Source organism: Brassica napus, chromosome A2 (genome assembly GCF_020379485.1).
Source record: "Brassica napus cultivar Da-Ae chromosome A2, Da-Ae, whole genome shotgun sequence".
Taxonomy (NCBI): Eukaryota; Viridiplantae; Streptophyta; class Magnoliopsida; order Brassicales; family Brassicaceae; genus Brassica; species Brassica napus.
Window position 1 is genome coordinate 20,884,849 of NC_063435.1, and position 137,474 is coordinate 21,022,322.

General features: G+C 32.2%; 11 protein-coding genes and 1 long non-coding RNA gene across 12 annotated transcripts; 2 read left to right on the forward strand and 10 right to left on the reverse strand.

The window, feature by feature from the left end:
* Nucleotides 1–10,618: 10,618 nt before the first annotated feature.
* On the reverse strand, nucleotides 10,619–11,224 carry LOC106378361. Its single transcript, XM_013818503.1, has one exon. It carries the CDS (start codon nucleotides 11,222–11,224, stop codon nucleotides 10,619–10,621), a length of 606 nt encoding a protein of 201 aa, XP_013673957.1.
* A 12,034-nt stretch (nucleotides 11,225–23,258) lies between these two features.
* Nucleotides 23,259–24,414, reverse strand: BNAA02G24030D. Its single transcript, XM_013819526.3, has 3 exons — nucleotides 24,071–24,414; nucleotides 23,884–23,968; nucleotides 23,259–23,546 (listed from the first exon to the last, which is right to left on the reverse strand). Exons 1-3 carry the CDS (start codon nucleotides 24,271–24,273, stop codon nucleotides 23,457–23,459), a joined length of 378 nt encoding a protein of 125 aa, XP_013674980.1. The 5' UTR covers nucleotides 24,274–24,414; the 3' UTR covers nucleotides 23,259–23,456.
* Nucleotides 24,415–27,809: 3,395 nt separating this feature from the next.
* Nucleotides 27,810–28,980, forward strand: LOC106381679 (ras-related protein RABA1c). The gene is made up of 2 exons (XM_013821604.2): nucleotides 27,810–28,145; nucleotides 28,370–28,980. Exons 1-2 carry the CDS (start codon nucleotides 27,925–27,927, stop codon nucleotides 28,797–28,799), a joined length of 651 nt encoding a protein of 216 aa, XP_013677058.1. The 5' UTR covers nucleotides 27,810–27,924; the 3' UTR covers nucleotides 28,800–28,980.
* Nucleotides 28,981–40,684: 11,704 nt separating this feature from the next.
* Nucleotides 40,685–41,982, reverse strand: LOC106380347. The gene is made up of 2 exons (XM_013820111.2): nucleotides 41,512–41,982; nucleotides 40,685–41,155 (listed from the first exon to the last, which is right to left on the reverse strand). Exons 1-2 carry the CDS (start codon nucleotides 41,570–41,572, stop codon nucleotides 40,842–40,844), a joined length of 375 nt encoding a protein of 124 aa, XP_013675565.1. The 5' UTR covers nucleotides 41,573–41,982; the 3' UTR covers nucleotides 40,685–40,841.
* Nucleotides 41,983–54,357: 12,375 nt separating this feature from the next.
* On the reverse strand, nucleotides 54,358–54,986 carry BNAA02G24080D. The gene is made up of 2 exons (XM_013819528.3): nucleotides 54,825–54,986; nucleotides 54,358–54,728 (listed from the first exon to the last, which is right to left on the reverse strand). The coding sequence occupies exons 1-2, from the start codon at nucleotides 54,883–54,885 to the stop codon at nucleotides 54,439–54,441; spliced, it is 351 nt and encodes a 116-aa protein (XP_013674982.1). The 5' UTR covers nucleotides 54,886–54,986; the 3' UTR covers nucleotides 54,358–54,438.
* A 6,125-nt stretch (nucleotides 54,987–61,111) lies between these two features.
* On the reverse strand, nucleotides 61,112–61,750 carry BNAA02G24090D. The gene is made up of 2 exons (XM_013821605.2): nucleotides 61,590–61,750; nucleotides 61,112–61,493 (listed from the first exon to the last, which is right to left on the reverse strand). The coding sequence occupies exons 1-2, from the start codon at nucleotides 61,648–61,650 to the stop codon at nucleotides 61,204–61,206; spliced, it is 351 nt and encodes a 116-aa protein (XP_013677059.1). The 5' UTR covers nucleotides 61,651–61,750; the 3' UTR covers nucleotides 61,112–61,203.
* A 6,640-nt stretch (nucleotides 61,751–68,390) lies between these two features.
* LOC111200321 lies at nucleotides 68,391–71,668 on the forward strand. Its single transcript, XR_002653953.2, has 2 exons — nucleotides 68,391–71,359; nucleotides 71,534–71,668. It is a non-coding gene; the product is annotated as an uncharacterized LOC111200321 (long non-coding RNA).
* On the reverse strand, nucleotides 71,546–73,126 carry LOC106381681 (60S ribosomal protein L11-1). Its single transcript, XM_013821606.3, has 5 exons — nucleotides 72,970–73,126; nucleotides 72,773–72,880; nucleotides 72,641–72,683; nucleotides 72,349–72,544; nucleotides 71,546–71,944 (listed from the first exon to the last, which is right to left on the reverse strand). Exons 1-5 carry the CDS (start codon nucleotides 72,970–72,972, stop codon nucleotides 71,746–71,748), a joined length of 549 nt encoding a protein of 182 aa, XP_013677060.1. The 5' UTR covers nucleotides 72,973–73,126; the 3' UTR covers nucleotides 71,546–71,745.
* Nucleotides 73,127–81,610: 8,484 nt separating this feature from the next.
* Nucleotides 81,611–83,249, reverse strand: LOC106381682 (CBL-interacting serine/threonine-protein kinase 20-like). The gene has a single exon (XM_013821607.3). It carries the CDS (start codon nucleotides 83,051–83,053, stop codon nucleotides 81,746–81,748), a length of 1,308 nt encoding a protein of 435 aa, XP_013677061.2. The 5' UTR covers nucleotides 83,054–83,249; the 3' UTR covers nucleotides 81,611–81,745.
* A 10,262-nt stretch (nucleotides 83,250–93,511) lies between these two features.
* On the reverse strand, nucleotides 93,512–97,451 carry LOC106381684 (protein MALE DISCOVERER 1). Its single transcript, XM_022691108.2, has 14 exons — nucleotides 97,437–97,451; nucleotides 96,856–97,201; nucleotides 96,645–96,777; nucleotides 96,488–96,559; nucleotides 96,263–96,406; nucleotides 96,014–96,163; nucleotides 95,850–95,930; nucleotides 95,693–95,742; nucleotides 95,130–95,570; nucleotides 94,863–95,053; nucleotides 94,654–94,786; nucleotides 94,407–94,561; nucleotides 94,126–94,317; nucleotides 93,512–94,035 (listed from the first exon to the last, which is right to left on the reverse strand). The coding sequence occupies exons 2-14, from the start codon at nucleotides 96,953–96,955 to the stop codon at nucleotides 93,778–93,780; spliced, it is 2,100 nt and encodes a 699-aa protein (XP_022546829.2). The 5' UTR covers nucleotides 96,956–97,201; nucleotides 97,437–97,451; the 3' UTR covers nucleotides 93,512–93,777.
* A 5,009-nt stretch (nucleotides 97,452–102,460) lies between these two features.
* Nucleotides 102,461–104,390, reverse strand: LOC106379614. The gene is made up of 2 exons (XM_013819529.3): nucleotides 102,855–104,390; nucleotides 102,461–102,770 (listed from the first exon to the last, which is right to left on the reverse strand). Exons 1-2 carry the CDS (start codon nucleotides 104,124–104,126, stop codon nucleotides 102,729–102,731), a joined length of 1,314 nt encoding a protein of 437 aa, XP_013674983.2. The 5' UTR covers nucleotides 104,127–104,390; the 3' UTR covers nucleotides 102,461–102,728.
* A 15,545-nt stretch (nucleotides 104,391–119,935) lies between these two features.
* LOC106379616 (protein LIGHT-DEPENDENT SHORT HYPOCOTYLS 9) lies at nucleotides 119,936–123,878 on the reverse strand. The gene is made up of 2 exons (XM_013819530.3): nucleotides 123,118–123,878; nucleotides 119,936–120,245 (listed from the first exon to the last, which is right to left on the reverse strand). Exon 1 carries the CDS (start codon nucleotides 123,705–123,707, stop codon nucleotides 123,162–123,164), a length of 546 nt encoding a protein of 181 aa, XP_013674984.1. The 5' UTR covers nucleotides 123,708–123,878; the 3' UTR covers nucleotides 119,936–120,245; nucleotides 123,118–123,161.
* Nucleotides 123,879–137,474: the final 13,596 nt, after the last annotated feature.

The window sequence follows — 137,474 nt, forward strand, 5'->3', positions numbered from 1 at the left end:
ACTCCTATAGAGAAGTGGTGTGGACACAAGCCAGATGTGTCACACATGAGAATGTTTGGTAGCATATGCTACATACATGTCCCGGATCAAAAGAGGAGGAAGCTAGACGTCAAGGCAAAGCGTGGAGTCTTTGTTGGATATAGCAACCAATCCAAAGGCTATAGAGTTCTCATTCTGGAGAATGAGAAGATTGAAGTATCAAGAGATGTCGAGTTTGAAGAAAGCAAGAAATGGGATTGGAAAAGGCAAGAAGAAGTGAGGAAGACATTGGAGTTGTCTATGGAAGACCCTCACTCGCCTGAAGAACAAACCGAGGGAGCATCCAGCCCTGAAGAACAAACCGAAGGAGCATCCAGCCCTGAAGAACAAACCAAAGGAGCATCCAGCCCTGAGGAACAATTCGGAGGTACTTTCAGTCCTGTTCTCTTTCAAAATGATGATCATGATACTAGTAGTGGAGATGAAGAAACTTCTGAGGCACCAAGGAAGTTCAAGTCCATGGTTGATATCATGGAAAGGGCACCGAGAGTAGAGCTTGATGAAGCGGCTCAAGCTATAGAAGCTTGTCTTCATGCAAATGAAGAACCATACACTTATGATGAAGCGTGTGGTACCAAGAAATGGAGAGAAGCAATGAATGAGGAGATAGCCATGATTGAGAAGAACAAGACGTGGGAACTAGTGGACAAGCCAAAGAAGAAGAATGTGATAAGTGTGAAGTGGATCTACAAGATCAAGACCGATGCAAACGGTAATCACATCAAACACAAGGCGCGGCTAGTTGCAAGAGGGTTCTCTCAAGAGTATGGTGTTGACTACCTTGAGACGTTTGCTCCTGTCTCAAGACATGATACAATACGAGCCATACTTGCCTATGCGGCTCAGATGAAGTGGAAATTGTATCAGATGGATGTTGAAGTCAGCCTTTCTCAATGGCGACCTCAAGGAAGAAGTGTATGTCACACAACCGCCTGGGTATGTGACACACGGGAAGGAACACAAGGTGTTAAGGCTACACAAAGCTTTATATGGTTTAAAGCAAGCCCCAAGGGCATGGTATGGAAGGATAGATTCATACTTTCTTCAAAACGGTTTTGAGAGGAGTATGAATGATGCGGCCTTATACATCATGAAGCAAGGAGGAGATGTGTTGATCGTGAGTCTATATGTGGATGATATAATCATCACTGGAAGCAACATCCAGAACATCAACACATTCAAGGAGAACATGAAGAAAGAATTCGAGATGGTGGATCTTGGATTGTTGAACTACTTTCTTGGAATGGAAGTAATTCAAGACGATGGAGGCATATTTCTTTCACAAGAAAAGTATGCAAACAAACTTGTAGACAAGTTTGGGATGCGAGACAGCAAGAGTGTAAGCAACCCACTTACACCACAAGGAAAAGGAGTTGAAGATGACAAGGAGTATGGAGATCCGACTAAGTATAGAAGCATCATTGGAGGGCTTTTGTACTTGTGTGCATCAAGACCTGATGTGATGTATGCAAGCGCCTATCTCTCAAGATACATGTCATCACCTCGCATGAAGCACTACCAAGAAGCCAAGAGGGTGTTAAGATATGTCAAAGGAACATCAAACTTTGGAGTGTACTTCACAAGCGTGAAAGAACCAAGACTTCTAGGCTACACAGACAGCGATTGGGGTGGTTCTAAGGAAGACAAGAAAAGCACTTCAGGTTATGTGTTTACTCTTGGATCAGCCATGTTTTGTTGGCAGTCAAGCAAGCAACAAACAGTGGCGCAATCAACGGCTGAGGCGGAGTACATAGCCGTGTGTGCAGCAGCAAATCAAGCAGTGTGGTTACAAAGACTATTTGAAGACTTTGGTCAGAAGTTTGAAGGAGGCATTCCGATCTTATGTGACAACAAATCAGCAATAGCAATTGGGAAGAATCCGGTGCAACACAGAAGGACGAAGCACATAGAGATCAAGTACCATTTCGTGAGGGAAGCTGAGCAAAAGGGAATCATTGAACTGAAGTATTGCAAAGGGGATGATCAACTCGCAGACATTCTCACAAAGGCATTAGGCGGCTCAAGATTTGAAGATCTAAGGAAGCAGCTTGGAGTCAAGTCGAGATATGATTAAGGAGGAGTGTTAAACTATATAATCTAATCTCTCCTTGATACATTTACATAAGTTAGTTATTATGTTATTACACAAAGAGTTGTAACTCTTCATGTTGTGTCCTTTAGTATAAAGAGTTGTGTCTCTTATACTTGTATTGATTCGATCTCTATATAAAGATCAATCATCTGTTGTAAACAATTACCGAATCTCAATAATACAAAAGTATTTTCAGAAAAGTTTATAAACCTGAAACGTCTATCTTATTCTTTCTCTCGAACTCGTGTGTAACACACTGTGATCGTTGTGTAACACAAGCGGTTCGTAAAAGATTAACAGGGTTATCGTGGCCACTAGCATAAACCCAAAACTTGTAGGATGTAATATATGTTTTTTTTAATTTTGGCTGCTAACCAAATGTGTATACATAAAGAATCTCCACTTCTGCTGCTGCCTGTCTACTTTTGATATTTGTCATATGATGATCTCCAACTTATGTGCTCACCTCTTGCAGCTCTCTTATTTTTAAATGCTATATCAGGGATCACTTTGACAAAGACACCATAACAATCCAGCAACTGTACGATGAGTAAGTATCTTCTGGATTGATTCTGTCAGAATAGCTAACGCATGAGATGAATGCTTATACTTTCAAAATATCAACCACTGCAGCTTACGTAGCCTTGACGGCAGCGCCCCCTCAAGTGGTTCCAAGTACGAAGGTCTTCAGACAATCAAGAGCGTGACTGTGGCGGAGCTTAACGCAAGGGTACAACACATGTTATTGGTGTTAATACGCCAAACTCTTTCAGTCTCCACTACCGCACAGTAACAAAAAGAATTTCAAGGCTTAATTATATGATGGCTCATATATATTTGTGGCTTAAAGGAAAAATGAAAAACTGTTGTGGCTTAAAGGAAAAATAAAAAACTGTTGTCTTAATTATTTTGATAAAAAAATTAGAATTTCCATGTTATTATAGTTCTACTAAAATTATACTATTGTTATATTTTTGTTTAGAAAACTCAAAGATAAATTTAAAATATGCTTTTTTGTCAAGTTTTTTAATATATGCTTAAAACTATGTATGTCATCTTTTTGTGATTAACCAAACAATTAAGATAGTTAAAAGGCACTATCAATATTATGTAATAAACAATTATGATAAATAAAAAAAATTAAGATTAATAGTATAAAATAAAGGTAAATGGTTGATCTTAAGTTTTCTAAAAAAAAGAGACTCAAGGGTCCATAATACTACACTTAACAAAAATAGGTTTCAGTTTTTTTAAGGTTTCAGTTGATCTTAAACTTATGATCTAACAAATCTTATATTATATAAAGTAACTATTCCCAAGAATGTCAAGATTATATAAAGGGAATATAGTTATGTCAAACTCATTTCTAAAATTTGTTTCACTATAGGCAACTATTGCTCTCCTCAATATCAGAAAATGGGCTCACAAAATCCATTATTAAGTCAGGACTCTCAATTCTTAATTGTCAAGAACTAATATTTTTTTCTCGATTGAACTAACACCTAACAATCAGTCAAAAAAAAAAAAAAACTAACACCTAACAAATGAAAATGAAACAAATTGAATTCAAAAGACAAAACAACGTTCGAATTCGAACCTGGCGCGTAGCGCCGGAATACCCCTAGTTAAATATAAACTAAGGGTACAGTGTAAATACGTTTGTCCTGAGTTCGAGTTTTGATGAGAACAACATTGTTGTTACTTTATCAGTTTAAGTTTGAGTTTGGTTCATACAGTTTATATAATCCAGTAATATACGATTTTGCTATTGCTGACATTAGTTGAAAATATTATAAATTCAGATCAAGCAGTGTGATACAGTCCTCCACTCTATAATATTAAGCATGTTTTGACTGGAACCAACCTGATCAGCAAAGCGTGTATATATAAAGATTAATGTCTGTAGATAGATTCCAAGCAAAATATAATCAACGGGTAAGCTCAGATACACTCGAAAAGCAGTAAACCCTCCAGCTCTTTAATTTGCATTCTTGATGTGGAAACTTCAATATTGTTTGCATGACAGTTGTCAGAGATAATTAATAATTTAGCTGCCGATTATTTTGACTACTGTTTGGGCAGTAAGAACTTCATATTTTAAATCCAGTCTTCTCCTAATATTCAAACTTATTTTTGTATATTTCGATGTAAAAAATAATATCAAAATTATAACTATATAAATTTAGTAACAAAACAAACTTTTTTGCATTACAACTAGTTTGAAAACCTTAATATTCAATTTTAAATAGCTATGAATAGGCAAGGTCAGCTTATTACAAATGATAGACGGTGTGATTGTCCATAGTTCATTTCCGAATCTAATTAATAACATAAGGATATTTCATTGGTAATATATCAAAGGATGAAAACTGAAATAAAATAATGAAAATTGTGAAATATTGTTTACGATATCCAATAATTATGAGAAACTCTTGTAAACTTTTTATGATCGATTTAGTTTTTCGTTATTTTAAATTTAATTAGATAATAAATTATTACAAGAATATTAATAATACATTTGCTAAGTACTCTAGAATAATAAAAGTGTTTTGGTAAAGCCCCTATGATATTGAACCAGCGATGGATAGAGCACTTTATTAACTTGAATATAATATGTTCATGTCTATAGATTGATGTAACTTAGATATAATATGTTCATGTCTATAGATTAATGTAACTTAGATATAATATGTGATACTTGATTCTTACGTAGACAAGAGCACTTCATGATTATTTTGGTACGAACAACATGAAACAATAGGTTTTTAGTTGTTCTCAAAAAAAAAAAAAACAATAGGTTTTAGCAACAACAAAGAAAACATGAATTAAAGGCAAGGGCAACCTAATAAGAGCTTTGTTCGCGTGAGGTATATTTTGTGTTTCTTAATTGAGAACCACCACGTGTTTTAAATGTAAAAGTTAGGCAAAAACTTGCTACTTGCAGTTTCTCCACACGTCTATCAAACTATTGGTAGCATTAGAATCTTCTCTTTTTCGTACTTTTGTTTTTCTCTTTTTGGCTCTTTTGCTCATCTTTCCTGTCTGTACCACACCAAAACTTATCTTTTCTGTCCTTTATTATCTCTAAACGTCTGTTGTCGATCTTTTCCAATAATCTCCTTTCGAATTCTTATTTTCAAGCAATTATTTCCATCGTTTTAGGAAACTTCTTTTTTGTTCTTATTTAGCATGCTATTATTAAACGTTATCAACCCAGAAAACCTTAATATATTTAAATGACAGAAGTTATTATAGAAACACAAACTCGATAATAAGAAGTCCTTCTTTTATTATCCAATCACTAATTCTCAAGATCACAATCCACCAATATCGAAATCACACATTATGCATCATACTATGCATTCATATATATAGGACTTAACATATTCCTATTTCAACTATCATTATCATATTTCCTAATCCTTAAAGACAATCATAACTTAATAAAAAAAAGGAACCTTGATATTCAAGCTTATCTAACATTCTCCCCCTTAAGTTTAAACTTGCTTTCACTCACATCTTGAACAACAATAAGATCCCTCATTTCTTTAAACTTGATTCTACCAAGTGATTTGGTAAGAATGTCTGCTTTCTGTTCGCTCACAGGAATATGCTCAACCTCAACTTACTCCTTCTCAACACATTCTCGTATGAAGTGGAGTCTTCTATGAATGTGCTTGCTGCGTCCATGGATCGCAGGATTTTTACTCAACGCAATGGCAGATTTGTTGTCAACTTTGATCACCACTCCTTTACTTTCTGTTCCAATAGCTTCACTCAAAAGTTCCTGCAACCAAATCGCCTGTTTTGCTGCCTCCGTTGCAGCCATAAACTCGGCTTCGCATGATGACAGCGCCATTATCTCTTGCTTTGTCGAACACCACGTTATAGGACTCTTGCCAAAGTAAAATATGTGCCCCGTTGTACTCTTACCATCATCAGCATCAACATTATGAGAAGCATCACTGAATCCCAAAAGCTTAGTACCTTGGTTACGAGGATAATATAAATCCAGAGTGCAAGTACCACGAAGATATCTCAGAACCTGCTTCAATGCTACACCGTGTGACGTTCTTGGGTCCTGCATATAACGAATGAGCACACCCACACTGAAAGACAAGTCAGGTCGCGTATAAAGTAGGTATCGGAGACACCCGATGGCACAGTGATACTCTCTTTCGTCTATCTTTTCTTCCTTGCACGACTTAGAGAGGTTTGCGTTTTGTTCCATCGGAACATGGACCAAGTTACACGAGCTCATCTGAGCTTCTTCCAGTATCCTCAAAGCGTATTTATCTTGCTTGAGTATGATCCCATTCTTTCCTTGAACAACCTCAATTCCTAGATAATAAGTCAACAGCCTGAGGTCGCTCATCTCAAAGTTGGTTTGCATCTCACGTTTGAACTCTAATATAGCTTTCAACGAAGATCCAGTGACTAGAAGGTCGTCTACATAGACCACAACGATAAGCATATCACGGTCGTGTTCTCGTCGGTAGAGTGATGGCTCCTTAGAGCAGCGTCTGAAGCTCAAGTCTCGGAGGATCTGATTCAGTTTTATATTCCACGCTTTAGGAGCTTGACGCAACCCATACAAGGCCTTCTTTAGCTTATAGACCTTGTGTTCTTCTCCAGCGACAACAAAACCCTCTGGTTGCACAACATACACATCTTCCTTTAGCTCTCAGTGTAGGAACACAGTTTTAACATCAAGATGGTGTACTTCCCAACCATATGATCCAGCCAAAACTATGATCAACCGAATTGTTTCAATGCGAGCCACATGAGCAAAGACTTCATCATAGTCAACGCCATGACGCTGAACATACCCTTTAGCTACCAAACGGGCTTTGTATTTACTGATGGTTCCATCTGCATTACGTTTGATCTTAAACACCCACTTCAGTCCAATTGGTTTCACTCCTGATGGCAAATCAACAAGATCCCACATATTGTTCTTCTCAATCGAAAGAATCTCATCCTTACACGCATCTATCCATACCTTTAATTCCTTAGCTTCCAAGAAATCCCAAGGTTCGTCGTTAATAATCATCAGTAAACGTTCGCTTTCCACTTCAGTGAATAGAACGTAGTCATCCAAGTATCGAGGTCTTGTGGATATTCTTGCTGAGCGTCGAGGTTGTTCGTTGAAATTGTCACCATTGTTGTCACTACCATCATCATCATCATCTTCTTCACCATGTTATTCTTCGCCATGATCATTGTCCTCATCGACATTATTCGCGCTTTCAATACCCTCAGTTCCATCACTTAGACTGTTTTGTCTAATTATAATCTCACCGGCTTCGAAGTCGTTGGTTCGCTCAGTCCAAGGCCATCCCTTATCTACGTCAAACACGACGTCACGGCTAACAACAATGCGCTTTGTATGAGGATTAAGGAGCCGATATGATTTCGATCCAGGTTCTGTTCCTAAGTGGACAAGAGACCTCGATCTATCGTCTAGTTTCTTCCTACCAGATATCTATGTTCTAGCATAGCACGTACACCCAAAAATCTTCAAGTGTGAGAGATTAGGTTTTTGATTCTTCAAGGCTTCATACGGAGTTTTTCCTACCAGGGTCCTTGTTCCAACCCTATTAATCAAGTATGTAGCATGCCTAATCGCTTCACCCCAAAGATAATTTGGCACGTTCATATGTTTCAAGATACTTCTCGTCATCTCAAGGAGTGTTCGATTTTGTCTCTCCACTACTCCATTTTGCTGAGGAGAGTAAGGCGCTGACAGGTGATGATTAATGCCGTATTTGTCGCAGTAAGACTGGAATTCTCTTGATACGAACTCGCCTCCTTTATCTGTTCTCAAAGTTTTTAACTCTGTTTTTGTTTCTTGCTCCACACGCTTCTTGAAGATTTTGAATTTCTCGAATGCTTCACTCTTCTCCGTGAGAAGTACTGTCCACATATATCGCGAGTGATCGTCGATAAGAGCAAAAATATATCGTTTATGTGATGGTGTTGGCGGCGTGAAAGGCCCACAGAGGTCAGCGTGGACGAGCTCCAGATGCTTCGATGCTTGATAAGCGGTTGCTTGAGGAAAGGGTTTCCTGGTTTGTTTCCCTTTTAGACAAGACACGCATGTCTCTGTGCTGTCAGCTAGTGCAGGTATGCCGGTCACGAGCTCCTTTTTAATCATCGTCTTTACTGTATCTGTGGGAAGCGAAATTCGCACTGTCGATTTCCGTTTAAATTGGGAAACTAGGAAAACCCTAATTTCCCAGAGGTCCCGGATCTCTGCGAGAGCCAACGACAAGTGACCAAATATATGTGGAAATCATGAAAAGGTAACAAACGAGTTTAGAGAAAACAGTAGATCTTATTTCGAGTCCGCGTAAGAGCGTTGCGATCATTACAAGAGATCATGAAAGCTTTGGCCGCAAAGGCTGTCAGCGACCTACTTAGTTCTAGCGGCCTAATAGCTCAAACCTAGTTGAATCGCAGCTCGATAGCAATAGACGAAATAGATACATAAAAGGTTTTTGATTGATTTCGGACTGAAACTTGTTAAAGGCTGCCTACATACCCCTTTCGAGGATCAAGCCGAACGTAGTTCAATCGATAGAGCTGGACAAGAGATCGAACTGCCTGGACGAGTTTGTCTAGTAATTGAGTGCCAGTCATAGAAACCGAACTTGTCTAGAATAAAGCCTAAAGTTTCTAAGTGCAGAGAGTTCCGAGTCTAAAAAGTTCTCTCTCCATGCCTCTCGCCTAGGACTCCTTATATACTCGCTCCAAGGCCGGTTTACGCTTTTACTCTTCTGCCCTTAAGCCGTCATAGCATAAAATGGAGATATTCCATTTTTTCCGATCTTCGTAATTATCTTCAAAATTCCGTATTTATCCGCAGAAACTTGACATTTATCTTCCCTTGCGAACCAAGCGTAAACCGCCAACGGTTTACGGGCTTTTGGTTAAGAAATCGTAAGATGGGCCTCGAGTCGTGTCTTAGGTCCCTTTGGTCTGTATTCCGACTCGAAACGTTTATTGCGACTTCTTTCGATAAAGAACGGACTTTCTGCGGTTTTTACTGCAAAGTTTGATCGATGATTTAGAATGACGGAAAACATGAACTGAGTTCGCTACGGTCTTCGAAAGATAGCATCGAAGGATAGACGAGAATGCATGGACTGGTGTCGTATCGACGTTTCGGAAGAGCTCGGTCGCTACGTAGCGATCAAGCGGGACGGACGCTCGGTGGGTCGCTACGTAGCAACCGAGCTTTGGCTCGAGCTCGGTCGCTACATAGCGACCGAGCGGGACGGGCGCTCGGTCGCTACGTAGCAACCGAGCGGGACGGGCACTCGGTCGCTACGTAGCGACAGAGCTTTGGCTTGTCTGCGGTCCGATTGTCTGCGGTCCGATTGTGGATGCTTGGTCGCCGCGTATCGATCGAGCTTGGCTTGTCTGCGGTCCGATTGCCATAATCGAGCTTGTCCGCAGCCGATTTGGATACATGTCCGTTGCCTTCGGACAATCGTATTTAGTGGTTCGATTGAGATTTGAACAAGATTTTACCGCAAGGCTCTTCGTAAAGATATCTTTACGAGGATTACCTTTCGTAAAAATAATCCTCGTAAAAATGTTCATGCTGATTTTACGGACTTTCAGACATTGATTTTGTCGCGACCGATTTTGACCCCAACAGTAACCTTGTTGACATGGCCCAAGCGTGTGTGCCATATTGTGGTTTCTTCTCCAGCAGTTAGTTGCATACACTCGATAAGTTCTACTTGTAGTGTGACCTTGTACAATCGGTTCTTCGCATTTACCATTAGTTGTCCATGCCTGTCAAGTAGCTTGAGCGTGTCATCTTTTAAGTTAACTTCGCAGCTTACCTCTGTAGCTTGACCTAACGAGATGACGTTGCTTCGTAGTGCTGGAATATAGTAAACGTCCTTCAAAACTTTCTTTCCATCATTAATAACAAATTGGATCGAGCCTTTTCCCTTTATATCAACTCATGAATCGTCTCCAAACTGTACTTTTCCAGTAGTTGTGTCGTCTAGCTCGTGGAAGAACATACAGTTCCCACTCATATGGTTGCTAGTCCCATTATCAAGATACCATACGTCCCTTGCATCTGTTTCTGTATCAAACACTTTAGGTTTCACATTGTTTTCATTCAGGTAAACTACCTCGTTCATCATAAGATTGTCAGCTTCATGAGTGTCGTCGTCCTTCTTCTCATCCTTATCAACAGTTTCTTGAAGTTTTAGTATCTTATCCGGACAATCAGTTGCATAGTGACCAAGTTTATCACAGTTAAAACATGTGATATGTGAGGCATCTCCTCCAGCTCGTCCTTGTTTAAACGCGTCACGCTGCTGTTGGAAGGATCCATAACGACCACGTCCTCTTCCTCTCCAGTTCGTTCTACCACCGCGTCCTCGTCCTCGGCCATTGTTTCCATAATTCTCTTGGCTCAAGTTTATATTACCATACATCAATTTTCCCGAGTCATCATCGTTATCGGTTTCTTCTTCGGCTATTTCTTTCCTCGTATGCTTTCAGTCTACCAACAATATCCTCATAGCTCTTAGTATTAAGATCTGGAACTTGCTCAAGTGAAGCAACCATGTGGATAAACTTCTTTCTTGGTAAGCTCTTTAGAATTTTCTTTACAAGCTTAGGTTCTTCGATTACTTCTCCTAAAGAAGCGGCTTCAACAGCTATTTCTGATAGCTTGCCGGAGAACATGTCGACTGTATCTCCATCTTTCATCTTGATCCTGTCGAATTCTGCCATCAAAATTTGTAACCTAGCCTCCTTGACTCGTTCAGCTCCGACATGTCTTGCTTTTATTGCATCCCACGCTGCCTTTGCTGTATCTATGTCTCCAATTTGCAAGACAAATGTTTCTGGTATGGACTGGAATAAGAACGCAATAGCCATATTATTCTTCTTCTCGTCTTTGGTTCCGGGATCAATTGTCTCCCAAACCTCGCTAACTTTGAGTGCTATCTTCATCGTTAAGGCCCAGACAGTGTAGTTTGACGGAGTTAACTTCGGAAACTTAATGGAGTTTGGCCCCGTTGCCTTGTGCAGCACGATCTCATCTTTGACGTCTCCCATGGTTTATAAGTCAAAGGTTTCAAAACTCTATGAGGCTCTGATACCAAATATAAAAACACAAACTCGATAATAAGAAGTCTTTTTCTTATTATTCAATCACCAATTCTCAAGATCACAATTCACCAATATCAAAACCACACATTATGCATCTTACTATGCATTCATATATATAGGACTTAACATATTCCTATTTTAACTATTATTATCATATTTCCTAATCCTTAAAGATAATCATAACTTAATAAAGAAAAAGAAACTTGATATTCAAGCTTATCCAACAGTTATTATAAACGGGTTGGCGGTTGCTAGTTATACTAAGCTTTCTCTGACTCTGGCAAAAAGTAATAACTATACGATGGTTTATTCTTGCAAGGTGAACGACACTAAGAAAAAGAACCGCGTATTCTACTCATGTATGTATATCTATTACGGGATTCGGGCAAGATACGATGGTTTAATCTTGCATGGTGAACGACACTAAGAAAAATAACTGTATACTAAAAGATCTGCGCTTTGCGCAAGTCAAAATTGTATATAATATTTTGTTAAATATCGTAAAATCAAGCAGAGACTTTGTTGTTACAATATAAAACTGAATATCAATTGCTCTAAATAATTATTTGGACAAACTGAAAAGATGCATTGAGTTAATGGACTAGTAAAAGATTTATAGTTAACGGAAAAAGTCTTGTACAAAAATGATGGGCTTAGACTTAAGTGTTTGTAACTATATAATTTAAAGTTTGTCTAATATAGAAACTTTGAAAATATTGCTAAAAGAGGATTAGATTTGTGCGGCAAATCAAAGAACAACATTTCAGATCACAATTCCATTTAGAACGCCACATTTGGTAAACTAAAACACCACATTTGGTATTTATTTTAAATTATTTTGTATTCTAGAAAGCATATATACTGTAAACAATAATGAATACTGCAATATCTATATACTATACTAAAAGGAGAAAAAGCTCAAAGCTGAGGGTATTCACATAGGATTAATAAAATCATCCAATCATAAACATTTATTTGACCATGTCAGCACTGCTCTGTCGACTTAGAACCGGACCTTCAAATGGGCTTCTATATTCCGAAATGGCCCAACCTTTTCCTTCCCATCTTGATTGTCCCAGACCCTTACACTTGGTCGTTTCAACTCTCTTTACACTTCGTCGTTGTCTTACAGTCACTTCCCCTTCCTCTTATTGTTCCTTCTTTCTTTTCACCTTCCTATTTACTTATAATTGATTTTTGTTTTGTTTACAGATCAAAGAAGGAACCGGGAAGGAGAAGAAGTGGTGTTACAGAGCGGTGTCTCCGGCTTCGTCTCTCTCTCACTCTCCGTGTTCTAATTCCGGTTTTGTTTTTCTGTTCTTAGTAAAAAAGGCGGAGTAGGCTGAAGAAGCTTGATGATCGTGGTCTCGGCGTCAACAATGGTGATCTCGGCGTCAACAGTGGTGGTCTCGACTTCATCAATGGTAACTTAGCGCGGTGGATGAGGCTGAATAAGCTTACCTATGGTGTTCTTGGCTGCTGGTCTCGGCCTCAGAGATGAAAAAACCAAAGGAGCTGAAGTTGACGGCAAAGAAGATGAAGTTGACGGAAAAAAGTTTAGATGTAGGGATAATTTTGTTTTTTAATTAGTTTACACTTTTTAGGTTTACATTTCCAAAACAGGTTTTGTAAACCAGAATTAATTATATTTGGTAGTTTTAATTTTTAATTAATTTCGATTCCAACATATAAAAGCTAATTATATATTATAAAGAAATTTGTATAAATTAATGTGTTCTAAATTTTTAAAAACTATAAAGAGTTTTGGAGAATTTGGGGAGTACGAATTTTTTTAAGAAAAATTTAATGTGTTCTAAATTGTTAAAAAATATAAAGAGTTTTGGAGAATTTTGGGAGTATTGTTAAATGGTTCTACTAAAACCATATAAATGATGCAAATATTTTTAAAATTCAAAACTCATATATGGTTTTACTAAACTAATAAAATGGAATTCAATTATATTGTAGTATAATTTCATGTAACTATAAAATTGAGAATTGTATTATAGATGGGATGACACTAGTCTCCACAAATCTAATAAAACTAAAGAAGGTTTGTAATCAATCATTAAAAAAATCATAAATGATTTTCGTGTAATTATTTGTATACCACGGAAAGAATTGTATTTTAGTATTATTTTTTTAACTACATTTAATATAATCTAGAAAAAAAAAGTTAACTAACTCTACAATTAGGAGTTTTGTAGGTAACACAACTGTAATACCATATGAACTTCTTCTTATTTATATGAACGATAAGTTTTTCACCACTACATTCAGAGATAGAAGCGCTGATTTGGGCAATGGAAAGTATGAGGAATTTAAGACAGTTTCAGGTTACGTTTGCAACGGATTGTTCTCAATTGGTGAAGATGATTTCGGAACCAGAAGAATGGCCAACATTTGAAAGTTATCTGAAAGATATTACAGTCCTACAAAGGAGTTTTTACAACTCAGAGATCGTTCATGTACCCCGGACGGAGAATAAAAAGGCGGATAGCTTAGCACGCAGTGCTAGGAAACAATCGTCTTTCATCGTTCACATGGATGCAGAGTTGCTGGTTTGGTTTATAGAGTCAAGTTAAGTCTGTGAATGTCTTGTTGTCAAAAAAAAAAAAGATAAGTTATTTCCCCGCACTTGGAGGGTTAATAATTTTACAGAAAATAATATATAGATATATTATCAATTCAGAAACTATTATAATAATTTTATTTTTATGACATTTTTAATAATAAACGAAATATTAATTTTTAGTATATGATAAACTTTTTAAAATAATATTCTGCACTATTTATTACAGTATTAAATATTATAAAAACTCACATAATATGAATAAATTATTTAATAACCGTCTATAAATAGTTTTACTAGATTAAAGTTTAACAATAAGAATTTTCGTATTTAAAAAAATACTTTAAGGATATTATTAGACATTTTTATAGAACAAAAATATCACTTTTCATTACTATAGATTAGCTCTTTCAGAACACCAGTTTGTTGATTTTTACAATCTCTTAGTTATTGGCGCTTTTTCAAACTTTTTATCTACCTACAAGAAAAAATGTTAAAAGTGGATTATAGTGTCGATTTTAAATAAATAATTTTACAGAAAATAGTATATAGATATATTATCAATTCAGAAACCATTAGAATAATTTTATTTTTAATGATATAATTAATAATTAAGTAAATATTAATTTTTAATATATGATGAAGTTTTTAAAATAATATTCTTCACTATTTATTACTGTATTAAATTTTATAAAAACTCACATAATATGAATACATTATTTAATAACCATCTACAAATATTTTTACTAGATTGAAATTTAACAATAAGAATTTTTGTATTTTTTTAAAGTTTGACAAATCAAACAAATAACAGCTAAAACATCATCACATATGCGTTTGAGACTAAAATAATATAAGCTAACTCCAAATTATCATAGATTATCATCTAAAAAAAAGTTTTAAAGCATTTTTCGCGTGTAAAAATCTCAAACCACACATCAAAATATACAAATTATAAAGATGGGTAATACAAAATAATTCTCATTCTCATTTGTGCAGGACATGATGCCGAAGATCACAACAACCAGAGCGACCACCTCGGAACACAGCAAGTAATCGTTAGGATCATTAGGATGTGGCTCATCACAAACCACAAAAACAAAAATGCTTTCCTATGAACAACTTTCATGTGTGTTGACATCGAAGTCTGTCTAAAAACTATGTTTTTATCACTTTAACTACATTTGAAATGATTGTTTTTTGTTACAAAAAAAAAGAAAGAAATGATTGCTTTTAACCACTAAACAGGAACAACAAATAGAAGGGAGGGTGCCTACTTCTACGTCTAACAAAATGTACCAACAGTTCGAGGAAGGGAAAATTTATCACATTAAATATTTTAACTTTCTTCCCAATAACCAACGGTACAAGCTTACCGTTCATCCATACATAATCAATATCAATGAGACAACAACTATTACACAAGTTCAAGAAAACAAACCACCAATTCCTTCATACATATTCCATCCCCAACACTACATCCAGTTGATCAGCTTAGCCAGTGCAACCAACTTCCTCCCAGGTAAAAAAAAAAAACTTTTACTTATCTCACATACCAATAAATTCTCTTTTATTGTTACAAAAAAATTATTCTCACAGATGTTGTTGGCCAAATATGCCTCATTCAAGGAAGTGATATATATAACCACAACAACGATACAAAGATCATCATTGGATTGCGTTTAGACATGTACTAACATTTTATTAAATAAGATTTGTTTTTCACCAAAAAAAAATAAAAAAAACACAATAATTTTTTGTAGATCCAAATTGGTACGTCTAACTATATGGGACGACAAGGCGGCTAATTTTAGAGAGCTAAATCACATATCTACCAAGAAAAACCAAATCGTAATCATCACAAGTATAATTCAACGGTTACATGAAGGTAATAAACTAAACATACAGTTTATGTCAAACTAAATGCTTACAAATATTCCACATTTCCTCTTTTTTGGAAATGTTATATGATATCAATATTGTTGTTTGACAACAATATTGATATCATATAACATTTCCAAAAGAGGAATATAAACTGCTATCCTAAACCTGATGGCATAACTCCACATGGGATCGAACAACAAGACAGCAAAAGACACAGTCAACTGTTTTAAAATTTACATTACAGCTTCCTACGTTAATTAAAATAATCATTGTATCAGTAAGTACCAATACCCATCGATAATATTTTTTCTATTTTTTTTACATTCAATGATTATTTTAATCCTACCACTATTTGACATTTAATATAATTTACATAAAAATATATTAATCTAATATGATATTCTACTTTAACATTTTCATAGAAAATAACCCAGCCTGGGAACAGCCCTAGTCTTTTATAATAATGATGAAACACTATTATCCCCTATATATTAAAATAAAAGCATCACAACATTTTTTTATAGCCACGTGTTATCACCACAATCATTTTTAAAATCCTTAGAAAAATATATTGGTCCATCAAAATATATAATAAACTTTTTATTAAACTAATCATAAATTAATTATTAATGTTCTTCATTGTTTCCTTAAATAAAAATAACGGAATGACCAAACGTGGCTAAAGTATATATGACAATTAATGATTTTAAATAATAAATATTTGATAAAAATTAGTTTATTATCTATCATTTTTATATTTTAACCTATTAAAATAAATTAAACAATCACATTAACTATATAGAAAAATTTAGATTTTTAGTATATGTTATATTTTAAATTTTTAAAAACGACAATAAATGACTAAAGTTGTTAAAAATCTCACATTGAATTTTTTTGATTTATGGTTTAATTTTTTTTGTTATAACAAGGTATAAATGATTACAAGATTATATAATAAGAAGTCCCGTTTTAAAAATATTAATATTTTAATATTTTTAAAAATAAATTAAAACCATATAAAAATATATATGTATTTTAATTTCAAAATTTGCTTTGATTTTTTTTTGAAAAAAAATTGCCAACTTAATATTTAGTTTTAAAACTTTTCATAATGTTTTTAAAATTACAAATAACTAAGACTATTAAATATCCCACAAAAAGAAATTTGTTATCAGTTATTCAAAATTTATGTTATAAAAATACAAATTATCAAAAAACAATATGAGTATAAAATATTATTTAATAGATATCAATATAAAAATATACTATATATCTATGTTAATATCATTAAAACTTAATTTTATAACATATAAAATAAAAAGAAATGTTTGTATAAATCAATAAAATCTATTTATATGTTTGCACCAATTTAATCATATATGTAATAGTTATAGAATTTTTAATTATCAATTTATATGTATTATTTAATAATATGTAAAAGAACATATAATATATAAAAAACATATACTACGTAAAACTAATTTATCTATTGTTTGTCCATAAGGTAAGATATTCATCACTTATTACATATTTTGTGCTATGGAATATATAGTTATTAATTTTGAATTCTAACTAACCATAATCTACTCTATAAAAATAGTCTTAAATTTATCTACCATTAAAGTTGTCATTTAAGTCTTGAACTCTTTTAAGTTTCTTAGTATGCTATTTAATTTATGGACCACATTTCAAGTTATATACAATATCATTATATTACACGCTACTATGACAATAAAACCGGACAACTTAAAATAAACCAACAACTATTCTATTATAAGTAAACCAATTGAATTATACGAAATTAAAATTAAACTGGACCGAGGTTATATACAATTAGATTAGCAATACAATAACTCTCATTGGACTTCTTTTACTATAAATGAAACTTTGCTCTAAGTTGATTGATTCCTTTTCTCTTACCAACATCATCATCACACAAAGTACATGAATATGTTTTATCCTCCTTGCTTCTATAATATATTAGCAATATGATAACTCTTATTACACCTCATTTGCGTATATATGATATTTGGCTCTAAGTTAATTGATTCTTTGTTATACTTAGAGATATCTGCCATTATGAACACAATATTGTCATTATATAAACTTTAATTATACTATGTTCACTATTTTAAGTTACAAAAATGTTTTTTGAATAAGATTATAAGTTAGATATTACCTGTATTTTGTAATTTAGATAATGTTTGTATCTATTTTTAAATACAATCCTTATCTACAAGAATAATTAGATAGTTATTATTGAGAAAATATTTGATCAAATCTATACTAACTTGGCTTGCACACTAAATAACCAATAACAGCTTAATATAATTTTTATTACAGATATTCTGCTATATTTGAAAGTTGATATAGAATTTTCAACAAGATTTTCCTCCTTAGTTTCTGACCTCCCTATTACTAATATGATTTTAACTAATGCCCGTAACAACAATTATAATTATTTTAAACTTAATCGGTCATAACGTCTAACAATTGGGTCATGTTTAAATTTTGGCATTTAACAAACAATTGTCTAATTATACAATATATATGTCAAAAATATTAAAAAAATGTATATTATATTCACATGATGTATTATAAAAAATCATATATATAAGAAAAAACAATACCTATAAAAACATATATTAAATGACTTATTCTTGGGTTCACCCTTTAGGGTGAACCTCTAGGTTCACCAACCAATAGTATTGTGTTATTTCATATTCGATATCTTTTAAAAAAGAAAAAAAAATATAGTCAAATTATATTATGTTTTTAAAATTAAGAAGTAAAAATAAATAATAAAAAATAGTAGTAATTACAAAAAAAAATTATTTTTAACGTCGTCAACAAAAAATTAAACACTAAATTCTAATCCCTAAACCCTAAATCATACACCCTAAACTCTAAACCTTTGGGTAAACCCTGAACTTTAGGATAAATCCTAAACTTTAAATCAAAATCACTGAACACTAAAAACTCAAGGGTTTAGTGTTTAGTGTTCTTTATTTAAAGTTTATGATTTATCCAAGGGTTTATGATTTATCCAAGGGTTTAGGGTTTACGATTTAGGGTTTAGGGATTAGGATTTAAGGTTTACTGTTTTGCTGACGAAATTAAAATTATTATTTTTAATTCTTTTTTTCTTTAACTATTTTTTTTTACTTTTTTATTTTAAAAACATAATATAACTCGATAATATTTTGTTTCATTTTTTTGAAGATATCAAATTTGAAATAATGAAATCTTATTGGTTGGTGAACAGAATAACTCATCTATACTATTAAAGCAGGATCTTATTGTCATAATTACCTTAGTCTGCCCTTTCATTCACTAACATTGCATGTTTCATTAAAGGCAATTAAGTAATATTAATAACAAATCTATATTGGGTCATTATTTTTGGATCAAGCCCACATCAAATCTCTCTTGTGCCATTTGGGCCAATTAAAAAATCAGATTCAATTCTCACTTTTTTTTTTTCCTTTGAGCCAATGAGTCCAAGTTCAAATAATTTTTTTTTCAACTATTCTTAATTATTATTTTTTCTTTTCTTAATATAATTTAAGCATTCATAAAAATAATTGAATTTTTTAATTGAAAAGTATAAATCTTTATTAAAAGTATATAATTTTTTAATTAAAATATTAACCCCATAATAAAATTAATTTATCAAAGTTAGACCAACTTAATTCATTAAAAAATAAAGTTTAATTTTTTAAACATAAATAGTCATTTAAAATGAAATACGATAAATAAAGATAAAATTTTTAAGTCTTTTATAAAATAAAACACAAATATATCAAAATGTGACATTTACTAAATATTTGTCAATTAAAAAAAATAACAAAAATAAACCCGCGCTTTCATCTATACTATTAAAGCAGGATCCTATTGTCATAATTACCTTAGCATGCCCTTTTCTTCACTAACATTGCATGTTTCATTAAGGGCAATTAAGTAATATTAATAACAAATCTATATTGGGTCATTATTTTTGGATCCAGCCCACATCAAATCTCTCTTGGGCCATTTGGGCCTATTAAAAAATCATATTCAATTCTCACTTTTTTTTTCCTTTGGGCCATTGAGTCCAAGTTCAAATAAATTTTTTTTTCAACTATTCTTAATTATTATTTTTTTTCTTTTCTTAATATAATTTAAGCATTCATAAAAATAGTTGAATTTTTTTATTGAAAAGTATAAATATTTATTAAAAGTATATAATTTTTTAATTAAAATATTAACCCCATAATAAAATTAATTTATCAGAGTTATACCAACTTAATTCATTAAAAAAATAAAGTTTAATTTTTTAAACATAAATAGTCATTTAAAATGAAATACGATAAATAAAGATAAAATTTTTAAGTCTTTTATAAAATAAAACACAAATATATCAAAATGTGACATTTACTAAATATTTGTCAATTGAAAAAAAAAAACAAAAATAAACCTGCGCTTTGAAAGCGCGGGTCAAAATCTAGTATTAAATTATATAATCTACTCTCGGTTACTTAAATTTGACCATATATTTTAAAAATATATTAAACTAACTCATATGTTTTTAGTCCAAACTTATTAATCTTAAAAGTAATTCCATAAAATATTTGCGCCAAATAAGTTAATAATATATTTTAAATAAACTAAAATATTTTTATATCAAAATATTAAACTACAAACAAAACATTTAACATAAAAAAAAACACCATGTACAAGTAATTTTGTAACAACATCACTACTCAATATATCTATAAAAATATTATTTACAAGTCAATAACATAGAAATATTATATCAATATACAATATACTACTAAATATTTATAAAATTAAACAAAACAATATCGGCGCACAGCGCGAGTCTGAATCTAGTTATTCTTTATTATTAGTGTCTAAGCATTTTAATGTTAGAGACTTAGAGTCAATATAGAGAAGACGTGAGAAATTAATTTTCAAATACAAAAAAAACCACTACATTAGTCATTTATAATAACATTTTTATATAACAAACATATATGTACAAAACACATATACAAAAAACTAATATCTTATATTACTGTAATTATAACTAGAGATTGACCCGCACGCCCGTGCGGGTGTTAATTTTTACTTTCTTATAAATCGATATTTTATTTTTATGATTAGTATTATATATTTTATATGTGTCATAATATAATTAATTGCATAAGTACTTTTAGATTTCTATACATCATAATCGAACCTGAATCAAATAGAGTAATATTATTACTTTTGGTTATTTGGTTATTTTTAGTTTAATTTGAATTCAACATACCCGAATTGAATCGGTTAATATTCTTACTTTTCATACAAATATCCGTACCGGCGTCAAATACATTAGTTTTTGGATATTTGTAGGTTTGTATATATCAAGACTGAATTCATCTGGACCCGATTCGAAACACACATGAAAATTTATAATACCGAAATGAAGTCTAGTTTCAAAACTCAAAAAGCATGATAACCCACAGAAATAACTCGTAGCTGAATAGTTATCCGAATGTCCATGTCTAACCGATACATAAGTAAATAAAAAAAATTGTTAACCATTTTGAATTCTTATCACAAATAGAGTGGTTTCATTCAAATATGTCGAATTATTATAGTTAATATGTAAATAATCCTGGCAAAATATTATAGTAAATATAATTAATGAGATAGTTAAAAAGTGAGAAAATGAATGTAAAAGATAAAATAAAAAAATTGAAAACAAATAAGTTTTGTTTTTCATGTCACTATTATATATCATATATATGTCATCATATAATTAATCATATTTTATATGTACCATAATATAAGTAATCATATAATTAAAATTATTTTATACATACCATCATATAAATAATCACATATATTATATTTATAAACTTAATATGAAATATAAAAACCATAATTTAAGTTGGTGTTTTTAATTAAGTTATGCATTATATTTTTCTTATATATAGTGAAAATATTTTTTAAATGGTTATTGGAAAATATTTTAGTAAATTTTCTTAAAAAAAATATATATATATATATATATTTGAATCAATTATTTATATAAATTAATTTTAAATTATTATTTTGATTTGAATTTTGTATAGAAATAATTAAAATTGAGAAAAATGAATGTAAAAGAAAAAATAAAAATTGAAAACAAATAAATTTTGTTTTGTACTTCTGTAATAAATGATATTAACTTATTTAGTAAATATAATAGATGAAGGGTTAGAATTGATTAACAATATAATAAAAATCTTTTAAAAAATCAATTAAGATAAGCAAGTATTATTTTCTACTGCTATCCATGTTTCCAAACAATTCTCATTTATACTACTATCCATGTTTCCAAACAATTCTCATTTATACTATTATCCAAGTTTCCAAACAACTCTCAAATGTACTTCAGTTTTAATAATATAGATTATGTTATATGACATATTATAAAAACCGTGCAAGTGTGCTTCAAAGATGGTTTAGTATATAGTTTTGATAAATAAAGTGTGTACATAATTGTGGCCACAGATTGTATGTTTAGTATATGTAACAATTTTGATTACATATCTACTACTATCTCCATGTTCAGTTAGATAGGAACATATTTGATAAATACTGATAACTCTCGGATAGAGTATAAAATCCTTGTAAATATTATATAAAGATTTTTTTTTTAACGCTGATTTATTATGATATTACAATTATAATTATGTTATATGACGATCCGACAACCGATAATAATACCTTCTTTATAAGGATTTACACCTAACTGCATCACCTGAACCGTCCTACAAAGATCACGACTGACCGAGTTTACTTGCATCATATTGAAGATCCCATGTAAGCATTTCCTCCGTAATTTGCATAATTGTTTAATAAATCACTTTTTTCGAGAATTAAAACTTGAACCTGCTGATGTAGAAGCATTAATGAATCCTTAGTCAAACCATTGGACTAAGTGGGCTTCCACGAAATATTATATGGAGGTTACATCATGAAATTGCTTCCACGAAATATTATATGGAGGTTACATCGAAATTTCATGAGTACTTTACAACGCAATTAAGACGAAACCGTTCCTTCCGTGTTATGACGAATGTTCTTACTCGTAAATGTTATGGGGCCGTTACGACAACTTTCGTTACAATGGACGTTTAACAACAAAACGTGTTTCCTAATTAATTCGTCGTAACATCCCGATTATGACGAATTAACAAGGAATACGGTCCTCGTAAAAATATGTTTTTTTGTAGTGTCTTATGGTCATTTTTTTTGGAGGCTCGTTTTGTGAAAATAAACTAAAAAAAACTATCTTAGGGAATCTTATATATATACTATTAATAATAAAATCATAATATTTAATACATAAAAATATTTTAATAATACATAAAAATATTTTAATAATAAAAACTTATGGTAAATTTAATAATATAAAATTAATTGTATATATGTAATAAAATCAATCTAAAAAATCATATACGAAAGGTAATTAAATAAAAATTAAATAAACACTAATTTTGGTCCAAATGCTAATAGTCCCCTAGTCAGTACGGAGGATATGGTTTATTTGATAAAATTTTATTACTTTGTGACAATTTATTACTTTGTGATAAGGTTAAAACTGAAACACGAAAAAAAAAGAACTAAGGTTTGGTTAAACCTTTTGAGTACCAGCTCATTAATTATCTGGAAAGTTGGAAGAGATTGAACAGTTTCTTTCTCAATCTCTCAATTGCAGAAATTGAGTTTCTTCATGACTTTGGCATATGCTGGTGGTACTAGTCCAGGCTGTCTCAGTCTACGTTTTGATTTCTTTGACTGCATACAAGCAACAGATAAATTACTCTCAGCAATTATTCACCTGACTCCACATTATAGACATGCCAAACCAAGGAGAAAATGAAACAGTTGAGACTGCAAATACAGCTTTGCCCTACCCATTTATCTGTATAGCTAAACAAGGAATCAACACTCAAAGTTGAAACTAGTTCAATCACACTTTCCATGTTAAACTCAACTCTCACTATCTATCACATAAAAGAAGGTTTTGACCAGTAAGATTCCTAGTTATTATCATACTGTTTTCCCTGGTAAAATAGATAAATAAAACCAGAGATTCATATTATCCACTGAGGGCTAAGTTGTAGTTAGCTACCTTCAAGTGGGCGTTGTGGCGCTTGCCTTCTTTCCAACGACGGATGGTACCATCATTCAGTGGTCTAAACCTGTCTTTGTATGACCTGAGATAATATAGATTCGGCAAGTTGAGAAAAGACCACAAACTTTCCACTTGAGAAGCTACGAGGAATGACATCTAAAATATAGTGGAATCAGAACGTTACGAGTAAAACTTGATCTTGACTTTCTTGACTTTGGATGTGATTGGAGTCCTAGGTCTCCACTTCTTCTTACTCGTCGTGGCGAAACCTAGGGTTGACTGAGGACTCCGAGAATGGTGGATCAGACGGTGGGGAACACTGGTGAAAGAGAGATTCCGATTTGAGTGGAGGGAGATGGAACGCAGCTTAGTGCAAAACCTCTGCATTCTCGTCTCTTTCGATAAACCTCCGGAGAGATTGAAAGGGGACCACCGACCTGCTTGGGTTTTGTGAAATGGTTTGGGGAGTGTTTGGGTGTTAGACTAAGTCTATTTTTCCTACTCAAAATAATATCCCGAATTGCGTAAAATATCATTACCACTTTTCGAAAATATATTCAATCAAAAATATCATTAGACTTTAAAGTTTAGTGATTATTATTTAGGGTTTAATATTTATACCAGGTGAGTTGATTTTATAAAATTCTATAAATGTTTTTAAATTATTTTTAGACATTTATAAATTGTTTAGGAGATTTAATTTAATATTTTATAACAAATTTAAACTATTTATGTTAGGTCTCAATATTTTAACCTTGACCCGAAAATCCAAACTAGAATCGACCCGAAAATACCCGATCTGAAACCGAACAAAAAATTTACAAGTATTTTTTGGTCTAGTTATTTTATCCGAAAGAACCGGAACCAAAAGGAATCGACTCAAATAGACCTGAACTCGAAAAAAACTGACATGAATAGACTCGATCCGATAAAAACCGATTTGTACCCGACTTAAAAACATGTATATCCAGAAATATGATTTTTTGTTCTATTTTATATATATTATTTTATGATTTAGTTAAAATATCTTTTGTTAACAATATTTGTTATTATTTTGTAACATTTTTAAATAATATGAAACTTTTAAATATAAAATTTAGAGTTTGAAAATGTTTTATTTTAATTATTAATAGTTTAATTTAAGTTATTTTGCAAAATTTTAGATATATTGACAAATATCGACTAAATTTGATGGATTTGGATATGTCATGTCCTTTTCAGATCATAAATACGCGAACCCCGATCCGGACCCAAAATTAAGAATATTTTATAAGTATTTTAATTATAGATCTGAACCGATCCGGACCCGAGAAGAACCGACCCGAACCCGAACAAACAATTTACAAATACCTATTGGTTCCAAATTTTTAGGACCCAAAGGACTCGGATCCGAAAGGAACCGATCCGAGCCCGATCCGAGCCCGATCCGAAAACCCAAAAACTCAGGCCTAATTTATGCAAACGCTTATCTTAAAAAATAAAATTTTAAAAATGGATGGTAAAAATTAAAGTTCTCTCTATTTTTATCTTGAGTCACACTTCCCTCGACGTTTGGTTTTTCATAGGTTTCTATTCGGATACTCGATTTTCTTTCAAGTACAAAGACATGAACAGTTCCAATAATTATGAATTTCAGTTTAATTACAGTTATTTATGATTCTGGTTTGATTTAGATAACAAGATTAGAAATCAGCTAATATCCTATAATTTTTCTGCGTTTAATTCAGTTTAGTTCAATTTTTTTGGATACTTTCATGGGAGTTTTTCAAAAACAACCTAAAATTTCAAGTCAAACCTAAAATTATTGTTGTCATCACTACTCATCCATGAAATTTTCACCCTCCTTATGTTTTGAAATATTTACAAAATTGCCATTATTGTTTAATTTCTCAATTATTTCAAAAATGACAATAAACCAATTACACCTTAAACATTTTTTATTATTTACAATACTATCATTATCATCAATTTTCTAACCACCATGCACTACCATTTTTGAGCTCTTAAAAGCTCAAGAATTCAATTTCTAAGCACTTTTTTTTTCTAAACCAACAAATTTTCATTTCCTCTCCATTTTCGTCTCAAAACTTTCATAGCTTTCATTTTCATAAGCACAACTTTCATATTTTCGAATTTATGCACTTGTGAATTGTCAAAGGTGCTTCATTTTGTTCATAGTTGGAGCTTGGCAGTTGAAAAAGGTGGAAACGAGCTTTACACCAGAAAATGTAACTATTTAGATGGTTTTCGTCATTTTTCAGAATTATGTCGCGATTGTAGACTGTTTTGTATGTCTATCTATGCATATGTGTAGACTTACGATGCGGTATACTTGTCAATGCACAAGTTATTTTTGAAATTGCCAAAATAATTTTTTTTTTGTAAAAAGACTTCTCTAGAAATCTACGTCGTTACCTTTGATTACCAAAAACAAAAAATTAGGTAGACTTACTAAGAAATCTACGTAAAAGAGGTTACTTTATGGAGACATCTCGGGAAGTCTACAAAAAGATCAGTTTTGCATTTGACCAAAACTTTAACTTCTTTGAATAGGTTAGTTTTGTATTTGACTAAAATGTTCAAAAAAATTGACCAAAAAAAAATGTGTAGACTTTATATTCAGTGTACTAATCTTAGAAAAAAACGTAAACTGCTTAAGAAAATCTACTATTTTATTTTGGTAAAATGCAAAACTAACCAGTCCGATTTTGAGAGTTGACTTCAGGTTGAAGTCTACACCTTCGTAGATGTTCATTTCAATCTATTCTTAGAAATTCAAACTTGGTCAACTGATTATAAATCTGCCACGTAAGCAATGTAGAGATGTAAGGTGATGACAACTCACTAAGATTAAAATTTAATTAATAGAAAATAAAATGTTACATATTTTTAAATGATCCTCAAATAATATATAAAGGATTTGAATAATTTGGGGTAATGGATAAAGGGTTAACTATAAAAGGAGAAGAACATCAAATCAGTTGGTGTTCGAATTTCTGATTGATTCTATCTTGATATTGGAGAATCTTGTAATGAAAAGCATGCAAGATAAGAGTGGTGATGTGTGTCTTCAGCATTGATCTTGATATGAATGAGTCGAATAATTGTGTGGAGAGGGTTCAAGTACTGGCAATATCTGACCTCGACCAGCAAAGATTGATATGAACCACTGGAACTGCTCCGAAAACAAGGGTTAACAATGACTTTTGGGAGCAGTGTTAGATGGAGCAACATGAAGTTCAGTTAGAGAGAAGGGATGTTGAAGCCATATATCCTAACCGCTGGACGACAAAGGATATGTAGCTGGATAAAGTGGTGAGCGGCTTAGAGAATATCTACAATTAATTCAACCAAAGTTAGGCACATGACCAATTTCTCAATAAAACCAACATTACATTCATACACATTAAAATATCATCACAATGTCGAATTCAACAAGATCAAAGGCAGTATGAGACAGTACATAAGAATCAGATCTTGCTTATTGTCATAGAACAAAGACTAACATTTCAGTCACACCAAGGAAAACAACTTTCAGTCTCAAGTATATCCCATGCATCGAGATAACAATTAACAAATCCAATAAAAAAGGTAAAATTCAGCTGCTCAAACAATAGTGTCTGTAGTCCAACGGTTAGGATAATTGGCTTCCAAGCAATTGAACCGGGTTCGACAGACGCATTTCATTTGTTTTGTTTACAATTCAAAAGTTCAAAGAACAGAAAAGAGAAGATAATCTGAAATGGCGAAAGTAGTCCTCGCGTTGAACAGGGCTACTAGCTAAAGATCTGAAGGCGTGGGAGGGTGTTATAGTAATTAAACTACACAAAATCTCATAAAGACACAACAACACGACTAGTGTCGTCCTTTTATCTTTCTCCGCTTGATATTTTTCAATTCCGCGTCTCTCTCTTTCTCTTTCGGTAGAAGTCGAAAAGATCTAGAGAACAAAATCCCGGCGTAAATCTCGTTAGGGCTTTTCAATTTTTGAAAAAAGCGCAAAAAACATTTTGATCTCTCTCTCTCTCTCTTCTCTCAATGGCGGGTTACAAAGCAGATGATGAATACGATTACCTTTTCAAGGTTGTTCTGATCGGTGATTCTGGTGTTGGGAAGTCCAATCTGCTTTCACGATTCACCAAGAACGAGTTTAGCCTCGAGTCCAAATCAACCATCGGTGTCGAGTTCGCGACTAGGAGCTTGAATGTTGATGATAAAGTCATCAAAGCCCAGATTTGGGATACTGCTGGTCAAGAAAGGTCCCTTCTTCTTTTTCTCTCTCTCATTTTGCTTTATCTCTTCCAAAAAAATAGATCTAGCTTTGCAGCTAGAGAAACCAAACATTAGTTATGTAACAGAGGTAGATCAGTTTCAGTAATTTCATTTCGATGATTCTTGACACTTGTTCTTTTTATGATCAAAAAGTTCTCTTAGATTGGTTTTGGTAACGTCATATCTATGAATCTTGATTCTTCCTTAATAGGTACCGAGCCATCACTAGCGCCTACTATCGAGGAGCCGTTGGAGCACTTCTTGTCTACGACGTAACCCGACACTCGACATTTGAAAACGTGGAGACGTGGCTCAAAGAACTCAGAAACCACACCGACCCGAACATCGTAGTCATGCTCGTCGGCAACAAATCCGATCTCCGCCACCTCGTGGCTGTTCAGACAGACGATGCCAAGTCGTTCGCCGAGAAAGAGTCTCTTTACTTCATGGAAACCTCGGCTCTCGACTCCACCAATGTCGAGAACGCTTTCGCGGAAGTCCTCACTCAGATTCACTGCATTGTGAGCAGAAAGGCCATGGAAGCTGCGAGCGAATCCGCTAATGTTCCGTCCAAAGGAGACAAGATCGATCTTGGTAAAGATGTTTCGGCAGTGAAGAAAGGTGGATGCTGCTCAAACTAATTAACAGAGTGGATCTTGGTTTGGTGTTAACGGTGGTTATGTGTTCAGAAGTGGTTCTGCTGATTATATAAATTAATCGTTGTTCTTGCTTGAGAAGTGATTTTGAATTTTGATGTTTTGTCAAATTACCAGAACTTTGTTATCTAAGAAAGAGAGATAAAATATAGCAATGTTCTAAAAATCGCTAGGCGGTAACTAGGACTAGGTGAATTATTGGGACCTAGGCGAGGTCTATGCGTTAGCAAATTATTAATTTATTTTATATATTTTATATATTTATATGACATATTTTAGTTTTTAAGTTTAACTATAAAATTATTGTGATGAATTATCAAAATTAGATATACAAAACAGAAGAAAGTAGACAAACTGTAGATTTGTAATAATTTTGTTGCTTAATTTAACATATATAGACAATTTTAGATTGATTTTTTATCTAATTTTAACCGATTTAAAACATTCTAAATCAATTTGAATCATATAAATTGGTATAAATCGGATTTTAAGAAAATCGTTTCAGATAGGACTGAATTGCCGTCTAAGCGGGGATCTTGGCGCCGCCTTGGCACCGCCTAGACCGATTATTAGAATCTTGAAAGATATTTTTGATGGTTTTGTTCTGTGTTTTCTTTTGCATCAAAAACTTCATATATTTTATTAAAACAGTTTAAAGAAGTTTTTTCTTAATTTAAAATTCTAGAGTTTACATGGAAACAGATTATACCGCAAAACGACCTTCTTTTGCCAGGTAATCGCTAGCTAAATAAAAATAATGAAACAAAAATTTAATTTAGAATGTACATGATGAAATCTAATTCAGCCATTAGAGATGACAAATCTTCCTCGTCAGTCATCTTAGTCTGAACATGGAGCTATCACCAAATTGGATATAAGATGTCCTTGTGCCATGAGGCATCAAATTGGCAGCAAGGATCTCCGGTTGGTTTGAGCATGTCGAACCCCCCAAGTCCGCATTTTTCCAAAACTCAAATCCGATACAATCAAAAGCTGATTCAAGAGTTTTTTTAACCAGTGTCAATACATAGGTAAAAATTTAAAAATGAAAAACCCTTACAAATATAATAAAAAATTTCAGAATCATTCTATGATCTTTCATATGATGAGACCTTTTTACTACAATTTCATTTCGGACTTTTTCAAATACAGTTTTCTGAAAAAACAAATTAAATAATCATTCAAAAATTGATCCCCAATTTTTATTGCTGAAAACCATCTTTTAACAGTTACAGTAGCAACATGTGAAATCAAATTCAATTTTAGCAGTGTATAAACCAAAATAAATGCAGGACCTGCTCAAGTAAAATATGGGCCCTTGGGCAAAATAGTTTTTCAAAAAAAAATTTACATATACTCTATTAACTTAAAAATTTTGGGCCCCTTTTTAATTTTTTTTTTTGAAAATCAGGCCCCATCTTAACTCTAATTATGCAAAAAAAAAAATGGGCCCTGGGCCTATGCCCCCCTTGCCCCTATGCCTCAGCCGGCCCTGAATAAATGACATGTGCTTTCGAGTTTTCACTGAAATACGAAAAAGCAGTCTATGATCCTTTAAATGAGTAAATATGTTGGCACGTAGAGCATTATCACTATAAATATTTAATTTTTGTTCAAGAGATATACACTCTCCATGATTAAAATCGGATGCATAGAATATCAATAGCCTCATCAATTTTGGATGGTCAAATGGAGAGAACAAATCAATAAGAGACAAGAAGTAGCACAATTAAGCAGTTCAATATTTACCTAATTGAAACGATTTTTGAACTTTTGAAGCTGCAAATCCAAAATTGAATCTAAGCAATTGACCCTATATTGATGTTCATTTGTCATCCTGATTTTCTTTGGTTTCTTTGAGTCAGCGAAATCTTCCTCCATGTTAAGGTCTTCAATCCCATGTTTCTTACAGAAAGATGAATCTTTCATCAATAAGATCATTACATCCATCATCTCTAAATTTCTGCAACTGTGTTTTAGTTGACTTCATCGACGACATTGCATTCAAAATCTCTTGATCTTTTTTTTTTTGAGGGCTTTAGACAAACTATTTGTGATTTCTAAAGGTGCATCAACACTTGCAAAAAGAACACAAAACCAAGGCTACTGATGTATTTAAGAAGACCATGTGCTTGTTGTCTTTTCGAGTCTTTGAAGCAATTCAAGCACCTTGAAGATAAAAAAAAACATTCAACCACACACAGTAAAGTTCTATGGTGAAAGCCCCAACGGGTCATTGATATGTTAAAATTATCCCTTTAACCTACTCTGCAAATTCAGAGGTGCTTATGCATCACTTAGGGATCGAGTCCACAAAGACTCTAAGATCGGAGGAAAGTACTTCCTCTCAAACTCTATCTTGAAAGATTACCACGATGTGATGGTATGCCGGCGCTGCCTGTCTATGCTTTCCCACCATCCGGTTGCAACACAATAGACCATTGTATTCGAATTAAACTAGAACATAAAAGTTGTAATGCAGTAAAAAACAGAAAAAAATGGTTGTAACTTACGGAAGAAAAACGCTGGATCTAGAGAAATCAATTAGGAAATCAGAATTGCAGTCAAAAAGAATATCAGAGTTTATAAGAACAGTATAGAACTCAAATCACATCAATCAGCTTTTGCTGAGAAACTATCTATGTCTAGATCCTAGAATCTCAAATTTCTTAGCTCATTCATAAAATTAAGATAGGCATTAAGATCAGATTTGATATGCTCAGTAGATTTCCTTGTGAATATTTTTTTAGCTCATCATGATTAATTCATGTTATGAATAATGCTTGTGCATAGGGGTGGCCGTTCGGGTACCCGTTTGGGTTTGGGTCGGATATTTCGGATTTTCGGATATTTCGGTATAGATGTATAGTTCGGATATTTCTGTACTTCGGATCAGGTTAAGATATTTTTAGTTCGGGTTCGGTTATTTTGGATCGGGGTTCGGATATTTAGATTTTGAAAAAAAAAATTAAAATTTTAATTTCTCAAATTTCTTGTATTTAAAAATATAACTTTCACTTAAATAATTTTTTATTTTTAATAGATTGAATGATTAATATATTTGGACATAAAATTTTGAAACTAAAAAAGACATTAATTTGGTTATTTTTAATAAATTTTGGATGTAACTTTTTGTTAATTCTTGAAATAAAAAGTTTGAGATGCATTTTAATTGAGTAGCGAATCATGTTCTCCGTAATCTTATGTATATCATATGAACTTAAAGTATGTGTAGTATCAATATAAATATTTTATATAAAAGGAAAGATGTAAACTAGAAATATATAGTTAATTATACATATGTTTGGTTATCTTCGGATATCCATTCGGGTTCAGATATTACCCGTTCGGGTTCAGATATCCAATCTCTCCTAATTCAATATCCGTTCGGATATTTTACTACTTCGGTTCGGATTTCGGTTCAGGTTTTTCGGATCGGGTTCGGGTGCGGCTTTAGATATCAGGTAAAGTGCCCATCCCTAATTATCCTATTATCTAGCTTATCAGGGTTGTCAATCCAAATCTACCTCTAATAACAATCAAGGTCAAAGTCAGCCTCAGCCCACCCTCCTCTTTTGTTCTTATAGTGGTCCTTAACAAAAAAATAATGACTTCCACACTTGAAGTTTGAGCCCATACTAAATAAACCTCTTTGTTCAGTCATCATCTTGACAACCCTAATTTTTATCCTGTGGAAGAACAGCGAGAATTGTAACGGCTGTGAATCACTTCAAGAGGTCACCATTAACCTTGCCATTCATTCACAGTTAAAGCAAGAACACACTACGATTCATTTATTTACCATCATCATCCTCTTCAGCTTCCTTGCAAACTCTCTAATATCTCAAACCTATAAAAAGGGGTCTCCGGCACCCTAAACCATATTTCCACAAACTTCTATACCATATATCCTAAACCCTGTTTCATATATTTCTAAACTATAATCTGATTTCATATACATGTACTTCGTATGACAAGTCTAATAGGTTATTTAGTTTTATTTACTATTATAAAATACACGAGAAGTTTAATCAATTTTATAAAAAAGTGTTATCAGAGTTTTCTGGATTTTTCCGGGACAAATTAAATAGTTTATTTAGTTTTATGTATTATTATAAAATACATGAAAATTTTAATCAATTTTTTTAAAAAGAGTTATCATGATTTACTGGGTTTTTATAGGGGTAACCAGTACCAGTTCAAATGTTAATGGTGGGTTTGTGGATTTTATCCAGGTCCAATTATTTTCCAGTTCAATTCTGGGTTTTTGGGTACTTTCATATTGATAGATAAAACAAATTAGATAATTTGGGTTTTTAATTTAAATATCGGGTAATTCATTTTGTTCGAATAAAAATATTAAATGATTTGGATAATTTTTTTTAAAAAAATATTTGATATTTTGGGTATTTCAATTTTGGATAATATCGAATAAAAATATCTGATATTTTGAATAAAAATATTAGGGTAATTCAATTTTGGGTAATTTGGTTTATAAATAGTAGTTTTAAGATATTTGGTTATTTAGAAATCAAATATAATTATTATTTATTGGTATATAATTTGTATTTTAAAACTCAGGTACCCATTTGGTTCTGGGTCGGGTTCAATTTTTCGGCTTCACATATATCATATCTGCTGGATTATTAATGAAATTAATTTCAATTTTGGTTTTGTGTTTTTCAGTTTGATATGGTTTGGTTTACGGTTCCATGTAAATGTACCTAGACCTATACCTATACACTATTTTATATTAAAATTCATTTAAAATTCATCTAGTAAGAACCTTATAATTATAGGAACAAAACTCCCCATAAATGTTTAATAAATAAATTATTAAAATAACTGCTGAAGAAAATTTCTATAACTGATTACAGTATAAAATATCGATTTTATTGTTAAAATATTTGAATTCATGAAGAAAAACATAAATTTAGATGATGGAGAAAATTTGTTGTAGTATATGTACACGTAGAGTTGTCAGATGGGTTGACCTGCGTCCACATGGACAGACCTGCAGCGGTTCCGTTTTCTCATCAGACCATGCGGGTTGACCCGCGGCGAGTTGCGGTTAGAGAACTCTTGTCCAAACCCGCCCCGCTTAATTCACATTGTTTGCGGGTTGACCCGCGGGTTACCTACGAGTAAGAACATTGTATAGAAAAGCCATTATAAATAGTAAACAGATTTTGACCGGCGCATAAAAGCGCGAGTTTTTTTTTTGGATTATAAAAAGTTTTTATATGAATTAATGTTTGAAATTGTTATACATTATTATTTCATATTTTATCTGTACATACGATTCGACAGTTTGTTGGACCTGAAAAACTAAATCCAAAACCAACCCGAAAATACAGGTGAAGTTTGGGTCTGAGTTATGGACAAAGTACCTATCCAATATATTTCTGGACCGCGAATCTCTGTTCCAGTTTGGGTCCTATACGAGACTCGATCGGGTACCCAAAGTACCTGAAATTATTTGTGTATATTAGGTATGTTTGGATATTTCATATATGTTTTCGGCATTACAAATATTTTTAAGTTTCTGGTTCGGATTTTTTGGTTATATTTTGGGGTTATGGGTAAAATTTCAATTTTAGAAAAATATATTTTGGGTTGGTAAAATTTTGGGTGTTTTCGGTTCTCCGGATTAGGTTTACAGGTAAAATTTTGGATCTTTTGAGTATATGAATATTTTTCAGGTATTTGTTTGGATTTCGGGTATTTTTGGGTTTCAAATCTTTTTTGTGTTTTGGGTACTTCGTGTTTTTTTAGATTCTAATCCCCAAACCAATCCGAACCTGTTATGTACTCAAAAATTAAATTTATTTTACAGATATTTGAATTATGAGTCCGAACCAATCCGGAACCAAAAAGAACCGACCCTAACTTAAACTATAAATTTTAAAATATTTATTTATGTCAAACATTTAGGATCCAAAGAACCCAGACCCGCAGATCCAAACATGAACCCTATGTTTCGAAACATTTTATCTTCTTTGATATAATGTAGAAATATTAAAGGATGTTGGTATAACTAAACCAACATTTGAAACATCTGATATATTTTAAATCAAATTTTTAAAAGTCCTGAGTTTAAATTAAATGTTTTAAAAATCAAGATATCTTGTACATTCATGTGATTGAAATAATGTGGGTTGCTAAAAAACGTAAAAGGATAACAATTGTCGTTATAATAATTGTTGGAAATCGTAGGTTATTTATTAAAATGTAATAAGTTTTAAGTTGTTGCTATAATAAATGCATGTTATGATGTTTTGTTTTATATTATAGGTTGGATTAAAAAATGAAAGGGTCCAAACAATTTTTATAGGTAAAATTTTTAGGACTCTTTCTATTCTAATAGTATTGACTAGGTTAAGATCCACGCCTTGTGTGGAATTAACATTATATATAAAAATAATTTTATATATTATATGTTATTACATATTCTGAAATAATAAATATATATTCAATAATTAAAAGTCATTAACTATTACATATATAATTAAATCATGGATCACAAAATTTGAATGTGAGATTTTTAACAGTTTTAATAATTTATAGTCATTTTTAAAAATTCAAAATATAACATATACAAAAAAAAATATAAAATTTTATTATATGGTTATTGTGGTTGTTTAATTTATTTTAATAGTTTAAAATTAAAAAAATATGATAGAAGATACACTAATGTTTATCAAATATTTATTATTAAAAATCATTAATTGTCATATATATATTTTAGCTGCATTAGACAATTTCGTAGTTTTTATTTAAGGAAATTATAAAAAACATTAATAATGAATTTATGGTTAGTTTAATAAAAAACTTATTATATAATTAGATGAACCAACCTATTTTTCTAACAATTCTAAAAATCATTCTAGTGATGACATGTAGCTACAAAAGAAGTTGTAATGCTTCTCAAATAATATATACTAGGTTAAGATCCGCGCCTTGCGCGGTATAAACATTATATATAAAAATAATTTTATATATTATATGTTATTACATATTCTGAAATAATAAATATATATTGAATAATTAAAAGTCATTAACTATTACATATATAATTAATCACAAAATTTGAATGTGAGATTTTTATTACATGACTTATGTATAACAAAGTAAGGTCTAGATTTTCTTTTAGGGTTTAGGAAAATATACGTTTTTTTTCTTTTAAATGTCACAATTGATACATTGTAGTTTCAAAAGTATTTGACATTACTTTGTTATACATAAGTCATGTAATAACATCCATAAGTTAATCATGTTGCAGGTTTAGAAGAGAGCTTCAGTTGTTTTGAGATGCTTCTACGTGCAGAGTGATGTATTTGACTTACGATGTGAAATAAATATGTTTCGATGATATAAATAATGTATTTGTGTATAATATAAATGTTAGAAAAGATCATTTAAATATAATAGTATAAATGGCTGATTTCTATCTATACTATTATTTGAAAAGTAAATTTTTAGAATCAAGCTCTCACGTTAAAAGTTAATTTTTTTTATAAATTATATAATTAAAAATATAATATTGAGTTATTTTAAGATTTATTTTAGTATAATAAAGATAGTTTAGAAATAACTTTTTAAAAATTTATAAAAATGTTTAAGTCTGCATCGCGGGCAAAACACCTAGTTTTAGAAATAAGAGAGCATAAGGAAGCATTGTCCTGGATATAGGAAATTTAGTTGAATATATTGTTGAAAATCATTTAAAAAGTTTCAAAAATGAGTGAAATTCCCTTGTAAATAATTTGAAAAACTAATGGCAGAATCCTATTAAGAATTCTTAACTTAATATTATAGATGATTTAAATATCAGTAGTGGGATTGGTCAATCAAAACGTTATTGCAATCTACTCTACTTCCTATATTATTCTTTCCTTATTATGTATATTTAATATTTAATATTGAAATCATTATAGTGAGATTTGTTTTATCAAAAATTATTTGCAATCAGCTCACATAATATATTCTTTCCTAGTATCATATATTTAATATTTAAATATTTATTTTTATATCAATATTTATTAGTTAAATCTTTGGGAGTAAGCTATTCATGGGATATTCTTCTTTTTATTATTCAAATATACATTTATTAACAATATTTGGATCTTTTACCTATTTTGGCCCCTAAAACTTAATTAAACTCACCTACCACGAAATACATGCCTGATGGTTTAAGACTCTGCTTTTTCTGATAAAAATAAAAATCATGCCAAATAGCCAACAAAACTTAATATTAAAGCAATTATGTTTTTATTGATATCAAATTTCGAAACATATTTGAGCAAATATCATCATTTCAACTAAGGTCGAATTAACTTTTTGTTTTTTAGCTTGAATTAATTTAAGAGAATTTGTAGTCCCTACACACCAAATATACCCTATTTGCACTCCATACTCTATTTTCCACCAATTTTCTTCCCCCATCTTAACCATTTTTCCCCCATTCTATGGTATCTCACTAATTTTAGTATATTGAGCTAATTTGCTCTTAATTTAAAAGCTTTCATGAACAAAACGTGCTATCAGTGACCTTGAACTCGAAGCTAGTGTTGCATACGTACTTGAAAACGAAATCTCCATGCAGAGGCAAACTTGCTGAAGGAAAAGATGGGTCAGCTGATACATGTTAAATGTCAAATATATTTGTTTTTGAATTAGAACAGTATAGAATTAGCAGCATCTTTGTGCTGGTAACCTTAACCCGGGTTCGAATTTCCAGCTAATATTTTCGTTATAATTTTTCAAAAAATTATATATTATGATACAAGCAAAAATAAATGATAGGTCCGCCACTGTCTCCATGTATACCTTTGCTGAGGAGACACACGTCCCCGGTTTTTGTCAACGTGTCAACAGGCACGGCTGATTCAAAACCGGTGCACGACAACTTTATTAGTGAGTAATCACCTACATGTGTTGTTCAGTGTCACTTTCCACACTGGTTTGTTCTTAACCATTCCAGACTTCGATTGTTTCAGACGTGCGTGCGTCCTCAAATCCACAGTCGGGTCCAGACCCTTCCTAATTTTTAACAAAAATATAACAAAAATATAATATTACATTATTGTAGACAAAAAAACACATAAAAGACCTTATTATATTACATATACAAAATATAAATACCATGGGCGACGAAGGTGAAGATATGGAAGACGAGGAGGAGGCAAGCCATATTTGGGTTGGGTCTTTGGAAATTTATCAAATAAAGTTAGGAAAGTGTAGTAACGACTGTGTAGCTGTTGAGATGTGTTACTGAGTGTTTATAGGGAGGCATTGGGTTTATCATATATATATTAAAAAAAAACATTTTGGTATTAACATGTTGACAAAAAATTAAAATATTTTCCTTTGTAAAAATGTAAAAGCTCACAAGGTTAAATGATACTCCCTCTGTTCCTAAATGATATATGTTTTAGAATTTTCACATTTATTAAGAAAACATTTAAAATTTGATAACAAATGTATTATTTTCTGTGTTTAGCTATTTCCTATGACTTTTGACCAATTAAAATTCAGTAAACACAATTAATGTTTTTGAAATTTATAATTTGCCATTATTACATACATTGAAAATGTAAAATATGGATCTTTTAGAAACAAAATATTTTTCTAAAACATAGATCATTTAGGAACGGAGGGAGTATTTATTTGCTTATCATTAGGAAAGAGATTATTCATTCAATTTCTTTCGGGTATTTAATTTAAAATGATTGGGTCAAGGCTAATTAATTTGTATCTGTACTATTAAAACACAGCACTAAAAGATCTACTTACAATAAATATAGTTGTTGGACAATTATATTTATTTAACTTAATTATTATTAAATAAATACTTTAACTTAACGTAGTATCTTATTATATAAAGCTTGGTTCTTCAAAATTATTAATTAACATGATCGCGACACATATTAATTATATATTTAAGATTGTGACATGTGTTAAATTATCTCATAACTAAAAATATATATTAAGATATTAACAAAAACGGATTTTATGAAAAATTAATTATAAATATTATTTAATAGTAATTTTCCATTTTTAAAATCCTAATCAAAAGATAATTACAAAATATTACTTGTTAATAATTTTTCTTCTAATATTTTGACATGTGTTTAAATATATAATAATTAAAATATATATAATCAGAACTAAAAACGAATTTTAAAAAACTAACTTTAAAAATTATTTAATAGTAAATTAAAAAAAACAATATATAGTAGTAATATTTTAGAAATTTTACTTTTTCAAAATCCTAAAAAATAGATTTGAAAATTTAATATAATTTTATTGTTTTTCTAAAATCTTAATGACAATATAATTATAAAAGATTATATTGAGTTTGGTTCTTAAAATTGCTAATTAACATGATTGTGACACATAACAGTTATATATTTAAAAATGTGATATTTGTTAAAGTATCTCATAATCAAAAATATATATACTAAAATAATTAAAATGATTTTTGTTAAAAATTAATTATAAATATTGTTTAATAGTCTTATTATATAAAGCTTAGTTCTTCCAAGTTGCTAATTAACATGATCGCGACACATGAAAATTATATATTTAAGATTGTGAAATGTGTTAAACACATATAGGTAAAAAATTAAACTTCAAAAGTGTTTATTATACACAAAAATAAACACGTATAGGTAAAAAAAATAATTTTTCAAAAAAACATTCAAGCTTTCCGAAATCTAACCCTAAAAATACATACAATACTACAACATATGTTGCCAAATCCTAGACCAAAAAATACCATGATTCATTACCTACACTCATCTATGTTGAAAACAATTCAATTTTGTTATATTTTTATTTATATCACTTAAAACAGTTTATAATTACATGATTTTAATTTTTCGCTTATCAAAATATTTTTTTAAAAATTTAAAAATTATTCAACATCTCAGACGACTCAGACGTCATACTAGAGCTATATTCGTAAAAATGACTTTTTTTTGTTTGGTCACAAGGGGCTGGGCTGTAATTTCACAAAGCTTTTAGGTTAGTTTTACATTTGATTAAAGTTTGGGCATAGGTTTGGGGTTAAAATCAAGTTGTGGGTTAGTTTTGGTAAATTCCCCAAAAAGATTTTCATTCTTTTTATGTGTTCATGAAATTAAAACCTTAAATAAAATCCGAACAACACACGGGTCCACATCTAGTTTAATATACTTCAAAAATAAAAATAACTTTCTTAATAAGTGAGTTATACTAAAACATCTTATACTAAAGGACAGAGGGGAGTATAATTTAATTCAAGATTTATCATTACACAGAAATAAATGTATATTATTATCTCACGCAAGACAATATACAATAGGATAGATGTACTATTGGATGTTGCATAGTTCTAGTAAGAAAAAAAGCCATTAAAGAATGTTTTGGTCCTCGTTTGAAACTACGCTAGGTACTAGTCGAATGATAATCCCGGACCTAACGAATTACCAAAAAATCAAGGATTAATCAGACATAGTTTTAAATATGATTTAATATATTTATAATATGTTTATGTAACAAACATGATAATAAATTTTTTAATACATTGTTATATATACAAATATATGTGACAAGTGAATGTCGAAGCATCATAGTCTAGTGGTTAGGCACACATATGTTAATCTATCAGGTATAGGGTTCTATATTTCTGCAACATATCCTTTTCATACTTTTAATCAGTGCGACTTAAAAAAACACATGCAATTGTCCGACATTGGTTAATAACGAAGATGAGAAGTCTTGAAGTGCCTTATAAATACAGGCACCAAATCTTCCGCGTTTTTGAACAGATGTTTTGGATCGTAACTAATAACAATGGGATTTTTTATAAATAACACATGAAACTTTTATAAAATAATTCTGTTTAAATAGATTAGATTTTTTTATTTATATTAAGATTTCGAAAATATTTGAGTAAATATCATCATTTTCATACGCTCAAAATAAACTAAATCAACATGAACCAAGTTCAAATTAACTCGAAAACAGTTGGGCTAGAAAGCTTCATGTACAACCAGTGATCGTCCCATTAACGACCTTGAACTTAATAGTCCCACTAATGACCTTGAGCTCGAAGCTAGTGTCCCATACGTATGTGAAAACGAAGGTTCCAAGTATATCTTTTTTGAGAAGACACACATCGCCAGTTTTTGTCAACGTATCAACGGGTACAACCGATTGGAAACCAGTGCACGACAACTTTAGGTTAGTGAGTGGGCATCTACATGGGTTCATCAATGTCACTTTCCACACTGGTTTGTTCTGAACCATTCCGGACTTGGATTGTTTCAGAGTAACGTTATCAAGTCCACATAATCCTGACATTTCCAACAAAAATATTATTTAAAAACAAAAAAGTTTTATATTAAATGGTTAAAATAAATAATAAAAATGTTCTAAATAATTGTCTACGTGTTCACTAATTAGATTTTTTTTTTCAGAAAAGGTTTAACTAATTAGATTTGGTATATGACCAACGCATGTAAGTGAACCGCCTAATTTGTGATAGTGTCACTATATATCAACATGGGTTCAAATCCAGCATAATTTATGTTACAAATGTTTTTTTTATTTGGTGATATATACATATGGAACATCGACTTATGGTGATCAAAGAATACATTGTATTACAGTTATAATATTTTTTTTTACTTTGTATACAAAATATAGATACCTTGGACGACGAAGGTGATGATGGCGAAGGTGATTAGGTGGCAAAGAAATTTGCAAGCCATATTTGGGTTGGGTCTTTGGAATTTTTATCAAACAAAGTTAGGAAATTGTAGCAAGTATGAACTGAGTATGTAGAATGTTGAGATGTGTTACTGAGTATTTATAGTGAGGGATTGGGTTTGTCTTATATAGTAACATATCGTTTTGCTATTAAGATGTTGACAAAAATTAAGGGTGTGTGATTGGATTCTATATTTATATACTAGGGTAGGTCCGTCATACGGGCGGGATTTGATAGATCAGTTTTTATTAAAGATGTTATTTCTTGTAAATTTTCATTTATGTTAAGTTGAGTGTGAATTTGATTATGTTATCTACGACAAATTTCAACTATATAACTAAAAAATATTGCATTCTTATTTTGTCCTGTTTTAATCCTAAATTATAATGTTTTATTGTGTTTTAGTTTTATAACACTATGAAATACATTAATCTATCGGATTTGGTCCTAAAAAATAAGATATCTACTACTATCAATGGAGGTTGTTTTTTTTGGCTTTTGTTTGTTTCCTTTGTGTGATATTTCTTTGGTTATATTTGCTTATATATTACTCCCTCTGTTTTTTAAAGATTGATGTTCTAGTATTTTCACACATATTAAGAAAACACATTAATCATACATTGTTTTTTGAAATTATAAAAAAAATTAATGCTTTTTAACCAATAGTTTTTCAATAAATCCAATCAATTTTATTGAAATTTGTAATTTTGTATAGAAAACATAAAAAAAAATCTATCTTTGTAAAACATTTTTTTTTTCTAAAACTTATATCTTAATGAAACGGAGGGAATATATAATTAATGGCAGTTATAAATTTATTAATAAGGAAAAAATGGAGAAATAAGAAACAGAAAGAAAAAGCAATATAGGCGACGAATGTTTGATTGCAAATTTTTGAATATTGAATATTGTGGTTAATAATTATAGTTCTAGAATATGGGAATAATATCATTTTTTTTGAGTATCCAGTTGTGGCCATTAATTTATACTTAATATTTTTTTTTACAAATTTTAAGCTCAACAGTTAAGCCTTTACTTATTATGTATTTCAATTAGTCAACAACATATTTTGAGGAATTGTTATCTAATATCGTGTGAATGCTTCATTTGATCAAATTTGTATTTTTATATAAGTGAGTGCTTAGCTGCCATGTAGGTAAATTATTCTTTTTACATTTTGTATATTAAATAGTAGTGTTTATTCTTGGATGATTCTATTTATTTAGGAGTTATTTAGTAGGCATATAGTAGTAAGTTATATTTTAAAGCGCTAAGATGATGGTTTTCATCGAAGTAGTAAATAGAAAACGGTAAGAGAAGATAGAGTCGAGTCGTTGAAACATTATCTTGGTCGAAGCCAATTGTTCAATACCACATTGCCTTCTTTCCCTGCGATGATAGTGATGAGGTAAGTAATTGAAAACATATCGTTTCAGAAATAGCATACTAACTAAACCAGTTCAATGCTAACCTTTGTGATTTAGCAAAAAAAAAAATGCTAACCTTTGTGTTTTGGAGGCCCTTGAAGATCTCTTTCTAGACTATATTGGTTACTCCTTCAGCTCCATCTGACTCAAGAGGTATCGTCTAGTGTCTTAAGCCCCTCCGGTGATGTCACTCGAGATAACGCAATGTACAACTGGCCGTGAGTGAAGCCCGTCCTAGGGAGGTATAAAGCAGCTTGTTTGAGACTTTATCCTTGACTTTTATCGATTGTCGTCACATAGCAGAGCCGCACGGGATATTGACGTCGACAAAATGTGAAAGGATGCAAAGTGTCAAGAGGGGTAAGCTATATCCGAGGGATCAATAATCGGTCGCCTACTTTTGTCCCGGTCATGATCTCAACCTCTACTAAACATTTATATTCAGTCAGTATTAGAGGGGTGACCGCTGTTATTGCAACAAACTTAGTTAGGACGGTAAAGCGAATGCGGGAGAATCTGTCAGCTTGAAATAAGCATGAATATTTTACCGTATATATCTCAACATTAAACAATACAAATACGTTTTGAAATAAAGATCAAACAACAAACCTCAGTTATTGAATTAGAGAAGAATGAGGTCTATAGGTAAGAATCAAGTAGTAGAGATTTTGATGCCGCTAAGAACATAGCTTCCAAAATAGCTTATCTGCATGTGAGGGCGAGTTGTTGATAGAGGGGCTGTTTGTTTCACCATTTGTCATCTCCATCCAAATGATTCATTTGTATGATCTATTCAAATGATTCATTCAGATTTTTGTGATTGTTTGTTTGTCTATCCATATAGCTCATCTAGATGAATAATCTAAATGGATCTTATGTTTGTTTCGCAGAAAAACAAGATTTTTCGGTTTTGGCGGGAAAATAGAAATTTTCGGTTTTGGCGAGAAAACACATTTTTTGGTTTTGGCGAAAAAATACGTTTTTGCAATTTTGGCGGGAAAACACATTTTGCGATTTTGGCGGGAAAACACGTTTTTTGTGTTTTGGCGGAAAAATGTATTTTGGGGTGTTGGCCTGAAAACAATTTTTTTGTGATTTTTAAAGGATCACAACTATAGGAAATAAAGACCAAACTTCAAATAAGAATACTCTCTTATTTATGCTTAAGAAACTTCACAAAACTTAAGCTTTTCAATCACTCACAATCCACACCGTATGTCTCACATTGACATCGGTTTATATATGAAATATAAAGTCCTAAACTCACATAACATATGATAACTAGATACTCCTAATTATCAAAGGACTTTCCTATTTCCTAAACAGATAGCTTTATCTATAAGCTACTTCAAGCTTATCAACATTCTCCCCCTTAAGCTTGATCTTGTCTTCACACACATCTTGAACTCCAATGAGTTCTCTCATTTCTTTAAACTTTGTTCTTCCAAGAGATTTGGTAAGTATATCCGCCTTCTGTTCATTACCGGGAACATGTTCAACTTCCACTTGCTCCTTTTCCACGCATTCTCTTATAAAATGAAACCGTCTATGTATATGTTTACTCCGGCCATGAAACACAGGATTCTTTGTGAGAGCAATTGCAGATTTATTGTCAACTTTGATAACCACTTGCTTGCTCTTACTGCCGACTGCTTCACTTAGAAGTTCTTGAAGCCAAATAGCTTGTTTAGCTGCCTCAGTTGCCGCCATAAACTCAGCTTCGCATGAAGACAATGCTACTATCTCCTGTTTTATAGAGCACCACGTGATTGGACTCCTTCCAAGATAAAATATGTGACCACAAGTGCTCTTTCCATCGTCTATGTCGACATTATGCGAGCTGTCGCTATAGCCTACCAGCTTCACATCTTCACCGCGTGAATAACACAATCCGAGAGAGCTGGTTCCGCGTAGATACCTGAGTATTTGCTTTAAAGCTGCCCCATGTGATTCCTTAGGCTCCTGCATGTACCTGCTGAGTACTCCTACACTAAACGACAGGTCAGGACGAGTATGGAGCAAATATCGAAGACATCCAATGCCTCTGCGATACGCCTTTTCATCGATCTTCCCTTCCTCTGGCGCTTTTGAGAATTGTGCATTCATCTCCATAGGCACATGAGTTGAGTTGCACGAACTCATACCAGCTTCCTCAAGGATTTTGCACGCATACCTATCTTGTTTGAGTGTGATGCCTTCACTGTGTTGTAGAACTTCTATTCCCAAGTAATATGTTAACTTGCCAAGATCACTCATCTCAAACTTCATTGCCATCTCTCGTTTGAATTCAAGTATAGCTCGAAGAGATGATCCTGTAACCAGTAGATCATCTACATAAACCACCACAATAAGAAGTTCTTGCTGCGTTTCTTTTCGGTAAAGAGATGGTTCCTTTGAACATCTCTGGAAGCTTAGACCATGCAGTATCTGATTCAGCTTTATATTCCATGCTCTAGGAGCTTGACGCAATCCATAAAGAGCCCTTTTAAGCTTATAAACTTTACGTTCTTCACCAGGTACAACGAAGCCCTCAGGTTGGTTTACAAATACTTCTTCCTTGAGTTCCCCGTGTAGAAACGCCGTCTTGACGTCGAGATGGTGTACTTCCCAACCTTGTGATCCCGCTAAGGCAATGATCAACCTAATAGTCTCAATGCGTGCTACCGGGGCGAACACTTCATCATAGTCTACACCATGTCTTTGAACGTATCCTTTAGCTACCAATCTAGCTTTATATTTGTTAATAGTTCCATCAGCATTGCGTTTTATTTTAAATACCCACTTTAAACCTATAGGTTTAACTCCTGCGGGTAGCTCCACGAGATCCCACGTATTGTTCTTTTCTATAGAACAGATTTCATCTTTACAGGCTTCAATCCAGACCTTTAGCTCCTTAGCCTCATTAAAATCCCATGGTTCATCGTTGATGATCATCAGTAGCTGCTCGCTTTCAACTTCAGCTAACATAATGTAATCGTCGAGATAGGATGGCTTTGTAGAGATCCTTGTTGATCTCCTTGGTTGCGTTTGATCATCGTTCTCTTCGTTGTCAAAGTCATTCTCGGCTTCGACATTCTCATCATCACTTTCATTCTCTCTTTCATCAGTTGTTGCCTCTCCTTCTACTGTTACTTCTGTTAGACGTCGCAAGTTTATCTCAAACTCCTCACGTTCACTCTCCTTTGCCTTCCCTTTATCATTCCATCCCCATTCCTTTTCTTCGTCGAACACAACGTCGCGACTTACAACGATTCGTTTGCTGTCTGGGTCGATAAGACGATATGCCTTCGACCCTGGCTCGATCCCGAGGTGAACTAGAACACGTGACCTGTCATCCAATTTCTTTCTTCCTGCCGTGTCGGTTTTAGCATAACACACACATCCGTACACTTTTAAGTGTGAGAGGTTTGGCTTTCTCATCTTTAGAGCTTCATATGGAGTACTTCCCTCTAGTGATCTTGTGGCTACCCTATTTATAAGATAGGTAGCGTGTCTTATTGTTTCTCCCCAAAGAAAGTTTGGCATGTTCATATGTTTTAACATACTTCTTGTCATCTCTAACAAAGTTCGATTACGCCGTTCCACTACCCCCATTCTGTTGTGGCGTGTATGGTGCCGTGAGATGTCGCTTGATGCCGTGTTTATCACATAAGCTTTGAAAATCGTGAGAGACAAACTCGCCTCCCCTGTCTGTTCGAAGCGTTTTCAACGTTGTTTGAGTTTCTTGTTCGGCAAGTAACTTAAACCGCTTAAATTTTTCAAATGCTTCGCTTTTCTCCTTTAGCAGCACGGTCCACATGTACCGTGAATAATCATCAATGAGCACGAAGATATACCTTTTGTGTGCTGGTGTTGAAGGTGTGATGGGTCCGCAAAGATCCGCATGTACCAACTCAAGAGGTTTATCGGCTCTATAAGAAGTTGCTTGGGGAAACGGTTTCCTAGTTTGCTTTCCTTTCAAGCATGAGACGCATGTCTCTGAGATATGATTGTCATCGGATACTCCGACGACAATGTCCTTCTTAACCATCATCTTTATTGTATCTCGACTTATATGACCAAGTCTTGCGTGCCATAAGGAAGGCTTTGTCGTGTCTTTGATCTGTAAACATCGTAAGGCGTCAACTTGTAGTGAAACCTTGTACAGCCGGTTCTTTGCTCGCGTCGTGTGGATCATTAATGTTCCACTCTTGTCAAATAGCATCAACGTATCACCTTTCATTCTTACTTCACAGCCTACCTCCGTTGCTTGCCCCAAACTGACTATATTACTTCGCAATGCAGGTATATAATACACATTATTGAGATTCCTTTTCTCTCCTCCTTTGATTATGAACCGAACTGATCCTTTTCCTAAGATATTAACCCTTGAATCGTCTCCAAAACGTACTTGGCCGGTAATGGTATCATCAAGCTCGTAAAAGTATAAACGATTGCCACTCATGTGATTGCTGGCTCCATTGTCAAGATACCATATATCTTTAGAATCTGATTCGGTCTCAAACTGGTTAGGATTCACGTTCTTTTCATTCAAGAAAACAATTTCATTCATCATTAAGGCATCAGCTTCAGTCGTATCTTCTTTCTTCTTTTCAATTGTTTCCTGAAATTTTAACTTCAGGTCCGGACAGTCTTGAACATAGTGTCCGAGTTTATCACATCGAAAACATGTAATATGAGAAGCGTCTCCTCCACGTCCTTGTCTGTAAGCTTCTCGTTGTTGCTGAAACCCTCCATAGCGTCCACGGCCTCGACCTCTCCAGTTAGAGCGGCCTCGACCACGACCACGGTAGTTTGAACTGTTAGGACCTTCTTGACTCGATGAATCTGTATTTGCATACATCAACTTCCCGGAGTCGTCCTGCGAGTCTTCTTCTTCCTCTTCAGTAACTCTTTCTTCGTAGGCCTTTAGTCTACCAACAATATCCTCGAAGCTTGTAGTATTGAGATCAAGAACTTGCTCAAGAGAAGCCACTATATGAATATATTTCTTTCTTGGCAAGCTTTTTAAGAATTTTTTCACAAGCTTTGGTTCTTCAATTGTTTCTCCCAACGAAGCTGATTTTGAGGTTATTTCTGATAGCTTTCCAACAAAAGTATCGATTGCATCTCCATCTTTCATCTTGATTCTATCAAATTCCGCCATCAAGGTTTGTAACCTTGCTTCACGCACTCGCTCAGCTCCAACATGACGCGCTTTTATAGCGTCCCAAACAGATTTTGCAGTGTCAAGATCACCTACTTGCAAGGTTAATGCCTCTGGTATCGATTGGAACAGAAGCGCAGTTGCCATGTTATTTTTCTTCTCATCCTTTACTCCTGGTTCGATTGATTCCCAAACTTCACTTACCTTTAGTGCTATCTTCATTCTCATAGCCCAGACGGTGTAGTTGGTGGAGGTTAACATAGGAAACTTTATGGAGGCAGGACCCTTGTCCTTGTGTAACACGATTTCATCTTTGACATCTCCCATCGTCGTAGTTCAGTTACTTTCAATGTCCTGTGGCTCTGATACCAAATAAAGGATCACAACTATAGGAAATAAAGACCAAACTTCAAATAAGAATACTCTCTTATTTATGCTTAAGAAACTTCACAAAACTTAAGCTTTTCAATCACTCACAATCCACACCGTATGTCTCACATTGACATCGGTTTATATATGAAATATAAAGTCCTAAACTCACATAACATATGATAACTAGATACTCCTAATTATCAAAGGACTTTCCTATTTCCTAAACAGATAGCTTTATCTATAAGCTACTTCAAGCTTATCAACAATTTTGGCATGAAAACATGTTTTTCGGTTTTTGTGGGAAACACGTTTTTGCAATTTTGACGGGAAAACATTTTTTTTGAAATTTTAGCGGAAAAATGCGTTTTGGAGTTTTGGCGTGAAAAAGTAGTTTTTAGCACGGAAAAAAGTGTTTTGTAGTTTTGTCAGTTTTCGTTTGTGACAAAAATGATATTATGTTTAAGTTTGTAATTTGTGAATTACATTATGGATATAATAGACATTATACCATTTTGAATTAACCATCTCCATTCAAATGATCCAAATTAGTTCAGCTGAATGGACTTTAAAATTAAGCCTAAATTTTCAAAAGTCATCCGGATGATTCCATCTGAATGAGTTGCACTTTTAGTGCCTAAACAAACAAAACTCTCATCTTCATCGAGATGGTCCATCCAGATGGAGAAACAAACAGGCCCAGAAGCAACTGCATTTTAGGCATATTCCAGTTTTAATATCTCAACATCACCTCTCCACCAATTATCTATCTACTGGGATAAAAAATACCTGGTATTCCTGTAGCCACGGTCCTGTTATTTGCAGATTGATGGCCAGCTTTCCTTGCTGAAGGTTCTGCATACATGTCGCCATAGGCTATGAAATTTTCATCATCCTGAGATTATGTTCTTTGCAAAACTACAACAAAAACATACTGAAAAGCGTTCTTCTTATCACACATACGTTTTATTATTGATGATATACTGCAAAGGGAGCAGAGTAGGAGGCAGTGGCGATAATATAACTAAATTCTATGGGTCTTGGTCTTTTGCAGCCATAATTAAACTGCAAATCAGACCATATAACTATATAAGTGCAGATATATATCAACTGAAACCAATTTTCAATCATAGAGAAAAAGTTAAACAGAATTTACCTAGAGCAACTTCTGTCCACATTTCAATTGCTTCTTAGAAGCTTCGGCTCCAGCTTTTAGGGGTTTGATAATTTCGCTTTCAGGTACAACTATCATTCACTACCCTCAGCTGTCACATATACTTCTTCTACCATATCAGAAGTGGCGAGAATGAAGGGTCCTGGAAAGTGATACTTAATGACTCTACAACTTTGCTACCATACAAAAATCAACCCAAAGATCAATTCAAGTGACACTAAAAGAGTTTTCCAAAGCTACACAACTCTCATGTGTTACAGAAAGGGGATAACTTTAGATTTGTGGGTTACTAAATGCTGTTATTGATCAATGCAAAGAGATCTAAAATCATAGATGAGAATGATTATGCTTACATGATTATGCTCAAGGAGTATATTGAACTCGCTTTCAAAAGATGCATGTAAGTGGTTAGACGTTGACGGTGGCCAGCATGAAAATCGCCTGAAAACAGAAAAAAAAAAACCAAAATCATAATAAGCAAACAGATTCAAAACCATCTGTAAATGGAGAAAATAAATTGAAAACAGAATTTGGTACACTGGTATTAAAGAGAAAAAGACTATTATAGCACCAAACCAAGTTTTTGTTCCCAAAGTAGCACTCAAGGTTCAAAGTCACAAAGATATGTTTCATTAAAGAGGTAAATATACATTTATACCCCTTGGGTTAATTAATCCAAACCTTAGGGTTTAGAATTAAGGGGTAGAGTTTTGGAATTAAGGTTTAAAATTTTATAAAAAATAAAAATAAAAAATAAAAATTTTAAAAACAGTTTCAAAAAGTATTTTTAAATTATAAAAAGAAAATTTCAAAAAAATAAAAAAAATTTCAAAAAAAAAATTCAAAAAAAAAATTATAAAAATTTTGAATCTGAAAACATATAATCTGAAACTATAAAAAAATTTCTTTTTTTTTTATTTATTTTTATTTTTATTTTATTTATTTTTATATATTTTTGTTTATTTATTTAATTTTAAACCAAGTGTATTAGGGATATTTTATCCTTTAATGAATGTCATTTTTGTGACTTTCTCATTCTAGTGCTATTTTTGAGACATAAACTTCAAAAGGTGCTATTATTGACAATTGCCCGATATTAAACGTGGTTGGCATAAAAATCGCCTGAAAACAGAAAAAAAAACAGAGGCTTACCCCTCGAACAGAGACCTGAGACGAAGCGTTAGTGATCACGAATCCTGATGATATCTGGTTGCTCTTGGAGTAACATCTATGAGAAGACATGAACGACTTCGCATAGGAGACAGGTGGTGACGGTGTGAAGTTTATCGTTGACGACTGGTTGTGGCTCTTCCATTAGCTGTATATCTGGTTGCTCTTGGAGTAACACCGTTTTTTTTTTGTTGTCTGACTGGTTGTGTGATTAAGGAGTACGCCGATGGACTGGTGCCGGGAAATAAATCCTAAATGCAGATCAACCGTACTGCTCTGTTTTCTGTCTCTTTAACACAACGGCTATGAATGTTGCTTTTATTCATATCTTCTCTGTTTCCAAAGTTTTACCCGTTATACTAAGAACAAAGTTTCTATTGTAATAGGATTCGTTAGGATGATGTTTATGGGAAGAGAGATAAGATGCATTGAATGAGTAATCGAAGTTGGATCGTGGCCGTGGCTAAGGAGTTAAGATGGTCTTGAATATCGCTGAATCAATGAATCCCGTAACGTCCGGGGGAGAAGAATCTGAGATGAAGAACGGATATAGCTAAAGAGACTCGCCACGAAGTTTCTTCTCCCATAAGCTTCAAGAAACTTTATTTCGGTGCACCTAGTTACAGAAAGAAAGAAAGAAGAAAACAATGAGATGGACCCTAAGAAATCTTGGGGATATGAGTTAGCCAAAATACTGTAAAAAAGTTTCTCTTGTAAGATTAGTAAGATGGTGGGATGATGTTCATGGGATAGAGACTGGCCTTTTTTATAGGTGGAGTTCCACCGGCTGAAAGGAGATTAGGAGCATTGAATAAGGAATCGAAGACGACATGAATGGAAGATTCCAGAACCTCCATTGTAGTTGAACCTATTCTGAGAATACAAAGAACCCTAAAATCTAGAGTCGACATCATCCACGATAATGTCGTGACCTTTGTGTTTGCCTAAAAAAAGAACAGACTTGAAACAAACGTGTTAGCCCAAGTTAAGCCCGAACAAAAGACAAAATGTTAAAGAAAAAAGAATTCTAGACACGTGAAGCCCAACCAATTTCTGATATAGATAATGATACGCTGCGTCTAGTTAGGCGGACACGTGTCATGCTAGGAAGAAAGGAATTAGTGACGTGGAGAGTTCTGAAGAGAGGGAACTTTACTTTTTATAAATAGATACTAGGACAGGACGGGCGGGATGATAATCTGAAAATAATTTAAATTGTTAGAGTAAATATTTTTGATTTTTGTCTAATATTTGTTTTATTTTAAAATGATTTGTTATATATTAATATGATTCATTATTTTAGTTTAGTTTCATTTTCATTACAATTAACTTAATTTTTTCTTAGGATTAATAAGATTGTTTATTTCAAGTTTTATTCTGTTTTTATTTCAATGGTGTACAATTGTTGATTTATTCATTCTTTTACATTATTTTATATCGTGTCTTTTATTCGACTATATAAATATATATTTTATTTTTACGTAGTTGTGGATCTATGTTTATATTTTTTTTTGTCTATTAGAGTGTTGATCGTAGGAAGAGAATGTTATGGGTTGGTCTTTACATTTGCGATGCATACTTTTTACCTATCAATATAATGAGTGTACAATCTATTTCTATTTTTTTATATGTTTGTACACATCTTAGAATAATTTAATAGTATAAAATAAGAGTCGTATGTGGATGAAATGTAAAAATGTAAATAGAGTGAAGAGTCTCAAAATAATAGTGACTGTAGTTTTGCAACTGATGTTGTTGCCGAAGCATTAGAGTGGATGATAAGTAGTGGGATGCTACCTATGTGTCTTCGTGAACCTGTATCCAAGACATCCAAGCATTAGAGCCGGTTGCTTTCACTGCAAGTAATGAGATGTTTCAAGTACCAGTGCCAAGTAATGGGTGTTGTCAGTTCCTGTTAACGAAATCAATTTGTTATTGATATATTATCTAAACGTGTAGATCTAACCTGAGTTGTTTGAACATCCTTGAAGATTTCCTTGTAGACGATATTAGTAACTCTATCTTCACAGTCTTTACCAGAAGTTTCGTCTAGACTATAATATAAGTGAATGCTGATAATATAATCTACTGCTGATCACAATGCAATTGTTACTAACCTACTGAAGGCGATTGAGTTGTTTTTGATGACCGAATAAGCATTCCGTGCGCGTCGAGATAATCGTGATCCGATTCCTGTTTGATCACCTGATGAAGAATATACACTGGAAATGTTATAAATCATAACAACTCGTACCAAATTCATTGGTTTAAATTTTATGGACGTTGTGAGTACCAGAGCTCGTGACTCCCATGTCTACGCCGTCGTCTGCTATGTCTCTGTTAACACCCAAACTTCTTTCAGTTACCCCTTAGCGCACTCGAACCAGAATCTAAATTAACAAAAAAAATATCTATAACACATAATGCACTATTTTTTGAAAATTAATAGAATATATAATTTTGGACAACAAAAACAATATCTACATTTTTAAATGTTTTAAATATATTTATACTGTTTTATTATTCTATTGTTTATCCTATTATCATTATATTTACATCCACTGGCCATTCTTGGAAATTAATGTCCATCAATTATTTGTGAGCCAAGAGAGGCCTCTTGACCAATGGAGTCAGGTTGAGCTCTTTGGTTATGATGATGTTGAAATTCTTGGAAGCATACTGGTGTTGAAACAGCGAAAGGAATAAAGGCCATATTGAAGATGGGCCTTCGAGCAAAGCCCAAGTTCAACAAGACAAGTCGACCGTTGGAGACTCTACGGCTTCAGTCTTGTCGTCTTGTGCCAAAGCATTCAACACGCACCTCCGTCGTACGAGCACGCCATCTCTAGGGTTCGTTACAGCAAACAGATTCGAGGCTCTTAACAGCTCTGCGGTCATGGGCTGACGTTTGACTGGAAGGATTCTAGAGTTGTATATAATGATGTAAAGGGTCACTCTTGTATGTAAGTTGAAACAGTCTAATAAGAACAAAGTTTTCATCTTCATATCTCTGTTTCTTGCGATTCACATGGTATCAGAACCATGGAAGAGCCATCAGAGAAAGTTTCTACTCCGTCATTGAGTATCACGCAGTGTGTTACTCTAAAATTAAATATACATTTCTTTCTATTGATTTTTAATTTTCTGAAAATTTTATATGTTTCTCAATAAAATTATATCACTTATATTTTGAATTTTAATTAAAGTTTAACTTTAAAATAAAATATATTAAATTAAGTCAAAACAACAGTCTTTGAAATACAAATATAGAATGCAAAATTAACTACAATTGAATCAATGACAACTCAAATTTGGGACTTTAACATTGACACACATTTTTTAAAGACACCTGAGACATTGGATCTTTAGCTATTTTAGCCCCTAAAAATTAATTAAACTCACTTACGGCGAAATACATGCTTGACGGTTTAAAAATATTGTACTGTTCTGATTAAAAAAAAAAAATCAAGTTCGTGCCAAATAGCTAATAAAACTCAATATTAAGGAAATTATTTTTTATTCATATCAAAATTCTAAACATATTCATCAGTTCAATTAAGCTCAAATTTACTCGAAAGCTTTCATGCGCAAAACGTGCCATCAATGACCTTGAAGTCGAAGCTAGTATCCCATGCATATTTGAAAACGAAGTCTCCTTGTATACCTTTGTTGAGAACACACACGTCACCGGTTTTTATCAACGTATCAACAGGCACGACCGATTCAAAACCGGTGCATGACAACTTTAAGTTAGTGAGCAAGCATATACAGGGGTTGTTCAGTGTCACTTTCCACACCGGTTTGCTCTCAACCATTCCGGACTTCGATTGTCTCAGAGTTACGTCATTAAGTCCACAATGTGGTCCAGACCCTTCCAAATTTTCCAACGAAAATATTATATTATACTATTGTAAACAAAAACACACATAAAAGTCTTTATTATATTACGTATACAAAATATAAATACCGTGGGTAACGAAGGTGATGATGGCGAAGACGACGAGGAGGCAAAGAAGTTTGCAAGCCATATCTGGGTCTGGTCTTTAGAATTTTTATCAAACAAAGTTAGGAAATTGTAGTGAGTATGAAATGAGTTTGCAGCTGTTGAGTTGTGTTACTGAGTATTTATATTGAGGCATTGGGTTTATTTTTAATGGCAAAAAACGTTTTGGTATTAATAAAGATGTTGACCAAAATTAAATGTTTCTTTTGTCAGAAGGTAAAAGCTCATGCATAGAGTCAGAAGGTAGAAGAATTCATGCATAGGGTCAACTCTAACCATTTGTTTATCAAAATTACGAAAGAGATTATTCAATTATTTTCTTTCAGGTAATTTCAAATTACTGGGTCAAGGCTAATTTATTTGTATTTTTTTTCTTTCAGACTTCATAAACTTCATGCATGCAAATTAATTAAAGGGAAATAGCATAAAAACCATCAAAGTGACACTTGTTAACACTTTAAACCTTAATATCACTCCTATTTTACGAGCGCAAAATCAGATTTCCGACTTTTTAGCTAGAACTGCGAGGTCTTTCTATAGAGAGCTTTGTTTTATTGATTGTTCTATTTCGGTCTAGTTATTCAGACCACATCAAGTTTGATTAATAGAATAGCCGTTCGTTGTAAAAAAACCTTCAAGGTTTTTACTAACATTTTTAACCATCAAAATTGCATTTATATTTTTTTTTAAACTCCATTCTAGCCTACTTGTTCATCACGTAAAAGAACGGACCAGCACTTGCAAAAACGATGATGTTTCATTTTTTATAACAGATAATTATTTAATTAATAAATAAATAGAAAGACAGAAAATTAAAAAAAAATTCAGAAAATTTCACAAAATTAGGAAATTAAAATTATAAATTACAAATAGTTTTGAAAAAAAAAAAAGATTTTTTGTTTGAAAAATTGACATATCATCGTTACCAAGGACAATTGTTAAATACATTGTTATCAACATACCTACTGTCATTGCAACCATGATATGTCGAAAATTTTCATCATAGATATGTCAATACAGTTGTTAATGGTTATAAAGAAAAAATCTTGGTCAATAATAATAATATATAAATAATCTTCAACAAAAATTATTATTGTCCAGTTTCAAAAAAAAAAAGTTATTATTGTCAACAGTGATATGTAAAAAATCATCACCCTCACTGGAGGAGATATGTCTGAAATCATCATTGTTATCAAAGATATGTATGAAACCGTTACAATTAACATTGATATGTTAGAAATCGTCATTGTTAGCGATGAAGATATCTTATAATTTATTTTAAAAATTAAGATTTTTATTTTAAATATTTTAAAAACTTTATTGTTATTTTTTGAATTTCTATATAAAAACTTATACATTACATTAAGAGAGATTGGAGATTTCTTTTGTGATAAATATTATTTTTTATAGTTAAATAGTAATTAATATTGATCTTTAAAAAAAAGTTCGCGTAACTATCAAAAACCTAAAATATACAGAAAATGGAAAAAAAGAATAAAAAGTAGATACTGATGGTGTTACAAAAAAAAAAAGAGTAGATATTGATAATGAGATGATGACCTTACTGTATGTGCAAAATTAATAGAGTAATTAGGTCACATACACTATTGATATTTTTAAACCCCAAAACTAACCCTGACCAAAATCCTTCTGTCTCTCTCCCTTTCTCTCCCGTGTCTCTTCTACAAAATCTCTTGTCCAAATAATTAATCTTCTTCTCTTTCTCTCTCTTATATCTCTTTAAAATCTTTAAATTCATTTTTTTCATTTCTACAATGGATTCTTCATTTCTTTTCTGTTTTCATCGATGTGAATACCTTTTCATTTTAGTGTATTTCTTTCAACACATTGTCTAGATCCAAAGAGTATTATCCTCTCGATGAGTTCGTCTACCAGAGCTTCTTTGTCGATTTGTTTGAGATCCACTATGATATAAACGTTTTAAGCAATTTTATGGCGCATAAAAGGGAGATCTCTTCGACTCACATGCTGGTAAAGGAACATGGCTGTATAACAAGAACAAGATTTCTGTTAACTAGTAAATGTTTGATTAGATGTTACCAAATAAGTCTCGTGAGCATATACAAGTTTGGTTAGTTGTTAAAGCTTTACATTAAATTTCTTTGTTTCAAATTAGTTGTGGTTATATGATACATGGCTATAAATTTCTATAGAATATGTTTCAATTATCTGATACTTGTTTGGTTAGATGTTACAAAATATATTTTCGATTTAACTAATAGCTGCTAAGATGCTAAAAATAACATCGATAGCTGATATGTGGTTTGGTAGATGATACCAAAAAGGTTAGCATGCTAACTTTACCATTGTCTATTCAAATTTTATATGCTTAACCGTTAAGAATTATTATATTATATATAAACCAATATTACATCCAAGTTTATGTTTATCTGTAAATATCATAATGGATTGAAGTCATTTATGTTGTGCTTTATAAGTTATACTTCTGATGAAAAATTTATCCGCTACAAAACCATGTAACGTTTATGTTATAATTTAACGTTAAGCCTCATTTGCTTTAAAATAGATGTATTATAATACATGGTTTGTAAATTTCTACAAAATATGTTCATTATCTAATACATATTTGGCTAGCTGTTATGAAACATTTTGTCGCTTTTAAAATGGCTGGTAAGATGTTAAATGTATATAACGTTAGCTGCCACATGGTTTGTTAAATGCAACAAAATAAGATATCGGACTAACTACATCATTATATGTTTATTATTTAAGGTTAACAATGATTATATCTTATATAAACCAAAAATTACACTTAACATTATATTTTATATGGTAAAATAACATATAAGATTGAAGTAATTATTTTTGATACGTGATAAGTATATGTGTCTAATAAAGAAGTTATCCACTAACAATTTTTATTATATTTTACTTTAAAACATAACGTTAAATATTATTTGTTAACGTACAACAATATACGCTTGAGTTTCCTACTGTGTTTTTTTTTTCTCTCTAGATTATTGATTCTTGCAACCAATTGTAATCCTTAATTCATTGATGGGAGATTTATAAATTGGAGGATTTTTTTTGGTGTGTCTAAGAATTGAGTTGAAGATGAGGAGATTAGTGTAGGAATTGTGTATTGTTAAAAGATTCGAAGAGAAAATTGATTGTGGGTTTGAGGAGAAACTTTCAACTTCAATGAAGATTGAGAAAAGATATGTGTTTTGAGAAGAAAAAATAAAAAAATAGAGAGATATAATACATATGGAGATTGGGGAAAGAGAGAGAAAGGCATGAATGTTTGGGCAGGGGTAATACTGTCAAGAGAGACCAAAAGTATACAATGTACGAAGAATTTTTCAGCGTTTGGGGGTAGTTACCCAATTTCCTTAGCCAATTATCTCAAATTAATATTACCATAATATATTTGATATTTGAGAAAAAAAAAATTAACTTAATTTACTTACAAAATACATTTATTCTATGAAAATTGAAGTACAAATATGAACTTACCTTTAAAATAATTTTTAGTTACATTTCAATGCCATTGAGAACTACCTAATCCTAACTTTTAACATTTATTATCTTTTGTCAACTAAAACAACCATAAAACATATCTAAATTAATTTTCAAACTAACTAATATATTAACTTTTCAAAAAAAAAGTATCAGTTTAAAAAAACTTTCCGATTAGTTGTTACAAAAGGACTATTCTTTAAAAAAATATCATCCAACGCCTAAAATATACAAGGGTCTTTTTAAATATGACTCAAAACTTTAACTAAACCCCAAAACTAACTCATGATTTTTCGAACTTTCATTTGTCTTATTCACTCTAAAAGTTTGAATTATTTACAAAAATGCCAATTTTTTTAAATATGAGTGTTTTACTCTATCATCTTCACCTTCATCAACTATCTACAATATTTACATTCCATAAATATACCAACCACCATGAACAACCAATTTGAAACTCTTAATGCACCTAAAAATCGATTTCCACTCTTGATATCTCATTTCTTATGCACAAAACTACATATTTTTCACTTTCTCTCTATATTCATCCAAAAATTCCCAAGATTTTAATTCTATACTTTGTAAGGTTCATAGAGTCATTCACGCTCATGATTCTTGGTCATTAACGAGAAGGTCACTTTCGTGGTGAATGTGGGAACCGAAATTCGCATTGTCGATTTCCGTTTATTTTTTTGACTAAAGCAATTTCAAATTTTTGTTCGATTGTTTGTTCAGATATTAAAAGGAATTGATTTTAAAAAGTTAGTTTTAGATTTTTGTTTATGTATTTTTATTTTATATCTTCAGTATTGGCAGGTATAATATTTTAAACTAAGTAAAATGGTTTAATTTAATCTTAGTAGTATATAATAATTTCCGTAATGAATGTTTTTAAAAACCCGTACATAAACTGAGTGCAATATTGGATGTTGAAGTATAATCTAAATCATAGAAAACTACGAATGTACATATTATATATAGTACTAACTACTAAGCGTGATATAAAATTTAATATATAGTTTCTTAACGGTTACAATATCAGTATATCGATAATATAGTAAAAACATACATTACGGAAATGGTTTAATTATTTGAAGGCATTTCATTTTGACTTTTGATTTTTAAAAATATGTATGCCTAATAGATGTTGAGATCGTGTGGTAATAAAACAATATGTAAAGATAATAAATGCTGAAATGCATTTATATAAGAACTATTTGTGGGATGGTCTAGCAAATAATAAGGGAGTGTAAAGCCAAATAACACATTTAGTGCATATATATTATAAAACATTCGAAGTTATAATTAATAAGGACAACAATTTTTTGTAAGTAGATTTCTTGGAACCCGTTCCATTTTAATAGTATTGATAAATCAAATAAACGTAAGAAAAAACAATAATGGATTGTTGCTGATGGTATTTTAATTGAAAAGTTAAGAAACTAACTTGTCACGTGTTATTCTGTAAGTGGAAGAGCTAGTTTTAAAATAATTTTAATTATTACATAATTGAGTTACTTTAAGACATTAATAAAATAATGTTCAGAAACCATGACTAATGATTCTCTTATAAAAATAAATTTAAAATTTAAAAACAATATTGTCAAACTATATGTTTCATGCATATACTTTTAAAATAATTAATATCTCACAGGTTTTTCATTTCTATGTTGGTAAAGTATTTTCTAATACTTCATAGAGATATATTATTATTATCAGTATTAAAATGAACAATTATTTTATTTTATTTTTTAGGCATCTAAATAATAATATTAAATACTACCTACTTTATTTATTTTTTATAATAGTACTCCATCCGTAAATATTGACGTTTTAAATATTGATGTTTTAGCATTTTCACACATACTAATAAAAAGCTTTTACATCTAGGTACAGTGAAACCTCTATAAATTAATAATGTTAGGACTAAACCAAAACTATAATTTTTTTATTAATTTATAGAGATATTAATTTATTGATATACTAATAGAACCAAAAACTCGATTTGGGACTATAAAATTATATTATTTTATAGAGATTTTTAGTGTATATTAATTTATAGAGTATTAATTTAAAGAAGTTATACTATATTAGGTTCTAATCCCAGAAAATGTAATTTCTTACAGATTATAAGATGTTAAGTTTAAATGAGGTTTCAAAGTACTATTGGCAGAACTATTCGTTGTGGTCGTCTGCTGTGGAGAGATCATGTTCATCGAGGATGTCGTACATGTAGAACCATCCGTTAATGTAAGTGTTTCGAAGAGTGCTTCATCGTGGAAACATTATGCATGGAATTGTTCATCAATATCACATTTTTTGGAAGATTGATCATCAAATGTAATAGAATAAGAGATTTTATGATGATGTAATTGGTTATTTATTATGTATTAAAATAAAAATTAAATAAACATTTCTTTCCATTGATTTTTAATTTTCTACAAAATTTATATGTTTCTCAATAAAATTTATCACTCATATTAAATTAAGTCAAAACAACAGTCTTTGAAATACAAATATAGAATGGAAAATTAACTACAATTGAATCAATGACAACTTAAATTTGGGACTTTAACATTGACATACATATCTTAGAGACATCTGAGACATTGGATCTTTAGCTATTTTGGCCCCTAAAAATTAATTAAACTCACTTACGGCAAAATACATGCTTGATGGTTTAAGAATACTGTACTGTTCTAATTAAAAACAAAATCAAGTTCGTGCCAAATAGCTAATAAAACTCAATATTAAGGAAATTATTTTTTATTCATATCAAAATTCTAAACATATTTGAGTAAATATCATCAGTTCAATTAAGCTCGAATTTACTCGAAAGCTTTCATGCGCAAAACGTGCCATCAATGACCTTGAAGTCGAAGCTAGTATCCCATGCATATTTGAAAACAAAGTCTCCTTGTATACCTTTGTTGAGAACACACACGTCACCGGTTTTTATCAACGTATCAACAGGCACGACCGATTCAAAACCGGTGCATGACAACTTTAAGTTAGTGAGCAAGCATATACATGGGTTGTTCAGTGTCACTTTCCACACCGGTTTGCTCTCAACCATTCCGGACTTCGATTGTCTCAGAGTTACGTCATTAAGTCCACAATGTGGTCCAGACCCTTCCAAATTTTCCAACGAAAATATAATATTATACTATTGTAAACAAAAACACACATAAAAGTCTTTATTATATTACGTATACAAAATATAAATACCGTGGGTAACGAAGGTGATGATGGCGAAGACGACGAGGAGGCAAAGAAGTCTGCAAGCCATATCTGGGTCTGGTCTTTAGAATTTTTATCAAACAAAGTTAGGAAATTGTAGTGAGTATGAAATGAGTATGCAGCTATTGAGATGTGTTACTGAGTATTTATAGTGAGGCATTGGGTTTATTTTTAATGGCAAAAAACGTTTTGGTATTAATAAAGATGTGGACCAAAATTAAATGTTTCCTTTGTCAGAAGGTAAAAGCTCATGCATAGAGTCAGAAGGTAAAAGAACTCATGCATAGGGTCAACGTTAACCATTTGTTTATCAAAATTACGAAAGAGATTATCCAATTATTTTCTTTCAGTTAATTTCAAATTACTATTTTTTTCTTAACGTCTGATTAAGTATGATATTACAACGATGAGAAATATTAAATAGACGATTCTACAGCCGACAATTCTACCATCATATGAGAATGCACGTTTGACTGCATCGCTCCGAGCCGCACTATGAGATCCATGTTCGATGATACGCTTTTGCACCATGCTGAAGACCTCTTGTAACTCTTTTTCTCCATGATCTGCATAATTTGCATTTTATGGGGTTTGAATCTCAGACCTCCTGGTGTAGAAGCATTAATGAATTCTTAGTCAAACCATTGGACCAAGGCGTCTTCCACAAGGCAATTTTATTTGTATTTTTTTTTCTTTCAGACTTCAAAAACTACATGCACGCAAATTAATTAAGGGAAATAGCATAAAAACCATCAAAGTGACACTTGCTAACACTTCAAACCTTAATATCACTCATATTTCACGAGCGCAAAATCAGATTTCTGACTCTTTAGTAGGACTGTGAGGTCTTTCCATAGAGAGCTTTGTTTTATTGGTTGTTCTATTTCGATCTGGTTACCCAGATCACCTCATGTTTGAGTAATAGGATAGTCGTTCATTGTAATAAAAAAAAACCTTAAAGGTTTTTACTAACATTTTTAACCATCAAAATTGCATTTATATTTAAAAAAACCTCCATTTTAGCCTACTTGTTCATCGCGTAAAAGAACTGACCGGCACTTGCAAAAACGATGTTGTTTCATTTTTTATAAAAGATAATTATTTAATTAATTAATAAATAAATAGAAAGACAGAAAATTAAATAAAATTCAAAAAATTTCAGAAAATTAGGAAATTAAATTTAGAAATTACAATAGTTTTGAAAAAAATAATAATTAAAAATAGCTTATTTATATATATATATATATATATATATATATATGATGCTTTTTTTAAAAACTGACATATCATCGTTAACAAAGGACAATTGTTAAATACATTGTTATCAACATACCTACTGTCATTATCAACCATGATATGTCGAAAACTTTCATCAGAGATATGTCAAAACAGTTGTTAATGGTTATACATAAAAAAATTTTGGTTTGTGTCTTTAATAGACCCGGATTTAATCATTTTTTTCGTCAAAAAAAAATATATATAAGTAATCATCAACAAAAGTTATTATCATCAGCAGTGATATGTCAAAAATCATCACCGTCAATGGAGGAGATATGTCTGAAATCATCATTGTTATCAAAGATGTGTTTGAAACCATTACAATCAACATTGATATGTTAGAAATCTCATTGTTAACGATGAAGATATCTTATAATTTATTTTAAATATTAAGATATTTATTTTTATATTTCAAAAAACTTTATTGTTATTTTTGAATTTTTATATAAATTTTACTTAATTTTCTGTAATTTTCTGAATTTTTATTTCATTTATTAATTAAATAATTTGTTTAATTAAATATTTTTTTTAAAAAACTAACGCATTACAATTAAGACAGATTGGAGATTTCTTTTGAGACAAATATTATTTTTTATAGTTATATACTAATTAATATTGATCTTTAAAAAAAGGTTTAGTGTAACTGTCAAAAACATAAAATATACAGAAAATGGAAAGAAAGAAGAGAAGTAGATATTGATGGTGTTACAAAAAAAAGAGTAAATATTGATAATGAGAAGATGACCTTACTGTATGTGCAAAATTAATATCACCTTAATATATTTGATATTTGAGAAAATTTTCTAAACTTAGTTTACTTACAAAATATATATATATTCTATTAAAATTGAAGTACAACTATGAACTTACCTTTAAAATAATTTTTAGTTACACTCCAATACCATTGAGAACTACTTAATCTTAACTTTTAACATTTATTATCTTTTGTCAACTAAAACAACCATAAAACATATCTACATTAATTTTCAAACAAACTAATGTTATAACTTTTCAAAAAAAAAAGTATCAGTTTAAAATAGCTTTCCTATTAGTTGTTACAAAAGGACTATTCTTTAAAAATTATCATCCAACACCTAAAATATACAAGGGGGTTTTCCAAATATGATTGAAAACTTTAACTAAACCCCAAAACTAACACATGATTTTTGGAACTTTCATTTGCCCTATTCACTCCAAAAAATCAAATTATTACAAAAATACCTTCTTCTTTTTTTAAAATAAGTGTTTTACTCTATCATCCTCACCTTCATCAAGTATTTACAATATTTAAATTGTCATAAATACATCAACCACCATGAACAACCAATTTGAAACTTTTAATGCACCTAAAAATCAATTTCCACTCCTCATATCTCATTTCTTATGCAGAAAAACTACATATTTTTCAGTTTCTCTCTGTATTCATCAAAAAATCCCCAAGATTTTGATTACATACTTTGTAAGGTTCTTAGAGTCATTCAAGCTCATGAATCTTGGTCATTAACGAGAAGGTCGTTTTCGTGGTGAAGTTTTGTGTGTTTGGAGAAGCTAAACAAATCATCTCAATGTTCAAGGTATGAAATCATTTTTTCAGATTTATTCGCCAAGAATAATTCCTTAGAAGTCTTCTCATTGTAGAAGACTTATACAAAAGTCTTCTTGTCGTAGAAGACTTATACGGAAGTCTTAGGGTTAATGCATATGTTATTTTTGAAAATGACTTTATCTGAGTGTCTTAGAGACGACTTCTCTGGAAGTCTTTCAACTTCTTTTTGTTAATAAAAAAACGAGAAAGCTTCCCTGGAAGTCACTTAGATAAATAGGTTAGTTTTGCTTGACCAAATTATGTCAGAAATTTGACTTTCTATAGAAGACTTCTCGGGATGTCTTTCGTCGGAACACTCCTTGGAAGTCTTCTCAACTGTCGGTGGAAGTCTTCCCACTTTCGCTGGAAGTCTTCTCACTATCGGTGGAAGTCTGTGTAGGTTAGTTTTTCAGTTGACAATTAAAACTTAAATATTTAATTTTAGTTAGAAGACTTCCCTTGATAGTCTTCTAGCTTTTTATCACGTGATTTTTTTTGGTTATAAATATTAAATTTTTAATTGTCAATTGCAAAAGTAACCTACGCAGAATTCCACCTACAGTGATAAGACTTAAGTGACAGTTGAGAAGACTTCCCAAGAGTCTTCCATCGGAATACTTCCCGGAAAGTCCTCTATAGAAATTCAAATTTCTGACACAATTCGGTCAATTACAAAACTAACCTGTTTATCTGAAAAGTAATCTCTAGTATTTTCGAGAATTTTTTAAAAACAAAACTAAGGCAATATTTACAAAGGAAGACTTCCAGAGAAGTCTATGTAAGTGTTTCTTTATAAAATTGCAATTGCAAAAATTACATGAATGGTATACTTCCACGGAAGTCTATTTCAAGAAAACTTCCGTAGAACTCTTCTCGGGGAAGACTTCTGTGAAAGTCTTCTAAGTCTTGTGTACTAAATTTTTATTTTCTCTAAATTAAAAAGATTTTTTAAAATATTTTCTTGTTAATTCATGCATATTAGTCAATATTGGGGTTCATGAATGAAATTCAAAACTTAATTGGTGATACTTATGAGGTTACCAACATTCATGTTTATAAATGTTTCTACCTAATCTGAATTATTAAGATTTCTTACATTAGTTTTTGTAAACTTGTACTTTTAAGAGTGTTAAGTGACTTTAAGATATGATTTTAACTTTCAAAAGTGTTAAGTAATTTTAAAAATATCAAGTCATGTGGATTATTGTGTCTTCTTAGATTATAAGATATACTTTTTAACTGTCATTAGATTCAAAATTTAAGTTTTCACTTAAAATTCAAGTTTTTCTCTTAAATTTTAATTTATGGCTTAAATTTTCCGCTTATATTTTAAATTCCAGATTAAAATTTCCCACATAAAATATATACTATCGAGAAGTCTTCTAATGAAAGTGCTATATGTTTTTCTCTTATAATGTTTGATATTTTGTAAAGTTATCTATGTTATTTAGAAGTCTTCTCCCTTAGTTTTAGTAAATTTGACTAAATATTTGTGTTATTTTGTTTTGCTATTGTAGTTGCATAGAACTTTAATAATGTCAAGTACTTTTTGGAAAGATAATATTGTAGATATGAACATATTTACCAAATTCTTTTCATTAACATCTCTTCAAATTTACAAAAGAATCCACAACTAAAAGAGTATACATATAAATCACAAAACAAACTATAAAAAAAAAACTATTACACTTGGAATTAGAGATTATTTCTCCACATAGATAAGCTTGGAATCCACTTGACATAGACATCATAAACTTTGATAGTCCTCATGTTCATGTTAAAGGTTTTTGAAAACTTCATGGAAGACTCTGTGAGAAGACATAATTTGGAAAATAGATAAAAGCTTAAAGCAACAAGAGGTTACCAAATAAAGAAAAATCAGACATGGAGACTTAGATAAACGCTCAAAACTGTAATGAAAGTGGAGACATGGGAGAAGACTCTGTGAGAAGACTTCTTATAGTGCATTATATGTTAGAAGACTTCCATCCAAAGTCTGACTCAGATCCGATAAACATGCATATCCAAAAGCATTCAAATGGTTTCAAAACTTAGAAAAGCTTCAAAAATTAGGTAAGACCTTTAAGCAACAAAAAAAGTTTTCAATAGGTAAGAGCTTTAACCAATAAGAGGTTACCAAATGAAGAAAAATCAGACATAAAAACTTACCAAAATGCTCACATCTATTACGAAAGAAGAGACATGAGAGAAGACGCTGGCAGAAGACTTCAGGGAAGTCCTCTAGTGCATTATGTTAAAAAAAACTTCTAAGAAGACTTATTTGAAAGTCTTTGAAAGCCTAACTAAAATCTGAAAAATATGCATATCAAAAGCATTTAAATGGTATCAAAACAGAGAAAAGCTTCAAAAATAAGGTAAGAGATTTAAGCAACAAAAAAAAGTTTTCAAAAAGTAAGAGCTTTAAGCAACAAAACGTTACCAAACGAAGAAAAATGATTATAGATCTACCTTTAAAAGAATGGAAGATGAGAACCATGTCATGAAAAACCTTTAAAAACAAAATAAATCAGTAAGAAAAACATGAAACAAAAATGAGAAATTGATATAAAGTTTGGTGTTTTCAAGTTCGAAAAAATTAAAGCGAGGTTTGAGAGTTTTAGAGTGAGGAACATTACATTTTTGTTTCGTCATTTGAGAAGAAAAAATAATAATATGTAAATTATCGTTATATAGGTAGACAAAATTTTCAATAAGGTTAAATATTTTCGATTCAAAAGACTTTCATAGAAGTCTTCTAGATCCTAAATTTAATATTTGTCCAGAAGACTTCTGCGGAAGTCTTCTACTAGTGCATTATTTGTTGAAAGACTTAAGTCACCTAAATCCTAAACTCAAAATAACTAACTAAGTAGAAACAAACATTTCATAAAACTTAAAATCAACTTAAAAGTGTTTAATATACATAAAACTAAACACATATAGGTTAAGATTTAGTTTTTCAAAAAAAAAATTAAGCTTCATAAATCTAACCCTAAAAATACAAATAATACTAAAACATATGTTTTTTTTTTTTTTTTTTTTTTTTACTAAAACGTATGTTACCAAGCCCTCAACCAAAGAATATCATGACTCACTACATTCATTCATCTATATTGAAAACAATTCAATTTTACAAGATCTTAATTTATATGGTTTTGCAAATGTTTATAATTACATGATTTCAATATCGTCCCCATAAAAATATTTTTTTATAAGAATTTATAAATTATTTTTAAGACCTACTTCTTGAGAAGATTTGTAATAGAATTCTTCTCACGGTAGACATTAAAACCACAAAAGACTTCCCAAGATTATATTCGTAAAAATGCATTCTGGTTTTTTGTTTGGTCATATGGAAATATTGTAACTTCAAAAGGCTTTTGGTTACTTTTGTATTTGATTGAAGCATGGTATATTTTACATTTAAAATTAAGTTTTAAGTCAATTTTGGCAATTTTCCAAATACACAAATTAGTATATGTTAAATGGTAAAATTAGTTGTTTGGAAATTGGTTCCGAACCTAAGAAGTAATTTCTTTGAGATGGGTTTGTGTTTCACCATTTAGCTTTTGTTCTTTGGCTTTCTCTGTATTTCTTTCTCTTTTTTAAAGTTTGTTCTTCAGCCATTAATAAAAACCCTTGATTCAAAAAGAGAACTTCGGTCATGATTAACCCGATCTCTTAACTGGAGTTCTTAACTTCGGCTAAGAGATGGTTCTTAACTTGTAACTAAGAAAACGTAAAAACCGTCTCTTAAATAAGAGATATACAAAAGACGTCTCTTAGCCGAAAAGTTTAAAAAAAATGTCAAATCATGAGTTAAGAGTGAGAGTGAGATAAATCAGATCCTTTTTTTTTTTTTGTAAATGAGTTCAAATCTTTTCTTTGGTGAAGAGAATGTTAGAGCAACCTCAACGGACAAGAAGTTTAAAAGAGGTTCTTAATAATTTTATATTTATATTTTAGTTCACTTTTATTTTACAATTAAATTTCATTGTTTATGATGTAATCTAACCATTAATAAAACGACATAAATGAAAGAGGGTATCACATAAAGTTCTAATAAATACTTATTTGAGATCTGATATCTAATTTTTTTCTCTAATTTTTTATTTTTTCTTAATTTTTTATTGTTGAGATATCCACATATGACTCATATTTAGAGACTATACCTTTTCATATGAAGTATGAAAAAGAGTATTTTACACTATAAAAATGAAAAATTTAATAACGAATTAGGAAAAAAAGAAGAAAAACATAAGATTCCCCAAGTTTTTTCAAAATACTCATCCTAAAACTTTTTTCTTTCTCATTCTCTATGTTTCTCTTCTTTATTGTCTCAGATCAGAAACAAGGAAAGCTTGATAATATGAGCACAACATATGTTCAACTTTGTTTCTCAGAAGATTCAAAAGGAGATAGGCTGTATAATCCAATGGCTAAAAATATTGTGGTGAGAAGAGATGTAGTATTTGAAGAAACAAAGGGATAGGACTGTGAAGAAGATCAAGATCATCATGGTGCGGATGAACTGACTTGGAAAGATGATGATGTTTTTTAGGAAGAAAGTGAGAAAAAGGATAACAACGTTGGTGGTGGTGATGAGATAGCATAACGCCATAACCTGTGGAAACTGTAGAAAGAGCTCAAAATGAGCAGAATGTGGAAGTCATGGAGGGACGAGCACCACGATATCTTGTTGAGGATGAATAAAAGAAAAAGTGAATGTTTTTGAAATGATTCAACTGATCCATCAAGCTTTGAAGAAGCTAAACAGTATCAAAGTGGAGGGAAAGCAATGAAGGAGGAAATAAATTTAATCGTAATGAATGAGATATGGGAGCTTTTTTCCTCCCATCTGAAGCTAAATGCACTAGTGTAAAGTGGATCTACAAGACAAAGTTGAATCAGCATGACGAGACAATCAAGTATAAAAAGAGGTTTGTAGCGAAGGGGTATTCACATGAACATGGAATAGATTACACCGAGGTGTATACTCGTGTTGCTCGCATGGACACCATCATGACCATCCTAGCCACAACAGCTCAGAAAGCTTGGGAGATATACCAGACTGACATGGAATCAGCCTTCCTCCATGGTATTCTTACTGAGGATATCTACATACAACAACCAAAAAGGTATGTAGTAGAAAGACAATAAGACAAACATATATAAACTTCACAAGGCACTATATGGCCTTAAACAAACTCCAAGGGCATGCTTAGTCGCACTGAAGAGTACTTTTTTGGTAAGTTTCATGAAGTACCAGAATGAAGAAACCTTGTTTCTCAAGATCAAAAATCAAGGTAACATCTTGATTGCCAATTTTGTCGATTATCTTATTTATACAGGGATCCTCGTGTATAACACCACCACAAGGCCTGATCTGCAATTCTATGCAAATTTGTTAAGCTGGTTCATGTCAAATCCTACAAAGATACATTTCCAGGCAGTAAAGAAGGTTTTGAGGTATTTGAAAGGCACAACTTATTTCGGTATCTAGTACAACAAAGGAGGAATGGGAGAATTACTTTTCTATAATGATAGTGATTTCGCAGGGTATGTTGATAGTAGAAAGAGAGCTTTGGGGTATGAATTTCTTATGGATAATGTTGTTGTAGCATGGTGTTCAAAGAAGCAAGCAATAGTCACATTGTCCATAACTGAAGCCGAATATATGGCTTCCTCAAATTGTGCTTGTCAAGCTATTTGGTTCAAACGTGTCTTAATGGAGCTAGGATATGAGGTAGATGGAATTATTGTCATTCTCTATGAAAATACATCGACATGTGTTGGATTTCACTTTCTATGAGACCTAGTTAGTGATGGAGAAGTTAGTTTGGAGCATTGTGGTTTAGAGAAACAAGTTGCAGACATCTTTACAAACCACTAAAAGAAGAGTGTTCTAAAGGATGAGGAGTAGGCTTGAGATTTCCTCAGTTAGAGACAAAATAAAACTTATAAAAAAAGTTCAGTAAGGGTTTGTTGGAGCAAATCAGCACGAAAAGATATGAGAAGGTGGAGTTACAAGTTTGAATTAGTCTTTCATGTTTTAGTATGATCAAATAATGACCGAGCTTCTCGGTCTAAGTTGTTTAAATTAGTTGCATCTATTAAGAGTTTTTTTTTTCTTTTTTTTTGTTATAAGGCTATTTAAGAGCCATGTCTTTCATTGAATAAGAACATAGTTTCGTAAAGCAATGAACAATTAGTAATTACAGTTTTGTCTCTTGTCTTCTTCTCTCTAAGTTTTCTTTTCTTTGTTTCAACCGGTATTACATTTTTCTTTTCTTGGTTCAAGTAGTGCGAACATTCTCTATGTTGTCTCATTGTTTATGTGGGTCTGGTGCAATAACTGTTTCATAACCTATAATCTAAAATATCTGCAAAAAGAAATCTTTAATTTTTATGAAAAATATCCTAAATACTAACTAAAATATGATATTTTAACAATCTTCTCTTGACCCACATAACCCAGATTTGATTCCATGTTGCACCTGCTTTATACTATTTTTTTCTTAAAATTATTTTCGTTCTGGGCCAAAAACCAATCTTTGACACCCCTTAAATTTAGGGCTGGGTCCGCCACTGACCATTAGAGAGGTTCATAGAGTTACAGTTACAACAAAGATGAAGTAAACCAGGGGAAAAACTCATTTCCTGAAAGTTTATCAAGTTCCTGTGAATTGATGTAGATATCATTTGAATTTTTTGATTGGTTAAGGTGGTATGCAACGGCGGATAATCTTTTCTTGCTTCTGCTGATGATTCTGCCGGATTTGAAGGTGGGAATGATAAGACATTTAAGATCTAGGTCTGCTTTAGATGCCTTGATTCAGACAACAGCAATAATGAGGGAGATTTCCTCCATTTGAATATTGACCTGAGCAACAAGGTAATTAAAATAAAAGCTCTCATTGGTCTGAGTATCTTATGGTCTGTGATACATCAAGAGTAGTTAAGGTCTACTAAGTCTCTTGATTGTACAGTGTGTACTGCTCTTACTCTTCACTTCGTTACTAGGAGATTCATGTAATAGCGCATTGTTTATTAATCGATTTTTTTGCAGAACTCAGGAACATTGAAGTCCAAGGTTTTGATAATTGTAAAAAAAAACAAAAACAGTAACTCAAACAACTTGGAAATTTAGTTTCTACCACACTGACGTCAAAAAGAGGTTTTACTAGAACAAGCGATTCTTCAATATCCAGAAAAGTAAAGATGATAACTTGAAAAACAAAAGCTAGAATCAACAAAAATCTATGAAGATTCAAGTACAATTTAGCCAGTGATGTTCTGAGACTTGTTGAGGATAACTCCTTCATACTTAACTTGGAACCATTTCATTGCATCATCCTTAGTCACTCTGTGTTGGATACCAACACGAGCCTTGCATCTACGGCGACGAGCAACACGGTATCCTGGACGTTCAAGAACTACATAGAAGTCCATTCCATAGATACCGGTAGATGGATCATACCTAAATACAAAACGTATATAAATGAGAATAATAAAAACAACCAAATCACTCATATTAAGAAATCAAAATCCAGCATTCCACAAAGAAACCACTAAAGTCATTATGAAAGTCTTCTTCAAACCCAAATCAGATATTTTACAAAAACAGAAAAGAAAACGAAAGTCCACATATATTATAAAACCAATTAAGTTTTCATCTCTAATCAAACATTCCACAAAAACCAGTGAAGCCATCATCTTTAATCAATTCCACATCTGAACTCATCATGAAAAAGTGCACGTACATAATTAGAGGTTGGTCATTACATGCAGCAAAAGAATATTTATCCATAAGCTGACCTATAAAAACTCCATAATGTATATGAACAAAGCATCAATGTAATCCATATTAGATAAATGACTTACTTGATACCAAGATCAATGTGCTCTTGGATACCGAATCCAAAACAACCAGTGTCACTAAAGTTCCTCCTAAGAAGCTCATACTCCTTAACTTTCAAACCACTTTCAAGAAGCTGCATTGCCTTGTCACCTCTCACAGTGACATAGCACGCAATCTTTTCGTTACGCCTGATACCAAAAGACCTCACTGTGTACCTCGCTGTTACACAAAAACAATAAATATGATCAACAAAAACTAAAATCAAAATTAAACTATAAAGAAAAAAAGATTCATTAGACGAACACAATCACATACCCTTTGAGAAAACAGGGGTTTGTCCGCTTAGCTGTTCCAAAACCTAATAATGACCAAACACAACGATTCAGACACGCACTGTCCTAAAGTACGGATTCTTACTTAAGTTCCTTTAAAAGAAAAGAAACTGACCTTGGAGGCACGAGTGAGACGATCACCACTCTCACCAACGGAGATGTTGAGAACAAGTTTCTGGACCTTAATGTCCCTCATTGGGTTTGACAGCTTCTTCTCCGACGCCTACAAAAAAAAAGCACAAAATTTTGATTCATGAATCCATCGAACATAACACATCACCATTTAAATCGAACTACAAGGGAGGGAAATACCATTTGAAGGAGATCGACAATCGAGCTGAGAGATAGGAAGCAAAGAGAGTTGCGGAAGCGAAGCTGCGTCGAGTGGGAAGAGAAATGAGTTATAGGGGACGGAACTAGGGTTTCTTTAAACTATAATGGGCCACAGTTGCAAAGCCCATGGGCTATACCATCAACTTAGATTCCAATTCTTATATGGCCTTTGAGAACATCTCCAATAATAACTATATGAAGTTTTACTGTATAAACCCTTATATCTGGGTTTCACATTTTTCTGGCCCTTGTAATTATATGTCTTTTAAATAGTCTTGATAATTTTTTTCTTTATCATTTTAGTCCATACAATTGTATATCTTTTATATATGTTCTTATAAATTTAACTTTTACATATACTTTAAATAAATATATATTGTCACTTATAACTTCAAAATGCACTAATTAATCATGTAGAGGAGCATTATTGAAATATAATAATGAATAACTATATATTTTTAGAAAAGTGATTTCGTTTGTAAGTTTTTATTTATATATGGTTTGCTATTAGAATGTAATATTTTTATTTATAAATTTTGTTTGTAATATTTTTATTGTATGTTTTTAGTTGTTATAAAAAATTTATGTTTTTATCTGATTTTTTTCAAAAGTAAAGACTATAATGTAAAAATCTAAAACTTTTAAAGTTTGTTTTAAGGTTTATCATTGGAGAGGAACACCCTCAAAAGGATACTTTTGGAGATGCTCTTAGTCATTAGTAATGGGTATGATTGGCTATTGATGTAGTTGCTCTCCACAGCCACAATTATACCCACAGCTCTAAATCTACGTCAATCTTGATTTATATTTTCTTAAAGCTCACAGCAACTTTTTTTACAGCAAAAAAAAAGAGAAAATCACAGCTCTTACCAATCACATCCAATAACTCCTTACACACAAAAAAAAAACTAATTTTGAAATATCTTTTACCATTCACCAATTCTGTTTATAGCTTTGTCTCGGTTCTTTGTTTGTTAAGTGATCTCCATAATATAATTTGAGAAGTTAGTTTCCAATGTGTCGTGCTCACGTTAACTTTCACGGTGGTTGATTACAATGATACCCTTAATAAATTTAATGATACCCTTAATAAATTTAAAATATTTCATTTAAAATACTATTATTTATTTACTATTATTTACTTTTTTTTATTTAGTTTCCTCTTTAGAATTTTCCAAAAAACATATACATATGATAAAAAAAAAGGAAACATTTTTTATAAAGTAAAAAAATGAATTGAAAAACGAAAATATATGTATATATAATATTATTTCATAAAAAAAGGAAAATTCACAAAATAGTAATATTACATTTAAAAACTATTTTTATTTCATTAAAAAAAAATTATATATCTATCTATTTTATTAGATATTTACATAAAATAATTAAGTAACATAAATTGATATATGTTTAATTCACTAAAAATAGTTTATAATTAGTATTATTGAAATCTTTTATTTATTTTTCATATATTTAGTTGACTGTAATATCTTTCAATTACAGCAAATAATTTTTTGATAAATTATATTTTACTTAAATAATATTATTTTCAAATATAATCACAATTTTGTTTACTGCTTATTTTATGAGATAATAAAAAACTAAAAATAAACATTGTTTGATCAAATAGTTACAAAATAGTTTAATGAGGTAGGTATATTATATTTTATCATTATTAGAGTTATTTTTTTCTTAATATTAAATTTGCTTTTACATTTTATGTTTTTATGTTTGTGGAACATAATATAACCATAATCAAAATATCACATCAAATATGAATTCTCAATTTTAAGATTATTTAAAATAAATTTCAGTTTCCATTCAATAAATAAAAGGCATAAAGTTATTTAGTATTTATAAAATATATAAATTATTGTAAATATTGATATATGTTCATGAGCTTTCAAAAATGTATCAGCTACTTATGCATGTAATTTCTTATTGATCATCGCTTTATTTTTTAATATATTTTTAAAAACATCAATATATAATTTGATTAATGTTATGAAAATACATTCACATTTAAACGATGAATAAAATTGATTTGACTTGACTTAACTTTAATAAAAAAAAAATTTATTTCATTTTGAATTTAAAAAAAATATATGTAACTCAATATATTCACAACATGGGTGACTCGACTAATTCAACTTTTATCTAAAATCATAGATTTAACTACGATAAGAATATACAATTTTCTAAGAATAGTAATTTATTTTATAAATATATAGGACAACTAAAAACATATTAAAATGAAAATAAAATATTAACCAACTGCAAAATTTATTTATTTTGTAAAATTTATATATATGCATGAGACTTCAGAATATTATCGTTATATTAATTTATGTCATTTAGAATAAGACACTTTAGTTTATTTTTTATTTAATTCTAAGCACAATATATCTTAAGTTTTACATAATCTTCATAAAATATATCTATATATTTAAGACAACAACCACCTAAATGAAAAGAAATTAATCAAAATTTTAGAATAATTAAAATAAAAAATATTACAGTTGAATTCAAAGATGCAATCCAATTACTCAAATGATAACTAAATCGACCGTAAAAACAACAAAACCGATTAGAAATAACATATATAAAATCATATGTACTTTAGAAATATAAATGATGCATAAAAATTATAAATTAATTTAAAATTAAAATAAATAGCAATCAATTATTATAGCATATTTACTTTAGAAATATTTATATCCGTGCATGAGCACGGAAAAAATACCTAGTTTTTTACTTTATTTATGGGTCTTTATTTATGGGTTTTTTTTACTTTATTTATGGGTCTTTATGTATGATCCCGAAGACGGAAAGGCCTACAAGGATGTCAGAGTTGAGGCCAATTAGCTTGTGTAATGTAGGGTACAAGATTATTTCGAAAGTCTTATGCCAGCGCTTGAAATTATGTCTCCCACAGTTAATATCGGAGACACAATCTGCATTTGTGCCGGGAAGGTTGATTTCAGATAATATTCTCATTGCTCAGGAAATGTTTCATGGATTGCGGACTAATAAGGCTTGCCAAAGTAAATATATGGCAATTAAGACGGATATGAGCAAAGCGTATGATCGGGTGGAATAGAGTTTTATTCAAGCGCTACTTCTCAGGATGGGTTTTGATCCGCATTGGGTTAAATTAATTATGGAATGTATATCATCGGTTCAATACCATGTTTTGTTGAATGGGCAGCCGCGTGGACATATAGTGCCTCAAAGAGGTTTACGCCAGGGGGATCCCTTATCCCCTTATCTATTTATCATGTGTACTGAGGCTTTGATTGCAAATATTAAGAAGGCTGAAAGAGGTAATCAATTCACAGGAATGAAGGTTGCAAGAGCTTTCCCTTCGATTTCGCATATGTTGTTTGCAGACGATAGTCTTTTTTTCTGTAAGGCACAGAAGGAAGAATGTCATACTATCCTTAGGATCTTGAAAGAATATGAGGTGGTTTCGGGCCAACAGATTAATTTTCAGAAATCCTCGATTCAATTTGGACATAAAATTGAGGAGACCACGAGACAGGAATTGAGAGACATCCTAGGGATACATAATTTAGGAGGGATGGGATCATATTTGGGTCTGCCGGAAAGTCTTGGGGGGTCCAAGATACAGGTTTTTGGATTTGTCCAGGACCGGTTGAATAATAGAGTGAATGGATGGACGTTTAAATTTTTCTCCAAAGGTGGAAAGGAAGTAATCATAAAATCAGTAGTCACGGCTTTGCCTAATCATGTGATGTCTGTTTATCGATTACCGAAGGCCACAGTAAAGAAATTGACGAGTGCGGTATCAAAATTTTGGTGGAGCCCAGGGGGAACTACAAGGGGTATGCACTGGAAGTCATGGGACAAAATGTGTACAAATAAGGACGAAGGAGGTCTGGGCTTTAAGGACATAACAGATTTCAATACGGCAATGCTTGGAAAGCAATTGTGGAGGCTCATAGAGAAGCCTTTTACTCTTTTTGCTAGAGTTTTTAAAGGACGGTACTATAGGAATGCCTCACCCCTAGAACCGATCCGTTCATACTCTCCGTCGTATGGGTGGAGGAGTATTGTATCTGCTAGATCTCTGGTTAGCAAAGGACTAATCAAAAGGGTGGGAACGGGATCCTCTATCTCTGTATGGAGTGATCCATGGCTCCCAACCACTCGCCCGAGACCAGCAAACAAAAATCAACATGACACTTTTCAGGACCTCACAGTGGACTCTTTGATAGATCCAATTTCACGAACTTGGAAGTCGCAAGTAATTCGGGATTTGGTGGATCCCGAGGATGCTCAAATTATTGAAAGTATTCCTTTGAGTAAAACTCAGATGGTGGATAGGAATGGATGGCACTTCACAAATAATGGGAAATATTCGGTAAAATCAGGATATCAGTTAGAACGGGTCTATCCGGACAAGGCAAAACCACCAGCATTTTATGGCTCTACAGTGGATGCTCTAAAAGCGTTCTGCTGGGAGGTTAAATGTCCTCCGAAGATTAAACACTTTTTATGGCAAATGGTATCCGGATGTATAGCTGTCAAAAAAAACTTGCAAGCAAGAGGAATGAAGGGAGATATTTGTTGCATTAGATGTGGAGCTGAGGAGGAATCAATAAACCATGTGTTTTTTGAGTGCCCTCCTGCGCGTCAGGTTTGGGCCTTGTCAAAGATACCGTCTAATCCAGTCTATTTCCCCACAAGCTCTCTATTTACGAATATGGATCATCTTTTCTGGAGGGTTCTCCCTAAAATGGAAGATCATCATTTTGCATGGATATTATGGTATATTTGGAAAGGAAGGAATAATAAGGTTTTCAGTAGTTTGGATATTGACCCAAGAGATACACTTAAGCTTGCAGAAACTGAATCAATACTTTGGGCTGAGGCTCAGGAGTTGAAAACTAAACAGGCTCCGCAGCAGACGGAGGTTTTGAATTGTCAGCCGAGGGTCGGTCGTTGGTGCTTCATCGATGGTTCCTGGAAAGATAAAGAACCTTATTCAGGTCAGGGATGGTATAGCATACTTGAGGGTTTTCAGGGATTGATGGGTGCAAGGAATACTAGGGCAGGTCTTTCACCCCTTCATGCTGATATGGGCAATGGAATGTATGAGAAATTTACATCAGTTTCAGGTTACTTTTGCTACGGATTGTTCTCAATTGGTGAAAATGGTTTCGGAACCAGAGGAATGGCCGGCGTTTGAGAGTTACCTGCAGGACATAAAGCTACTGAAGACACGTTTTACTAGCTCAGAGATCATTCATGTACCCCGGACGGAAAATCAAAAGGCGGATAGTCTAGCACGATGTGCCAGAAAACAATCGTCTTTCGTCGTTCATATGGATGCAGAGCTTCCGGATTGGTTCGCAGAGTCTATATGAGTCTGTTTGTTGTTGACAAAAAAAAAAAAAAAAAAGATCCATAGACTATTAACAATTATGACATAACTTTATAGCTAAACGCGACATAAACATTTACATTTATGTCATTTGAGAAATTGTTTAAAATATTTTTAATTGGTTACTACTTTTCAAATATACACTCAATCAAAAATACTATAATATTTTGGTTTAATTTTTGGTGACAGTTGTTTATGGTCTAGTATTTATTGGGTGGAGTTGGGCTTATAAACTTCTATAAATATTTTATAAATTATTCTTAAACATTTATAAATGACTTATGAGAACTAGTTTAATATTTTGGTTTAATTTTTTTGTAATCAGTGGTTTAATTGTTTTTTGCTATAACAAGATAGAAATGATCATAATATAGATAGATAGATATATATATATATATATATATATATATATATATATATATATATATCTCTATTTTCATATCATTTAAATTAAACAATAATACCATAAATAGATAAATATGTTAATTTCAAAATTTTCATTGAAAATTTTTAAGCCCTTAATATTTTAATATTGAAATTTTCATTGAAAAATCTCACATTAAAAATTTTGTGATTAATATGGTTTAAATTTTTTATTACATCAAATATAAAAATGTTAATAATATCATATGAGTAGGAAGTCTCAAAAATAAATAACTATATTAAAATATACTATATATATATATATATGTCAATATTAATGAAATTTAATTATAAACCAAATAAAATAAATAAAAAGATTGTTTTGATTTATTTACCAAAACAATTATTGTAAATAAATTAGAGGTGAGGCGTGGAGGCCTCAGGACACGGCACAGACCACACCGGAACCACCGGGAAGCTGCCTTGAAGATAGACTGGAAGAGCAAAGACCCATCTGAACGCGCGAGCTGCCACCACCACACGCGTCGCCGTGAACATCGCGTTGCCACCACAAGCTCACCGGAGACAGAGAGACCGTCACCCGGAGAGCCCACACACGCCTACCGGAGACCACCCGTAGAAGAAGAGAGACCGAGCTTCAGATCAGCGCCATCTGAAGCCTCACCGGAACCAAACCACGGAGCCAACCACCACGCCACTGGACAGAAGAGCTCACCAAGCATGGCCCATCATCTCTGCAACCACCACACAAACACCACTCTGACCCACGCACGAGAAAGCTATAAAACCCAATCCGAACAGAGACACAATCTGGCCACGAACAGAGACTTTGGAGGAGCCATACACCGTCCTCAAGTGCTAGCACCCCCCAGATCTGACCATGAACCAGAAAAGCCTACGGATCTGAACCGAATTGGACCTTCACCGCACAAGAGAAGCCGCAGAGATAACAGAGGAGGAGCACGAAGAATAGGACCCAACAACAGAGAAAACCGAAAAACGAAACCCGGCGGCCACCAGAGAGACATAACTGCGACCGCCGGAAGCGGCAGAAAACGGTGGTGAAAACCCTAGGTTTGAAGTGAGAAGGGAGAGCGTTTTATTATTTAGAGAGAGAAAGGAAAGTACATTCTCTTGCATGGTCTAAGATGGTTTTTCTTCTTCGGTAAGCTCTGTGACGAGAGTAAGCTTGTCTAGTGATAACGCACCAATCAGCCCAAAGTGACTTTTAATCTTTTTCTTCCTCCGTTGGTCCTGTCCAAAGTAACACTTGCTTCTTGATTCATCCTATCAAGAACAAAACCATACGCTTCACACAACGATTTCTCAATACTTCAACGTTCATGTTGATTATTATTTCGAGAACGGTACATTTATTAACCATGAATCTCACCCTTCTGTCAACCTCGTAAATGCCAGGCTAAGAGCATCTCCAAAAAGATTATCTATTAAAAAGTTTGCAAAATTCTATATTTGAAATTTCAAAGTGTTATTCTCCAAAAGCAAAACTTCAAATTTAACTTTAAAATTATTTGTAATTTACACTAAGGTCTTTATATTAATCATAATTAATATAAATCCATAAAACTTTTATAAATAACTATCACATATATAAAACTATTATAGTAATATTAATTTAAAAAATATTATACTTAAGTATAAAATTATAAATATAAATACATAATTAAATATTAAACTACAAACAAAATATCACATTATTACATAAAATTATTTTCTTAATGCTTCATTTTCGGTTACAAAAATTTGTTTGGACAATATTTTAGAAGTTCCGGAGAAAATTTATTAGACTACTAGTGTTGTTGTAATATTTAAATTTGTGTAATAATTATGTCTGCATGTATCTTTATTTTTTTTATAAACAATTAAGTTTCTTTTGTAATATTCTTGTTGTCTAATACTACTTTTAAAATATTATAAATCCTATTTTAGTTCTTTTAATTTTATGTGTAAATTTTAAATTTATAAAAATAAATTTGAAATATTTAAAAATATACAAAATTTTAAGAATTAGAAGATGATAAATGAGATGTATAATTAATTATAAAGACCAAGATGCAAATAAAAAGATGAAACTTCAAATTTAGAGTTTTAAGAAGTGAAACTTCATATCTTGAAGTTTTGAAATTCTTTTTTGGAGAACAAAAAACTCTATATTTTGAAGTTATTGAGTTTTTTTTGGAGATGCTCTAAACTTGATTCATCTCTAACCATAATCTCTAAATTCTCCGACAAATTTTTCGGTCTACTAAGATTGCCAGTATCTGACTCACATAGGCAATTCTCAAGCTTCATCCTATGTGAGCAACAGAGGTTACCTTCTTGTGGTATCACAGAGAAGACCCAATCACCACAATCACACTCCAATGAGTACCCTAGCATTCAAATCTATCTAAACACCATGTTACTTCATGAACCAGATGCTAAGATCCCAATTCTCGCTGAGCTTTTACATTTGAAGCTTTTCTATCTCGACGGCAGAATCTACTCAACCTTTTCAAATGAATTCTTTGTTGCATTCTTCAGTCTCAAGACATTACATGAGAACCACAATTTTCATTCTTCAGTGTCATGATCTTTTATTCCCTTTCACAATACTGATCACAAGAGCTTTCAAGATAATTACAGATCAATCAGTATAATGTGACCAGCCCCATAGGTCAAGTTATTATTTTGCGATTAAGCTTATAGAACGGAAGACCATCTTATCTATATAAACGATTTAGACCACCAAAAAACTAATTTTGTTTTACTGTTTTTTTTTACTTGTCTTTTTATTACATTGTTATATTTTTGAAATTTGTGTATATATGGAACAAACAAAAAATCTAGATATGTGATGATAACTGCAGCGAATCCATTACATAGATCTCAAAGATAGTACACACAAATATCAAAAAAACTCGAATTAAAGGAAGTCAAATAGGAAAAACACATTTTATCACATTATGCAACACTCTCATTGGTATTTTTGTTGTTTCCTTGCCATTTCCAAACAATATCTTTCAACGAAGGCTTAAGCTCACCATCGCAAAACTGTTTATACTCCATTGTATCACCTTTACTTTTCTTAAACTCAACCATATGAAAACTCTTTGTCACTTCAAATATCTCAACATCAATTGCGAGTTGTCCTTTTCTTCCTTCTCTTCTATCCTCCATCTTCACTCCTACATTACTCTTCTTCAAATCAAACCTCTCACTATTCATAGCAATCTCTTCGAATTTCGACACTATCTCCTTCGCTTCCTTCTTTGTCGTAAACATCGATTCTGATCTCTCTTCTTTCTCAAACAATCCCGAGAGATCAAATCCTTGAGATAAAGAGGAGATTAGGTCAAATGCATTGTAACACATCGGCTGTACCGCAAATGCTGCATGCACGTCACTGATTAGCGATTCGATCTGATAACTATCAGGCGAATTAGGAGTTTCTATCTTCTTGAAACCCTTTTGAAACCAAGAATTCTCCATGATTTTGTTAATCTTGATTCTTGAATTAGGGTTAGGATCAAGAATTCGAGATAATAGCTTCTTGACCTCAGGTGGAAACCAGTTTGGACATTTGAATTCCCCATTCTTGATCTTCCGATACATTTCGACAAGATTCTGTTGATGAAACGGAAGAAAACCAGCCAACAACACATACAACACAACTCCACAAGACCAAACATCAGCTTTGTCTCCATCATAACCTTTCTTGCAGATCACTTCAGGCGCCACGTAAGCAGGTGTTCCACATGTCGTGTGAAGCAAGCCATCTTGTTTCCTCGACTCTCTCAATGCGCTGAGCCCAAAATCAGATATCTTCAAATCGCCATTTTCGTCTAGAAGCAGATTCTCTGGCTTGAGATCACGGTGGTAAACTCCACGACTATGGCAATAATCGATTGCTCCAATCAGTTGCTGGAAATATTTTCTAGCAATGTCTTCTTTAAGCTTTCCTTTAGAGACTTTGTTGAAAAGCTCACCGCCTTTAACGTACTCCATCACAAAATAGATCTTTGTTTTGCTCGCCATGACTTCATGGAGGAACACGACGTTTGGGTGACGAACGAGACGCATCACCGAGATTTCTCGTTTGATTTGATCGATCAATCCAACTTTTGTGACTTTCTCCTTATCGATTACCTTGATCGCTACGCTTTCACCCGTTTTTAGGTTGCGTGCGTGATACACTTTCGCGAATGTTCCCTTCCCTAGAAGACGGCCTAATTCGTACCTTTTCATCAGCACAATGCCTTTTTTATCCATTGGTTCGAGTTTGTTTTTTTAAAGAACAATCTAACTTGATGAAAAATAGAGGAAAAGCTGTTGAATAACTTTGTTTGGGTATGCTGCTTCTTCCATTAGAAGAGAGAGAGCTCAGATTCTGGAAATGTTCATGAGAGGAGAAAACCACACTAAATTTTAATTGTTTTTTTCTTGAGTCTCAAAATCTGCATATATAAAAATAGTATTTCTAAAAAAGACTCAAGGGCAAAAATCTAGATTTGTGTGGCTCTGAATATTGCTTGAAGTGGGCGCCCCTTAATACATGTATCTATATGTGATTTTTATAGGCTCTTAATTATAGTGAAGGAGAAGTTGATAAAAATAGTATTTCTAAAAAAATTTTTAAGATTCCAAAATTTAATTTTGGAGCTATGTTCTAAATTCATGAGACTGATAAATATTAAATATTCCAAAATAAAACTTTTTGCCATCTCCAATATATAATTTAATTATTTACTATTAATTTATATTTCAAATTTGACGTGTAAATACTAAATTATTTCTTCTTTTTATTAAGAAATAAAATAATAAAACTGTAGTAAAATTATATTAAAAATATGACATGATATTTATTTTATAATGAAACGTTTATTATAATAACATTTAATTAGCAACTGAAGGAATATATTTCAGTGGCTGCCCATAAATCTTGAGATGGTGAAAGAGTTGACGCATGACATGTCTTGATTTGAAATAAATGGCGGAGGAATCATGAATTTAAAAAAATATATATGATGTATTAAAATTTTCTTTGGACTATTTTTAAATAACTTTAATTTCGACTGTTTTTTTCCAGTGTTGTTCATCTTTCGAGAAGTTGTTGGCGTAGTGATCAATTTTGTTTAAAATGATTCTAGTTAATTTATATATGTGTTCAAAATGTTTGTGTCAATATATGATGCATATAAAACATTTTTAGAACCGTATTTTCATAGTTTCGACATAAATTTTAGTACTACATAATGTGTCTATATAACGTATCTATTTATGCATGTATCTTACAATACTATAAATTCTTGAGCTATAAAAAAAAGTTCTTGAGCTACATATTGAGGCTATATCTACGTCAGCCTGGAAATTCAGACCAATTAGAGAGTGATGAATTGCCACGTCATAAGAGCTTTGTTCCAAAATGATAAATACCGAAACTTTCATGTGGGCTTATGATATTTCCTAATTGCCCAGTCAAGCCCACTTCAAGAAATGGCGCACACACTTTGTCTTCTTCGTTTTCTATCTTTCTTTTATGGTTTTGTTTCACCTCCCTACATATCTTCTCCTATATAAATCGTTTCTTCCAATTAGAGGAGGCGACCAATCTATTATTTGTGTTGTGTGTGTGCAAAGTACTTTGGGTTTTGATTTCTTAGAATTAAAAAGTATGAAAACTGATTCATTGTTCGGAATAAAGTATTGGCCTTAACTGAGACATGGTTTGCCTTCCTTCTTTATACAAGAAATTCACGGCACACTGAAATTCTCTAAACATTTCACTGTTTTTAGCAGCATGCATTTAAGTACTTAACTCTGTATTTATCAATGATCCTACATAATTGTCTCCATTGGGATCAGTGGCCTTATGCTACTGTCGATATACTACAGATTCCAACAACATCATATCTTCACAGTCAAAAAGGGGGAAGATGAACATGGCGACTTGAACTCTGTCTGATGAGCTGACTCTGGTGAAAAATCGTTGAAGAACATGGTGATGGGAGAATTTTCTGTGGCTACCATTATAGATTCATTAGTTACTATTCATGTTATGCTGCAAAATGATTAGTTTCATAAGTTTCGCCTTCTACATTGATATATATGTAGAAAAAGAAGAGAAAGAAGAAAAGCTTACAAGAATTGAGGATGTTAAGGGTCGTTAAAAGAAAAAAAAGCACTGCAAGAAATGAACGACAAGAGCAGCATTTCGAAGTATTGGACGTAACTCGTGTTTTTTAAATCTCGGGAGTATTCCTTATGTACTGCTATTATATTACATTGAGAAAATAAGAAATGTATTTCTTAATTTGCTTCACCAGTGCCAACAATCACACAATTATAATTTGTTCTTTCTTCCTTCAGATTCTAATGATTGGTTGTTATTTGAGTTGTTGTGATTTTTAGTAGCAATTTTTAAAGGAAGATGGAATCTAACAAGACAGTGGCTGAGGTTAATGATGAAATTGAGGGATGATGGTAGTAAATAGGTTTTTAGTTGACATTTTAAATTATGTTTCATTTGGACAGAGTGTTGAAGTTGATGTGGTGGCTAATGGTCAGATTCATCTGATGTTGATCACAAGCTCAGGCGGTGATCTTGATCAGAAGGATGGAAGACAGCTTAGACATATGGCTCTAGCCTACAAGGTCCCGATTATAACAAGTGTAGCTAGAGCATTTGCCACGGCTGAGGGATCAAGAGCTTGAAGCCAAGTGCTATTAAAATGACTGCTCTTCATCACTTCTTTGAGGTGAAGACAGTAACAATTGAAAACGCTGCGTTTTCCAAAAGGGCGATTCTGAGGCGATTCTTTTGGCGATCGAGATCTAGTTTCGCGTGATGGATGAGGCTAATCCGCCGGGGGATTTACGCCCTCTGGGGATAGTTTCGGGGCGTCTGGATGAGGATACGAGTGCTGTGGTGGTCGAGAAGCAAAAGGAAAGTTTGGGATCGAAGAATGTGAAGAGTTGGGTAGTTGTGGCGGAAGATAAGAAAAGTTTGAAGAAGTATGAAGTTGAGGTATCGACTCAAGATGGGAAGCATAAGGTGATGATTCCTGATGAGGCGCTTGTTGATTCAACGCCACTCTGGGATGATTTTGTGGTTGGTAGGTTTTTGGATCTCGCACCTCACATGGCGAAAGTTCATATGGTGGTCAATAAAATATGGAAGTATGGTGATTTGGATTCGAAAGTGGATGTCTATGAGGAAGATGCGACAACGATGAGGTTTAGGATTTCAAATCTCAAAGCTCGGGAGAAGATTCTTAAGAGAGGTATGTGGATTATTGCGGGGGTTCCTATGGTGGTTACAAAATGGATTCCAAAGACGGAGGAAGAGAAACAGGAGGAGACTTCGATTCCAATGTGGATTCACCTAAAAAAGGTTCCGCTCCATATGTACTCTTGGCAGGGCATCAGCTTCATGACAAGCACTGTGGGGTTTCCGGATAGGTTGCATCCAGAGACCATTGCGTGTTCTAATCTGGAGGTTGCTAAAGTTTTTGTGAATGTGGATGTATCAAAGACATTGCCGAAGGAAGTTGATTTCACTAAAAATGGAAAGGAGTTCACAGTGGAGTTTCATTACCCATGGTTTCCATCGAAATGCAATCATTGTGGGAAATGGGGCCATACAGATAAGATTTGTGTTAAGAATGGTAAAGAAGTGAGAAGGGAAAATGAGGAAGCTGATGCTCAGGGAGGTAGTGGTGAAAAGACTAAAGAAGATGGAAAAGAAAGTAATGAGGATATCCAAAGAGGAGGAGAGGAAGAGAGGGAAAAAGAAGATGTGGAAAAGAATGAGGAAGTAGGAAAAAAAGATATTGGAGGTTCTGCTTGGTCTTTAGTTTCACCAACGAAAGTTGGGAGGACTCAATCACCAAAGCAAGCCCCTGATATTCAGGTTTCGACTTCTAAGTTCTCAGTTCTGAGTATGGATGAGGCTGAAGAGATGGAAGAAGGTGAAATTCAAATAGAGGAGGTAGGGGAGAAGGATGAGACTGAAGAGGATATCTTGGAGGTGGATGACGTTATACAAGTTTCAGAGGCGGATCATCTTGAGGATACTATTCTTGCTCAACAGAGTAGGAGTAAGGAAAAGGTGATGCCACAAAAAGGGGTGAGGAATGTTCAGAAGACTAAAGCTTCGGATGTAAATCTGAAGGGAAAGAGGTCTTCTCGTCGAAAATACTGATATGGCGAGCTTTTTTTGGAATGTGAGAGGTTTCAACAAGCCGTTAAAGCAATCTGTAGTCAAGGAGTGGATTAGTAATAAAGAGGTGAAATTTGGGTGCATATTGGAAACAAGGGTGAAGGAAAGTAAAGCAGAAAGAATAATAAAGGAGGTTTTTAAAGGTTGGTCGAGTATGATGAATTATGAGTGTAGTAGTGGAGGTCGTATTTGGGTTTTATGGAGGGATGAGGTTCGTATGACCCCTGTGTATAAGTCAGACCAACTGATAACGTGCTCAGTGGGGGTAGAGAATAAAGAAGAGTTTTTGTGTACTTTCGTCTATGCTAGTAATCAGGTGGAAGGAAGGAAAGAGTTGTGGGATGATCTTTGCAACCATCATGATTCGGCTATGTTTAAAAATAAGGAGTGGATGATAATAGGAGATTTTAATGAGATCTTGGATGGGGAGGAGAATTCAAGATTTTCAAGTTTAGAAAGACTACCTAGGGGAATGAGAGACTTTCAGCGTATGGTGTTGCATTGTCATCTGTCTGATCTGGGTTACCAAGGACCTCGCTTTACTTGGAGTAATAAGCAAGATGAGGGGATTATCTGTAAGAAACTTGATCGAGTGCTTATGAATGATGCTGCTCTGCTAAAATTTTCTACAGCTTACTCTGTTTTTGAACCGGGAGGATGCTCGGATCATATGCGATGTATGATTCAGTTGTGGCCGCCTCAAGAACAGATTAGACGTCCTTTCAAGTATGTAAATGCAGTTGGAAGGTTACCAGGTTTTCAGCCCATGATTGAGGAGTATTGGCAGACTACAGAGGTTTTATTTCACTCCACCTCGGCTATGTATAGGTTCTCCAAGAAATTGAAGAATCTGAAACCGCATATTAGAGAGCTGGGTCGTAAAGGGCTAGGAAATTTAACTAAGCGTGCTAAAGAGGCTCATGAGCAATTATGTGATAAGCAGCGAAGCACTTTAGCTAATCCTTGTGAAGGTGCAGCTCAAGAGGAGGCGGTAGCGTATGAGAAATGGTTGCATATTGCAAGTTTGGAAGAGGATTTTCTTAAACAGAGGGCAAAGCTGCACTGGTTGGAGGTTGGAGATCAGAACAATAAGACCTTCCACAATGCTATTAGAAGTCGGTATGCTCAGAACCTGATTCGTGAGATAAGGTGTTTGAATGGTAGTATTATTACCAAACATGAGGATATCAAACAAGAAGCGGAGCGGTTCTTCTCTGAGTTTATGAATATGAAGCCATCAGAGTATGTTGGTGCTACGGAGGACGAGCTTCGTGATCTTTTAGAGTTTCGATGTTCCATGGAGGATTGTGATATGTTAGAGGCTGAGGTAACGAGTGATGAGGTTCAAAAGGTATTATTTGCTATGCCAAGCAACAAGTCCCCTGGGCCTGATGGATTCCCCTGCGAATTTTTTAAAACTACTTGGGCAGTTCTTGGTAAGGATTTCGTGGTGGCGGTTCAGTCTGTTTTCAAGTATGGATTCCTCCCAAAAGGTGTGAATTCCACGATCCTTGCTTTGATCCCAAAGAAGATTGACTCAATGGAGATGAAAGATTTTCGACCAATTTCGTGTTGTAATGTCTTATACAAGGTTGTTTCGAAGATTTTGGCTAACAGATTGAAGCGGGTGTTACCAAGAATTGTTAGTGAGAATCAGTCCGCCTTTGTCACAGGGAGATTGCTTATGGAGAATGTGCTCTTGGCTTCTGAATTGGTGAGAGATTATCATAAGCCTTCAGTTTCTTCAAGGTGTGTGATGAAAATCGACATTTCAAAAGCGTTTGACTCGGTTCAGTGGGATTTTGTTCTTAAGGGGTTGGAGGTTTTGGGTTTCCCGAGTAAATATGTGCACTGGATCCGCTTGTGTATCACGAGCCCTTCTTTCTCAGTTCAGGTAAACGGAGACTTAGCTGGCTACTTCCAAAGTGCAAGGGGATTGAGACAGGGTTGCTCACTATCTCCCTATCTCTTTGTGCTTTGTATGAATATCTTGTCAAAGAAGATTGATAAAGCGGCTACTGAGAGGAAGTTCAAGTTTCATCCTAGGTGTCATTCTCTCTCGTTAACTCACTTATGTTTTGCTGATGATCTGATGGTGTTTGTGGAGGGTTCTAAAGATTCGATTGAAGGTGCATTGGCAGTGTTTGATGAGTTTGCTGCTTGGTCAGGATTGAAAATCAGTTTGGAGAAATCAACTATCTACATGGCGGGGGTTCCGGTGGAGGAGAAGAGTCGTATATTATCAGATTTCCCTTTTGCTGTAGGGGATTTGCCAGTAAGATACTTAGGGTTGCCCCTAATGTCTCAGGCAATGAGAAGTCAGGATTATCAGCCGCTTGTGGAGAAGATAAGAGGGAGAATTAATACTTGGACCACAAGGTTTCTCTCTTATGCAGGAAGACTTATGCTGATTAAATCTGTTCTAATGAGTATAGTGAACTTCTGGTCTGCTGCTTTCCGTCTTCCAGGCCAGTGCATTAAAGAAATCGAACAGCTTTGTTCCGCTTTTCTGTGGTCGGGGCCTAGTCTTAAGACGACCGGGGCGAAAGTGGCTTGGAGGGATGTTTGTAAGGAGAGGGAGGAAGGCGGTTTGGGTATACGAGCTTTAAAGGATGTAAATAAAGTTAGTAGTTTGAAGCTTATCTGGAGGTTGTTGACTGGAGATTCTTTGTGGAGTAAGTGGATTAAAACTAACATCTTGAAGGATAAGAGTTTCTGGGAAGTAAAAATAAATTCTCAGTGTGGGTCTTGGATGTGGAGAAAATTATTGAAACTAAGGGAGGTAGCTAAAAGTTTCTATAGGAAGGAAATAGGAAATGGGCGCCACACGTCTTTCTGGTTTGAGAAATGGTCGGAGAAAGGAGTTCTGTTTGATCTTCTTGGAGCTAGAGGGTACATTGATATGGGTATTAGAAGAGAAGCCACAGTTGAGGAGGCAATGTTCTGCTTTCGGCGAAGAAGGAGACATAGAGTGGTGATATTAAATGAGATCGAGGAAGAGTTGAGGGAAATAAAGGACAGAGTGAGTATTGATATGGAGGATATTAGTCAGTGGAGAAGAGAGTCAGGTTATAAGAATGTTTTCTCGACTTGCGAGACTTGGAAGCAGATTAGAGAGGAGAAGGAGAAATGTACTTGGACGCAGGGTGTTTGGTTCTCACAGGCGACCCCCAAGTTTGCTTTCATGACTTGGTTGGCTTGTTTAAACAGACTCTCTACGATGGATAGGATAGCAAAATGGAGTCAGGGTGTGGACACTATATGTGTGCTCTGCAAGAGTGCAGATGAAGATAGAGATCATTTGTTTTTTACGTGTTCTTATTCTTCTCAAGTTTGGGAAAATTTGGCTAGAGGAATCATGGGGGATTCTTACACAAACTTATGGTCATCTATAATTCCCTTGTTAACGGTGAGAGGTATGGAAAGGAGGAAGCGTTTCTGTCTTAGGTATGCATTTCAAGTGGTAGTGTATGCATTGTGGAGAGAAAGAAACAGAGTTAAGCATGGTGAGAAGTTGATGCCTTGGACAGTTTTAAGGAAAATTCTTGACAAGGGAATGAGGAACAAGCTGAGTATTTTACAAGCTAATAGAGTTAAAGGGATGGAGAGGGGATTGCAAACATGGTTTGGAGCTAGAGATTGAAGTTTTTTTTTAGAAAAGTTTGAAGTATAGGAATCACAAAGTATGTATAGCCTAAAGGTTGCACTAGTTGTATAAAGGTCTTTTTTGATGAATAAAATTTAACATTCATTCAAAAAAAAAAAAAAAAAAAAGAATGAATTTTTTTTGCTCATCTGAGTTGAGGTTTGATTTCTATGTTTAATCGTTTATGAGTGGAACATTTACGAATTCAGTTAAATGGTAACGGATTTTGTTTTCTTATAAGCATTTCAATGAATAATCTTCAAAGGTCTATTTTTGAAATGCAATAACAACTAGACGCCATTCAACTCTGCCTTCTTCAATCTTCAATTATGTGTCTCTCTTCTATCCTCTCTTCTGTTTTTCTCTATGATTTGGGAATTTTTTCTCTCAGCTTTCAATTTAGGGTTATGAAATTGGATCTAGGTTCATGGGCTTATGATTTTTTCAGGTCTAGGTTTTTAATTTGTGATTTAATAGATGTAGTCTGGTCATATATTGGTCCAAAACTAGTTTCATTAACCAAAACAGTCTAGATTTATAGGCTTAAATCGAGTAATTTAATTTTCTGGAGTCAGAGATTTTGAACTTTTAATTCATGGAGAGATAGGTGTTAAGCTAAAGTTTCATGGAAAAATAGCTTTCAAACTTTTAATTCATGGAGACATCTGGAATGAGACCATAGTTTAGGAGACATATGGTGTTATACGATACTTCTCGTGGGAAAATAGCTCGCCGTCCCATCTTGTTGTTCTGAACTTAATTTTGATGATATTTGGTGCTTATGGTCCTTTTGTTTGATTAACCTTAGAGTATTCCATGCCCATGAAAATGTCCAAATTAATTCTCAAGGGGAGATGCAATCTAAATATGAACTATTTTTCTAGGTATTCAAATAGGTTATAAGCAATGGAACTAATAATTTAGCACTAGAGAAGAATTGTTCCATGGTCTGGACCAACAGCGCAATTCCTCTTCGAGTGGAAACTATTGGACCACGACAATATATGATGCATACATATGCATACTTATGGTCATACTAATCTTTTTTAGTGAAATGTGCAATTTATATGGATCATTTTTTTTTCTACTTACTCAAATGAAATTTAAAGTAAAATTTTATTTTATATGACCACCCAGATTTACTGTGGTAGAATTGTTTAGAATCCAGACCGCTTGACTTTCAAAATTCGTCAAACGTAATTCCACTCCCATATGGGTGATACGTACATATATCTATAATATTATTTTCTATAATATGTTTAGAAGAAGAAATCGATAGAATAAATCAAATGTAAGCTTATATGGTTTAAAAGTCGTAGAGCGTGTTCCAAGGTTGATAGAGCCTAAAATACTACAATACTTTTGGAATCGAAAGAGAGCTTAATAATGATTTATACTAGAGTTAAAATAAGGCTAACAAATATTTAGAGATTATCAATTACCACGATCTCCAGAGACATATAATTTCTTCTGTTTCATTTCTTGAATTGTTTGGATGGTTTAAATGATTTTTCACCTTTAGTTTTTGTCTTTTCTGTTTGAAGTTCACTTTCTTGATCGTGTTTATTGATGAAGGGTATGACTCTACATGGATCAGTTAAAGCATCATTTTCGAGTTGATTATTTCGATATTGACCATGTAGGATGAATTTTTCTCCATAATCTATTTATAACTTGGAGCAAGAAAATTTCCTACTAATGGTTAGAAATAGACATAGAATATGAAAATGACACCTTTTTAAATTAATAAATGATATTTTTTCGTGTTGATTTATTGCGTCTCTTCTAGAACTAGCCTAACTTCTTTTAGGCAGTCCTTATTTCCGCGTGAAAGTAGTAGCAGATGCATAGCCGGTTCAAAGTATATATAGGCCCATGGACAAATTTTGTTTTACATGTACCTATGGGAGTGTCTTACCTTTTTTGGCATTTATCTCTATTTATTTTGGAAAAAAAATTGGACTCCTCTTTAACATTTTTTTTTTAAATGGAGCCCATGCACCTTTGCCCCATGCTCTAAGCCAGCCGGCCCCGAGGAGATGTAGACCATTTTAGAGGCGAAATAGGCTTTGGATCGGAGATGATATAAAAGACATTTAGGTTGATCTATTATTAAGGGTGAGATGTAATATTCTCTATTAAGTATAGGTACATTCAAACTTTTTTTGTAACTTATCCACATTCAAACTTTCATCTTAAGCTTGTGTATATTTACCCATGGTAATATCAGAGACATTGGGTGGGAAAAGCCATCTTTTCTTTTTATGTCACAAATTTCCGCTATCACATTTGTGGAGGGATATCCATATGTATTCAACTTCAACGAAGTAAATATTTTATTGCTTGTCGTCATATGCAATTAACCTTGAAAAGGTTTTATCTAACTCCATTTTAACAAAAAATTGTTTTCCCCATTTGCATGTAGTTTTGCGACTTAAAATTGGTTTTCCAAGACCTGAAGCAATGTGAATATTACTAAGCAGTGATAACATCTATCTGGAATATTTTGAAGTTGATGTTCAAATCTCTTGGCTTAGGAGACTTGTAAACAAAAAAATTGTTTTCCCCATTTGCATGTAGTTTGCGAGTTAAAATTGGTTTTCCAAGACCTGAAGCAATGTGACTAATCTAAGCAGTGATAACATCTATCTGGAATATTTTGAAGTTGATATTCAAATCTCTTAGCTTAGGAGACTTGTAACAGGAAACCAAAGTGCCACAAACACTCATGTCATATACCTCTATCAATAATAAATACTTCACATACAAATAAAAAATATCACAGAAGGGCATAGTTCAGAAAACCGAAGTTAATACTTAATAGTTACAACAACATTTCACCATAAAATACGTATATGTAATAGGTATGAATGGTAGAATACAATTATACAGACACATGCATCGTTGTATTATCTGGATCCAAATACACTATCAAAACCAACCAAGAAACAAATTTTAATATGAAGAATTTAAAAAGAAAAGAAAACAACTTTTACATACGACGATGTTTACTGTAAGCAGAGGGAAAGAGACAGAGAAAGAGCGTGTGAACCTGGACCTCTTGACACTTGTGACAACTCGAAGAGAGAGAGAGAGGAGAAGGAGGAGGAGAGAGAATGGTTCTTCCGGTTAAGTAGCTTCAGAGGATAAGATCTCAAGCTCTGCCCACCAAAGAGGAGAGAGTCTCGGTGTAGCTTGTTCTGGGGAAATGTTGATTACTTCTTTCAGTTGCTCAATCACGTCTTTCATTGTTGGTCGTTGACTCTGGTCAGTTCTCAGACAGTGCCGTGCCACGTCACATATAACTTCTAGGTCCTCTTCTTTAAACGTTGTTAATGTAGGATCTATCATATCTTTCAACTTATCACTCTCCAGATACTTTGATGCCTATTAAAGAAACCATAAAAGTGTTACATTAGTGATGTCAATTTCAAAAGAAAATAGATCCTTTTTTTTGTTATATTTGAGTTGAAGTACCCATTTTGTAATTGATCCTTCCTCATCTGAATCTGGGGGTTTTCCAGAGATTATCTCAAGCATTAATACTCCAAAGTTATAGACATTAGTCTCTGGTTCAGCTGGTAACGGCAATAAAGATTTGTCTAAATCACCACTTGTCGGTTTTCTCGATTTAAGTCCAGTTTGTGAGCCGAAAGGAACCTCTCCGACCTGAAAACAGAATAAATCATTTAGTGGTTTATTACGCAAGCAATCAAGAGCCATCGAAACAGTTTCTTGTTAACCAAGGAAGCAAGAACCTTTGCTGCGTAATCATCGGTTAAGTAGATTGCTGATGAAGCAAGTTTAGAGAGTGACATTGGCGGATTAAGCTCGTGCATATGTTGCAGACAATAAGCAGTTCCCATAATTATCCTCATCCTCGCGCTCCAATCAAGATGCTCCATCTCCTTATCTGAACAAGACAAGATGAGCATGGTTTGATGATAATAATAATAACTAATAAGCAACCAATATCACAAGATGAAGGTCTTTTTAGATGTTTACCATGCAAATGTTCGAAAAGAGTTCCATTTGGGGCATATTCGAAAACCATCATTCTATTAAATGGTTCATCTTCTTCACAGTAACCAATTAGATTTATAAAGTTCTTATGGTTGACTCTGGACATTGTATCAATCTGCAAAGTTGAGCTCTCCCAATATCAATCAAGATTCTTCAAAAAAGGCGAAAATGAATGATTCTTAGAGTGTTACCTTTCTGCGGTAAGTCATTTCCATGGCTCTTGACCAGTCTCTCCTTTCCAAAATCGCGGTTGACGCAACCCCAATCTCAACACCACTTGATAAAGTTCCTTTATAGACAGTGTAACCATCATATGTTTCAATGATGTTACTGAAATCTTCACAAGCTGTTTCTAATTCAGACCGGTTTAGCTTTGGTACACCTGGAAAACATTTCTCACATTATGTCAAACCTAAAACAGAACCAAAATGAAAAAAAGTTTAAAACCATTTTCTTACCAGTTACAAAAGCTTTCTGCAACTGTCCACTTAAACCAGTCTTCCATGGACCTATAGTCTTTACTGCTCTTTTCCGGAAGAAGAATATAACAGCTATTACTATCAACACCGCTACAAAAGCAGCAACCCCGATAAGAACATATAACCAAACATCCTTAGACCCTTTTGTTTCTTCTTCTTCAAATTGCCTCGGGGGATCAGAGCTTATGTTGTTGTTGTTGTTGTTCTCATCTGTTGGAGGAAGAGAAGGAGGGATCAATGGAGGTATTCTCTTCTTTGCAGTAGCCAACGCAGGAAAAGACCCGCTGCTTCGAGGAAACACGTTGGTTATGATCTGAGGAGAAGGACTAGGAGCATCAGGCGCAGGCATAGCTGCTAAGTTACTTGTTCCCTCTAGTAACTCACGCCTTCTGAAGATACTAGATCCATTCTCTATGGAACCTGCCAATAAGAGAAAAATAAAATTAAAGATTGAGTTACATTTAGCATGAGTTCATTAAAAAAGATACATTTAGCGTATGTGTTTCAAAAGCAGAAGTTTGGGTTGTTTTTCTTTTGCTTACTTGGGATGTAAGTCACGACTTTATTCTTTCCATGAGGCTCACTTAGCAGCCTGAACAGACATAGACATAGAAAATCAGCAAGGAAAAAATAATACAAAAATCAAACAAAAATGATTTGAGTTATTGAATTTATATTTTGAAAAAGGAAAATGCTTTCATGTACTGTCTTGTAGTTGCTTTAATCCGCAATACAAATGCTTTTGCTTTGTTTAGTCTTAACAGTCTTCTCCTTGAAACACTGTCAAATGGATATAGTTTTTATTAAAACATTGTGTAAGAGTCCTCCAACTGAACATCTATAATGCAGAAAGTTCATTTTACCAGTATCCAAGTTTTCTATTTACACAGTCGAAGACAGCATTGGAAGCAGAAGACAGCTCTCGATGCTTGTTCAAGTTGACTTTATATAGCGATTGAAGTCTAAGGAACTTTATCTTCATATAACCAGCAAACTTGTTACCAGAAAGCAACCTGAACCCACCAAAAAAAACAAAAACAAAACGTTAGTCTCTTGTCCATTGATTTGGTTTTATTCAAAAAAAAAAAAGCATCACAAGCCTTTTAACTTACAAGTTCTCTGGTGACAACATCTTGTTTAGCTCAGGTGGAACTGCTCCGTTTAACTTATTATCTCGTAAATCCAACAACTTCAATCTCGGGAACGTGACAAATTCATTTGGAATATCACCAAAGAGATTGTTCTTGTTCAGTATGCTACACAAAAGAATTGGTTTTCAGTTCTTGTTATTTTCTTCAAGAATCAGAGCAAGAAGATAGGTTTCAAACAGCCCTTACAGAGATGTTAGTTCACTCAATTGGCTTAGCTCAGGTGCTAAAGTTCCTCCCAAAGAACATCCACTAAGATTCCTACAGAAGCAAAACAAAAATATTCATCATAAACTGCGGCAAGAATTTCAAAGACGTAATATTAAAAAAAAAAACAGGAACTTACAGCATCTGGATTTTATTGTCGACACACGTTACACCAAACCAAGAACACAGATGATCATCAGAAATATTCCAATTCGCAAGAGTTCCATGAGGATCAGAATCAACTCTTTCCCGGAATTTCAACAACAGAAATCCTATAAAATTCAAGAACACTTCAATCAAAAACATTCCAAAGAAGACAAGATTGAGAAAAGGCTGTTGATATGTTTTACCTTCGGAGTTGAGGGATAATGAGGAACGAGATTGAAGGGTAATGACCAAGAACATAAGGCAAGAGTATTGAAATCCAGTAGGATTCCATCGACAACCCATTTCAGGTAGTGCTATACAAAATCTCCAGATTTTTTTTCTAATAAACAAATACAGAAATAAAATAAAAAAATTGCAAACTTTACAGAATCCTCAGCAAGAAGAGAAGGACGAGGTTGATGATTGAATAATAATAAGGGTCTCTCATTGTTTGCAAAATTTATTGCACAACACCCTAATCATCAAAAAATGAATTTTCAAGAGTCAACAACTCGTGAAATTCTCTTCTTCTTGTTAATCTTTTAATACCTAAAAGCCGACATGAAACAAACACAAAAGAAATATCAAAAATTTGAACAAAAAGTATTGAAACAATTAAAAAAGGAATACGAATAACCCCTTGAAGAAGCAACGTGAAGAAAATATGAACCCACAAAAAATTCCAAAAAGAAAGAAAAAAAAATCATTCTCCCTCATAAATGAAGAACTTTTGGATACAATGTATAAAAAAATCAAACATGCAATCAGAAGAAAACAAATTTACCTTACAGAAAAAACTTCTTCTTAACAAAAAAATCGGGAATCGTTTACCAAAAAAAAGGGAATCAACAACTAAAATATATCCCAGGAAGCGAAAATGACTTTATAAAGAGAATTTTAATGAATATTGAGTTATATTTTCTGATTTCTTGTTGAACTTGCCCTTGTTTTTGCAGGATGTTGATGATGATGATCTCAGAGTTTTTTCTCTTCGACCATCTTTGGTCTCTCCAGGGCCAAAGGGTGGTGGGTTCTCTCTCCTTCCTCTCCTTTTTCTTTGTTTACTTCTCTCTTTCTGCGAATCCTTTTTTTCTATTTTTTAATTCTTTCTAACAATTTTCCCCCACAAAACTCTCTCTATTTTTTTTTATCCTCTCGAAACTCCCAATTCAATGAGTAAGTCTCTATTAACTTGCTTTAAGTTTTCCATAATTATAGAAATGTGTATACACATACATGCAAATACTCTAAAGAATTCCACATTTTTACTATAAATTTATAATTTTCATTAAATAAAATAAACAAGATATCATTCATTTTGCGGTAATTCCTTCCAGTGTCCCCGAACATATATATGCATGGCGGGAAAGATTAGCAGAAATATAGTCCCACTATTTCAGTATTTTTTATGTTTTAAAATGCGCCCGTTTTGCCGAGAACTTGTCCAATTAAACATTGATCATAGATTCATAAGATTGTTTAACCAAAAAAAGATTTATAAGATTATTATGGTGAACAAATTGTGTCGGTCTGTCTACGCTATAAAACATATTTTCCCTGCAACGGTTGAAGAAAAGAAATCGGCTCTTAATTTGTGAAATTGAGTTGGCCCAATTGAAAAGCTTTGTAAATATTAGAGTTTTATGTTTTAGAAAAAAAAAACTAAAATTAGAGTTTATGTTCCAAATTAGAATTTGTCATGAAGCTGCTATATGTAGATAAAATTCACAAAATAACTTGTAATATGGTAAACTAATGAAAATGAAATGTCGCCATAAAAAGTTAGTAAAATCGAAACAAAAAAAGTTGAAGACAGATATATCGCATTTATTAAACTAAAACTAAATACTGACAAAGTGCGCTCTGTGTTGAACTTGTGAGCTATGGACGCATACTTCTAGACCATCAACATGTACAAATACCAAAAAGCCCCAATTAATCATGTATTGTTTTTATTAGTTGTTAATGTGGTGATCAACGGTTATAAGTCTAGTGACGTGGCATATATAGTGAGCGCAGTAACATGACTGATGTACTCTATATAGTACTTGACATCCACTACTTTCTTTTAAAATTGTTCTTGACTAAAAATCTAAAAAATAATTGTTCGAGTCAACCTTAATTTTTTTTTGGAAGTCAACACTAATTATTTTTTCTCGACTGTATTATTGCAAAATTTTATAATGGGGCTATTAGTTGGAATCACCAAGTGATTTTGATACATCTACATGATTGGCTTCTTTTTATAACTATAGAAGTTCTGGGCATTAAACACATAATCTCTCACATGCCGGAAATTAATCTTTGAAATTAAAAAGTTTCATACTAAAAGTAGTTTAAATTCAGTGTACAAGAGAATGAATCGAACCTCCTCTTGCATTACCATTAACCACCGATACTTTGGTATTAGTGTTTTTTTTTTCTCATTCTTGACGAATATTGTTGGGCTTAATTTTATTTTATGTATTCTTCGCTGAACCAAAAGATAGGTCCAAATCATTCATAATTCCTTTTCAGTAAGCCCATCCGTTTACCATAGGCAATACGCATGCTCTATGCTAGTCAAACATCTGAAAAAAAAATTTCTTTTGAGAAATTCTATAGTATGATCCGGTCGGCTTCCGGAGGAACGCACTACCTTCTACAGAGTGGACTGGCTACTACACTGCCTGATCTGAGTTTACAATATCTTTCGACTAATGTCAAGAGTGAACCGATCATTTGTTATGATCCACTATGTAAACCACTTGGACCGAAACTCAAGTCCAGACCGGTTAAGTGATGATAATTTAGTTTCTATCGAGAATCGAACCTAAAACTGATGTAGGTACACACACTGAACCCCAAAAAATTGTCACTATGCTACCACCACTTGTTTATCTAAAATGATTTGAATATTGAATAATTGATGAGCATTACAAGAAGTTAATGATTCTGGGTGGTCGGAAAATTCATATGTAGGTCTCATTGATTTTTGTTTCCAAAATACCAGTTAAAACTTAAAACTAGGCTCATTTAATATATATGTATATATATATATATATATATATATATAGAAAAAGACCAAAATAGCACTAAATCAAGTTTTTGTCCCCAAACTAGCACTCAATGCCAAAAGTCACAAAAATAGCACTCAAGGGGTGGGGTTTAGGGTTTAGGGTTTAGAATTTAGGGTTTAGGGTTTAGAGTTTAGGTTTTAGGGTTTAGAGTTGAGAAGTGAGGTTTTGGAGATAAGATTTCAAATTTTGAAAAATAAAAAAATTTAAATTTTTCAAAAGATAAAATGCTATTTTGGTCATTTTAGTTTTTGAGTGATATTTTTGTGATATAAACTTAGAAATGTACTATTTTGGGGATTTGCCCATATATATATGCGGGTTTATTGGTGGCATAACAAAAAAAAATATTAGATTTTTAGAAAGAGAGGAGGAGAGCGATAGGAATAGAAAAGAAGAGAGAGTGTAGAATTTTAGTAAGATAGTGAATTATATTTTTTTGGGTATCATTGAACCCATATATATATATATTTCAGCTTGGGTGATGTAGTATTTAAGAAAATAGTTGTCAAACTAAAACCTGATTTCTTGTTCATAAGTTTGATATGGTTTCGGTTTTCGATCAGGTTTAGGATTCAGTCACATATATCGTTTCTACTTTTTAATGGGAATCTCTCTTACCGCAATGGTGGAATCTGCTATGACTCGTCGCCCACGGCGACATAGATATGATCTTTATGTTATGATTGAGGAAGCAATGAATAAACAGAGGAGCAAAATGAATCCTCGAAAAGATGTTGTGTTATGGAAACACAATCTGAACACTTTCAAACCAATGTTTGACAGAAAGAGCACTTAGCTGCTGATTCGTGACTCAAAACCGGAAGTTAGCTGGTACTCTACTGTCTGGTTCCCTTCCTCCACCCCGAAATACAGTTTCATGGTCTGGATTACGATGCATAATCCGTTATCCACTGGAGACAAAATGCTCCTCTGGAATTCTGGAATAAACCATGGCTGTGTTTTATGTCAACATCAATTGGAAACCAGAGAACACTTGTTCTTTGAATGTAGCTACACCCTAGAGATATGGCAGAACCTGACTCGCAACATCCTGCCTTCCAGATTTTCCTCTCGGTGGCAAGATATCAATGAGTTACTGTCAGATAATACCCAACCGATGCTACAGCTCTATCTCCTGAGATATAGCTTTCAAGTGATCCTCTACACAGTTTGGAGAGAACGAAACAATCGTAGGCATGGATATTCCCCAACACTGGCCTCCGTAATGATCAAGACTATTGATAGACAGATTCGAAACCAGTGTCTCTTGTTGGGTTCAAGGAGGGCTCGGCGTTACAGAACTATTCTTCAGGCTTGGTTTGCCACACAATAGAAGCTTTGGAAAACTCTGTGCTCTGTTTATTTTTAAAAATCTCAAATTTCAAGTAGCTTAGTCTGTAAAACATAACTTTTTCTGAATACATTTTACATATTATTCAAAAAAAAAATGTTTTAAAATTATATATTAAGTTTGGTTTAAAATTATCAGATATCTAATAACTGTTTTTTTTGACAACCGGATATATAAACTCAAGTCAAACGAGAGAGAGAGAAAGTCTAGTGAGAGAACAAAGCTTATCGATTTCCGACGTTAGTTTCCGACCGACGACGGTGGGCTCCTTAAGACACGTCGTCGGTCGGGATTCACTCTTAGCCCGGTCTAGTTTAGTGTAGTGTTTTGTTTCTGGTCGTTTCCGGCACCGTTAGCTCCTCGGAGCTGCATGTCCGGCTTTTGTTTCAGTATCGTACCTTCCGTTTGGTGGATGACTGCTTTGACTCTGGGGCTGAGCCGTTCCTTCTTCGGTGGTGGTCGCCGGCTATCGTATCATCAGGAGTACTTGAGTTGTCTAAAGGTTTTCGTTGTCGTGATGTGTGGTCGGAGGTTGGATGAGATCTCGAATCTAATCGATTGATTCTCTTCAAAGCTTAGGTGTTTATGCGTGACAGAGACTGAATCCTTATGCTTCCAATACAGTCGTTGGAAGTGGTTTCGGTGTTCATGGTTAAGTTCCCGGTTGATTCCGGTGGTCAAGTAATTATTGGTGAAGTTGAAGATAGCTCGTGTTCTGATGTGATTTCGGTAGAAGGTGACTACTGGTTCCAGAGGCGAGTCCAAATCGATGACTCTTTCCGGCGACATGTTCGGGTCGGTGGAGAATTGGGGAAGATGCTCTTGTGCTTGACGCGTGTCCCTCGTTATCTCCTTTTCCTTAATACACGTGATGTTAGCGTGTCTTCTGTAAAGGGGTTGCGTATGGGTTTTTAATGGGTTTGTGTCTGTTTATTTTTGTAAGCCCGTGTGAGCTTTTGTCTGGTGTGTTTTATGGATCTGTTAGCAGGCTCCCTGTACTATGACCATGTTTAATATAATATCAGTTGGCAAAAAAAAAAAAACTCAAGTCAGTTTTATGGCCCATTCATGTCAAATCATAATTAAGATCATGAATTTGAATCTTTTGTATTTGTAAAACATTTTGGACTAAAATTATAAAAGCAGATTGATTATACCTAAAAATTCAATAACAAAAGACTTTTGGTGTTTTGTATCATTAGTTAAGTATATCTAGGATGTTAGAAGACATATATAAAATACTATAATTAGACATTTGTCCAGATGAATATATTCATGGATTTTTTATCAAATAATATTCATGGTTACCATGAATTGGATCTTGTTTAGACATTTGTAAGATAATATAATCAATATTAGATTTAAAATTTTATTATAATATTTTAAAATAAAATGAAATTTTCGTTTTAAAAAAATTCATTCCAAATGTTTGAATCAATACACATACACATCCTTAGATACTGGTGGTGATAATAATAAATGTTGATATGTGGCACTATATTTCCGACCTAACCCAAACTGGTCCGACACGGAGTTTGGATTGATCCGACATTATTACCTCTTGTACAGATTATTTTTCTTCTTTAACACACACATACCACAATCGTAATAACAACATTAAATAAATATCACTAAATTTTACTGTACCGGAAAAGAAGATTCCGGTTTATGGTTTGTGTTGACGAGAGGGATGAACAACAGTGAGCTCCTGTACATAATCCGGAAAAATCACACAGAAAATCAAAATAAAATACATAGAAAAATAAAGATATCTTCAGAATATCATTCATACCTCTGAGTAGCGTACATTGTCATGGTGTTTATACGATGTTTTTACAATCGTCTCCCATTTAATAGACTTTTGATCCATCATCTTCCTCAAACCGGTGTCTTGACCGGATAGAAGGACGGGTAATTGACCAGGGACGACGGTGCTGACTGTCGAACTTCTCGGAAGTGTACGGCAAAGCCAGGACTCTGAAGGAGTTTTAGGCAACGGAGGTTGAGAAACAGAGATATTCCCTGACCTGTTTTTGTTTCTGTTCCTCATTCTCTTTACCCCCTCCGAAAGAAACTTCGTATCTTGTCTCTTGATCTGAGTACTCGATGTTCTTTGCAACCTCGAAGTTGTGGAAAGCTTTTCTGAAAATCTTGGTATTGGAGAGGTTTCTTGAGACTTGCTCATAGCCTTGTTTGATCTCACGATTATTGTTGATGATGCTGGTTTGGTTTTATAAACAGAATATTGTGTTATAGGGTTTATGATTTTGCTAGAACTTACCGCAACATTCTGACAAGTTTTGATCCGAAAAAGAACCGGATTAAGAACATCCAGTGAGTTCTTGGAACATAACTGTGGCAAGAACCCAAACATAGCCTTCTTGGGGTCACTTGAGTGGACTGCTTCTTCAACATGATCATGACCATCATTGTTTAAATCTTGATTTATGGCCATGGAGACTCTCTGTAGAGCAATGATCCGTTTCTTTTTCTTTTTCTTCATCATCTTCTCTTCTTGGTCTCTAAAAGATCCTTTCTTCTGTTTCAAGGCAATCGCTTTAGCAGCTGGTAAAAATCTCGCCATGATGAGGTCACGATATTTAAGATTGACGTCATCTTTTGATACACTGCTTGGTCTGCCTCCATTGTTCTCGAACTCATCACTTACTCCGTTTGTACTACAGTTAACAGAAAAGCTTGCGGTTGAAGAAACCATATCCAATGCTTTGATTAGGTCTGATTCTTGGAGTAGTGTATGATGATCCTTTGGCTTTCCAGGTGTTTGTTCCCACACAAATGGAACTAAAGATGGTTCCACTACATGATCGAAGCTCTTGTCATCTTGTAATAACCGAACCACAGTTCCATGCTCAGTTTCTTGACATGAATCTTTGACTTTTCTCCTCCTGATCGTCGTTGTAATCTTCTTGGTGTTCTCTGAGTCGCTTGGATTCTCTAGTTTCGTTGGAATTCGTCTCACGGATAGAGACGGAGCATCAAGATTCGGTTTCTTCTCCTCCATTGTTTCTTCAGACAAAAAAATCTTTACAGACCTCTGAAGCATCAAGAATGTGTAATATAAAAGAAAAAGAAGCAAGAGAGTTATTGATATATTCTAAAAAAAAAAGAGTTTTGATGTCAGAATGTTGATATATAAGTGAAGGCTGTAGTTCCGGGGATGAGGGGACTCAAGACTCAAGAGTAGTCAAATTCATAAAAATCATAAGTGACTACTTGATGGTGACACTTTGTGGAGAGGTAACAAAATATCGGTATAATTATATGTAACAAGAAATAGTAGCAAAGGATGATGCTACATTTAATCATAATTTTGGATGAGGAAATAATAAAAAGGTAAAAAAAAGTTTAGCTACATATACTTTAATGAATGTTTTGACACAAAAAAATAAATAAATGAATTATATGTATATCCTTTTAATTTCTTTACAAGAAAATCTAGCAAAACAAAAATGGCGTACATTTTCCCAATTTCATTAAATTTATTACCTGGATTGATAGTGATATTTTGTATCGTCAAACTCTATCAAACTAGCTTAAGATCCTCACAGTTGCGCGGGATATTATTATCTATTTATATTCATTTACGTATTATGTATATAATTAAATTAGAATAAATACATAAATCAAAACAATACATCTTGTAAATAAATCAAAACAATTATTTTATTTATTTTATATGGTATATAACTAAATTTCAATGACATGAACATATATATACAATATATTATATTTGGAACATTTGCTAAAACTAGAGTTATATATGTCAATCAATCGAACATTACTTTCCTTAAAATACTCACAGGAAAAAAAATCTGAACAAAATCAAAATACGCCGGTAGAGAGCTTTATTTTTAGAACAAAAAATTAGTGCTTTAGAAAGTTACAACAATGAAAGCTATAGCAAAAAAATCTACAGATTAAATTCTACAGAAAAAAATATAAAGCTATAGTCCTTACCAATCATCCCCAATATTCATTAAGTTAAATTATTAAATATAAATAAAATAATATTTTAGTGTTAACTAATGTAAGAAAAGAGAAAATAGCATCATTTGCTTTCAACTATAAACTAAAACTACCAATAATATTAGTCTTTTATAATCTATTTACAAATCACCAAATTTAATAAAATGATGTCATTTTGGTGTCTCATTTGAGATGAAACAGATCAGGAACAAAGAGAGTATGCCAGATGGTAATAAAAAACTCTAACACATCTACTTTAATCGGTTGAAGAGGCATGTATTAACTTTGTCGGACTCAAAACTACAGTACCATAATGTAATGTTTGGGCGACGACTGAAAATGCTAATAAATGGTACTTCACCTTCTATTCTCACCGTTTATGTACATACAACATAACAGCTATTGGACTATACTATACTGAGAACAATGTTGATTGTAAATAACCAAACAACATTGTTTGATTTAGAGAATTTAGAAATATATATGAGATAATTTCTATTATTTTAAAAATAATGTAAATACGGTATGACAAACCATCTTATATAGGTCATCTATATATGCTTCAATGTACGTGGATATCTGACTGTAATTTCAAATTTGTTATATATATATTGACATTACTTATTTTGCTACAGTTTTTAATAGGCTAAAAGCCTGACATTTAAGGTAAGAAAAAGAAAAATTATACTCTTTCTGTTTTTAAAAAATCCATATTTTAGGATTTTCACACTTATTAAAAAAATACATCAAATTTTAGTTACAAATACATTATTTTCCGCAATCAACTATTTTCCACAAGTTTTCACCAATAAAATTTTAATAAATACAATTATGTTTTTTGAAGCTTACAATTTATATTTAATTTATGCATTGTAAATATGAAAAATATATCTTTTTGAAATAATTTTTTTCTTCTAAAACATAGATCTTTTAGAAACGGAGGAAGCAATCATGAATTTTGGCAAATAAATAATTTATATTTTTGTAAAGATAATCATCCATAGTTTATGCCTTTCTCAAACAGTTTCCAATAATGTGGACCATATATGCATCGAAAAAGGTGAAGAAATTGATTAAAAAATATTAATTTTCTCCATTATTAGAATTTAATAACTACCAAACTCTTTGAAAGTGTGTAAATGTTCATTGAATTCACCAGCGCTGTTTTTGTTTCTTGTGAAGAAAAGGACGAACATTTTAATACTAGTAGCTTTATTTATCGGAAAATGAAATTGGTATTATGATTTCAAAACTAAAATTAGTAGCTTTTTCCCAACTACACATTTAATTGAAAAAACAAGACATTTAAAAAACAATTAAATGTTTAATCAGAGGTTAGAGAGAGAGATACGAAAATAAATAAGGAGAAGGGAGTGTTTTGGTTAAATAGTGAATTTGAGGGTTTTTTATGTATATGGGAAAACAAATTACCCTTACTTCAAGTTGGAGTCTTCAACTAAGAAATTAAAAATGCAAATTAGTGTTGGAGTCATGGCACGGTGGATGTAGGGATTGCGTTCGGTGGAAGCGGCATTTTAGGGTTTTCCAAATAGTCTCTTAAGTCTATCGGAGAAAGGCGAGGTGGAGGTGGTAGATCTGTTCTTGCCTGAGGTCTGGTTTGAAGTCTGGTTGACCGGTCTGCGGCAGAAAGGCGAGAATTGCGGTTGGTTAACTTTATTTCGATGTCTTAGGATTTGACTGGTTCAAATGTCGGCGGTTGTGGTTGCGGGTACGAAAGTTTGCGGATACGGATAGTTACGGTTTCCAGCGATTTTAAGAGCTTTGCACGACTGGTTCTGCGGTTAGAAATTAGTACGTTTGGGGGATACTTATGACTGGTTAACCACTAAATGCAGCAGCATTTAAATAATAAATTAACAATATTTAAATTTTATATAAGAGAAATACTCTAGGATAGCACTAAAAATGTTTATGTCACAAATATAGATTATAAGGATCAAAATGACCAAAATGTTTCATTAAAGAGGTAAATATATACTTATACCTCTCGGGTTAACTAATCCAAATCTTAGAGTTTAGATTTAAGGGGTGGAGATTTGGGATTCAAATTTAAAATTTTATAAAATAAAAAATAAATATTAAAAATTTGAAAATAAATTTTTTTAAATAGTTTCAAAAAGTATTTTTGAATTACAAAAAAAAAATTTGAAAAAAATAAAAACAAATTTTCGAAAAAAAATTTATAAAAAAGTTCGAATTTGAAAACATATAATCTAAAATTATAATTTTTTTTTATTTTATTTATTTATTTATATATATAGGGTTAGGATCTTTTTACCTATTAAATGAAACATTTTGGTCATTTTCCTTCTTGTGGTCTATTTTATGATCAAAATTTGAAAATGGTCTATTTAGGAGAATTCCCTTTATATAATTATAACAATATCAAAATAATAATATTATAATAAATATATAAATTATATTTAGAAAGTTATAGTTTTAAATTTTTTAAAATTATAGAAAATATTTTTATTTTAAAATTTTATAATATTAGTTAAAATATAATAGATATATTTTAGTATTCTTATAATTCCAATTTAAATATTTTATTAACTATTTTTATTTTTGTATTTATATTGTTTAAAAAAAGAAAAAAAAATTATCCTCCCGCAACCGCCAACGCTAGCTAGAACCAATTTTTGAATTTATGAGATTTAGAGCGGTTTATGTGATTGTTGCAAAACACCAACAACCACTACTAATCACAAAAGCTGCGTTTACGAGTTGTAGCAGAGAAACCAGTCATACCCTTAGTGACTCGCGGCCGTCATTTCTCGTAACATAACCGAAAGTCTTAACCTAATGTGATGGTTTTTTTTATTATTTAAGCATAAATTATATTTTTTAAGCCATTTGAATGATTTTGAAGTTGCAGATTTTTCAGATCTGAAACAGACTTTAAAAAACTTATATTAGATGACTCTCAGAAGACTCCTCGGAAGACTTCTAGGCAAGTCTTCTAATGCATTTTATGGTAGAAGACTTTCCTCGAAGTCTTCAGGTAGTCTCCCAAAGTCTTCTTCCTAAAGTGGTACAAATTTTGGATATGTATTTTATATGTTTTTTATATATTAAATCTAAAAAATTATAGATTCAATCTAATGTGACTGTTTTGTTTATTATTAAGCATAAATTTTTTTTTGAAGTTTTCTCTGTTTTGAAGCCATTTGAATGTTTTTGGATATGCAAATTTTTCATATTTGAGTCAGACTTTGGAAAAATTCTTAGAAGACTCTAGGAAGACTTCTTGCGAAGTCTTCCGAAGTTTTATGCCCAAAGTGGTATAAATTTTGGATATGTATTTTGTGTGTTTTATATATTAGATTCTAAAAAGTTATAGAAACAACTGAATGTGATTGTTTTGTTAATTATTTAAGTATAAAATGTTTTTTGAAGCTTTCTTTGTTTTAAGGCCATTTGAACGCTTTTAAATATGTAGATTTTTTTCCAGATCTGAATCAGACTTTGGAAGACTTTTTAGAAGACTCTTAGAAGAATCTCGGAAGACTCTTAAAAGACTTCTTGCTAATGAATTTATTGCTAGAAGACTTCCCACCAAGTCTTCAGGAAGTCTTCCAAAGTCTTCTGCCCAAAATGGTACAAAGGAATGATGTCAACTGGAGTCCGCCAAGCTTATCTTTGTTGAAGAATGATATCTAGCTCCATGTGTAATAGTTTTGTTTTAAGTCTTGTTTTATGATCTGTATGTGTACTATTTTAGTTGTGAATTCTTTTGTAAACTTGAAGAGATGTTAATCAAAACAATTTGGTGAATATGTTCATGTTTTGCCAAAAGTACTTGACATTAATGAATTTATTAACATACCAATTAAAACTTAGTCAAATTTACTAAAACTAAGAGAGAAGACTTCACATGAAAACTTAGTCAAATTCACAAAATATCAAATTTGAATTTTAAGTAAAAGTTGAAATTTTAAATCTTATGTAAGTTAAAAAGTATATCTTATGATCTAAAAGATACATTAAACCACATGACATGATATTCTTGAAGTTACTTAACACTCTTGAAAATCAAACGTAGAAAACTGAAGACTTCTTAAGAAGTTTTCTCGGATTAGTTAGAAACATTAGTAAACATAAATATTTGAAATCTCATAATTATCACCAAATAAGTTATGAATTTCATCAAAGTGCTCCAATATTGACTAATACACATGAATAAATAAGAAAGTATTAAAATATCATTTTAATTGTAGAGAAAATGAAGGTTTATTAAACATTAACGTAGAAGACTTCTATAGAAGTCTTTTGTTTATGTCATTTTTGCAATTGCAAATTTACGAAGGAAGACATCTTAGGAAGTCTACTCTATTGAAGACATGTTGAAAAGCATTCCTTTGTAAATGGGCTTACTTTTGAATTTCAAAAAAAAATTGAAAATGCCAAAGAAGACTTCTCGAATAAATATGTTAGTTTTGCAATTGACCGAAGTTTGTCAGATATTTGACTTTTTATAAAGACTTCTCAATGTCGCAAGAAGTCTACATGGGATACTTTTGAAATTGACTATATTTGACTTTTCTAGAGAAGTCTTCTCATTAATATTAAAATTTTTACTATTATTTTTCAATTGCAAAAGTAACCCACGCAAACTTCTTACGACAGTGAGAAGACTTCGGGAAAACTTACAGAATACTTCTATAAAAGTTTTTCTCGAAAAGATTTCCCGAAAAGTCTTCCATTAAAAGTCAAATTTCTGACAAATTTCGGTCAATTGCAAAACTAACATGTTTATCCGGGATTTTTTGCTTTTTTTTTTTGTTAATAAAGGAAAGTTAGAAGACTTCTAGAAAAGTCTTCTTGATGGAGAACACATCTAGCAAAGTCTTCTTGATGGATAACACATCTAGCGAAGTCTTCTGAAAGTATTTCTGAAGTTTTCTTAAAGTCTTCTGAAAAAAAAAACGATTGCATACCTTGAACATGTGAGATGACTTGCTTAGCTTCTCCAAGCACCCAAAACTTCACTACAAAAGCTACCAATTCGTTAATGACCACGAATCATGAGCTTCAATATCTCTATGAACCTTACAAATCTTGGAATCAAAATCTTGTTTTTTTTTGATGAATTTGAAGAGAGAGTGAGAGAGATGTGATTTGTGTGCATAAGTAATGAGACATAATAAGTTAAAACCGAAACTTTGGTGCATTAAGAGTTTCAAATTGGTTGTTCATAGTGATTAATGTATTGATAACAATGTCAACATTGTAAATACTTGGGGAAGATGAAGATGATAAAGTAAAAGACTCATTTTCGAAAAAAAAGAAAGAAAGAAAATAATAATGGCATTTTTGTGAATAACTCAAACTTCTAGGCTGAATAGGGAAAATGAAAGTTTTAAAAAACATGGGTTATTTTTGTATTTCACTTGAAATTTTAAGTCATATTTTAAAAAAGAATACAAATTTAGTAAACAATTTAATTTTTATTAAATATATTTTTTGTCAGTTGAAAACCTATACTCATGCTTTAAAAGCACAAAATAAAATTAAATTTAAATATTAAAAACACTTTTTATCATATGTTTATAACCAATCCAGCCAATACCAAAAGTGGATACAGAGCTTTTCGGTTAACCATTAACCTAAGATTTAATTTTTTTTTACATTATTCCTATCATCTTGTAAAAATGTTTGAGACCACGCCATTTACACTGCACGAAGAAAGCTCATACCCTAGCTTTCAATCCGCCGGTGTTGATGATCATGTATCCTGACCAACCAACCATTCATTTAATTAATTCCCTATAGTTTTTCTTTGCAATCATCTTAAAGACTCGAGGAAATCTTATTGAACATAAAACAATGGCGAGATTTCATATTTTCCCAATAGCTTAAGATACAAGTTTCCTATGGGTTTCTTGTAAAAGTGTATTTTATATGTAACTGAATCAATTGATGGATGTCAAAATCTATTTCAGTTTCGATTACGCGTCTAGGAAGAAATGTATAAAAGATTTACATATTGACGATATTATAAAAAAAAAGTGTATCTTATTGATAATACGAGTAAAAACGAGTACAAATGCAGTAGGTATCTAAGAACAAAAAAAAAGTATTGCTCTAGGACAATTCCCTCCTTTTCTTCTGTCTTTGGTTTTGTTTTTATAGGTCAAGAGTCGCTCGGAACGGCCATGTGATCTCTGACGAGTATCATGTGCCTTTATTCCTTTGAACCGTATTACACTGTGGTTTGATTGTGTTAGCTCTGCATGAACCGTTTGTTGAGCTTGGCATGGGCCTTAGATTTTTGTGAGCCTGTTATTTTGTAGTGAGTCTGGAGAATTTTGACTCAGGCTCGGACCGGGTATAAAGCAGGCTGAATTTCACCTCTAACATCAATGATAACATGTTCTTTTCAAAATGCGTCGGTAGCTGTAACTCTTTTTTTTGTCATTAAGGATAATAAAGTTCTGTCCCAGCCAAACGACAAGGGATAAACAACATAGAGTATCGAGCAGAACTAAAACCAACTCCAATAGGAGAGAAAAAAAACAGAGCCTTAAAGAAAGGAAACCAAAGCACAGCTACCCATCAGAACATGGAACTCCTTAAGCTAATGCTTCCTGGCGAATCAGAGATGCCAACCACACAGGACCGTGAAGAGCTACATACGACTGATGTTTATGATCTCTCGTAATCATATTGGCTAAGTTGTTACAGGAGACCGGGACAAAATTCAAACTGTCTTCCACAATGGAATGTATCGTATATAGCGTAAATTAAGGAACAGCTTTGATAATCGCCTAAGGACACAAGTGAATGCTCCATAGATTTTTTGACTTCTGAAGACGAGAACTCCATAATTACATTTTAAAGCTTGAGGTCGCACATGGCTGCTGCAGCCCACTGTGCTACCAAGTTAGCTTGGGAGGAAGATCCAGTTTGAGAAAAAGACCTTATGTTGTGGAACAAAACCAACCTTTCTCATCACGTACAATACAAGCACCCCCTTCTATTTTTGAACTCTCATCCCAAGATGATCCCACATTGCATTTAACAAAGGATGAAGGAGGTTTTTGCCACTTCCCAGGAAAAAATGAATGCTAACAACAAAGTTGGATGAAGGAGGTTCCAAGTGAAGTCAGCCATGGTTTGATTGGTTTCTCTTTATAAACAATTTATATCTTACTTTCTCCCCTTTGTTTAGTTTTTTCTTCCTGATTTTGAATTTATATAACTATTGTAAGATCATTTGGTGGGGTCACATATGTTAAGAAATAAATATGATAGGACCATTAATCAATTAGCCTATTTAAGTGGTCACTATTGTGAATAAGGTAAATGCTTGGGCATAAGTGTTATGAAATATTTATATGGGGTACCTTAAGTAATTTCTAGTTTAGTGAAGGGCTGAACTAAAAATTAATATACTCTATATAAAGAGGGTTTTGGTCTCCAAGGAAACCCTAGCCGAAAATACATAATTTCTCTATATCCCATCAATAGAAAACTAAAGTCACATAGAGTTTGACTTGGAAGATCCATTCCCTAACTTCAGATCCTATAAGCAATGGATACATCAGGTACGCTTCCGCTTAAGCCTATATAATCATAGATTCATATGGTTAAAGGATTCATATTGATTAATTATAGAGAATTAAATCTAACAATTGGTATCAGAGCACCATGTTGATTTTTTGTTTGGATCTAAAGGAAATTCGAATTTATTTAAAGTTCATAATATAAATTTGGATTTTATTATTGTGTGTAAATATTGGATTGTTGAATCTGTTTTTTTTCTCTAAGGTTTAAGATAGATAAAGTATTCTGGGATTTGTGTTAGATCTGAATTGTTTGGCATGTTTGGATCTAGATCTTTGGTTGTTATCTAGTGGAAAACATTTAAATTCAGATCTAAATAAAGTTTGTGGATTTAGTTCTGGAAAAATAGTGTCTATAAGGTTATGGTTTATTGAGAATTTTAATGAAAATTTTCAGAATTTTTTGAGGAACAATTTTTCCAGATCTGTTCTCAGATCCGTTTTTTTTGGGTCTTGGCGGCTGAAAAAACCTGTTTGAGGTTATCATGAAAACCCTAGGTTGGAGATAAATCCGTGGTAGGCATGTTTTGTTATTTGGCCCATATCCAGTTTCTGATTTAATTAATTATTTTGGGCTTGCAAATTTAATTATTTTGGCCTAATTTCTTTTGTTTTAAATCAGTTGGGCCAGTTTGGAACAAACTTTAAGTCAGGCCCGTCCAGCTTTTAATTAAGTTAAAAAGCGCATAAAGTTGGTTTCAAACAAAGGTCGTGTGTGAAGCTGGCGCCCACTGCCATGTCTCGAACCATTCTCCCGCTTTAGTATTTTTGTATATAGAGCCCACAGACTTCTAGTTATCTGTCTGCGCAAGAATAAAATTCAGTTTTAAATCAACTAATAAATTTGATAATGCATCTTTAATAATTTAATTAATTAATTAAATTAAGATGTCAGTCCAAAGGAAGACCTCTCTTAATAAGATTTTTTAAGAGAATTATTAAAGGAAGTATATATGTAAATTCATGTGAATATTCAATCGGCCCAAAGAAAGGTTGTATTTGGTCGGGTTTACATATATACATATGTGCAATATTCATGTGGATGTCAAATCGGCCCAAAGAAGGTTTAATGTTTGGCCGAATTGTACATACATGTGTGATGGTGAATACATGACGATTATATAGCTTTTTAACATGTGAATGATAAATCGGCCCAAATGAAGGTTTATTGTTTATCATGAATTATGGTCAGTATTTGATCATTACAACAAGAGTACCGCTAATAGTCGATATTACTGTCCAAAGACTTGATATTGATGTTACATTTGGTATCTTGGATGGGAAGTATAATCCGTTAAAATTTATTATTGATTTCTTCGGATAGTGAGTAATTAATTCGGATTTTGTTCTCTTTTCAGCTACTTTATCTGCCAACTTAGGATCTATTCCAACACTTACGGATTCTAATTTTTTCGAATGGAAAAGTAAAGTTAAGATTGTTCTAGGGTGTATGGATCTCGACCTTGCGCTAAGGATGGACAAACCTGCTTCTCCTACGGATGACATCACTTAGGAATATAAGTCTGTTCATGAGAAGTAGGAGCGTTCAAATCGCATGGGTTTGATGATCGTTAAGGACATCATTCCAGAAACCTTTAGACGTGATGGGGAGATCAATGATCTCAAACAGTTCCTTGCCGAAATGGATTTGCGCTTCACAAGAAGTGATATTACGTGTATACGCACACCAATTAACCTAATGTGCACACTACCACAATCGAATGGTATGTCGATGTAGCACTTTAGGATCGAATCCACAGAGACCAACGGTTACACTTTATTTTTATGGGATCAATATCAAGCTAAAACAATATGGGGATTTTAAGATTTGAGGGTTTCGTGAGAAACAAGTAACAAGATTAATTAAAGAATTCAGATAATTAAAAATGCTAGCCTAGGGTGGTTTGATCGGGTGTTAAGCAAGTGTGAGCCAAACAATTATTCAAGTTTAATTAAGAGCAAGTCTAGAACTCGGATCACTCAAGTAGAACAGCCCACTGTCATGGTACTGCTCCCTATGCTGATCGATCTTGATACCTAAACTCTCGTTTGGATCAAGATGCGACAGCAAGCAATAGAGGTCAAGTCCAATATGTTCACAAAACACCCTAACATCTACTTTCGCTGGTTAGGGATGCAATGCTCATTCAAGTTATGTCTAGCAACCTATAACACTTTTGATGAATAGATTAAACCTAGAATCAGGCACTAAGTGGTTAACTTGATGCAAGCCTTAAGAACAACAGTGAATAAAGACAATCGATTTATAACTTATTTATGTCAAGCTCACGGATCTAACACCCTAACATCCTAGACTAAGCAAGCTGACTACTCAGCCATGGAGCAAAAAAACATAGAGACAGAGATATAAAGCAACATGAAATATGACTGAAATAAAGTAATAGGGTTCAAGGGGTTCTTCTCTAAATCGAGAGAGATGGCCTTCTCCCTTTACAAAGTAGCAAAATCTCCAGTCTCCAACTCTAAGGTCTGGTTTCTTATGTCTAAAACAGCGTAGAATAATCAGAAGAAATAGAAAAAGAAGATATATCAAAGCCACAAGCGACTGGGAGAGAAAATAGAGAGATTAGGGTAAATTCTGAAATAGGTTTTAGTTTCCTTAAAAATCTCTGCCCCTGGAACAGACACTCGGAACAGTCACTCGGGTTGCTCCGCTATCCGGAACAGTCATCAAGACTGTTCTGCGTGAAAATCACCAAATTGCACTTTTTGCTGCCTCTTTTGTTCCAACTGGTCCATCTCCCATCCAATGCAACTCCAGACCTGTAATGACTCGAAAAGGACTACGAAGACTCGATAAAGAATTGAAAACCAATTGAAAAGCATATATACAAGATGTATAAAACACCATATATCAAGAAGCGATAAGGCGGAAATAAGTATGCTTTTGCATTGCTTTAGTATGATGAGGTACCATGGCAATGGAAAAATAAGGGAGTACATTTTGGAGATGTCCAACATTGTTTCAAAACTCAATACACTTACTACTGAGCTTCCGGCTGAATTGCTCATATTATTTGTCTTGAACTCTCTTCCTCCTCAGTTCAATCAGCTGAAATCAAATTATAACACACATAAGGAGAAATGGTCTCTTAACGAGCTCATTGGGTATTGTGTGCAAGAGGAAGAGAGAATGAAACAAGAGAGGACTGAAAGTGCTCATATGGTTTACACCTCTAAGAGACAGGGCAAAATAAAGAAATTTGAACCCGTTAAGGATGATGCTGCTAAGGGTCCTACCCAAAAGAAACATGCTAAGGTTGAAGATACATGTTTCTTTTTCAGGAAGGGTGGACACATAAAGAAGGAATGCCCTAAGTATCACGTTTGGCGTGCTAAAAAGATATGTTCCTTGCTTTAGTCTGTTCGAAAACGAACTTGGTTGAAGTACCTAGAAACACTTGGTGGTTAGACTCCTGTGCTACTACTAACATCAGTGTTTCACTTCAGGGATGCCTAAGGTATCGAACCCCAACTGATGCTGAAAGATGCATTCATGTGGCTAATGGGAGTCCGGTGCATGTGAAGGCAATCACGTATTTTAGACAGTTTTTTAGTTCCGGTCATTTTCTAGATTTGAAAGACACTTTATTGTACCGTCTTTTAGACGTAATTTGGTTTCTGGTCATGGGTTAGACAACTCACGTTATTTTTGTCTAACAGAGAAAAAAACCGCTACTTTGTCTTTAAATTCAGTACTTATTGGGACCGGTAAACTTTTGGAAAATTACAGTCTTTACATGCTTGACATTATAAACTCTAAGGATGAAAGTTTAAATGTTGAATCAAGAGGTACTAAACGAAAGTTCGAAGATACAAAATCAGGAACTCTTTGGCACAAACGCCTAGGTAACATCTCTAGAAATAGAGTTGAGCGTCTTGTATCAGAAGGTATATTAAGTTCCATAAAGTTCACAGATTGTGATATATGTGCGGATTGCATTAAAGGAAAACATAACAAACATAAGAGATTAGGTGCATATAGAGCTACGGAAGTCCTTGAGTTGATACATACGGATATTTGTGGACTGTTCCCTGCAGTTTCTTGGAATGGTCAACAATACTTTATATCATTCATTGACGATTATTCTCGATATGCATACCTATTTCTCATTCATGGAAAATCGGAATCTCTGGACATGTTCAAAAGGTTAAAGGCTGAGGTTGAGAACCAACTCGACCGAAGGATAAGTTTGTCAGATCTGATCCTGGTGGTGAATACTACGGTCGGTATGATGGCTCAGGTGAACAACGTCCATGACCATTTACCAGATACCTAGAGGAGTGTGGTATTGTGCCTAAGTACACCATGCCGGGGACGCCTAGCATGAATGGTGTGTCTGAGAGAAGGAATCACACTCTTAAAGACATGTGGAGGAGTATGATTAGTCATTCCTCCTTGCCTGAATCACTCTGGGGAAATGCACTAAAGACTGCAATATACATTCTTAATAGGGTACCAACTAAAGCAACTGCTAAAACCCCTTATGAGCTTTGGACTGGTCGAAAGCCTAGTCTAAAGCACCTTCGGATATGGGGATGTCCAGCTGAGGGAAGGCCTTATAAGCCGTATGAAAAGAAAATGGACTCAAGAACATTTAGCAGTTATTTTATTGGTTATTCGGAGCGCTCAAGGAGGTATAAGTTTTATGATCCCACTGCTAAAAATATTTTTGAGACGGGAATAGCTACGTTCTTTGAGGGTATTGATTTTGGGGGGGGGGGGGGGAGAAATAAGGTTAAGGATATCATCTTTGAGGAAGAATCGGCTCTGGTACCTATACCGATTCGTCTAGTTACTTCTGATGAAGTAAATTTGGATCCTCAGGTTGATAATAATGTCGTCCCTCGAACTCAGGTTGTCGATGATATCGTACAAGAAGGTCAAAATCAAAATCCTCAAGAACCAGTACAACAAGATCAAGTTGCTCTTAGGCGATCCACCCGAGTTAGGAGAAATGCTATTCCAGATGATTATATAGTATTTCTAATGGAACATGAGGAAAATCAAAATCTTTTGGAAGATGATCCAATCACGTTCCTTCAGGCTATGAGTTGTTCCATGTCGGATATGTGGCTCGAAGCAGCAAAAGAAGAGTATCAGTCAATCCTAGACAATGAGGTTTGGTAAATCGTTAAATTACCAGAAGGAAAGAAACCCGTTGGTTGCAAATGGATATTTAAAACCAAGCATGATTCCAATGGTAATGTGATATGATATAAGGCTCGTCTAGTGGCTAAAGGATATACTCAGAAAGAGGGGATTGATTATAAAAAAACCTTCTCTCCGGTATCTTCGAAGGATTCTTTTAGGATAATCATGGCCCTTGTTGCACATTATGATAAGGAGCTTCATCAGATGGATGTTAAGACATCGTTTCTCAATGGAGACATTGAAGATATAAATCATATGGTACAACCAGAACATTTTTCCTAAGGTGATGCAAAAGATATGGTTTGTAAATTAAAGAAATCCATCTATTGTCTAAAACAAACTTCCAGTCAATGGTACCACAACTTTCATATGGTTATCACCTCCTTTGGTTTTGAGGTGAATTTGGTTGATGATTGTGTTTATCAAAATTTCAGTGGGAGTAAATATATTTTCCTGGTTTTATATGTCGATGACATACTTCTGGCCACTAACGATATTAGCATGCTGGTTGAAACCAAGAGATTTCTTAAGGGAAATTTTGAGATGAAAGATCTTGGTGAGGCATCTTTTGTATTAGGGATCGAGATTCATCGAGATCGTCTCGAGAAATTCTTGGATTATCACAAAAGAGCTATATCTTTATCTGAAAATATTTGGCATGCATGATGGCAAACCAGGAGATACCCCAATCGCTAAGGGAGACAAGTTTTGTCTCGAACAATTCCCTAAGGGAAAACTAGAAATTCAGAAGATGCAGAAGATCCCTTATGCATTGGCAGTAGGGAATCTTATGTATGCTCAAGTTTGTACGCGTCCGGATATTGCGTATATTGTTGGAGTGTTAGGCAGATACTTAAGTAATCCGGGCATGGACCATTGGAAAGCAGCCAAAAAGGTCATGCGTTACTTGCAGAGAACAAAAGGCCGTATACTCACATATCAGAGATCAGATAATTTGGAGATCGTTGGGTATTCTGACTCTGATTTTGTGGGATGCTAAGATAATAAAAAGTCTACATTAGGTTATGTTTTACTGTTGGCCGGAGGGGAGATCTCATGACGTAGTGCTAAGAAATCACACGTAACAATGTCCACAATGGCGACAGAACTGGTAGCAGTCTACAAGACATCAACTGAGAGAATTTAGCTGAGAATTTTTGTCACAGGCCTAAAGATTCTTGAAGGAATTGAAAGACCACTCAAGTTCTACTGTGACAATAAGGCAGCCGTTTTGTATTCCAAAACAGTAGGAGTTCGGTAAAGTCTAAATTTGTAAACATCAAGTACCGAGTTGTTAAGGAATGGGTACAAAGTGTAAAGTTTACCATATAACACTTAGAGGCGAACTCTATGATTGCAGATCCTCTAACAAAATGTATTGTACCTAAGATCCTTCATGAGCATACTGCTCGTATGGGTATTTCGGTGTCTGAGGATCATTCGGTTTAGTGGGAGTTTGTCATTTGGTTTATGTTCTATGCGTTGGTTGTGTTATGCACATTTTTCTGATCAGAAATAAAGTTTAAAGTCTTCGACATACACTTTGTACCATAAGGTTAAATTGATCTCATTAAATTTGGACTAGTTAAAAATCGACATGTACAGATCACATTTCATGTGATTTTCATGCCACATGTTTCATAACTGATTTATGTCATTTGGTTGGACTAATGTATGTGATCATGGAAGGTTTAGTTATGAAAGAATGTAACAAAAGCCGCCATGGTCCTATGTTGGTATAACTAATGGACGAGATTGTTTATGCTCTCGAGATTGATGGCATAAAGAGCGCTCATACAGTCTATCACATTCTAAGGCACATATATGACCCAGTGGAAGATTGTAAGATCATTTAGTGGGGTCACATATGTTAAGGAATAAATGTGATATGGCCATTAATTAATTAGCCTATTTAAGTGGTCACTATTGTGAATAAGGTAAAGGCTTGGGCATAAGTGTTATAAAATATTTATATGTGGTATTTTAAGTAATTTCTAATTTAATGAAAGACTGAACTAGAAATTAATATTCTATATAAAGAAGGTTTTAGTCCCTAAGGCAACCCTAGCCGAAAATACATAATCTCTCTATATCCGCTTAAGTCTATTCAATTAGAGATTCATATGGTTAAAAGATTCACATTGATGAATCATAGAAAATTAAATCTAACAACTATACATACGATATGTATGAATATCATGTTTTGACATGTATGATATACACGCGTGTATGTATATAGATACATGACTACAAAGTCGTAAACATAGATATAATACCAATACATTTAGAAAGAGTTTAGAAATCTTCTCAAACTTACAAATATATAACCGGGCATGTATAATTTCATGGCTCAAAAACTGTATCCAAAAATGGTAGGCTGTGTCCTGAGATCGAGACCATCTTTTCCATTTTTAGTCATCTTATTTGATTCTGTCTGCAAGAAAAAAAAAATATAGAACATGAGAAAATTAGTAAGGAATGACCAGAGAATATCATATTGAGTTGCGAAGTTAACAAAATATGCTTTACACAAAGATGACCATCCAAATTCTTGAACTTTGGTGGTGGAAAAGAATCCTTATTCGGATTCATCATATAAAGATCACATCTAAAATATAATTGTAAGATCAAAAAGAAATAAGTTAATTTATCATCGCATTCCAATTAATTTTTGCTTAGAAGTTGTGAAGATTATAATACAATATTATCTTAGGCTCTTTTCTTAGTCCAAATAGAAATAAGTTAATTTATCATCGCACTTTGGGTGTTTCTTTCTTCACAACATGACAACCTGAATTTATCTTTCATCAAGAGAAGCCTACTCCCTTTGTTCTCTTTTGAATGATGCTTTCAACATTTCACTCAAATTAGGCTATTTATACAATACCTATTTTAATCTTTTATATATAGATTAATTTACTCTAGCCATTACTACGACAGATCATGGTAGAAGATTAAAATAAGTCAATTTTGTTATCTTTTGCCTAAATTTTTGGAAACGTCTACTACATTAAAACAAGATAAAAATACGAAAATGTCACTTAAAAAATAATGGAGGTAGTAGTATTTAGTCATAGGTTGATGAATTTTCAAGCAAAAACGCAAAATATGATAATCCATGCAAAGTAAATTGCCTATATATATATGATAGTCTATATATGCAGACACATATATACCAGAAGCTGCTTCATCTAGATCAAGCAATCTTCGATATGTATAGAGAAGTAATGTTTAAGCGTAATTGTGAATTCATGTTTATCTAAGTTAGGAAAGAAGATTAACACCTTCATTTCAATAAATATCTTAAATTTCAGTCAGTAGTATCATTAAAAATTTCCTATATATTAATTGAGAAATATTAAAAAAGATATAACATATAGTTTGTACTAATTAAAAAAGTGCACTGCTGAATAAATAATTTTATTTAATAGGTGTTTATGTTAATATATATATATATATATATATATATATATATATATATATATATATATATTTCATATCATTTAAATTAAACTACACATCATATGAAAATACATACTTATATTTTGATATTTGCGTTGAACATATATTGAAAAGTTAATATTTTGAATTTTGAAATCTTTAATTTTTAAAATGATTATAAATTATTGAAACCACTAAGCACTCCACATTAAAAAAAAAATCGTTGGTGTAAAATTTTGTTGCACAAATATGCAAATAATCATAAAATCATATGAGTAGAAACCTCATTTAATAAATATCCATATTAAAAATATATTATATATCTATGTTAATATCATTTAAATTTAATTATATATCATATACGATAGATAAGATTGATTGTTTTGATTTATTTACCCTAAAATGATTGCGAATTAACAAGAGCGGTCGTTTGATTTAGATGTGCACACCAATTTATTACATAATAATAATAGTAACTGATTTCTTAGCTATTTAATATATAATTATTCTTTTATAATTTTATAATATGCAGAAAAATATAAAATAAGTAGCAAATATAAATCTTTATCGTGCACAAGTCGCATATCTTAACCTAAGTATGTATCTCTTTAATAATTTTAAATCTTAAACATTTTCTAAATCTCTGGCCAAAACAAAATAACAAAATGAGAATAAATTCAAAAATCAATATTTATAACGAGCAATAACCAAAATAAAAAAAAACGACACAAAAATGAGAAAAATATTGAAGATAGATAGGATTGGAAGTGAACGTAAACTTTTCATAACCATAATTAACATTTAAATTGCTAAATCATGATATAAAACCGAGCTGACATAGTTACATTGTAACCAAATAGTATGCCTGAGATTCTTCGGCTTAAACGTTATGTTCTTATGTGATAAAAGATTTTTTGACATAAATATTTTTAAAAATGAGATCAGCTCATCAGTAAACAAATTATGTAATTAACAAAAAAAAATTTAAAATTGTTTGAGGGCCAAAAATATTATTTCGATCAAGAATATAAATTTTATTTTTCAATACTATATTTCTTAAATAATTTTTATATAAATTTACTGTGCGCAAATCACAAGTGTTATCCTAGTTATTATTAAAAAAGCACTATAGCCATTAACCCTATATAAAGCTAAATATTTTAATCCAATAATTACCAAACCAATATACACATAGTAGACAATATTATACATGGCCTAATTAAGGAACATGCGGAGAATTATGCTTTATATCTAATTAAGTAAAAATTAAGCTCTATATACACACACATCATGAACTTTATTTAATATCATGGGCTGAGATTAAGCTTAAAGTTATAGCCACAGGTTATTATAAAACAAGTAAACCTCCAGATTTATATATTGGGTTAATATTAAAAACTAAGAGAAAAAAGAAAAGAATTATCATAAATTCTTAATTGATCCTAGTAAATAACCTTACCAAACATCAAGGAATCATTGTGGAAAACATAGAAGATTAACATAATTTCTCATATTAGGTTTTTTCCCAAGGATTCACCAGTTACGGTTAGAGCATCGACATTGAATGTGCTCTCACAAGTGTTCTTAGATTAAAAAACTGAAATTTAAATTAAGAGAGAAGAAGAAAATGCTCTTCTTTGCGAAAACTTAAAAGCTTTGTTTGAAATGTGTTAATATTATATCATTTTGTGTGTTATGATATCATTGATCTATGTTTAATTGTAATATTAATTTATATGATAGTTTTATCCATAAAAGACTCTAATATCAAAGTCTCAACAATGCTGATGCTCTTAGAGCTTTTACGTTATGGGTCGAAGTAGAGATTGGAGTCTAATTAAGTAAACGACAATTGTTTTTATTACCTTATATAAATGATCGAGTGATGAGTGATCAATGGGACTAGTGATTACGACCCCCCAGAGTTTGAAAATCTTTCTTGATCACTGATCAATGGGTCGTTTGCGGTTTTCTTCCTTTTCTTTTTCTTCCTGTATGGGATTCCACGAGCCTTAGCTTGAGACTCTCTAATTTCCCTCAAATGAATCCGAATTGACCCGTTCCCAAACGGGTTACTATCGGATGATCCACCACCATGTTCATCGTAAGCAGCTCTCAGCCGTCCGATCAAAGCATCTAAGCTTCCCCAAGCTTGCTTAAGAGGACAGGTGCAAGGAGATGGTGGATCGGGTTGCCCGAAGAAGGCACAAGCTTGGTGATGGACTTTGGTTTTACCGAACTGGTCTAAGTAGTCGAGGAAGCTTAGCACGTGCGTGTGGTCGAATTGGGAGATTTTTATGGGTGGATTTAGGGTTTTAAGGTATTGTAGAAACGTGTTCCAGTCGCGGCGTTTCTGTGATTCGTAGCGGCTAAGTTGTTGTTGAACCGGTGGTGGCATGTGGTGGCCGGAGTTGGAAGAGGAAGAAGGTTGATCCGGTGTATTGTAAGATGACATGGTTAGGCTGGGGAAAAGGAAAGAAAGAGAAACTGTTTTGAAGTTAAAAGTTAGAATGGAATAAGAGAAAGACAGAGAGATCTTGAATATGTAGAAACGAATATATGAGTTACATGTTAGCAAAAAAAGAGAAGATAAGTTTATATTTTATATATTAAAGAAAGAAGAAAATACTTTATATACTGAATCATATCGTGCGAATATATCAACATATCTATTTTGTTTTGATTGCTTAATTTCAACACCCGACATAATTACCTAAGTGGACCATTATCTATGTGTGTTAAACATATTTGATTACTTTATATATGAATTTATTTATGAATCATCTTTAGCCGGAGTTTAATTAAGAGAAATCAGCGGTATAATAAGCGTGTAGTGTTCTTTGTTTTTTTATATTTGTGTATTGGATATACGTTTAAATGTATTCGTTTACTTATGTGAATGCAAACATCCATATGAGTAAATTGGTTGATTTAATCCTGATTTGACCTGAGCTTGGGTTTAATAACACGAAATCGAAGTGACTAATGATAAGAAAACAAATCGAATTGTAACTAGTTTATATATTGAAAATTTCGGAAGAGTGTATAACTAGGGATGAATGAATGAAAATATAGAAGGTTTTACATATCTGGAAGCAAGTAGTGACAACTAAAAGTAGTATTTATCGACCTAAACTACCATGATATTAGCATTTTACTAACGAGAAGTTTATTGATGTGTACAAAGTTTAATTCCCAAACTTTCCTTTGGAACAAATAAACTTTCAAGGAATGAAGTTTAAAAATGAGAAGTTTAAACTCTCATCTTACACTTCCTACTATGCCACTATAAGTCAAGGCTTTTATATAGCGGCCACCAACAGTTGCTACGGCCTGACCGCTATTATAGTCCTGAAAAACTGTCTACGCCTTATTATTCACCATTTTAACTCTAAAATGCTCCAAGCACCTTCAAATTCACCAAGAATCATCTCCAAACCCTAATAAGGACAATTTCCATATGCTCTAAATACATCTAAATGCAATCTTAAACTGGTGCTAAAGGTCCTTAGAATGATGGTTAAGAACACGCAAAAACACAATACGTCATTTGCCTAGTAGGTAAAACTTATACTATCTAGAAAGGTTTTAAGGGATCATGAACTCAATTCTCGTTGGGAGAGGTCTCTTCTATAAGAAAAAGGTTAATTTAAAATGTTATTGACCTCACTCTAATTAATCGGCGGGCCATTTTGGGTTAGAACCTCCTAATTATTCCAAAAAAAGATATTAGCCATTTTATATGTTTACTCATTTTTATAACATTTGTAGTTCACAAAATACGTTTGAATGATACAAACTATGATACTTTATGAGGTTATTAGTTACCATAAACACTTATGATAACATAGTCCCAATGCCTTTTTTTTATCGTCTGGAATAAGTGTTACATAAGAGCAGGTAGTGAAAACTGCTTAACATAACTGAGAAAAGAAAGAAACCACAATGAAAATCTTAAGGGAAAGATTATCTTCGTTGTACTCTGCTGCTTCTCGAACAAACATGCAATCCAAACGGAGAGGTCCTGATCCTCAGAGCAAACATCCATTTTATCTAATTTTCACGCGTAGCCTCTCTGTGTAGTCTCTCATGAAGCCACGCCGGACCACCCATATATAAACTAAAAAGAATTAAAATATATAATAACTATTTAAACCACGCAATTAATCCATAAATATGACATGGTTAGATGGTTAGAGCCGGTCTTAGGTTTTTTAAGACTACAAGCTCAAAATATAAAAATGGCTGCAAATGAAAAAAAAAAATCGCACCCTAGGAGATTCGAACTCGGGCATCTCACATAACTATGGTGTATCATTAATCATTAGACCACTGATAGTTTTTGTAAATTTATAGCCGGTTTAATACTTAATAAAATGGTGGTCGGAAGCATGGGTTACATTCGTTTGGACTCAGTTTGGACTCATGGCCGTTTCTGTAGATAGTCACGGTGAATCAAATTCAAGTGGTTATCACTAAGCCAAGACCATTTGGTTAAATTAAAAGAAACTCAAGAGAATATATTCCGTTGGGTGGGTAATAACAATGGACGACTGAGGCGACCTGTCATTACTGGATCCACAAAAGGTGGTTTCTTTAACAGTTTTGTTAGTTTGACGTTAATTATTTATATGTTATTGATGTACCTATTTACGCACTATAATGCATAATCTTTAGCTTAAGGTATAAAAAACTATTATTATAATATATCTATATATTGTACGACTTAGCAACGCAAATCAAACATTCGTCTCAAATATGCAAGTATTTTAAGTTATTACTTGTTAGTTATAGTGACTTGTTAATTAATTCATTAACTTGCTTGTCATAGTGGCGATTGTCCAATTAATACTATAGTCTACTATGTAATTTTATAAACCTACTATTTAAATCATCTTTACGATATAACTACAATAATGATGGACAACAATAAGCCGATGAATTTATTACATTAATGTAGCATTATCAGGTTATCACGCACGTACTACTAAGCTACTTAAAATATAAACATGAACACAACAGTCGCAGACAAGTTGATTAGGTTTCCTCCGGAGAAGTAATCAATAAGTCATCTAAACTATTAAAACAGAAGTACAATTTGAAATTAACCCTAACGTTTTCTTAATATTTACAGTCTCATACCATTAGCCTTAAATCTTCTCTATTAAAAGAGAAGTACCATTTTTTTATCTACCATAAAAAAGTCATGCTAGTTTTATTAGGTCCATTTCATTAATTACATTTATTAAATTATTTACATTAATCTATTAAATATATAAAGATATTAATAATAAATCAATTTTAACTGTAAATTTAAATTTTATCTTTAGTTATAACAAAATATTGAGAAAAAATCTAACAAAATCTTTCTAAAATTTAAAAATATTTTATTTAAACTAATACCATTGATTAATTTAGTAATTAATAATATATACTGTTATACATTAATTTAAATAAGATTTTATTATAAAACAAAATAAAACAAAAGTGTATGCTATTTTTCAAATTTTATAATTACATTCTATATCATTTTTATTAAAAGAAATACCATAAAAATTCATACTAGGTATATTTCATCAATTACATCTATTTGATTATTTAAGTTAATATATTTAATATATAAATTTTTTAAAAAATCTTATAAATTATATAGATATTAATAAATAAATTTTAACTGTAAATTTAAATTTTACTTTTACTTGTAACAAAATATGTTGGAAAATATCTAACAAAATCTTAATAAAATTTTAAAATAATTTTAAATTAATGCAGCGATTGATTTCATAATTAATAATATACTATTATTTTAATCTATTTACTTATAAAATCCCACAATATACTAAAATAAATAACATAGAAATATAAATTATGCTAAGAAAATATTAGTTCTATAGTAACTAAATAAAATTTTAAAATGTGTTGTATTCAGTCTGTAAAAATTAGAAAAAAAAATAAAAGAGATTCTCAATTTTTTTTTTCATACTATGAATTTATTTTACCAAACTCGAAATATATTAATATATAATAACAATTAATAATAAAGTAAAATGTATAAAACAAATCATTATACATTAATAATATCGAATAAGAAACATAACCAATAACATTATAGATTTACACAATATATAACACTAAAATTTAAATTATATCTTCGAAAGTTTTGCGATAGTATCTGTTATATATTTATAAAATAAAAATCTACCCGCACAGATGTGCGGGTGAAAAATCTAGTACTGATTTTAAAACATTAATAAACCACCCTAATTAAATTAACATGCTTAATCAAAGCTTATTCGACTACACACCAAATAAAACGATTTTAACAACGCTCTTTCATTGCTGGTTTTTTTTTTTTTTAATTTATGGAGGATTTGAAAAATACTCACCCAAAATTTAGGAAAATCGCTCAATCCATGGCTGATTTCCTCTTAATCTTAGAAGGTAAGTTTTACATTCTAATTCGTCTGAGTTTTCTAATTTCTCTTCACACAATATGAAGAACATTTATTTTTTGCTTGATTAATTGGATGATACTTGATATTGTCTGACTGTTGCTTGATTTCAGATTAATGGGAGATTGCTTAGGACTAGAGCCCTCGTCCGGTAAGCGTTTCCGGCTACATCTCATCGACTTCTGGACAAGATGATTTCAGGCTTCGATTTGATTTATATACAAAAAAGATTTGGGGGAATGCCTTGAAATCTGCAAAGAATTTTAATGGGTTTGATGATAAGACCAAGTTGTAATATGATCTCGAGCGTTTAGCTATGGAGAATGGAATTACTGTTAGATGGGATTTATTTTTGGTTATGTTTAGATTTAATTAGTTGATCAAATAGAGAAAGATACGAGAGAAGAAAAAGAAGAAGAGCATAGGAGTTTGTAAACGACGTGAAGTTTTCTTTTGCTAACTTCTTTTATTTTTTTATTTTTTTTTTATATTTTATTAGTAAAACAGTGTGAAGTTTGACAATGATGATTACAATTTTTTTTTACTAATACAACATTTATCTTGCAAAAAAGTCTTTTTTCACACAGTCGTGTAGCAAAATATATGTAAAGTACAGTATAACATCTTTAAACTAATACTCTATAAATTAATATACTCTAAATTAATATACACTAAAAATCTCTATAAAATAATATAATTTCATAATTTCAAATTGAAATTTTTGTTCAATTAATATATCGATAAATTAATAAAAAAATTATAGTTTTGTTTTAGTTCCAACATTATTAATTTATAGAAGTTTCACTGTATTTGAAATCACTACGAGACCTAAGACTAGAAGACGTAAGGATAGGCAAAAGATGTAGATTAGAAGAATCGAACCAAATCAAAATAGGCCCGAACAAGTAATACGTAACCCAAATCAAAATTGGTAAAATATTTGAATAGATCAAAATAATTTAAAATTCAGAAACTAAAATGAATACAAATCAAACCAAAATATTTTCAGTATCTAAAAATATTCAAATTATACTTATAATATTTAAATATTTTAATTATTTCTAAAATTTAAATTTATAAAATATGAAAATACACAAAATACTCAGAATTATTTTAAAAATCTAAAAATACCCAAAACAAAACTCAAAACACTAAAAATATATGTAGTACCTACCGGTTTCTCCACCTAAATATACAAAACAAACTAATTTTATGCTAATTTTAGATATTTGGTCATACTTATTTAAATTTATATGTATATATTATTCAATCTTGAATTGTGAGGATTTTTATATATTTTTGAACTTTTAAATATTGTTTTTACATACGTCAAATCGTTATCTGAGTCAAATTCACAATTATTCGAACTGAACACGAACAAAAATTTATAAATGTCCGAATGCGGTTTGAGTCTCTATCTCTGTTATATTAACATGTTGTATTTTAAAATATCTATATATCTATTTGTAAACAAATACTGTTATATTTTTGTGTAAATGTAACAACAACATTATTGCATTTTAAAATATCTATATATCTATTTGAAAACAAATATCTGTGCGTCCGCACGGATAAAGCTCTAGTTAGTCTTAAAGTAGTGAACGACATACAGAATCATGATTCCTACTATTTTACCTACGAGTTTATGTTTGTCTCAACAAAGAAGTAAGAAAAGAAAAGAATGTTAAAGAGCCCGAGATCTAAGGATATGATATGCCACGATTAACTTACTTAGGCGCTAATTAATTAAAATTCAACAAAAAGGTTTTATTCTTTGGATGACAAACGTTCTCGAACGTAAATGTATAGTAGTAATAACTTGGTTTGGATCTTTTCAAAATTCTTCCCTATATATATTTACTTAATGAAACTAAAAAAGTGAATCAATTTTCTGCGGGTTGTTTGAATTAAATTTTAATAAATCTAATATAAATTCAAACTATTTGACATGTTCAATTTTAATTTTCATGTCTTTTACACAAACGTTTCGATTTAGTTATCACAAGATCATTCGATTTATCTAGACAAAATGTTTCCGTGTAAGTTTAGAGTCTTTGTTTGCATCTATTTAACTAAAATAGAAATACTATATGAATTTAGCTTTATTGTAATGGGGTATATAGCAGAAATGCCATTAAATTTCTGAATAATGTCTAGGATTTCATCAAAATTGTTTTGTCATAATAAACTTGGTCACAAGATATATATAATATTATTTAAATATTTCCAAAACAAAAAAAATAAAATTCTCTTCAAAAATTTCATTTCAATACTTTTGATATTTTTATTTTAAAGATATATATATATATTATTATTTTATTATATTTTTTCTGAAACTTACGTTCTCAATAATAAAATATTTGCATAATTAGTTTATATATTGTAATAAATTAATATTAATTCATTTTTCATTTATTTAATAAATAATAAATTATAATATATATATATATATATGTATATTTCATATTATAATTAATTATTACATAAAATAATAAATATAGTAAAATAAACTAGTATACTAATAAAATTATAAACTAAAAAATTAAAATATATATTAACGTAGACATGAATTATATAAAATATAAAATACATAACTTATGTATAAGAAATCTAATGGTATTGAAATAATTATTTTCAATTAAAATTAATTTTAATCTTTTACATCTCTGGTCAATATGAATTATTGTATTAGGATGGTATTAGGATGGAAGACAAAAATTGAAAAAAAAATACTACCTCCGTTTTAAAATAGATGATGTTTAAGTAAGTTTTTGGTGTTTCAAAATTGGTAATTTTTATATATTTTATTAAAAAATTAACTTATTAAAACTGTATAACTAATGATATTTTATTGTTTATTTTGTAATTTGTTGAATAAATTTTAATTTATATTTTAATAATATTTTTAGATAGAACTTAAGTTTGTAAATAGCTGTGTACTAGTATAAAATTTCATGTATCAAAAGAAGGATATTTTTTAACGTCAAAAGAAGGATTATTTAGAAAACAGAAAAATACAAGGACATTAGTTAGACAAGAACATAATAATTAAAGACAAAATATATTCGCACCATGTAAATTATATATGCCGAAATGTTCACTTTTGTCAGGAAAAGTTGTCTGATGGTGACATGACGGGAGTCCGGTGATCGGAAAAGTAGAATCCGATGAAAATAACCCTTACAGCTTTTTATATGGACAAGATATGTAAGGAAGATCTTGCGTGGGACAATATCTATTCATTTTGTATATACTTTAGTCTGCAGAATCAATAAACCATTCACTATATCCCAAAAAGATTTAAAGATATAAATAGTCCACTCACGTGGGGGGTCAATATGTTTCACCTGGGACTATATACTTCATTTTGTTTTGTTTTTGTAATATGTGGAGTATTCGTTTTTGATTGTCGCCATTATAACGTCTTTGATCTAGTGGCCTTAAAATTTAATTTTATTTTGTAAAAAGTAGTTATATATAGTGCTATTAATGTTATTTAATTACTACACTAATATGCTGTTGTAAGTTGTAACCAAGAAATAAAAAGTAAAAATATATATTCTGAGCCTCAGTGTTGTACGTAATATATATTCTGAGTAGCAAACCAAAAGCCACAAAGGAGGACCGCGGATAAAAATGTGACTATCAATCTAGCAACTGTAAGACCAGAATAGGCCCATGCACATGTTTAGGTCTGAGAAGTTATCTGGACAGAGGAACACCAGTTACCCAGAAGAACAACATCACGACAATGAGGTTTTTTATTTGAAGGAGTACTCCCTTTGATTAATCTAGCGTTTGATATGTTTTTACACAAGCTATATATGTTTTTCTAGTAGTGCAATTTCTTGTATATTATGAATGCAAATTTTATCATAAGTTTGACCATGATGTATATAGAGTCATCAGTGAGAGTGTGATAGACATATAGATTATTTTTACCAGTCAAATATAAGAAGTTATTTTAAATAAAGTATACATATATGTTATAGTATCACACAAACATTTAAGCAAAATAAGAACTATCAACAAATATGGTATTTTCTTCGCAAAGAAAAATACACTAATTAAACCCAAAAAACGGCATGGGCGTCCTTTTCAAAGGAACATTTGGAGATTAGTCAGCATTTTTTTGTGAGTCTGTGATATCCCAAAATTAAAAAAAAAAGAACTTGGATTTAGACCATGATTATCCCAGTTTCTTAATAGAGTTTTTAAGAAAAATCACTCATTTAATTAAATCAAAAGTAAATAAAATTGATAACCGATTCTTAATTAAACATTTTGGACACCGGTCTTTAGAGAGATTTTAAACACACGTGTCAGCACACAATCAAATATAATTTGTTTTCTCTCTTCATTTTCTTTTATTTCTCTTTCTTCGTCTTCTCTTGCTTTCTCTGTGAACACGACGATGTCTTCTGCGTGAGGACGACAAAGGCCGTCATCTTCGATTTTCAGCAAAGGAGTTTCTAGGGTTTCTGGTTTCGGTGTTGTGGACATGTGCAGCCGTGGTTTCAGTGCTAGATCCTCTCAGATTAACGATGATGGGTCTATTGATCAAACTCTTATGCAATCCATGGAGCAAAAGGTTTTTTTAACTCATATGTGTTAAAATAGAGATAATCCAAATTGAATTGATTGGATACTTATTTATTTATTCTTTGGCAACAATTGAATCCTATCTTGTTCATGATTACTCTCACTCTTCTTCTCAGTAGCTCAAATGATTAAGATTAGGTTGTGTGGTTTCACTAAGTTAAGATCATCAAAGAGGAATCTTTTTCTGAGAAGGCATATCTGTTTTTTTTTTTTTTGTAAGTGTGAGTAAAGCTTGATTGTTTGTCGGTTTGTCAACACATATGGAATTTTTCTACTGCTACTAATGATGATGCTGGTGATGGTACGATCACTCCACTGCTCTTAAACCAAGTGTCTATGTGATGTTGTTGTTCTTGTTTCCTATTTATGTTTCATGTGCTGTTTTAGTGGTTTAGGTGTGTGTTGTTGTTGTTCTTGTCCTGTTGTAGTTGTTTAAGTGATGAAAAGCTCGTGACTTTTGGTTTCTCTTGCTGTGATAAATATGAACCAGATTACTGAGACTTTTGTTTTTGTGATGACTGGATGTGTACGTGATCATATCGTGTAAATGTCATCTAAAAACTGAGACTTTTGTTCTTGTGTGTTTCAGGGTTTGATGGACCACAGAGAGAAAGACACCACTGCATGGTTTGAAGATCTTCATGGAAAGTGTCATGTTTGTTGTCAGGCCTTTCTAAGATCACGCATGGACTTGTGTATGCGTTTGTATGCTTGTGTCATGTTTCAATGCAAAGTCACGAGCTTTTGTTTGCTTTTGTATTGTTGTGTATTATCAAAATCACAGACTATTGTATTCTTGTGTACTATGAAGTTTGTATACAAAGTCTCGGAATTCTGTTAAGGTTCTATATAACTTCACAACACTCTTGTATCTCTCTCCACAGCACTTGTTCTCTCTTCACAACACTCTTCTCTTCAAAACACTCTCTCCACAACACTCTTCACAACACTCTCTCCAAAACACTCTTTCTATTCAAAGTCCATACAAAGTTTCACAACACTTGTTTTTTTAAAATAAAAATCTATGTTTAAAATGTTATCTTATATTATGTTTTATTTAAAAATAAAATTTATATTTAATAAAACAATGTTTAATATTATTTTTTAATCCTTAATTAAGAAACTACCAATGGAACATAAAAACTAAGTGTTTTCTTAACTAACATTTATTATTAAAAAAAATCATTAGGAAACCCAAATGGGGTTATAGGGTTAATCATGCTCTTAAGGGTGTCAATACCCAGAAGAAAATCAACTGAACTACTGGTTTCTTCAATAATGTTTTATATTAAAATTAATTTTACTATTTCTCTGGGCGGGTGACACCTCTAACCACTAAATCTACCTCCATGAATGATTTTTAAGTGTCATTCAAAAAATAAAATAATGAATTAGAGAACACAAAAACATAACCAGTTATCAAACAAAAAAAACATATACAAGCTCATGAGAAATTGTAAAGACACATTTCTTTAAATCAGTGATCAATTTGAGGGACTGATGGGAGCAAGGAATGTACGGGCCACTCTAACACCATTACATGCAGAGATGGATGTGCTACTATGGGCTATGGAATGTATGAGAAACTTACGACAATTTCAGGTTACGTTTGCAACTGATTGTTCTCAATTGGTGAAGATGGTTTTGAAACCAGAAGAATGGCCAGCTTTTGCAAGTTATTTGGAAGATATCAAGAGTTTGAAAGAGAGTTTCATACGATCAGAGATTATTCATGTACCAAGAACGCAAAATACAAAGGCGGATAACCTAGCAGGCAGTGTAAGGACACAACCGTCTTTCGTCGTTCACATGGATCAACATCTCCTAGTGTGGTTTACAGGGTCAATATGAGTATGTAATGTTGTCGACAAAAAAAAAAACAAAAATTTAAATATACAACTAAATTAAACTGAATTTATTTTTCAAAGAATGTAATATTTTTCAGACTAAAACGTGCGGTACTCAAGTGCTTGATTTCTATAAAGAATACATAAAATCTAAAAATCAATGGAATACTCTGTTTATGCTTCATTAAAAAAAAACTAAATATTAATACTTTATTACCAAAAAATTAAGTGGATAAATCCACTGTTAAGGTCTTCTAAGTGGGTTCGCCCCTATAATCATCCACCAAAATCCATGTATTACGACTACATGGTTACTATGGTTCGCCCCTATATCTTCTTATTTTTTTGTTAAGGGACATGAAGTTATATTATACTGTACAACGTAGCTATGAAGTTTGCTAAAACTAACTAAAAAGTTTGTAGCAACATCCTGTCATAGCAAAAGTTCATCGCCAAATTATATGTATGGTTTATGAGCATTTGCTAGTGATACGTTGCTATCTTTTTATGTGTTCAAAAAAGAAGTTGCTATCTTTTCAGTCGCCATTTCTATGGCGCTCATTATTTCAAGTCACCGCCAACCATTGGTCACCATAACTAAACTTTTCCACTTAGAATAAAGTTGGGTTAACATAAATTATAAATTTGCAAATTAGCTACAAAATTAAGAATTATGTCGTAAAATAGTCTTAGTTATTTTCTTAATTTTACTTTCTATAGCGACAATTACCCACTATAACAAAAGAATAAGAAAAGTTAATAACAATTATACATCATTATTTTCTACCAATTGCTAATTAATTTAGTAGCTGATAAATGTTTTGGTGAATAGTTTGTCGAACTATACATTGTTTCATACATTGTTTGTTACTTGATAAATTGGTAGATACATGATTTGCGAGTTGATTTATTTTTGATAAATTGTTTTGTTATCTGATAAATTATTTTGTTACATGATTATTTTAGCTTATACATAGACAAATGGTTGGTATGCTACATAGATTTTTTATCTGATAAAATATTTATTAGTTGGTATATGTTATGTTACCTGATATATAATTTAGTATAAAATTTTTGATAGATGGTCTGTTACTTGGTACATGTTATGGTAGCTGATTTATAATTAGAGTTTGTTTCATGGTAAATGTTACTTTACCTTATACATAATATCAAATTAGTAATAAGAGGTTGGTGTGCTACATAGACTTGTTTTTATCTGATATATAATTTGATGTAAAAAACCGATAGATGATTTTGTTACTTGGTAAATGCTATGTTAGCTGATATATAATTTGTTATCTGGTACATGTTATGTTAGATCATACATAACACTATGTCTTAGCGGTTACAAATCACATTGCGAAACTTTTACGTGTTGTCGTTATTGTTAGACGGATTGGAAGATCCCTAAATATATTCTTTTTCATATGTAAATTAAGACTAATGAAGAGAAATTTGCGGGACATATATTTTTGGCGAAATTATAAATATCATATAGAAATGAGTTAGTCATATTGCTATATCGTGGTGGAGAGATAGTTTGTTTGGTCTTTGTGTAGAGAGATAGTTTATTCTAGTAATCTTTTTTATATTGTTATAACTATATTGTTAATTATTTTTCTCCATTAGTTTTTCTTCATAAGTTATATTTATCTAAGTCCAATATGAATGAGTAGAGGAATAGTGAACAGCTGGGAACCTACGACCACGAACGCCACGATACTCGCCTGACACGTTTTTCGGCTACCTGCTGCGGCAGAGTACAAACCTGCCATAGCTCCATACGTCGAGGGCAAATTCGTCCGTTTATTTCCGAATGGATATGGTGTGGATCGATACTGTCACTTTATGTATACTTTGCTAATATGAGCTTATTCTAGGTATATTGAGCCAATTCACTCTTAAATTTACAAGACTTAAAATAGTTTCGGAAGTGAGACAAGATGCTCTACACATATTTTTTCTTAGTACTACGAAGACTAAAATAATCTATATATTAACCAACTAAATTTTGGAGGATAAAAAAAATGTAAATTCTTTTATAGTGACCAGAAGAACATCAAGTAGCTGGTTTTAACACAAGTTCTTATCCCTTGTGAAAGATAACAAATCTAGTTCCTAATTGTGTATCAATTCAAATTTTTTTTTTTGTTTTTGCTAAGAATGGAACTCAAATCTAAATTAGATTTCAGACAACTACATATATATAAATGATTTGAGACCACTATTACAGCCACACAGGCTAGTAAAGTGCAGTTTTTGTAATAATAAATGATAATTTCCTCATCATTGTATAACAATACAAGTATGGCTCACCATTCAGGAAATCAACCAATTCATACATTAACGGAAGGCCGCGATCCCGATCAGTACATACACATGGACCTTGTATTAAGCCATACATCAACACATAATACATTTGAATTTCATACACAACATAGATATTTACGTTTGTACCTACATTGACCATGTCTCTGTTAGTCAAACGGATAAAAAATGCTTATGTGAATTTAACGATACTTACATGGCATTTACATTTTTATTAATTAATAAAAATATATCATTTATAAATCTGTAGATGGGGATGTCGAAACCAGGTTTGGATGATATCTAATCCTAAGCTTAACAACTATGCCAAACCAGATTATTAGTTTTATTATCTATTGTGTCTCTTTTATATGTAATATGTTTTATTTAGATATTTTCATCTTTCTCTGTATTTTGTCATTACCCAAACAAAATAAGAAAAACATAATTCCTACATCATCTAAATATGTCCATATTCCTTCTTATGAGTTTTAAACTATCTAGAATTAGTTCCATAAAATATAAATTCTAAGTAATTGTGTTTAATTAACTTAATTATTGTTATTTTGTTAATTTTTTAAATAATTTCAAGATAAAAATTTAAAGATCAAAAGGAATTTTAGAAACTTAAAAATAAAATATGAAAAAAAAATCTAAAAGTTTATTATAAAGAAATATATTTTAAATAGTTTTGAATTATATGTTTTCTAATTCAAACTTGTTATAATAATTTTTTTGATTTTTTCATATTTTATTTTTAAGTTTCGAAAATGCCTTTTGATTTATAAATGTTTTATCTTGAAACTTTATTTTTTTTAAACACAATAATAATTAAGTTAATTAAACACAATTACTTAGTATTTGTATATATTTTGGAACTTGTTCTAGATATTTAAAAACTCATAACAAGAAATACAAACATATTTAGATGATGTAGGGATTATGTTTTTCATGTTTTGTTTGGATGATGACAAAATACATAGGAAGATGTAAATATCTAAATAAAACATAGTA

Bases quoted from the DNA above. Each gene is read 5' to 3' on its own strand.
- LOC106379616 (XM_013819530.3), bottom strand. From the start codon at position 123,707: ATGTCATCTTACAATACACCGGATCAACCTTCTTCCTCTTCCAACTCC.
- BNAA02G24080D (XM_013819528.3), bottom strand. From the start codon at position 54,885: ATGGCTTGCAAACTTCTTTGCCTCCTCGTCGTCTTCGCCATCATCACC. The intron at 54,729-54,824 runs GTATTTATATTT...AAAATTTGGAAG, and splicing joins CATCACCTTCGTTACCCACG to GGTCTGGACCACATTGTGGA.
- LOC106379614 (XM_013819529.3), bottom strand. From the start codon at position 104,126: ATGCTTCAGAGGTCTGTAAAGATTTTTTTGTCTGAAGAAACAATGGAG. The intron at 102,771-102,854 runs GTATGAATGATA...GATTATGTACAG, and splicing joins ACAATGTACGCTACTCAGAG to GAGCTCACTGTTGTTCATCC.
- LOC106378361 (XM_013818503.1), bottom strand. From the start codon at position 11,224: ATGGGAGACGTCAAAGATGAGATCGTGCTGCACAAGGCAACGGGGCCA.
- LOC106380347 (XM_013820111.2), bottom strand. From the start codon at position 41,572: ATGGCTTGCAAATTTCTTTGCCACCTAATCACCTTCGCCATCATCACC. The intron at 41,156-41,511 runs GTATCTATATTT...TGGAAATGTCAG, and splicing joins CATCACCTTCGTCGTCCAAG to GATTATGTGGACTTGATAAC.
- LOC106381682 (XM_013821607.3), bottom strand. From the start codon at position 83,053: ATGGATAAAAAAGGCATTGTGCTGATGAAAAGGTACGAATTAGGCCGT.
- LOC106381684 (XM_022691108.2), bottom strand. From the start codon at position 96,955: ATGGGTTGTCGATGGAATCCTACTGGATTTCAATACTCTTGCCTTATG. The intron at 95,931-96,013 runs GTAAAATGAACT...TCCATTTGACAG, and splicing joins AATAGAAAACTTGGATACTG to TGTTTCAAGGAGAAGACTGT. The intron at 94,562-94,653 runs GTAAACATCTAA...TGTCTTGTTCAG, and splicing joins TCTTTTCGAACATTTGCATG to ATAAGGAGATGGAGCATCTT.
- LOC106381679 (XM_013821604.2), top strand. From the start codon at position 27,925: ATGGCGGGTTACAAAGCAGATGATGAATACGATTACCTTTTCAAGGTT. The intron at 28,146-28,369 runs GTCCCTTCTTCT...CTTCCTTAATAG, and splicing joins GATACTGCTGGTCAAGAAAG to GTACCGAGCCATCACTAGCG.
- BNAA02G24030D (XM_013819526.3), bottom strand. From the start codon at position 24,273: ATGCAGAGGTTTTGCACTAAGCTGCGTTCCATCTCCCTCCACTCAAAT. The intron at 23,969-24,070 runs GTAACGTTCTGA...ATATTATCTCAG, and splicing joins GTCAAGATCAAGTTTTACTC to GTCATACAAAGACAGGTTTA. The intron at 23,547-23,883 runs GTAGCTAACTAC...GCTTGTATGCAG, and splicing joins GCCACAACGCCCACTTGAAG to TCAAAGAAATCAAAACGTAG.
- BNAA02G24090D (XM_013821605.2), bottom strand. From the start codon at position 61,650: ATGGCTTGCAGACTTCTTTGCCTCCTCGTCGTCTTCGCCATCATCACC. The intron at 61,494-61,589 runs GTATTTATATTT...AAAATTTGGAAG, and splicing joins CATCACCTTCGTTACCCACG to GGTCTGGACCACATTGTGGA.
- LOC106381681 (XM_013821606.3), bottom strand. The intron at 72,684-72,772 runs GTCAGTTTCTTT...GGTCATTATTAG, and splicing joins GTCTCACTCGTGCCTCCAAG to GTTTTGGAACAGCTAAGCGG. The intron at 71,945-72,348 runs GTAAGTCATTTA...TTTTGTATTTAG, and splicing joins CACATTGATCTTGGTATCAA to GTATGATCCATCTACCGGTA.